General features: G+C 44.4%; 1 protein-coding gene and 1 pseudogene across 1 annotated transcript; both read left to right on the top strand.

Moving 5' to 3' along the window:
- The first annotated feature begins 11,087 nt into the window (after positions 1 to 11,087).
- LOC126238099 (5S ribosomal RNA) lies at positions 11,088 to 11,205 on the top strand (annotated as a pseudogene).
- Positions 11,206 to 26,965: 15,760 nt separating this feature from the next.
- LOC126234385 (15-hydroxyprostaglandin dehydrogenase [NAD(+)]-like) lies at positions 26,966 to 101,029 on the top strand. The gene is made up of 7 exons (XM_049943072.1): positions 26,966 to 26,998; positions 48,838 to 48,937; positions 52,979 to 53,102; positions 59,989 to 60,095; positions 70,856 to 71,029; positions 83,705 to 83,859; positions 98,666 to 101,029. Exons 2-7 carry the CDS (start codon positions 48,845 to 48,847, stop codon positions 98,781 to 98,783), a joined length of 771 nt encoding a protein of 256 aa, XP_049799029.1. The 5' UTR covers positions 26,966 to 26,998; positions 48,838 to 48,844; the 3' UTR covers positions 98,784 to 101,029.
- The last annotated feature ends 8,258 nt before the right edge of the window (positions 101,030 to 109,287 follow it).

Genomic DNA, 109,287 nt, shown 5'->3' with positions numbered 1-109,287 from the left:
ATGTGTATTTAAAGACAGAGATATGCAAACAGTAAGAATACAGCGCTGCTGTCGGCAGCGTCTATATAAGACAACAAGTGTCTGGCGCTGTTGTTAGATCGGTTACTGCTGCTACAATGGCAGGTTTTCAAGATTTAAGTGAATTTGAACGTGGTGTTACAGTCGGCGCACGAGCGATAGGACACATCATCTCCGAGGTACCGATGAAGTTGGGATTTTCCAGTACGACCATTTCACGAGTGTACCATCAATATCAGGAATCTGTAAAACATCAAATCTCCAACATCGCCACGGCCCGAAAAATATCCTGCAAGGATGGGACCAACGACGACTGAAGAGAATCGTTCAGCGTGACGCAAGTGTAACCCTTCCGCAAATTACTGTAGATTTCAATACAGGGCCATCAACAAGTGTCAGCGTGTGAACCTCCAACGAAACATCATCGATATGGGCTTTCGGAGCCGAAGGCCCTCTTGTATAGACTTGATGGCTGCACGACACAAAGCTTTACGCCTCACCTGGGCCCATCAACACCGACATTGGACTGTTGACGACTGGAAACATATTGCCTGGTCGGACTAGTCTCGTTTCAAACTATATCGAGCGGATGGACGTATACGAGTATGGAGACATCATGAATCCATGGACCCCGCATGTCACCAGGGGACTGTTCAAGGCGGTGGAGGCTCTGTAATGGTGTGGGACGTGTGCAGTTGGAGTGATATGGGATCCCTTGATACGACTAGATACGACTCTGACAGGTGACACGTACGTAAGCATCCTGTCTGATCACCTGCATCCATTCACGTCCATTGTGCAGTCCGATGGACTTGTGCAATTCCAACAGGACAATGCGACACCCCACACGTCCAGAATTGCTACAGAGTGGCTTCTTGAACAGTCTTCTGATTTTATACACTTCCGCTAACCATCAAACTGCCCAGATTTGAACGTCATTGAGAATATCCAGGATGTCTTGCAATGTGCTGTTCAGAAGAGATCGTCACCCCCTCCTACTCTTACGGATCTATTGACAGCCCTGCCGGATTCAGGGTATCAATTCCCTTCAGCACCACTTCAGATGTTAGTCGAGTCCATGCCACGTCGTGTTGCGGCACTTCTGCATACTCGCGGGGGTCCTACACTATATTAGTCAGGAGTATCAGTTTCTTTCCCTCTTCAGTGTATATTGTCCTTTTTATACAGTGGTTTTATTTTTGAAATTTTTAATATTTGAGGAAACACGTCTTCCGATAATGATATATTTATAATGTGTGAGAGCGGTTCTGATATGATGCTAGCACATTTTATTATGATTGAAGCAGGTACTTCGTCAATCGCTGAAGCCATTTTATTTTTCATTGTTTTTGTTATCCTTAGAACTTTTGCTTTTTTTGTGGGGCACAGCAATACTGAATGGACACTTTGTTCTCTATTCGTAAGGCAATTTTTTCTGAGGTTGACTGGAGTATTTATCAAATAGTGATTTATGTAATTCGCTAGGGTAAGATTTCTGAGTAACACATCACGATCATCTTTTAAAACAATGTCCTCTTGACTTTTTATATTTTTGTTTATTTCTTTTTTCACTACATTCCGTATTGGTTTTGATGTCTTTGCTGACCCTAAAATTTCTTTGTCGTTGTGAACTGTTTTAGCTTTTTTAATCATGATCCTATATATGTTCTGAGACGCCTTAACATAGTCTGCGAGGTGATGTCTTTTTTTATTTGACTGAGATATTTTAGAGTTTGACGAGATGCTCTGATGGAAGGTGACGTCTACTGGTTGTTGTTCCTTGGCATGACACTGATTTTTGTAACCTTCTTTGGAAAACACATCTCAAATAGGGACATGAAAGTACCAGAAAAAGCATTGTTGTTTTCGAAAATATATTTTCCCAGATTTCCTTTACTAACATCTAAATAAAAGTACTTACTTTTTCTGTGCAGAAATGACTTTTACTTTCCTACTTGTAGTTTAGTATCTTGAGTACAAAAGAATTTATACACGTGACGAGAGTGTTGTGATCTGAAAGACCTAAGTTTACATTTTGTGCGTCAGTGACGCGATTTTCCATGCTCGTGAAGATATTATCTAATAGGGAAGATGAAAACTCTGTTATTCTACTGGGGTTTGTAAAGAGCTGTTTCATGTGAAAGCTGTTTAGGACACTCAGAAGCTGTCTCTTTTCTTCACTTACAGTCAACGTGTTAATGTTAAAATCCAGACATAAAAATAATTTCACTTCTTTACTATATAAAGAGCTACAAAATCGTTTCAAGACAACATGATAATTTCTTCAGTGTGTATATTTTTGATTATCTCAGAGAGTCATGCCCCAGGCTTGACGAAACTAATGGATTTCACAGTTGATTCGTCATTAACACGTGAAGCAATTCCGCGTCCGTGGCGATCAGCTAGGATGTAAAGCTTCCCTAGGCGATTATGAATCTTTTTTCTGTGACACGGGCATATTTAGACGTGGTTTTCGAAAATTCTGAGGAACAGCAACAGCTGAATCGCATATCTGTGAACATTCAGTAACATTTTCTTAAGCACATTGATCACTTATTTCGTTAGAAATCTGTTTTTTTAGTGGAACAGTTGTGTTTAGTTGGTTTCTGCAGTTCTCACATGTCCACTTTGATAAACCGAAAATGGAACCTAATTCCGCGGATAATGTATATATTGCCATTTCTGCCTAATCTCCGTACTTTTTGTACACGCTATAACTTGAATTTTTGGTACTAAAAGTTCTAGTGCAGTTCACTGTGTGAGTCATATGCGATCTTCGCGTTCTGCTGTGTGAATTTACTCTTTTAGTAACACTGCAATAATTTTGCTTGTACAACAGTTCTCCTTGTTTAGTCTATGATCAAGATAGGCCCTAATACATTTTTTGCAGAACCACACTTAACGTTTCGGATCTGCATTAACACATGTATAATAATATATAGTTTTACATATCGGGCACATTATAATTGCATGTTTCTTGCAGTGGCAGGGATCCGAGCCTAATATTTCACTCGATTCGTCGTAGGGCGATGTAGACGTTCCACTCGTGTAATTCTCTTCACGTCTTCTTGCTGATTCTTTGGTTCGTTCTGTTACTTTTTTTGATAATGTAGCACGACAAGCACAAATTATCGCACTACACATCGGTTACATTACAAGTTGAACACTTATCCCGCATTCGGCACCATCTTGTGGGACGCTATGCAACATGATGACAGCACGGACAACTTAGGCCGATTATTGATTCTTCTGCTTTCTGTTATGTACGAAAATAGAGAAGGTCTGATTTGCTTATTACATTCATAGCAAACCCAAAGTGGAACGAAATCACTCAAGAACTTTTTGCTGGACAAGGGTGGTATGATTGGCATGATATAATGGCCAGGATTTTCCACTTGAAACTGAAGTTGCGCATCCACCTGGCCACAAAGAAAAGCGTCTTACGGGCATCTCCAGATACATTTTGGAGAATAACGTGTTGTTGTTGTTATGGTCTTCAGTCCAGAGACTAGCTTGATGTATCCCTCCACGATGCTCTACCCCGACCAAGCGTCTTCATTTCCGAATAACTATTGCAACGTACATACTCCTGAATTTGCTTATTATATCCATCTCTTGGTCTCCCTCTATGAATTTTACCGTCCACACTTCCCTGCAATACTAAACTTGTTATCCCTTGATTTCTCAGAATGTGTCGTGTCAACAAATCCCGTCTTTTAGTTAAATTGTGCAACAAATTTCTTGACAAAATATTACGACTGCTTGCTTCATAGTCTGTCTGCCCGCCCGCGCATCAGGTACCCGACAGTTCTTTGGTAGGTTTTTATAGGTATGTGGCATTAGACGTCTACTCACAGGTCATGTAATTCGCGTACATAACGGGCCTCTGATTTTAGTACGAGGTGATAGCGCCCGTTAGCGACCCAGATGGGTTCCATAGGATTTACGTCAGGTGAATTTGGTCGATGAGACGTCAACGCGAGTTCACCATAATGTTCCTCAAACCACTGTAGCACGGATATGGCTCCGAGACACGCACAATTACACTGCTGAAAGATGACTTTGCCGTCGGGGCAGACATCAGGCATGAAAGGATGCAGGTGGTTCGTAGCTGTCACCGTGTCTTCGATTACTACCACAGCATAATACTCCCATAGCATAATACTACTCCCACCAGCCCGCGCCCGTGGCGCTCTGCACGTTTCCAGCCACCATTCAACTCGATGACGGTGTTTGTGGAGATGGCCAGCTACCTAGTGTAGCACAAATGGGATTCACCCAAAAAGCCAATACGTCCCCACCGATCGAAGGTCGAATCCCATTGGTCCCGTGCCCACTGCAATCGTTTATGATGTTGTCGTTGGGTCCACATGTGAACACCTAGGGCTGGTCTGCCGGGAAGCTCCATGTTCAACAATGTACGATGAACGATGTGCTCCGAAACGCTTCTGCGTGCACCAGCATTGTGCTCTTTCGACAGAGATGCCACAGATCATCATCTACCCTACTTTACAGAGCAGAGGAGCCTCCGAACCCCATGTTCTGTGAAGAGGCGTGGAAGTTCTACTACACTGCTGGCCACCGTAAATGCAACACCTGGAAGGAAGCATCCGAAAATGGTTCAAATGGCTCTGAGCACTATGGGACTTAACTTCTAAGGTCATTAGTCCCCTAGAACTAAGAACTACTTAAACCTAACTAACCTAAGGACATCACACACATCCATGCCCGAGGCAGGATTCGAACCTGCGACCGTAGCAGTCGCGCGGTTCCAGACTGTAGCGCCTTTAACCGCTTGGCCACTCCGGCCGGCGAAGCATCCGAATCAAGTGAAATTTACACCACGGGTTTGCAGCGATGAGACATGCAACTGATTAGAATTTCAGCGCAGACGCACATCACGCGCGCCTGTGGCGCCACCTCATAGCGCCATTTAAGGCTTGGTGATTTCGACGAGTGTACGTTCGGCACGTGTGTTTACCTTGTGGTTGTTTCACACGACGATCAGTTATGCCTCGTAGACAACAGCGAACATCTTTTGATCAAATATCCGAGTTCGACAGAGGAAGGATAGTGGCTTACCGAGATTGTGGATTATCATACAGAAAAATCGCTAGTCGTGTTGGACGAAACCAAACAACTGTAATGCGGATATGTGACCGTTGGATGCAGGAGGGTACGACGGACCGACGTGGTCGATCGCATTCACCTCGGTGCACCACTGCACGTGCTGATAGGCAAATTGTGCGCATGGCAGTGACGGATCGCTCAGTGACATCCCGAACCATAGCACAGCACATTGCGTCTGTAACGCATCATCCAGTGTCTGCGCGTACCATTCGACGCCGTTTACAGCAGAGTGGTCTGTCCGCAAGACGTCCATTGCTTCGTCTACCATTGACGCAGAACCAGAGACGTCTCCGTCGCCAATGGTGTGATGACAGACGGATGTGGACCGCAGAATGGAATGACGTTGTCTTTACTGACGAGGCACGCTTCTGTCTGCAGCACCACGATGGTCGGATTCGAGTGTGGAGACACCGTGGAGAGATGATGCTGGACAGCTGCATTATGCACCGCCACACTGGTCTTGCACCGGGTATTATGGTATGGGGCAGTATTGGATATTACTCTCGCACGCCTCTAGTACGCATTGCCGGTACTATAAATAGCCGGCGCTACATATCCGAGGTGCTGGAGCCAGTTGTCCTTCCTTACCTTCAGGGCTCGGCCACAGCCATATTTGAACAGAATAATGCGCGACCACACGTGGCACGCATTGTCCAAAGGTTCTTCGTCAATAACCAGATTGAATTGCTTCCCTGGCCGGCTCGCTCTCCGGATCTTTCTCCGATAGAAAACATGTGTCCATGGTTGCTCAACGAGTGACCCAGATTACATCCCCAGCTGCCACACCAGATGATCTTTGGTAACGTGTGGAAGCTGCTTGGGCTGCTGTACCCCAGGAACGCATCCAACGTCTCTTTGACTCAATGCCGAGACGTGTGGCAGCGGTGATCTCCAACAATGGCGGCTACTCTGGCTACTGATTCTGGCAGGAACCACATGTCACAGACGTCTATAAACGTAATCATTTGATACTTGGTCAACATGTTATCTACAAAATAAATCATGTTGTGCTACCTCTTGTCTTTCTTGGTGTTGCATTTACGGTGGCCAGCAGTGTATTTAGGACCTAGTCGTAGTTTCACTGTACTTCCACCTCTTTCCGTAGATGCTCACGGCAATAGCACATGAACATTCGACCAGCTTCGCCGTTTCAGAGATACTCGTTCACAAGTTTTCTGCATGATAGTAACCTGCCCTTAGCACGTATCCTCGCAAAGGTGATTCCCTGTCAGTTTGTGCTCCGCTTACATACTTTTGTTATCGTGTCATGTGCCTGCAACACCACCAGGTGGCATCCATTGTCGCGGTGGCAGTGGTCTCAATGTTTTGGCTTATCGGTGTTTATTGTTGGTAAATAACACAAAAATGTCGTGTGACTAGGGCCACTCGTCTGGTAAACTGTCCGCCGGGTGCAAGTCTTTCGATTTGACGCCATTTCGGCGACTTGCTCGTCAATGGGGATGAAATGATGGTGATTAGGACAACACAACATCCAGAGCGGAGGAAATCTCCGACCCAGCCGGGAATCGAACCCGGGCCCTTAGGACTGACATTTTGTCGCGCTGACCGCTCAGCTACCGGGGGCGGACTATTGTTGGTCATTTAGCTATTAAATTACAACATTCGTCATCAAGCAGAAATTAGTCAATAGTACTCTTTTGTTGATGGTAGCTTCATGCTTTTCTATGAGAGTAAACGTTTTTTATATATGGCAGTGAACATTTGTGCATAATTGTCAATAATCCACGTCTTTTCAACAAGTGGGATAGTTTCATATCATAACGAGTTAACGATCAGGGTAACAGCACACCGATAGTCACGAAGAGAAATACGTGGAAAAAATTTCTATCTTGTTCAGTGCCGATAACACATGCGCTGTTTCCACTTTGGAGACCCGTCGATCGGCAGCTATGGTAGAAGTAAGGTCTTTAGAGACATGGACTTTTTAATATTAGAAGGGAAGTAAGGGGTGCGGCCTTTCCAAAGAACAATCCCGGCATACGCCTGGAGTGAACTGGGAAACCACGGAAACCTCAATTCTATATGGCTGGTTCTGGGGTTGATGCCGGGGTCTCTCGAAACCTAGTCTAGTGCTTTAAGCACTACGTACCCTGTTCTGTGCTATGGTGGAAATGACACTCGAAAATTATATAGTTTCGTAAAAGCACAGAATAGAAAAGTTAATGTTCAAATGTAATATTTATTAAAAGTAGTGAATATGAAATTAAATTAAGCGTATTGCAACAATGTTAGATCGCAAAGGTTGCAATGACGATATTACCGAATCAGACACATTTGGCCTCTTTATTTCATCCATTACTTGTAAAAGTTGTATTGGTAGTTTTCTGGTCGATAATTGTCGACAGAAGTCCGCAATTGAGGTCCCTGCCAACCTTATCAATCAGCTGAATAATTGTAAGTGTTAAAACAGGATTTCATCCTCATTACTGTAAATAAGCACTACATTTGAATGTGCAGATATCTATAATACCATTTCACGAAACAATTTAACTTCCACACATTCCACGCTACGTCAGAAAGCACGTGTTTTACACCTTCCCATAAACACTGTTTCAAGCAAACATAGTTATTTATTAGTTTTATGGAAATCGCTTGATTAACGAGCGTCAGCATTTTTTCCTTTCCATTCAAAGTTACTTTTCTCAATATTCGTACTCGTCATTGCATTTATTGGTCAGTAAAATCATTCTCTGTATTTTGTTGCTCCGCTGTCATAAACGTGTGCTTCCTGCCGGCTGTTTTATTGACCACTGTTACATCTGACAGTGTGGGAGACGTCAATAGTAAACTGAACACAGTTCAGCAGCTTTCGTCAGTGGAAGTCAGCGCGACGGCTGACTGTTTTATTTATAGTGAAAGTGTTACAGAAGAGGTAGGTCTGACACAGTAAAGGAAAAAGGTTTACGTACGTTTATTAAGAGGATTAAGACGAGAAAGAATGGTAAACATCTTGTTTTGGCGGACCGTACCGCTCCTGTTTTTCATGAGACGTGGCGGAAATCCTTTTGAAAGGGACAATATTCTAGAATGGGCACAGAGGGAAATGAGCCCCACGTTTATCGTTCGTAAGTTGAGAAAATTTACGTTAACAGGAATTTTTTGTTTTTTGGTGAAGAAGCATTACAGGATTACACGAGAAACGAAGTGAAGAAACCGATATAAAAGAAGTTAGTAGTGCCGTTACAAAGTCATTTTCAAAATCAGTAACGGAATGGTGAAAAAAAAAACAGAATAATTATGGGGGCGCTCAAGTAAAAGTTAAAGTAAGACACTTGGAAGAATCTCTTGTTGAAGATAGACACCATAGGAATTCAGCTAAAATCTTTTTCAAATCTGACAGTAGCGCTAAACGACCAAAAGATAATGAGGTATCTGTCTAGGTGAATTTCATTGGTGAGCATTTGGAAGCAAATGAAAATGAATGGCAGTTCGCACTCTTAAGACATTCTGAAGAATTGTGATGGATACTTCCCGAAGCTCGAGACGATACAAAAACGGCTATTCTAGAAGTTATATGAAGATCTGTAATTCGTTGGAAAAATTAATCAGCATAACAAAACCATGATAAGCTTTCGAAGCACAAGCTTTTTTTTTTTTTTTTTTTTTTTTCGAAATACTGTATAAGACTAGAATCAAAGGCCAGCAAGAGGAACGGGACTGAGTTGTTGAAACGGCTGCTATAATCGTAGAAGGCATTAGATCACGGCTTTATGAAGTGCAGACTTATCTCCCTGAAAAAAAAAAGGTCTTGGATAAAGTTGAAAATAACATAGAGAATCACTAAATTCTTTATGAGAATGTTCATTTGCCCAAAAATGAAAAGAGGCGGTTGAAGTCTAGGCGGCAACTAACTGCCTTCCATATTCTGTTATTTCAGTTGCAAAACTGAGGTCCTTCGTTTCTAATACATGACTAGGTAGCCGGCCGCTGTGGCTGAGCGGTTCTAGGCCCTTCAGTGCGGAACCGCGCTGCTGCTGCGGTCGCAGGTTCGAATCCTGCCTCGGGCATGGATGTGTGTGATGTCCTTAGATTAGTTAGGATTAAGTCGTTCTAAGTCAAGGGGACTGATGACCTCAGATGTTAAGTACCATAGTGCTTAGAGCCATTTGAACCATTTGAAGTAGGTACGGAGAAAATGGTAGACTCATATAAAAATATGGATGAAGAGAATTTGTCTATGTGATGTCAGCTTTTGAATTAACCCTATAATGGTATCAGGGAGTCTGACGTATCCACAGCAATAGAAATCTCTCAATACAGTTCTTTTGTCCAGTTTGTTGTTCAACAATGCGGGCGTTCATATTGACCAAATTAATAGTGAAATAATCAGCTCCCGTGTAAATAAACTTTTTGTCCTTTATTTAATGAATTCTGTTAATTTTATTGTTTCCAAATCGACAATGGTGTACAAAACATCAGAACGAAAGTAAATTTCGGATGATGTGCCACTGCCAAGCAACATAGCTCGCAAAAGTTGTATCATGCACAGGAAGTACAGCTACAGTATAGTGGAGAAGGTCACCGAAAGAAATGCGTAATGAGAGGAATAGAAATGAAACTTTTTTTGAAAGACAATAATTGCATTGAAGTCACTGCGATTCCTGATGGTACGCTGGACATTACAGAAGGCGAAAAATCAAATGGCTCTGAGCACTATGGGACTTAACTTCTGAGGTCATCAGTCCCCTAGAACTTAGAACTACTTAAACCTAACTAACCTAAGGACATCACACACATCCATGCCCGTGGCAGGATTCGAACCTGCGACCGTAGCGGTCGCGTGGTTCCAGACTGAAGCGCCTAGAACCGTTCGTCCACAGCGGCCGGCACAGAAGGGGAGGCATGGTTCTTAATAGGAGGTGTGATGACCACAGACAGCAACGCATGCTCTTCAACGCTCTCCCATGATGGCCACGGTATTGGCAAGGAATTCTTTGACGTTCCACTCTTCGACCAGCGATGTTGCCAAGTGCTGGATGGTAGTTGCTGTATGTGAACGTATTGCAGTACTTCTCCCCTACGTATCCCACACGTGCTCGATGTTTTTGAATCTGTGAAACGGGCAGGCCAGTCGATTCACCGAATGTCCTATCGTTCGCTCTCCACATGCGCTGTTCGATTTGGTCGAGCATTATCATCCATAAAAAAAAAGTCAGGACCGAATTAACCCCTGAAAGGACGCACATGGGGAAGCAGTACACTGTCCGATTTGGCCAGCACGTCCATTAAACATTATGCCTCCGACAACGTAACATCAGGGCCAGCAAAACGATCATGTTCGACGATGTTCCTGGGTGCATTACACGTCCCCACTTTCGCCATTTGATGGTACGTTCAGCACTGTCGAACGTAATCGTTTTGGTGGAACAGGCGTCAGGGTGTGCAGAAGCGTACTGCCCTCCAAGTATTTGAACACGGCAGACTCACCGATCAACATTATTGTGACAACAACCTTCCCCATACGCGTCTTTTCAGCGGTGCATTCGGCCCTGGCGTAATTTTTGTGGACGACAATGCATGACCGCATCGAACAGCGCAGGTGGAGGAGCTCCTGGAACAAGGGGAAAGTCGGCGAATGGACTGGCCTGCGTGTTCCCCCGACTTAAATCCCATCAACCATGTGGGGGATCCGTTCGGAAGGCATATCACAATACGTCCACTTGCACCGACGACCATCGTGTAGTTTTCAGCCGCGCTTGTCGAGGAATGCAACCCCCAAGAGTTACTTACCAACCTCGTGACCAGCATGGCAGCACATTGCGGAGATGATATTGCTGTCTGCGGTGATCGCACACCTTATTAAGCACCATACCTCGCCTTCTATCATTATGCAGGGAACTATCATTAAATTCAGTGACTTCAATGATATTATTGTCTTTGAATAAAAGTGTTATTCCTGGTCGTCTCATTGCTCATATGGCAACGGCCTTGCCGCAATGGATACCCCGGTTCCCGTCAGATCACCGAAGTTAAACGCTGTCGGGCGTGGCAGGCACCCGGATGGGTGACCATCCGGGCCGTCATGCGCTGTTGCCATTATTCGGGGTCCACTCAGCCTCGTCATGCCAATTGAGGAGCTACTCGACCGAATAGTAGCGGCTCCGGTCAAAGAAAACCATCATAAGGACTGGGAGAGCGATGTGCTGACCACACGCCCCTCCTAACCACATCCTCAGCTGAGGATGACACGGCGGTCGGATGGTACCGATGGGCCCCTTGCGGCCTGAAGTCGGAGTGCTTCATTGCTCATTTCTTTCAGTTAAGGTCTAAACTATACTGTAGAAGTTCTTTCTACGTATGTTCAATGTTTCATAGAAATATGTTACCTGGCAGTGATGCATCGTGCGGAAGTCACTTTCGCCCTTACATTTTGCACACCGGCGTCTTACCTTGATGCATGCGGTTAATTCTACGCTGATGAACGGCGATAATTACCTAGCAACTTTGTTTCCGTCACTATCATAGATTATTTGAAAATTTACTTTGATGCTCTACAACTTTTCTCTTCTACAGTCATTTCTCATGTATTGCACATCATGTAAATATACACTCATGCTCATAAATTAAGGATAATGCTGATACATGGTGAAACAACGATCTGGTGTGCAGTTTGCGGGTTTAAATCACCTCGGGGTATGACCATGTGGTGCATTCGACCTGCGGTCGTCGCACGGTGGCGCTGGCAGCAGTCCACATATGCAGAGGTGTTTTGGTGCATGTCAGACTAGGGTGCAGCGAGTAAGTGTGCAGACTTTATCAGACGTGCTAATGGCGACTGTGTGTTGAAAATGGCTCAAAGAACACATATTGATGACGTTATGAGGGGTAGAATACTAGGGCGACTGGAGGCTGGTCGAACAAAGCAGGTCGTAGCACAGGTCCTCCGTGTGCCCCAATGTGTGATCTCAAGATTATGGCACCGACTCCAGCAGACAGGAAACGTGTCCAGGCGCTAGAGTACGGGACGTTCACAGTGTACAACACCACAAGAAGACTGATATCTCACCATCATTGCCCGCAGACGGCCACGGAGTACTGCAGGTAGCCTTGCTCGGGACCTTACCGCAGCCACTGGAACAGTTGTCTCCAGACACACAGTCTACAGACAACTGAACAGGCATGGTTTATTCGCCTGGAGAACTGCAAGGTGCATTCCTCTGACCCCTGGTCACAGGAGAGCCCGTAAATCCTGATGTCAAGAACACAGTACATGGTCATTGGAACAGTGGTTCCAGGTTATGTTCACAGACGAGTCCAGGTATAGTCTGAACAGTGATTCTCGCCGGGTTTTCAACCGGCGTCAACCGGGAACCAGATACCAACCCCTTATTGTCCTTGAAAGGGACCTGTATGGAGGTCGAGGTTTGATGGTGTGGCGTGGGATTATGATTGGTGCACGTACACACCTGCATGTCTTTGACATAGGAACTGTAACAGGTCAGGTGTATCGGAACGTCATTTTGCACCAGTATGTCAGCCTTTTCAGGGGTGCAGTGGGTCTCACCTTCCTTCTGATGGATGATAACGCACGGCCCCACCGAGGAGTACCTTGAAACAGAAGATATCAGGCTATTCTGCAGATCTAATCCCCATTGAGCACGTCTGGGATAGTCTCGGTCGACGTATCGCTGCACATCTTCAGACCCCTACGACACTTTAGGAGCTCCGACAGGCACTGGTGCAAGAATGGGAGGCTATACCCCAGCAGCTGCTCGATCATCTGATCCAGAGTATGCCAACCCATTGTACAGCCTGTGTACGTGTGCATGGTGATCATATCCCATATTGATGTGGGGATACATGCGCAGGAAACAGTGGCGTTTTGTAGCACATGTGTTTCGGGACGGTTTTCTCAACTTATCACCAATACCGTGGACTTACAGATCTGTGTCGTGTGTGTTCCCTATGTGCCTATGCTATTAGCGCCAATGAACCATGGACCGGGATTAGCCGAACGGTCTGAGGCGCTGCAGTCATGGACTGTGAGGCTGGTCCCGGCGGAGGTTCGAGTCCTCCCTCGGGCATGGGTGTGTGTGTTTGTCCTTAGGATACTTTAAGTTAAGTAGTGTGTAAGCTTAGGGACTGATGACCTTAGCAGTTAAGTCCCATAAGATTTCACACAGATTTGATTTGAACCATGGACCTCGCTGTTACTGAGATGGCACCATGCCTCAGCGATACATATAGCTGTACCGTAGGTGCAACAACACCAGAGGGATATCTGTTAAGACCCAGGCAGAAGTATGATTTCTGATCAGGGGCAGCAGTCTTTTCAGTAATTGCAGGGACAACAGTCTGGATAGTTGACTGATCTGGCCTTGTAACATCAGCCAAAACGGCCCTGCTGTGTTGGTATCGCGAAGAGTTGAAAGCACGGGGAAACTACAGCCATAATTTTTCCTGAGGGTAAGCAGCTCTACTGTACAATTAAATGACAATGGCATCCTCTTGGGGGAAATTATTCCGGAGATAAGTCCCCCCATTCGGATCTCTGGATGAGGACTTCTAAGGAGAATGTCTCTGTCAGGAGAAACAAAACTGACGTTATACGGTGTGTGTGTGTGTGTTGGGGTTTATGGGCGCTCAACATCGAGGTCATCAGCGCCCTACGTTATACGGATCGGAGTGTGGAATGTCAGATCCCTTAATAGGGTAGGTAGGTTAGAAAAGTTAAAAAGAGAAAGGGACAGGTTGAAGTTAGGTATAGTGGGAGCTAGTAAAGTTCGGTGGCAGCAGGAAGAGGACTTCAGGTCAGGTGAATACGGGGTTATAAATGCAAAATCAAACAGGATTAATGCAGGAGTAGGTTTAATAACGAACACGAAAAAGGAATGAACGTATTATCGTAGCCAAGATCGACACGAAGACCATACCCACCACAACAGTATAGGTTTACAAGGTTGATTGATTTGTGGGGATGGGTCAAATAGCGGGGTCATCGATCCCATCGGATTAGGGAATGATGGGGAAAGCAGTCGGCCGTGCTTTTTCAGAAGAACCATCCCGGCATTGGCCTGAAACGGTTTAGGAAATCGCGGAAAACCTGTCAGGATGGCAGGACGCGGGTTTGAACCGTCGTTCTCCAGAGAGCGAGTCCAGTGTGCTAACCACTGAACTACTTCGCTCCGTTCAAGTTTTATGGCAACTAGGTTTGCAGATAATGAAGAGATTGAAGGAATGTGTGAGTAGGTAAAAGAAGTTATTCAGATAATTAAGTGAGACGAAAATTTAATTGTGATTGGTGACTGGGATTCGATAGGAGGAAAAGGAAGAGAAGGAAAAATAGCAGGTGAATTTGGACTGGGCGAAAGGAGCGAAAGAGGGAGCCGCCGGTTAGAATTTTGCACAGAGCATAATTTAATCGTCGCTAATACTTGGTTTAAGCATCATGAAAGAAGGTTGTAAAAGTGGAAGAGATCTGGAGACACCGGAAGGTTTCAGATTAATTATATAACGGTTATACAGTGATTTTTGAGCCATATTTTAAATTGGAAGAGATTCCCAGAGGTAAATGTGGATTCTGACCACAATTTATTAGCTTTGAACTGTAGATTGAAACATAAGAAATTGCAAGAGATGGGACCTGGAAAAGTTCAAAGAAGCAGAGGTTTTTACGAGTTTCAGAGCGAGCCTTGGGCAACGATTGACTATTACAGGGGAAAGGATTACAATGGAAGACGAATGGGTAGCTTTGAGACATGAAATAATGAAGGCATCTGAGGATCAAATACGTAAAATGACAAGGCCTAAATCCTTGGATAACACAGGAGATATTGGTATTAACTGATGTAAATATAAAAATGTAGCAATTGAAGTAGGGAAGGAAATACAAACATCTAAAACATGAGATTGGCAGGAAGTGCATAATACCTAAGCTGGAATGGCCAGAGGACAATTGTAAGGATTCAAAACCGAATTTCACTAAGGGGAAAGATAGATATTGACTACAGGAAGATTAAAGAGACCTTTGGGGAAAAGAGAATCAGCCGCATGAATATCAAGAGCTCAGATAGATAACCAGTCCGAAGCAAAGAAGGGAAAACTGAAAGGGGGAAGGAATATATACAAAGGAGATGAACTTGAAGGTAATGTTATAGAAATGGGCGAGGACGTAGATGAAGATGATGTGGGAGATACGATACTGCGAAAAGACGTAAGTCGAAACAAGGCCCCCACAGCACACAACATTCTATTAGGACTACTGATAGCCTTGTGAGTTCAGCCTTTATGAAACTCTTCCATCTGGTGAGCAAGGTATGTGCGACAGGTGAAATACCCTCAGACTTCAAGAACAATGTAGTAATTCTAATTCCAAAGAAAGCAGTTGCTGACGGGTGTGAATATTACTGAAGTATCAGTCTGACACGTCATGGTTGCCAAATACTAACAAGAATTCCTTACAGAAGAATGGAAAAACTGGAAGAAGCCGATCTCAGGGAGGATGACTTTGGATTCTGGAGAAATATGGACACAAGTGAGGCAATACTGATCTTATGACTTATCTTAGAAAGAAGGTTTTTTTTTTTTTTTGGTTTAAAGAAAGCTTTTGACAATGTCGACTGGAATACTTTCTTTGAAATTCCGACGGTAGCAGGGTTAAAATACAGGGAGCGAAAGTCTATTTACAACTTGCACAGAAACCAGGCGGCATCGAACGAGGTAGCGCAGTTGTTAGCACACTGGATGCTCATTCAGGAGGACAATGGTTCAAACTCAGGTCTGGCCATCCCGATTTAGATTTTCAATGATTTCCCTAAACTGCTCGAGGCAACTACCTGGATGGTTCCTTTGTAAGGGCACGGCCCATTTCCTTCCCCATCCTTGATACAATCCGAGTTTGCGCTACGTCTCTAATGACCACAGTTATAAGAGTCCAGGGCCATGAAAAGGAAGCAGTGATTAAGAAGGGAATGAGACTGGGTTGTAGCCCATCCTTGATGTTATTCACTGCACTTTGAGCAAGCAGTAATGGAAACCACAGAAAAATTTGAAGAAGGAATTAAAGTTCAGGGAGAAGAAATAACAATCAGTTTAAACAAGATGAGAATAGAAGCCTTTGAAATGTGTTTCTGCAGAAGAATGCTTAAGATAAAATGGGTAGATCATACAACTAATGAGGAGGTACTGAACAGAACTGAACTGAAGTACTCGCCACAATAATAACAATAGTAGTGGGACAAAGAGAGCGTCGCACCAAGCTGCATTGTTACCAAATTTATTCAAGATGGCGGATCCAAGATAGGGTCAGCGGCCTCAATGAGGACTTCACAGACCTTAATTACCCTCCCAACCTTGTACAGAAACAGATCTCCCATGCCTTATTTCTCCAGCCATCTACCACCTCCCAATGTCACACTGTCTGGCCACAGTGCCACCCAGGACTGGAACAACTGAATCACATTCTCTACCAGGGTTTCATCTACCTCTCGCCATGCCCTGAAATGAGGAATGTTCTACCTACTATCCTCCCCACTCCTCCCACGCAGGTATTCCGCCGCCCAGTGCACCTATACAATGCTCTTGTCCATCCCTACCCTCTTGCCTCATGGCCCATATAGACCTTGATGCAAGACCTGTCCCATTCATCCTCCCACCACCACCTACTCCAGTCTGGTCACAAGCACCGCCTATCCCGTCAAAGGCAGGGCTACCTGTGAAACCAGTCATGTGATCTACAAGCTAAGCTGCAATCACTGTGCTTCGTTCTATGTGGGTATGACAACCAATAACCTGTCTGTCTGCATGAATGGCCACTGACAAACAGTGGTCAAAAAATAGGTGGACCACCAAGATGCTGAGCATCACTGCCCAACGCAACAGTCTTCATTTTAAAGACTGCTTGACGGTTGGGTGGGTGGGTGGGGGGGGGGGGGGGGGGGGAAGGGACCAAACTGCGAAGTCATCGGTTCCTTGTTCCCAGTAAAATAATTACACAATGGAAAGGAGAAAAGAAAGGAGATGTACTGCACAATAACAAGAGAAAGGAAGAACCAGAAGAACGCAGAAGGACAACAAACACTAGTATGGACAAAAACAGGAAAAGAAAACCGTAGAGAGAAGCAAGAAACAGGTAGAAGGGGTAAAAACAAGAGAGCAGATGACCGTGGCTGGCCGACCACGAGAATAAAAAGGAAAAGCCCGCCACTCTGCAACACATTAAAACATCCACCCTAAAAGCATTAGAGCGGAGAACACATAGGGACAAATGACATGCGCTAAAACTTACCTACTGTCGCATATACAACGTAACCGATGAGGCGTTGTCAGTTAAAATTAATGGCAACAAATCTGGTAACTGAAGAGTCCATCGAAGGGCAGCCAAAGAAGGACAGCTCACCAAGATATAGGTCACTATCAGCCAGGCGCCACACCAACACTGAGGTGGGTCATCACGGCGCAGGAGGTAGCCGTGTGTCACCCAAGTGTGGCCATTGTGGAGCTGGCAGAGAACCACAGGGTCCCTTCGAGAGGCCCGCATGGATGACTGCCACAGATTTGTGGTCTCCTTAATGGCACACAGTTTGTTGTGTGTGCTTAGGTTATGTCATATCGTCTCCCAAAGCCACAAAACCTTGTGGTGTAGTACTGAACACAGGTCAGTTGCGGAGAAGCCGATCTCCATAAGTGGTTTCCGTGTAGCCAGTTTGGCCAGCCTGTTGTCAACTTCGTTTGCCGCGGATTCCGACGTGACCTGGGGTCCAGACAAACACCATGGAACGACCAGACCGTTATAGGGCATAAATGGACTCCTGAATGGTCGCTATCAAATGATGAATGATGACAAGGGTAGCACTGGTCGAGAAGGCACTGAAGGAGTCAGTGCACAGAAGATATGCCTCCCCAGGTTTATGAACGGATGTGCTCAAGAGCACGAGATAGCCACCAGCTCAGCAGTGAAACCACAGCAGCCATCGGGCAAGGAATGCTGTTCAGTATGTCCTCCATGGACATACGCGAAGCCGACATGAGCATCAGCCATCGAGCCATCAGTGTAAACCACTTGTCATGAATCGAGATGAAGTGGCAGTGGAGAGCCGCAGAGTTAACTGAGTCCTTAGGGCCATATGAAAGGTCCAGGAGAAGCTGCGTTTAGGTGTACACCATGGAGGTGTACGTCAATGGATCTCAAGTATAGGTGGTAAAGGCAAGGACTTCGGTTCAGAACGAAGGAATCTGACACAAACTGCAATTGAAAGCCCTGACCAGGGCCGCTGATGCGAGAGGTTAACCGCCGTGGGTGGGAAAAGGAGTCAGCGATTCGGTTGCACAGGAGAACTACGAATGTGTGCTCCGTAACTGGCCAGCAGTTGTGTACGCCTAACCTGCAATGGAGGCAATCCGGCTTCCACACGGACGCTGGTCACCGGACTCGTCCTAAAAGCTCCTATCGATAGCCGAACGCCACAGTGGTGCACTGGGTCGAGACACGCAACGCTAAGGGCGCCACCGAACCATAAACCCAACTCCCATAGTCAAGGCGGGATTGAACAAGGGCTCTGTAGATCTTCAGCAGCGTAGAGCGATCTGCACCCCAGTTGGTGTTGCTCAGGCAGCGGAGGGCATTGAGGTTCTGCCAGCACTTCCGCTTAAGTTGATGGAGGTGAGGAACCCAAGTCAATCGGGCATCGAAAACCAGTCCTAAGAATCGATATGTCTCCACTATGGTGAGTGGATCGTCATTAAGGTAAAGTTATGGTTCCGGATGAAAGGTACAATGCTGACAGAAGTGCATAGCACACGATTTTGCAGCCAAAAACTGGAAACTGTGGTCAAATGGCAGACTCGAGGGTCACAAGGTTATCAGTGGTAGAGCGACCCTGGCGGAAGCCGCCCTGACATGGAGCCAGTAGGCCACGTGACCCCAGGACCCAACCCAACTGCCGACACACCATATGTACCAGCAGCTTATAAGGAACGTTGGTGAGGCTGATGGGCCGATAGCTATCCTAATCAAGTGGGTTTTTACTGGATTTGAGCACCAGAATGATGGGAAGACGCAAGTGATCTTGTTGAAGATGATGAGGAGATGCTTCTTGTAGTCAGATGAGATATGTTTAATCACCTGACTTTGGCTCTGATCTGGTCCAGGAGTTGTATCGGGGCAATGTGCAAGGGCAGTGATGAGCTCCCACTCTGTAAATGGGGCGTTATAGGATTCACTGTAGCATGTAGTAAACGAGAGGATTTTCCCTTTCAGCCGCCGTTTGAGAGTGCGTAAGGCTGGGGGGGGGGGGGGGGGGGGTAATTCTCCAAATGGTTCAAATGGCTCTGAGCACTATGGGACTTAACTTATAAGGTCATCAGTCCCCTAGAACTTAGAACTACTTAAAACCTTACTAAGCTAAGGACAACACACACATCCATACCCGAGGCAGGATTCGAACCTGCGACCGTAGCGGTCTCGCGGTTCCAGACTGTAGCGCCTAGAACCGCTCGGACACTCTGGCCGGCGGTAATTCTCCAACACAGAGGCTCGAGCATAGTGCTTGGCAAACTGCTCGGCAGTCGCGTTTGAGTCGGTAGATAACACACCATTTATGTTAACACCGGGAACACCTGTGGGGGTCTGGTACCCAAAAACACGTTTGATCTTTGCCCAGACTTTGGAAGGTGACGTTTGACACCCAATGATGGAGTCATATCTCTCCCAACATTCCTGCTTCCGTCGTTTGGTGAGATGGCGAACGCGAGCACAGAGTCGTTTAAAGGCTATGAGCTGCTCCAGGGAAGGGTGCCGCTTATGCCGCTGTAGAGCTCGCCGACGCTCCTTAATTGCTGCAGCGACTTCTGGCGACCATCAAAGGACTGTCTTTCGCCAGAGGCACCCTAAAGAGCGAGGGATCATGTTTTCTTCCACAGAAACGATTGTTGTAATCACCTGATCAACCATCACATTGATGGTCCTATGTGGGGGAGATTCAATGGTGATAGCAGAGGTGAAAGTTTCCCAGTACTTCTTGTTTAAAGCCCATCTGGGCAGGCGTCCGTGGGCTTGACGCCGGGGCAATGACAGGAAGACGGGGGAGTGGTCACTACCAGGTCATCATGTTCTCTCCAGTGGATAGATGGGAGAAGTCCTGGGCTGCAAATTGATAAATCAATGGCTGAGTAACTACCTCGAGCCACACTGAAATGTGAGGCAGCCCCAGTATTTAAGAGGCAGAGGTCGAACTGAGACAGTAAAGTTTCGTCATCTCTACCTTGGCCAGTAAGCACAGTGCCACCCCACAAGGGGTTATGGGTGTTAAAATCTCCCAAAAGTAGGAAAGGTTTAGGGAGTTGATCAATCAGTGCAGTTAATACATTCAGGGATACTGCATCATCTGGAGGAAGACATACATTGCAGACTTATTTCCTGCATCGTCCTTATTCTGATAGCCACAGCTTCAAGAGGGGTTGGAAGGGGCACAGGTTCACTACAGACTGAGTTTAGGACATAAAACGCAAACTCCACCTGACATTCGATTACAGTCACTAAGGTACCTGTAGTATCCTTTACAGCTGTGGAGTGCAGGGGTCCACATTGCTGGGAACCAGCTTTCCTGGAGGACAATGCACAAAGCAGGTGTAAAGATTGACAGTTGCCATAGCTCAGACAAGCGGTGGAAAAAACCGCCGTAATTCCACTGGAGGATGACGTCATCGTGAGACTAGGAGGGCATGGAAAATTCAATGAGACAGTTTAGGCCTCATGGTCACCAGCTGCCACCGACTTATTGCCTGAGCAGTCTATATCCATTTTGTCTGAGGGTCTGGCGAGATCTAGGTCCTTAGCGGACACCAAAATCTCCACCTCATCCGCAGACACACGGCTTGGAGGTAGCGGTGGTGCCACCACGATTCCCTTGGTCTTGTGGACCTTATTTTTGGATTTCTCTAACTGTTCCTTGGGTTTCCCTGGCTGGAAGGACTTCACTGATTCAGTCTCAGGGACTGAGGATGAGCATGAAGCCCCATGACGAGCTGCTTTTGGGCTCTTCAGCCCCTGGCAGGTGTCATCTTTCCCACTAGCAGAAACCTGGGAAGGGAGTGACCCAAGGGACCCCTTTTTAGCGAGAGCAGCCGAAGAAGTTGTACACATCTATGTCTTAGAAGTGGGGACGGATGTCCCCGATGGTTGGGGGGGGGGGGGAGGGAGTTGCTCCTGAAGTAGGGAGTAGATGGTGCAGGAGCAAAAGGGAGGGAAGTGCCCCCCCCCCACCATTAACGGGGCTGGTGTAGTCTTCTGGCTCTGAGAGGTGACTGGGTTTGGTGGAGCTGATGGGGCTAGAACTGTTGTAGTGGTGGCGTAAGAGGATGTCATGCGTACATGATGTAGGTGTTCAAATTTCCTCTTAGCTTCAGTGTAGGTCAGTCGATCCAAGGTCTTGTACTCCCTGGTTTTCCTTTCTTTCAGGAGAATCCTGCAGTCTGGCGAGCCAGGCGAATGGTGCTCTCCACAGTTGACACAGATGGGAGGCGGGGCACATGGAGTATTGGGATGTGATGGGGGTCTGCAATCTCGACATGTGATGCTGGAAGTACAGCAGGAAGACATATGACTGAACTTCCAACATTTAAAGTACTGCATTAGGGGAGGGATATAGGGTTTTACATGACAGCGGTAGACCATCACCTTGACCTTCTCAGGTAATGTATCACCCTCGAAGGCCAAGTTGAAGGCACCAGTGGCAACCTGATTATCCCTCAGACCCCGGTGGACACACTGAACGAAATGTACACCTCGCCATTCTAAATTGGCTTGCAGCTCATCATCGGACTGCAAAAGAAGTTCCCTGTGAAATATGATACCCTGGACCGTATTTAAACGCCCATGACTGGGCAGAGGATGCTGTCTTCATCAAGACTGACCCAGATTTCATTTTGGACAAGCCTCCCAACTCCCCAAACTTGTCCTCTAAATGCTCAACAAAAAACTGAGGCTTCATCGTCATGAAAGATTCCCCATCAGCTCTCGAACATACAAGGTACTGGGGCGAATAAGAGCTGCTGCCATCCTTAGCCTGACGTTCCATCCATGGTGTGGTCAGGGATTGGAACAATTTGGGGTTGTACTTCCATCTGTTGAATTGAGCCCTTGAACGCTTCGAGACTGCTGGTGTTTGACCACCAGCAAGAGATGATGTACTATGCTTCATCATGTGTCGTCCACCCTGATGCCACCCACTCCGAACAGGAGCCCTCACCACGGGCACCACCCAGCTGCAGCAAAGGCCACCTGGCAGGATGCCCCAGGCAGATGGTGCGTGCAAACTGTGTTTGCATGAATGTGTATGTGTGTGTTGTGTATTTCCAAAGAAGGCTTTCTCCTCGAAAGCTTACATGTTTAGTAATCTTTTTGTTATGCCTGTCTGCATTTCAACATCCCTTGCACCTTAGTATACATGAGGAGTTAAAAAAGTGCAGGCATCAGCAGAGCGATCCCTGTGTGGTCAGGGGGCTACAACCAACAGGGTACATGGCAGCCCCACCACAACGGACTGGCTACCGTGCTGGATATCAGGTGCAACCAAGCAAACAAGTCCATTATGATCGTCAGCGTAGAAAACGATACTGCACATTTGATGGAAAAATACGCACTGAGGACGATTTGGAGAATGAGCAGAAGTGCAGATCCACGTCGATGAAGGATGCGACAGGTCTCAGCGCATGATGGACACGATGCACCATGTAAGGCGCCCTTCCCCAATTGGCTCGCTCTTCGGGAAAATTTTCAAAAATGGAGGTTAAACCCTACAGGGGACCATCACATAACAGCCGAAACATGTGAGACTCCTTTTAGTCGCCTCTTACGACAGGCAGGAGTACCTTGGGCCTATTCTAATCCCTGGACCCAGAGGGGGACTGCTTAACGGGCTGTGCCATCTGGATCCTTCCTACCAACACCAGATTTTCTGAATTGTGCAGGTGGGAATTCTCCCTGCAATATATCCTACGTTCCCGTGATGCTACTGGGCTCAACCGTCGTTAGTGATTGTTCTTCATGCACCACCCTCTTCCCTATTCTCACTTCATAGCGCAGTATTCCACAAATGAACCCACAGTCTTTTTACTTCTCTCCTTTTCCACCCCACCCTCCGCCTTCTGTCTAACCTCCCTACTACACCCAATTTCCCTATCCTCACTCCACGCCATCACTGTATATTCCTAGAAGCATCACTTTACCATCCCCCACCCACGCCCTGCCCTTTCTCTCTCTCCCTGCTCCACCCTCCTCCTTGCCCCCATAACCCAGACTGCTTTCCCCCTCATGCACATCTACTCACACTGTGGCCTCAGCGGCCGGTGACAATGGTTATGTGCGTGCGAACTGTGTTTGCATGAATCTGTATGTGTGTGTTGTGTATTTCCAAAGAAGGCTTTCTCCTCGAAAGCTTACATGTTTAGTAATCTTCTTGTTATTGCTGTCTGCATTTCAACATCTCCACTATACAGTGAGTAGCAATCTATCCTTTTTGTACTGTTGTCATTATTCCATCCTGGATTTTCCATTGTTGGATTAAACCTCGTAATATATATATATATATATATATATATATATATATATATATATATATATATATATATATATTGCCTAAAGAAGCATTTTGCATAGTGTGGCCTTTAGCTGTTCGAAGGTATGGTGCATTTCGGTAGTTCATCTCAGTGAGCAGTGACCAGTGGTGTTGTAGCTTTCTAAAGCTGCAGTTGGGCGTGCCTGAGATGCATTTACTTCTGACTGTTCCTAAGAACCTTCTTATCTGTAGAGGGGTGGCAAATGGAGTAATTGCACCTTGCTGCATTTCCGGCCGTGTCACTTTGTGTAACCAAACATTGAAAACGTGTGTCATACGATACATGAAATTTGTTTGTAGTGTGTTAGCAGGAGACGAAATTTGGATAAATTTGTACAGGCAGAAACTAGGAAGAAATCGACTGTCTGGTCGTTATACGAGTAAGATGAACTCAAATCAACATAAATGATTTGTTCGCGAAACATTTCCAAGAATAGAATATCTGATCAAAATGAACCTGACACCCATATGGAATGTGAAATTGACCACTAGATGTCATGAGAGGCAACCTATGAGTGTAAAAGGAAGTGTGGAATATTGTCTTGTCAGGAGTGAAGCAATAACAACAGAATGGGTAGGTCAGGAGAACTCACTGACTTCGAACATTGATTAGTCATAGGATATCATCTGAGGAACAAATTCATCAGGGGCATATCAGCACTTTTAAAGTTAGCGAAATCGGCTCTTGGTGATGACCGTCGATCATTACGGAGGTAGGCTGTAAAAAGTCACATGAAATCAGCAGAAGGAATCACCTCTGAATAGCCAAGAGCTGCCAGCATCCAGCTAGCACGATAGGGAGTTAAAAAGAATGGGTGCAATGGTCGAGCAGCTCTTCAGAAGCCGCCCTTTTCTGTAGTCAGTGTGAAGCGACACTTGAGGGGGCCACTGGGATGTCAGTGACTGCAAACGAGTAATCTGGAGTGTTGTTTCACTCCATACCCTGTGGCAATCCGGCTGAAGGGTTTGGGTTTGGTGAATTCCTGGAGAACGTTACCTGCCATTATGTATAGGTGCCAACAGTGAATTACAGAGGAGGCGGTGTTACGGTATGTTTTGTTAAGCAGTTATACCTATATCTACATGATTACTCTGCAATTCACAATTAACTATTTGGCAGAAGGATCATGGAAACACTTTCAGACTATTTATCTACCCTTCCAATTTCGTATATCACGTGGAGAGACTGGACCCTTCAATCTTTCTGATTCATATTACATGGTGTGTCTAAAATGTTTGGTAAATGCTATCAGACAACAAACAAAACAAAAGATACAAGCGCAATAGTCGCCACCCGCTACAACATACCTTTGGCAACGTTCGTACAGTTTCTGGAAACTATCAGCAAAGGCCTCCTGCGGAATCGATCACAGAACGGCTGTCACACGATCTTTGACGGCATTCTCGTCCGCACAAGGTCCACCTTTCATGGCCACCTTCAAGCGGGGAAACATGAAGAAGTCCGCAGGAGCCGGATCAAGGGAGTATGGAGGGAATTCAGGAACGGTTCCCATCTTCTGCGCTAGAAATTGGAGCACATAGATCGCGGTGTGTGCAGGGGCATTGTCATGGAGCAGCACCCATTTTCAAGTCCTGTGCAACTCTGGCCGAACCCGCCGGATAGGCTGTAGCAATCGGTACAAAACGGGCTGGTAAAATGCAGCATTAATGGTTTGAGCTGCAGGAACAAATTCCTGTGGATGATGCCGTTGTTGTCGAAGAAGGCAATCAACAGTGTTTTCACCTCGGATTTTTGCAGATGGCTCTTTTTTGGTCGTGGGGAAGACGGTAAACACCATGACATCGACTGCCGTTTTGATTCCGGATCGAACTAGTAGCACCATGTCTCATGTCCCGCGACGATGGTGTTCGGAAGCAATGGATCCTGGTTACACATGGAAATTAAATCACCAGCAGTTTCCATCCGTTTTGCTTTCTGCTCATCTGTGAGCTTGTGCGGCACAAATCGAGAGCAGATCTTCCGCTTACCCAAATCATAGCGGGCGATTGTGTGCACCGTGTCCTTGCTAATGCCCAATTCCTCCGCAATCAATCTGAGAGTCCGATCTTGCGCCAGCATTTGTCGCACTTTCTCGATCTTTTCTGGGGTTCTGCTTGCCGATGGCCGACCTGAACGTGGCTCATCCTCAGTTGTTTCCTTCCCTTCAAGGAGGCGTTTAAACCATTCGTAAGTACATTTGCTGCTCACGGCTTCCCTCCCGTACACTTGCATCAACATTCCATGTGACCCCGTTGGAGTCTTCCCCAATTTGTAGCATAGCTTGATGTTTACACTTTGCTCCAATGCGCTGTTACACTTCCTCTCACAGTGACTACGTTCAACTGTTCGCAGTCTGTTTACACACCCAGTCACTTGCAGTGCATGCAGTGTATCGATTCTCCTCAAGTTCAAAATGGTTCAAATAGCTCTGAGCACTATGGGACTTAACTTCTGAGGTCATCAGTCCCCTAGGCTTTAGAACTACTTTAACCTAACTAACCTAAGGACATTACACACATCCATGCCCGAGGCAGGATTCGAACCTGCGACCGTAGCCGTCGCGCGGTTCCAGACTGTAGCGCCTAGAACCGCTCGACCACTCCGGCCGGCTCTCCTCAAGTCTCTGAAGACCCATGCGCATGGACGCACACATGCGTCAAGTTGCCGTTCAGATCTGACACCATTCACCGAACTTTTTACACACACCACGTATTTTGTCACCACGGTAATTTCTCCCTGTGTAGCGGAAGTCAACAAAATACTTTGACATTCGGAAGAGACTAATGGTAAATGAAATTTTGGGAAAAGACCTCACTGCAGCGAAAACCGCCATTGTTTTAAAGATTGTCACCCCCATGTCACTTCTCATGTGTATGACATTCTCTACATTATTTTGTGATAATACGAACGACTCGATGCAAAAAGAAAACGTTTTTCTGTCATTGCTGTTTTTAAACACATGCTCTTGACCTTTTAGTACGTATCCAGGATCTCGACCGCAATCTTGTGAAACTGGTGTGACGGTTGCATCGTAAAAAATATCCATGACATAACCAGGCATGTGTCAATTGAGCACTAATGGCAATCAGTTAGCTAAGATCTTTCGAGTGGCTGTGATCTGCCGCCCATAGCTGCGTTTGTGTGCCTGCTCTGATAGGAGGTGCGCAGCGATAAGTCACACACACACACACACACAAATATATGTAGGGCGCGCTACCGACACTGACCACATAGCGGCCGCCAGCCAAGTCGCCACCACCTCAATCATACACAGGTAGGAAGCGGCCCCTATATCTCTCGTGGTTTCAGCTGAGGTTTTACTCGCTGCAACCTACAGAATCTACGGGAGTCGCGGAAATAGTGAAAGAAGATTTATGTCTATGGTGTCTGTTCTTTCGGTTCAAAAGGCTCTAAGCACTATGGGACTTAACATCTGAGGTCATCAGTCCCCTAGGCATTAGAACTACTTAAAGCTAACTAAGGACATCACACACATCCATGCCCGAGGCAGGATTTGAAGCTGCGACCGTAGCGGCCGTGCGGTTCCGGACTGAAGCGCCTAGAACCGCTCGGCCATGGCGGCCGGCTGTTCTTTCGGACGTGATCCCACAGTCCTATGTATACATGACGAAAGAGAAATTCTGACATCAGCTGCAGTCAGATATTGACATCAATAAAAGGCGAAAACTGGAAATTTTCACCGGACCGGGACTCGAACTCGGATTTCCCGTTTATCGCAAGGTATCACCTTAACCACTTCGGCTATCCGAGTACACTTTCCATGGAACAGAAATTCTCATATGTTCCACATTACATACGTAGTTTCCCCTGTCCATTACCATCATTGCTTGTAGCCTCACCTGATTCCTGTGAGAGGTCGAACGAAGAGTGTATCCATACTGAAAGTCTCATTATTTGCCATCAAGGTGCGTATATTGTCCGAAATAACAGACACCACACATATAAATATATGCATCTTGACGGCAACTAATGATACCTTCCGTGCGGATGCATTATTCATTTGACCTCTTGTGGCCGGCCTGAGTGACCGAGCGGTTCTTGGCGCTACAGTCTTGAACCGCGCGACCGCTACGGTCGCAGTTCGAATCCTGCCTCGGGCATGGATGTGTGTGATGTCCTTAGGTTAGTTAGGTTTAAGTAGTTCTAAGTTCTAGGGGACTGATGACCATAGTCCCATAGTGCTCAGAGCCATTTGAACCATTTTTGACCTCTTGTGGGAACTCCGAACAGAGAGGGTAATGGTTAGGGGGACTCTACATACGCAGTGTGCGATATGTGGGAATTTGGGTTGGACGGGACGTGAGCTTGGATAGCCGAACTGGTTAAAACGACCGCTCGTGCTAAATGGAAGATCGAGGTTCGAGTCGCTGCCTGGCACAAATTATCAGTTGTCGCCAGATTTCAGCTGACGTCGGAATTTCTCTTTCTCTTTTTTACAGTATTCTTCTTTAAACTTTAGATGCTTTGAGATGCGTACGAATGAACTCCAAACATTTTTTCAACTCTGAAGTCAGTGCACCACAAACATGGTTTTGAAATGATTCAACAATTTCTTGAGGTGATGAAAATCGCTGTCGTTTCAAATGACGGTACAAAAAACAGTTGTTAAGCAATAAATCAGGTGAATAAGGGCAATGAGACATTGATTCAATTTTTATCTTCGGCAACAGCTGTAATCAGTCGTCTGACATACTGTATTACATTGCCACGTAGTGGTGTTTAGAGTTTTTCTTTCATTATTTCATCGACCACTTGTGGTAAACAAATTGTCGTACACCTTAACATTCAGTATTAACTGTACTTAGATCCTCTAAAGCAATGATCGTGACATGTCCACAGCAGCCAAAGAAACAAACTACCATCATCTTGGAAATGCTTCACCTATGAATTACTTTCGTTGATTTCGGTTCACGTGAAGCAACGAAACAGTCCATTATTGCGCAGGTTCTGGCTCGTTCGAACAGATTCAGATTTCATATCCTGTTACCTCGCTCGTATTTTTTGAGCATTTCCGTACATACCAACTGACGCGAACCAGTCTAGAGCTACCGTCAAATGGAGCGGAGTTCATCGAGAGCACATGATTTCCACAGCTAAACATTAATGGAAATCGAACGTGCCTTCAATATCCCTAAGGATCCCTCCATCTCGTGGTTAGTCACACACAGTCTTCTTGAATCACGTTCCACATGGCATAGTTCTTTTCTTTTCTTTTGTGGAACAACAATCGATTTTGGTAGCGATTTATCAAATTAATCTCGGACAGTAGTACGACCACGACGAAATTCCGCAAACCAGGTGTAAACATTTCTAAAGATGACTGATGACCAAAAGTTGAACGAAGAGATTCGGGACTAATCGGTTTATGCTTTACGAAAATGTACAAAAATTATTTAACGAAAGTCTTCATGTTACACAGTCCATTACTTCAATTTTATCACATTTTTTTCTTTAAACGCTCACAATAAACCGAATACGAGATCAGTTTCTGAGATGCGATAGCAAATGACACATTTTACGGTAATAATGTCACCGCTCAGTAGGACTACCAGTGGCAACTTGTAAAAAGGCGAGCTTTGTAATTTAAGGTATTCGACATTTGAAAACTAATCTCCAGATTTCCAATTTTATAGACAAGTTGCTATAATTGCTTTACACGATGTTACGGCAGATGCGCAAACTGAAATGTTGTGTAAAACGACAGTATTAGGTAGGCTGCAAACTCGAATATTTAGGAGGTTACTCGTTTCGCCGAGAAAGTCTACAGTCACCCACATTGTGCAATATTGGTTAATAGAGATATTGCCATGCCTCGCCTGTTGTGCTGATACAGCAATCTGAGTCCTTCTGTGATAAAGTCCAGTTGTTCTCCTGTCTTGCTATATTACCTTGCTCTAAAGTCAAGACTGCAATCACTTATAATTATTAAAACGGTTGGGCCGTTTGTAACCTCCCCCTCACTTATCGTCCTTAATGACAGTGAAAAATTAAACCGCGTGTACCTAATGGAAATTTGGGAAAAGCAATCGTCACCGAAGTTAATCTGTCGGTAAAGAGGGAGGAAAGGGTTACATCTAAATGAAAGGAAAAATGCAAATGAAACTGGTGGAAATTAATTTTGAAAAGGGGTAAAGTTAATAAAGAAAGTAAATGTGGGGCCGTTACGTTAACAATTAACTAGCGGTAATTAGATATTTGAGATTTGGGGGAAATTACAGTCGCCAGTCCTAAGGACAATTACTATAGTAACTGAAAAAGAAAGGTTATTACACATATAATTAGCACTAGAAGCCTGGCAATTGAAGGTTGACACGTGTAGTGTGAAAACTGAAAGTTTGTCAGAAGTAATAAATTTCGCTACACTCTGACTTAATTTAGCAAAAGAATTAATAAAACCGGAAAATTGAAAGTTAATTTAGTGACTGAAGTTAATAGTGAGCTTTCTTTCTGAAGCACATCGAAATTCAGTACAATACGGTTAGTCTTGGACTACCTCAACAATCATTTCAAAAGCTACTTGAATCTACGCAATTTAGAAATAAGAGATTTAACTTTGAACTTGAATTAAATGATTCTGAACAATTAACAATAGTAAAATTTAGTACGTACCAAGCTGAGCTGCAGTCACAGGTAAGCTAAAATACGGTAACAAAACTCGCACTCTTAATTTGTGCTTGTGTAATCTAAATATTGTAGCCAGCTATGAATACTTTAACTGAACTTTGAAATTAAAGCAGTGAAATCGATTGATGCTGGCGTTTGAATTTCAACGACACTCGGGTTCATTCCGGAAAAGGAAGGGACCCTGCTTGGTAATGCAATTGGGACAATGAGCAACAAAGGTTCATGCTACGTTGCTGCAATTTTGCGAATGGAACAATTTTAAAAGCTGAGGTCTGCCATACAGTTCTAAAACTTTACGTGCTTCCAGTCTTCCTTGTTGGTTGATTGAAGGTTTGAAGTCGTCGATCGAGGAGGTGGCGACAGTCACTCATTGTCGGCCGTCGCTGTTGCAGAAGCTGGATGCTGGCGCGCCTTCTTCTCGACACGGTCACCAGGCGAAACGGGCTCTTGATGTGCGCCAGCTAATGCTTCCCGTCCGCGACACCGTGCTAGAAATTACACTCCTGGAAATTGAAATACGAACACCGTGAAATCATTGTCCCAGGAAGGGGAAACTTTATTGACACATTCCTGGGGTCAGATACATCACATGATCACACTGACAGAACCACAGGCACATAGACACAGGCAACAGTGCATGCACAATGTCGGCACTAGTACAGTGTATATCCACCTTTCGCAGCAATGCAGGCTGCTATTTTCCCATGGAGACGATCGTAGAGATGCTGGATGTAGTCCTGTGGAACGGCTTGCCATGCCATTTCCACCTGGCGCCTCAGTTGGACCAGCGTTCGTGCTGGACGCGCAGACCGCGTGAGACGACGCTTCATCCAGTCCCAAACATGCTCAACGGGGGACAGATCCGGAGATCTTGCTGGCCAGGGTAGTTGACTTACACCTTCTAGAGCACGTTGGGTGGCACGGGATACATGCGGACGTGCATTGTCCTGTTGGAACAGCAAGTTCCCTTGCCGGTCTAGGAATGGTAGAACGATGGGTTCGATGACGGTTTGGATGTACCGTGCACTATTCAGTGTCCCCTCGACGATCACCAGTGGTGTACGGCCAGTGTAGGAGATCGCTCCCCACATCATGATGCCGGGTGTTGGCCCTGTGTGCCTCGGTCGTATGCAGTCCTGATTGTGGCGCTCACCTGCACGGCGCCAAACACGCATACGACCATCATTGGCACCAAGGCAGAAGCGACTCTCATCGCTGAAGACGGCACGTCTCCATTCGTAACTCCATTCACGCCTGTCGCCACACCACTGGAGGCGGGCTGCACGATGTTGGGGCGTGAGCGGAAGACGGCCTAACGGTGTGCGGGACCGTAGCCCAGCTTCATGGAGACGGTTGCGAATGGTCCTCGCCGATACCCCAGGAGCAACAGTGTCCCTAATTTGCTGGGAAGTGGCGGTGCGGTCCCCTACGGCACTGCGTAGGATCCTACGGTCTTGGCGTGCATCCGTGCGTCGCTGCGGTCCGGTCCCAGGTCGACGGGCACGTGCACCTTCCGCCGACCACTGGCGACAACATCGATGTACTGTGGAGACCTCACGCCCCACGTGTTGAGCAATTCGGCGGTACGTCCACCCGGCCTCCCGCATGCCCACTATACGCCCTCGCTCAAAGTCCGTCAACTGCACATACGGTTCACGTCCACGCTGTCGCGGCATGCTACCAGTGTTAAAGACTGCGATGGAGCTCCGTATGCCACGACAAACTGGCTGACACTGACGGCGGCGGTGCACAAATGCTGCGCAGCTAGCGCCATTCGATGGCCAACACCGCGGTTCCTGGTGTGTCCGCTGTGCCGTGCGTGTGATCGTTGCTTGTACAGCCCTCTCGCAGTGTCCGGAGCAAGTATGGTGGGTCTGACACACCGGTGTCAATGTGTTCTTTTTTCCATTTCCAGGAGTGTATTATAGCCAGTCGAGCGCAATTACATGCTGCCAAACCCCGAAAGCGCGGCAACTCGCGGGAGCGTCACACAACACCACTGCTCCACTGCACTACTCCCGCCAGACCCTTTCTGCTCAGCCCGCGCTCCACGCGGCAGAGTTCACACTACCAAAGATCCTAAACACTTTCGTTCTCCACACGACCTATCGATGTATTCGTTCGATAGTATAGTTTTCCCTAGGCCAGACCCAGCGTATAAATACAAATAATATTCACAAAACAAACCAATTATAAAGCGACATAAATGCATATATATATATATATATACAAATAGTAAAACAATTACAATATACAAAGACACAGAAATGTTATATCTTCAGGTAACAAAATAAGGAAACAAATTTTCAGTGCAATAGATGGAAATAGGAGGATATGCATTTCCGGCGTTACACGTTCTGAAGGAAGTTCTTGTCCATGTCGGGTGTACTCGAGTGGAAAAGATGTCCTCAATTTCACAGCAGGAGCAATGTACGAAGGGCGTTGAACAAGTAATGAAACCATTTTTTTCTCGGCCAATTTCGGTTTAAAAAGTACGGAATTTGTTGTGGGACATCGTGAAATATTCTGCTTGAGCCCCTACAGTTTCATGACGCCCCGAGAGGAGGCGGTCCTATACGTAGCGTCTGTAACGGACGTGCATTCCAAGCAGAGGTCATTGAGTTTCCTTTAGGGAAAGCCAGAGCGTCGCAGATATTCATAGGCGGTTGCAGAATGTCTACTATGAGTCGTTGGGAGAGGCTCCTGCCATCATCGCAACAAGGTTGCTCAAACCTGCCCTATCTCCCGCATGTCGGCCGGCGCACACAGCTGTGACTCCTGCCGAGCTAGAACGTGTGGACACTCTCATTTGAGGTGATCGGCGGTCACAATTAAACACCTCACTGCACAACTGGACGTCTCACTTGGTAGTACTGACACACTCGTCCATCGATGGGGGTACTCAAAGGTGTGTACCCGCTCGGTTCCTCGCCGCCTAACAGAACAACATAAAGAGCAAAGAAGGAGCATTGTGCAAAATTGCTTGCGCTTTACCAGGCTGATCGTGACAATTTCTCGTCGAACATTGTCGCAGGCGATGACACATTGCTTCACCGCTTTGACCCGCGAAGGAAACGGCGATCCGAGGAGTTGCGCCATACCACCTCTCCTCCGAAGAAAAAGTTCAAAGCGGCACCCTCAGGCGGTAAGGTGATGGCGACGGCTTCTGGAACCCTGCAGGAATTATTCTGTTTGATCTCCTCTGTCGTGGTGCAACGATAAACCCGGAAATGTGCAACCCTCAGAAAACTGAAGAAACGACTTCAGCTTGTTCGTAGCCATATAAATGCAAAAGAACTTTCCCTTCTTCGTGACAATATGAGGCCTCACACAAGTCCGTGGACCCTAGAGGTATTCTTCGTCATCCACCCAACAGCCCGGATATCGCACCTTCCGACTTCCTCCTGTTTGCCCCAATGAAGGATGGACTCCGCGGGAACCAATACATGGATATAGGGAGGTTATTGATCCACCAAGACGTCGGCTCCCGACGACCAGTTGAGTGGTGCAATACGGGCGTACTAGGACTCGCTGTAGGGTGGCATAAGGCCACGCGTTGAACGAAGATTGTGTTAAAAAATAGGGTTTTGTAGGTAAAAGAGTGGGGAACCTTGAATAAAGCCAACCTTCTTCCAGAAAAAAAGTGTTGTATCACTTACCGAACACCCCTCGTACAATATGGCATCTGATATTTCTGCTGTTGCACAGTCAATTACTTTTGGTGACGTCACAATGATGGGTCTGATACAGTGAAAATTAAACTTTTACTGAAAAGGTTTCTCCTCAGAATGTGTCTTCTATCCTTCTAGCCGATACTTGCACATTTTAATTACTTGCAGATCTTTGGATATTCCTGTTGTTATATTACAATAAAGTCCTTAGCTCTGGCATGCCAAAGATATTCCGAAAAGTATACAGAGGAAGCATTTTGGATGCTACCATTCGACTTTTTGCTGTTGAGTAATGTAAGCTGTGTGTGTGAGTACCTAAGGGACCAAACTGCTGAGGTCATCGGTCCGTAGACTTACACACTACTTAAACTAACTTATGCTAAGAATAACACACACACCCATGCCCGAGGGAGAACTCGAACCTCTGGCGGAAGGGGTAGAGTAATCCATGACATGGCGCCTCAAACCACGCGGTCACTCCGCGCGGCGTAATGTATGCAGTCTACTGTGTAATAATGGTTGGCATATAGCTATCTACGGCTACACGCAAACGTGAGCTACTATTGCAAAAGATTAATGTTTGTTCTAAATGTGGATTTCGTCCTAGATGGAGTGGAAAGATTCGTGATATCTGCTTTTATTTCTTTTTTGCGAAGTACACAAATAATAGTAGATTTGCACAAAGAAAAAGATTTTGGAGAAGCTACCTGAGGTGTTAATCATTAAAAATATTTGGTGATGAGAGCTCCTCAGTGTCTGATGGTGAAAACATGCTCAGTGTACTTTTGCAGTGAAACAGGGAATCTGGAAATGTGAGAATTTCCGCTCATTTTCTGTATATCTTTAATTGCACTGGTTCTGGGTAACTGAATCTATTGGTATTTATTTAACTGATTGCAGTTGTTTTCCAATAGCCTAACTTCTTTCTGTAGTAATAAAAATATTATGATTCTTCTACATGAGATGGGATATACAGTGGGTGGACAAAAATATGAAAACACTAAAAACACAACACAATGCAGACTAAGAAGGTGTAGGAGACTGACTGGCATTCAAAACAGCTTCCATTACTCTCGAAATGGACAAATAAAGGTCCTGTCTTCAAAGAAGACCACAGAGGCACAATAATATTGCGATCTGGTGACTTTGGTGGCCGTGGGAGTTGCGACAGCTCATCCAGGTGCTCACAAAACCAGTCCTAGACACTGCATGCTATTTTACCAGGGGCCGTGTTGTCTTGAAACGCAGCATTACTATTTGGGAACAAACAACGTACCGTGGGATGGACCGGATCAGCCCAAATGGTCACAAAAACCTAACCGTGGGGCCCATGGGATACCATGATACGTCTGTCCAAATCATCACCGAATCCCTGCGATATTTCAATCTTGGTACGTAAACTCCCTTCGTTTCTTTTTGGTGCCGAAAATGTTCTCATGTGTAACATTCTGTTCGGTAGTGCCTTTGCCAGCTGTTGTCATCTTATTTTTCGTTACAGTCCTTTTGAATGACCGTTTGTCACGATCACTCAGTAGACGCTTTCTTCCGAGTTGTGACTTAGTGTGTGATGTTTTTCCGCTTTCCCTGTACGCGATATAAATCTTCGATACCGTGCCTCTTGAAACACCAAACACTTCGGCCAACTTGCTTATGGAAACACCCGCCGTACAAGCACCAGCAACGTCCCCACCTTCGAATTCGCTTAGCACCGACATAACACATTCACGACTACGCAGAACACTGTTCTGACCATGATCGACACTTGCAACTTACTGAGGACCTCGTACGGGCGCTGTTTGTTGTCAAACAAAAGCAGCGCACTCTGCAGGCTGGCTAGCACCTGCATGTATATTCAAGCATGCATTTCTCTCGGCTTTTCGAAACTTTTGTCCAGTCCCTGTGTAAGCTACAATTGGGCACTTTTAAGTATTGCAAAATGTTGTGTATTAAGAGTACTTCGTCTCCGCACTTTGCTCTTTCACGTACGTACTCCATGGGTAAATTTCCCACTGCTTGTTTGTGAACCATCTCCCACAACGATCTGACACCATCTCCTCAAATTCTTCTGTGGCAACAAGATCTTTGTAGTTCGAACGACAAAGTGCAGGATAATAAAAATAGTAACTCTTAGCAGCTTGTGGTTGTTATTAACAAGAATTTTTTTAAAGGTATGATACACGATTTTAAAAGTATTTTAAGACGATCAAGTCTCTACCAAGCTCATAGCCGTGGCGACGAACTTCTTCCAGTCAACATGACATCTTGTCGCGAGCCTTTTTTTTATGTGTATTCGTTCGCCATTCTGTCTACGCGAACCTTAAACGCGAGTCGGCATATTCTCGTAACGATTAACCATCCTGGAGAAGCATTCATAAATCGTGTGCAGCGGTAAACACGGCAGCGGACACAACTATGTACTATTTTTTGGGATAGCGTCAGCAACGTGGATGCAACAGACAGTTGTTTGTAGCAGCTTTATACGTGTATTCCACATACAGTGTTCATTTTGGAGATCTTGCACCGACCAACACTTGCTAATCTCAAAATGCTCTGTTTACGATCCTGTGCGTATGGATAATTTTTAGCCCACAGACATGGGACTCCACAGATGTGATTCAACAACACATGTGGTTCAACAACAAATTTAGGAAACTACTGCGAAAGCAAAGAGAGTTTCACTGCGAGTTTAAACGCAGACAAAACCTCTCAGACAAACAGAAGCTAAACGATGTCAAAGCTAGAGTAAGGAGGGCTATGCGTGAAGCGTTCAGTGAATTCAAAAGTAAAATTCTATGTACCGACTTGACAGAAAATCCTAGGAAGTTCTGGTCTTACGTTAAATCAGTAAGTGGCTCGAAACAGCATATCCAGGCACTCCGGGATGATGATGGCATTGAAACAGAGGATGACACGCGTAAAGCTGAAATACTAAACACCTTTTTCCAAAGCTGTTTCACAGAGGAAGACCGCACTGCAGTTCCTTCTCTAAATCCTCGCACAAACGAAAAAATGGCTGACATAGAAATAAGTGTCCAAGGAATAGAAAAGCAACTGGAATCACTCAACAGAGGAAAGTCCACTGGACCTGACGAGATACCAATTCGATTCTACACAAAGTACGCGAAAGAACTTGCCCCCCTTTTAACAGCCGTGTACCGCAAGTCTCTAGAGGAACGGAAGGTTCCATATGATTGGAAAAGAGCACAGGTAGTCCCAGTCTTCAAGAAGGGTCGTTGAGCAGATGCGCAAAACTATAGACCTATATCTCTGACGTCGATCTGTTGTAGAATTTTAGAACATGTTTTTTGCTCACGTATCATGTTGTTTTTGGAAACCCATAATCTACTCTGTAGGAATCAACATGGATTCCGGAAACAGTGATCGTGTGAGACCCAACTCGCTTTATTTGTTCATGAGACCCAGGAAATATTAGACATAGGCTCCCAGGTAGATGTTATTTTCCTTGATTTCCGGAAGGCGTTCGATACAGTTCCGCACTGTCACCTGATAAACAAAGTAAGAGCCTACGGAATATCAGAACAGCTGTGCGGCTGGATTGAAGAGTTTTTAGCAAACAAAACACAGCATGTTGTTATCAGTGGAGAGACGTCTACAGAAGTTAAAGTAACCTCTGGCGTGCCACAGGGGAGTGTTATGGGACCATTGCATTTCACTATATATATATATATATATATATATATATATATATATATATATATATATATATATATATATATATGACCAAATGACCTAGCAGATAGTGTCGGAAGTTCCATGTTGCTTTTCGCAGATGATGCTGTAGTATACAGAGAAGTTGCAGCATTAGAAAATTGTAGCGAAATGGAGGAAGATCTGCAGCGGATAGGCACTTGGTGCAGGGAGTGGCAACTGACCCTTAACATAGACAAATGTAATGTGTTGCGAATACATAGAAAGAAGGATCCTTTATTGTATGATTATATGATAGCGGAACAAACACTGGTAGCAGTTACTTCTGTAAAATATCTGGGAGTATGTGTACGGAACGATTTGAATTGGAATTATCATATAAAATTAATTGTTGGTAAGGCGGGTACCAGGTTGAGATTCATTGGGAGAGTGCTTAGAAAATGTAGTCCATCAACAAAGGAGGTGGCTTACAAAACACTCGTTCGACCTATACTTGAGTATTGCTCATCAGTGTGGGATCCGTACCAGATCGGGTTGACGGAGGAGATAGAGAAGGCCAAAGAAGAGCGGCGCGTTTCGTCACAGGGTTATTTGGTAACCGTGATAGCGTTACGGAGATGTTTAGCAAACTCAGTGGCAGACTCTGCAAGAGAGGCGCTCTGCATTGCGGTGTAGCTTGCTCGCTAGGTTTCGAGAGGATGCGTTTCTGGATGACGTATCGAATATACGAGGGTTGTTTTTTAAGTAAGGGCCGTTCGCGCGTTTAGTCCCGTAGTTCGCGCGGACGACGCAACAAGCCACCGCGCCACTTGCCGGCATCCTTCCCGTTCACACTGATGCAAGTTGCAGCTCTGTAGCTGACGTGTACGCATCGCTGTGCTACTTTATAATGTTTACGATTATTGAATCGCCCGCCGCGTGTGAGATACGGTCAGTGATACCTTTTTTGACCGCGAGAAGCCTATCAGCTGCAGAAATTCATCATCAGTTAACAGAAGTTTATGGCTTGAATGCAATGAGTGAAGGTAAAGTGCGTCAATGGGTTAGAGAGTTTAAAAATGGCCGTCAAAACGTCCACGACGACGAACGCTGAGGCCGGCCCTCTGTGATCACTGATGATTTGGTGGCTGCAGTCGAAACAAAGATTCGTGAGGACAGAAGATTCAAAATTTCCACTCCATCTTTGGAATTTCCACAAGTTTCAAGATCGGTTTTGTACAAAATTGTGTCTGAAAACCTAAACTTTAAGAAACTGTGTTCTCGCTGGGTACCCAGACTCCTCACAGAGGACCACAAAGGGAAGAGATTTGCCACTTCATTGGACTTTTTGATTCGTTGCGAGGAAGAAGTGGATGACATGTTGAGTCGTCACTGGAGATGAAACATGGGTATCCCATATCACTCCCGAAAGCAAGCGACAATCGATGGAATGGCGACACACAACCTCACCCGTCAAGGTCAAAGCCAAACAGACGCTGTCAAAGCGCAAGATTATGGCAACTGTGTTCTGGGACCGGCGCGGTGTTTTGCTAGTGGACTTTATGCCACGAGGAACGACAATCAACTCAGATGCCTACTGTGCAACTCTAAAGAAGCTCCGCAGAGCAATTCAAAACAGAAGGCGCGGCATGCTGACGAAAGGAGTTTTGCTCCTGCACGATAACGCTAGGCCTCACACCTTTCAGAAGACTTGGGATTTGATTGATTCTGGGAAGTTTTGGACCATGCACCATACAGCCCCGACCTTGCTCCTTGCGATTTTCACCTTTTCCGGTACCTGAAACACCATCTTGGCGGGCAGCGCTTCAATGACGACGATGAAGTGAAAGCGGCCGTGAACTCTTGGCTGTCGGAGCAGGCGGCCGAATTCTTTGAAGAGGGAATTACAAACTTAGTTGTACGGTATGACAAGTGCTTAAATAAACAAGGCAACTATGCAGAAAAATAGGTAAAAGTGTGTAGAATCAGAAAATAAAAGTTTTTTTACAAAAGTATTTGTATCTTTTTTTAAAAATAAAAACGGCCCTTACTTAAAAAACAACCCTTGTATTGCTTCCCCCTACTTATACTTCCCGAGGAGATCGCGAATGTACACTCCTGGAAATTGAAATAAGAACACCGTGAATTCATTGTCCCAGGAAGGGGAAACTTTATTGACACATTCCTGGGGTCAGATACATCACATGATCACACTGACAGAACCACAGGCACATAGACACAGGCAACAGAGCATGCACAATGTCGGCACTAGTACAGTGTATATCCACCTTTCGCAGCAATGCAGGCTGCTATTCTCCCATGGAGACGATCGTAGAGATGCTGGATGTAGTCCCGTGGAACGGCTTGCCATGCCATTTCCACCTGGCGCCTCAGTTGGACCAGCGTTCGTGCTGGACGTGCAGACCGCGTGAGACGACGCTTCATCCAGTCCCAAACATGCTCAATGGGGGACAGATCCGGAGATCTTGCTGGCCAGGGTAGTTGACTTACACCTTCTAGAGCACGTTGGGTGGCACGGGATACATGCGGATGTGCATTGTCCTGTTGGAACAGCAAGTTCCCTGGCCGGTCTAGGAATGGTAGAACGATGGGTTCGATGACGGTTTGGATGTACCGTGCACTATTCAGTGTCCCCTCGACGATCACCAGTGGTGTACGGCCAGTGTAGGAGATCGCTCCCCACACCATGATGCCAGGTGTTGGCCCTGTGTGCCTCGGTCGTATGCAGTCCTGATTGTGGCGCTCACCTGCACGGCGCCAAACACGCATATGACCATCATTGGCACCAAGGCAGAAGCGACTCTCATCGCTGAAGACGGCACGTCTCCATTCGTCCCTCCATTCACGCCTGTCGCGACACCACTGGAGGCGGGCTGCACGATGTTGGGGCGTGAGCGGAAGACGGCCTAACGGTGTGCGGGACCGTAGCCCAGCTTCATGGAGACGGTTGCGAATGGTCCTCGCCGATACCCCAGGAGCAACAGTGTCCCTAATTTGCTGGGAAGTGGCGGTGCGGTCCCCTACGGCACTGCGTAGGATCCTACGGTCTTGGCGTGCATCCGTGCGTCGCTGCGGTCCGGTCCCAGGTCGACGGGCACGTGCACCTTCCGCCGACCACTGGCGACAACATCGATGTACTGTGGAGACCTCACGCCCCACGTGTTGAGCAATTCGGCGGTACGTCCACCCGGCCTCCCGCATGCCCACTATACGCCCTCGCTCAAAGTCCGTCAACTGCACATACGGTTCACGTCCACGCTGTCGCGGCATGCTACCAGTGTTAAAGACTGCGATGGAGCTCCGTATGCCACGGCAAACTGGCTGACACTGACGGCGGCGGTGCACAAATGCTGCGCAGCTAGCGCCATTCGACGGCCAACACCGCGGTTCCTGGTGTGTCCGCTGTGCCGTGCGTGTGATCATTGCTTGTACAGCCCTCTCGCAGTGTCCGGAGCAAGTATGGTGGGTCTGACACACCGGTGTCAATGTGTTCTTTTTTCCATTTCCAGGAGTGTAAAATTAGAGAGATTCGAGCGCGCACGGAGGCTTTCAGACAGTCGTTCTTCCCGCGAAGCATACGCGACTGGAATAGGAAAGGGAGGTAATGACAGTGGCACGTAAAGTGCCCTCCGCCACACACCGTTGGGTGGCTTGCGGAGTATAAATGTAGATGTAGATATGGACCATACAGAGTAGAAGGGAGAGCCGTTCCACATGTCCATCTCATATTATATCCTCATGATATGTCTGTTATCATGTGTGGAAGTCCAACTAAGGAATCTCATCACGGATTTTCTCTGATGAACTTCATACTTGATGATATTGACGAACACACTGTAGATATCCGACACGATTTTTTTAAGATTAAAGTTGATCGTGCTGATTTCAAATCCATAAAAGTTTGGTTTTTTAAAAATTCAGTTTTTTTTTGTATGGCCAAAATTGTGTAATGGAGCTGTTCTTTGCATACGATTTTTCATACGTGGCGATATATTCAAGTTTAAGTACCGTATGGGGTTTTTTAGGTATGCTTCAAGCCTCGAAGTGCAGCACAGCGTTCGAGCATGGCGACTATTCATCGATTGATCTAAACTAAGTTTGAAGACCTGCTTTGTTACACAAAGTTTTTTTGGATGGTGGGGGAGGAGAGTCATTACTCTTGATGCGGCCCACCACGAACTTCTCTCCTATGCCACCCTCCTTATTTCAGAGAAGCACCTGCAACCAACGTCCTCAATTATTTGCCGGAGATACTCCAACCTCTGTCTTCCTCTACAGTCTTTACCTTCTATAACTCTCTCAAATGATGTGAAAGTTGCATCTTTATGACTTAACGCACGCTTTCTTAACAGTGTTTTCCACATGATCCTCTCCACATTTCTCGTTTATGTAAACAGTTCTGGTTAGATATTTCACTCACTCACTTGAAAAATACGTATCAAACGTGTCACTTCTTCTGGTACACACTCGTGATAGCGTATCTGCGCCGATAATGAAAGTAATAAGTTCTTTCACAGTAATACACTGATGTTTTATCTGCAAGTGGGATAGCTCGGGTGCAAACACCACCACGTGCACATATATTTTTTGGAGTATCAGACTTCTAACTGGTTTGACAGAGCACTGAAAGACCTGAGTCGAAACAAGGCCCTGGGAGTAGACAACATTCCATTAGAACTACTGACAGCCTTGGGAGAGCCAGTACTGACAAAACTCTACCATCTGGTGAGCAAGATGTATGAGACAGGCGAAATTCCCTCAGACTTCAAAAAGAATATAATAATTCCAATCCCAAAGAAAGCAGGTGTTGACAGATGTGAAAATTACCGAACTATCAGTTTAATAAGTCACAGCTGCAAAACACTAACGAGAATCCTTTACAGACGAATGGAAAACTGGTAGAAGCCGACCTCGGGGAAGATCAGTTTGGATTCCGTAGAAATGTTGGAACACGTGAAGCAATACTGACCCTACGACTTATCTTAGAAGAAAGGTTAAGGAAAGGCAAACCTACGTTTCTAGCATTTGTAGACTTAGAGAAAGCTTTTGACAATGTTGACTGGAACAATCTCTTTCAAATTCTGAAGGTAGTAGGAGTAAAATACAGGGAGCGAAAGGCTATTTACAGTTTGTACAGAAACCAGATGGCAGTTATAAGAGTCGAGGGACATGAAAGGGAAGCAGTGGTTGGGAAGGGAGTGAGACAGGGTTGTAGCCTCTCCCCGATGCTATTCAATCTGTATATTGAGCAAGCAGTAAAGGAAACAAAAGAAAAGTTCGGAGAAGGTATTAAAATCCACGGAGAAGAAATAAAAACTTTGAGGTTCGCCTATGAAATTGTAATTCTGTCAGAGACAGCAAAGGACTTGGAACAGCAGTTGAACGGAGTGGACAGTGTCTTGAAAGGAGGGTATAAGATGAACATCAACAAAATCAAAACGAGGATAATGGAATGTAGTCGAATTAAGTCGGGTGATGCTGAGGGAATTAGATTAGGAAATGAGACACTTAAAGTAGTAAAGGAGTTTTGCTATATGGGGAGCAAAATAACTGATGATGGTCGAAGTAGAGAGGATATAAAATGTAGACTGGCAATGGCAAGGAAAGCGTTTCTGAAGAAGAGAAATTTGTTAACATCGTGTATTGATTTAAGTGTCAGGAAGTCGTTTCTGTGTAGCCATGTATGGAAGTGAAACATGGACGATAAATAGTTTAGACAAGAAGAGAATAGAAGCTTTCGAAATGTGGTGCTACAGAAGAATGCTGAAGATTAGATGGGTAGATCACATAACTAATGAGGAGGTATTGAATAGAGTTGAGGAGTTCGTAGCACAACTTGACTAGAAGAAGGGATCGGTTGGTAGGACATGTTCTGAGCCATCAAGGGATCACCAATTTAGCATTGGAGGGCAGCATGGAGGGTAAAAATCGTAGAGGGAGACCAAGAGATGAATAAACTAAGCAGATTCAGAAGGATGTAGGCTGCAATAGGTACTGGGAGATGAAGAAGCTTGCACAGGATAGAGTAGCATGGAGAGCTGCATCAAACCAGTCTCAGGACTGAAGACCACAACAACAACAACAACAAACAACTGGTTTGATGCACCCCTCCACGAATTCATTTCCTGTGCCAACCTTTTCCGTCAGAGTAACAATTGCAGGTTATTTTCTCAATTATTTTCTGGATGTATTCCAATTTCTGTAGTCCTCTATAGTCTTTATCTTCTACAGCTACCTCTGCTATTTAATTATAATTCAAATGTGGCCAGAGATTAGATAAATAATTGACTTTTGTTACTTGCTTTACTACTCATACACTTGAAGGAAATAACTAAGTAATTATGAAGTTAACTAATATCAAGTTCCTTGAAATAAAATTATTTCGTGACAGGGAAGGTTCTCATTAAAGTTCAATTGAGTTAAAATCGTTCGTTATTATCTGTTCAGAGAAAATACAGATTCCCTTCACTGCCTTGAATGCTCTTCCTGTACGTCGCTGAAAATTCAACACCCCCGGCCGAGAATTGTAAGGCAGTACTTAATGGTGCTAGACGATCTTGTTGCATAGGAGCGCCAGCAGCCTTTCCCAGTCGTCTTTATATTGCTGGTAGTATTTAGGACTTTGTATAGAAGCTTCGAAAACTGATCCAGTGCAGTTCACTTATCAGGTGTTCGACGATACGTAGCCGGACAGCAGATTACTTCAATCATCTGTAAAACCACCTCCGTAGGTATCCGAAGACCGTGATGGAGATTCGTCAGCAACGTCACGAACCAAATGTCCGAAGGTTCTATAGAAGTCTTGCACATATGTTCAATCTTGGAAATGCAGAGTTTATAAAATGAAGAAGAAGCAGAATTCATGCGGCTGCATTCCCGAAACTTAATGGAGCAAAATGAAACTTATTTAAATACCTTTTCAACACTATATAACATCCTTGAGGAAAATTACTGTCTCTTCTCTTCAATACTTTGAACACATTCGTCACAACAGCAAAGTAAAGTAAAATAGCCTTTAATGGCGGACAAAAAGAGAGTTGTAATTCTGTTCAAGATTTGTACATGTCTATTCTCAAACGCTCTCCAAGAAGCAACTGCAGTCCAAAGAGAAAACGCATCCTTCTCGCACATGGGTTAGCGTTAACGCTGCAGAGAGTTCGTTGAATCCATTAGCTGATCTATTTGCTGTACAGACATTAAGTACAACATCGTATGCTAGCACAGTCTCCAGTTATTCTACGATGTCTTAACATCCTGTCCCTTCCTCTCGTCAGTGATTTCTCTATATTTATTTCCCCGCCAATTTTGTGGAGAACCTTCTCATTTCTTACCCTATTAGTCCACCCACCTTTCAACATTCGTCTGTAGCACCACATCTCAAATGATCCGATTCTCCCCCGTACCCGTTTCCCCACAGTCCTTGCTTCACTACTATACAATGCTGTGCTGCAAACGTACATTCTCAGAAACTTATTCCTCAAATTAAGGCCTTTGTTTAATACTTGTAGATTTCTCTTGGCCAGGAATGCCCTTTCCTCCAGTGCTAGTCTGCTTTTTATGTACTCATTGCTCCATTCGTCATGGGTTATTTTGCTGCCTACCTAGCAGATCACCAGTTCTAATATTATGTCTCTCGCTGCTCTCATTTCTGTTGGTTTTCATTACTCTAGTCTTTCTTCGATTTGCTCATTAGACTGTACATTCCACTCAACAGGTCCTGTAATTGTTCTTCACTATCACTGAGGACAGCAATTTCATCAGCGAATCTTATCACTGACATCTTTAAAACTTGAATTTTAATCCCATTCTTGAACCGTTCTTTTGTTTCCGACATTGCTTCTACGACCTATAGGTTGAAAATTAGGTGCGAAATACTATATCCCTGTCTTAACACCCATTTTAATTCGAGCATTTCGTTCTTGGTCTTCCAGTCTTATTCTTCTCTCTTGGTCCTTGTACACGCTGTACATTATCCATCTTTCCCTATAGATTACTCCTATTTTTCTCAGAATTTCGAACATCTTTAGATTGTCGAACGCTTTTTCCAGGTCAACAAATTGTATGAACGTGTCTTGATTTTCCTTAAATCTTGCTTCCATTATCAACCACAACGCCAGAATCGTCTCTCTGGTGCCTTTGCCTTTCCTAAGGCCAAACTGATCGTTATCTAACATGTCCTTAATTCACTTTTCCATTCTTCTGTATATTATTCTTGTCAGCAACTTGGATTTATGAGCTGTTAAGCTTATTGTGCGCTAATTCTCCCACTTGTCAGTTCTTGTTATCTTCGGAACTATGTGGATGATGTTTTTCCGAAAATGTAATGGTACATCGGCAGTCGCATACATTCTGCTCACCAACTTGAACTGTCGCTTGGTTACCACTTACCACAATGATTTTAGGAATTCCGATGGAATGTTATCTATTACTCCTGCCTTATTTCATCTTAAGTCTTCCAAAGCTGATTTCTGAGTCAATTAATGGATCCCCTGTGTCTTCTACACAGACTCCTGTTTCTTCTTGTATCAGACATGTCTTCCTCCTCATACAGGCCTTCGGTGCGCTCTTTCCACCCATCCACTTTCCCTTCCGCATTTCACATTTCACTCTCAATATTAACGCCCTTACTTTTAATTTCACTGACGGGTTTTATTTTCTGTATGCTGAGTCAGTCGTTTCGACAGTAATTTCATTTTAAATTCCTTCACATTTTTCATGCAGCCATTTTGCCTCAGCTTCCCTGCACTTCCTGTTTGTTTCATTCCTAAGTGACTTGAATTTCTGTATTCCTGAATTTCCCTGAACATTTTTGTATTTCCTTTTTTCGTCGATCAACTGAAGAATTTCTTCCGTTGTCCATGTTTCTTCGCAATTACCTTCCTTGTACCTCTGTTTTTCTTTCCAACTTCTGTGATTACCCTTTTTGGAGATGCCTGTCCTTCTTCAACTGAACTGCCTACTGATCTATTCATTCCTCGCATTAGCTTCACTTCAAGGGTATCTCATCATTCTTTGGTATTTCCGTATCGCACTTCTTTGCGCATTTATTGTTGCTGACTAGTTTCTTGAACTTCAGCCTACTCGTCATCATCACTAAATTGTAAGCTGAATTTATATCTGGTCCTGGGTTCGCATTACAGTCCAATATCTGATTTCGGAATCTCTGCCTGATCATGATGTAATGTATCTGAAATCTTCCCTGTCTTCCAGCCTTGTCCAGGTATTCCTCTTTTGACTCTTGAACACAGTATTCGCTATTACTGGCTGAAATTTATTATAGAACTCAGGTAGTCTTCCTCCTCTCTCATACCTAACACCAAGCCCATATTCTCCTGTAAGCCTTTCCTCTATTCTTTTCCCTAAAACAGCGTTCCATCCCCTATGACTGTTAGATTGTCGTCTGCTTTTACGTACTGAATTACCCGTCCAGTAACCTCATATATTTTCTCTATCCCTTCATCCTCTGTTTGCAACGTCGGTATGTATGCCTGAGCTACTGTTGTCGGTGTTGGTTTGCTGAGAGAACAATCCTCTCGCTGAACTGTTCACAGTAACATTCTGCTCTATCTTCCTATTCGTAACGAATCTTACTCTTGTTATACCATTTTATGCTGCTACTGATATTACCCTGTACTTATCTGACCAAAAATCCTTGTCTTCCTTCCATTTCACTTCACTGACCCCCACTACATCTAGATTAAGCCTAAATATTTCCCTTTTCAGACTTTTTAGCTTCCCTATCACGTTCAAAATTCTGACATTGCACGCCTCGACTCGCAGAACGCCTGATGCCGTTGATCACTACTACGTAAGGAGTAAGAAATGGCTGGTTAGAGGGAGAATACAGCCAAGACATAGAAAACATCCGATGGTTGAGATTGACAGAGCCATCTTTCCACCATTTCATACAAAGCCGAGGTACTTGAAGAATTCAGACAAAGTGTCGGATGTTTTCGGTACGTTGCAGCAATTGGCTGGGAATGAATTATGCAAGGGAGACAAAGGCGTGTTCACAGGTCCGCAACTAAGGGATATCTACGCCGAAAGCCACTTGCAAGACTTAGTGAGTGGTGCTGAAAACATGCATTGGTGACAGTCAAGTCAGTCGCATGCAGCTTCTCGGAAATTATAAAGCTGCCGCTACATCTACATCTGTACTCCACAAACCACCCCAAAGTGTGTAGCGGACTGTATTTCTAGTAACACTAACTGTTTCATTTTCACTGATCCAGTCGCGAATGTTGAAGAATTGTCGTTAAACCTCTCCAATTCCTTTGATTTGCTCGTCCTGGTAGTTTGGTGAGACATGTGTGACAGGAGCTAATATCCTGTCCCAGTCTTCTTGAATGTTAGTTATCCCAGAATGAAATTCCGTATGCCATTACTGAATAAAACTAAACCAAGTATGTTAGATGTGTCCCTCTCCAAGGCATGCAGTAACACAAAATACAAAAGTGGCCGAACAGGGTTGTTTAAGAAGATGAGAAATACGGTATGCACATTTCTGCTCTTAGTTAAAATTTGTCAGTGCTGCAGTTCCCTTTGATTGACAGAACACAGGCTACGTTTAATTAAAACTGAGAGAGAGAACGTTTGTAGAAAACTAGTCGACAATATTCAAAACACAATAATCACAATTTTTCTGTTCTTTTTCTCTACTGGTACTGACAACATCTTGTAACATCTACAAAAAGAACTAATCCTTCTTTATGTGTTATATGGAAGATTCCTCACACGTATGAGAAGCAACAGTTGATCCGAAATGAACTCTGTGCAATTCCAGTAAAGATTTCTCCCACACCTCCCCTAACCCAGTCAGAATAATATCCCTCGTCTACAGCTGATGAATTATCAGTGCTTGACGTGAGACCATCCTGAATGCCTTTTAGCAATCTAGAAAGGCGGAACCTATAGTACCTGTTCAGCTGTGTCTACTGCTTGCAAGGTCCCGTCGTTGTTGATGACTAATTCTGTATATAAAAGTAACTGCGTTGTAGTTATGGAACAGGTGTTTCAGTCTCTCTCTCACTCTCTCTCTCTCTCTCTCTCTCTCTCTCTCTATCGCGTGTGTGTCTATGGTGAAGAGCTCTTAAGACGCAGTCACACAGTCACGTGATGTATTCTTCAGTTCCAGGATGGATCCCTCCGGACGTGTATCCCTGGTGACTGGAGCGGCTGGAGGCCTGGGGCGGGCCTTCTGCAGAGCACTGATGGCAGCGGGAGCCAAGGTCAGTGTCGTCAGGGCTGCAATTCTACTCCTCCCCTTCCAACCACAGCGATGCAGCACTCCAACCCTAATTTTTTTCAGTCTCTCTCTCTCTCTCTTTCTCTCTATCGAGTGTGTGTCTATGGTGAAGAGCTTTTAAGACGCAGGCACAGTGTCACGTGATGTTTTCTTCAGTTCCAGGATGGATCGCTCCGGACGCGTCTGCCTGGTGACTGATATCGATATTCTGATTCGTTACTAAACAGCCAAACGTGTGCTAATGAGGCATTGTTACGAATTTCATACATGACAAACGTCAGTGGCGTGGTCGAGGAAGGAAAAGCATAGCACACATCTGGTGCGACTTGATTCTCGATTGCTTGGGAGGACAATTGTGCACAGTAGCCGCTTCTGGGGGAAGGAAGTGAGATTGTGCTGACACTCAGAGCTCGCTCACAAAGATGAACTTGAAATCAGACTGCAGATGCCCTTTTCGCATACAGACGCACTTGGTTAAGCGGATCCTATCCATGGTGAGCCGATACCAAACTGTTCTCGGCAGTAGAACCACATGTCTAAAGTTTACAGGGTAGCCATGGGAATAAAGTTCTTGGGTCTACACAGCTTCGAGGGGGCGGGAACGTCACTTCGATGACTTATGGCAAATACACTGTGCTATCACATTACTGTGAGTACCTATCAAAGGCCCGAATAACCACCTTTTGCAGCGCGAACCGCTGTGGGATGTGTAGGAATAGAGTCAGTGAGGTTCTGGAGGATCTGGAGGGAGCCTCGTCGACTCCAGTGCCACAGCCAGCTGCGCTACGTTCCTCGGTTGAGAATCAATGACGCCAACAGTGCAATCGAGATGATCCCACAGATTCTCGAGTGGGCTTAAATCCGGTGAGTTTGGCGGCCAGGGGATACGATAAACTCACCCTGGAGCTCTTCGAACCACGCACTTACACTGCGAGCTGTATGGCATGTTCCATTGTCCTGCTGAAAGATACCATCCTACCGAGGTTCAAATGGCTCTGAGCACTATGGGACTTAACTTCTGAGGTCATCAGTCCCCTAGAGCGTAGAACTACTTAAACCTAACTAACCGAAGGACATCACACACATTCATGCCCTAGTCAGGATTCGAACCTGCAACCGCAGTGGTCACGCAGTTCCAGATCGTACCGAGGAAAAACAAACTCCATTTAAGGGCGGACATGGTCCCCAAGGATAGATTTTTTACTTGTGTCAACCCGTTGTGCCTTCCAGAACGACAAGTTCACCCAGGGAATGCCACGAAAACGTTCCACAGACCATAACGCTCCCTTCTCCAGCCTGGACCCATCCGACGATTGTTGCACAGTGTTTGCTTTCAGACGTTTCACGCCGATGGATCATAAAACGTGATTCATCTGAAAAGGCGGCGCTGGCGTGCTGGTGGCTATCACGGAAACAACAGGTTTGCGATTATATCGTTTTCTTTTTATTTCGCAGCAGTGTAAACTAACTGCAAAAACCGCTCAAAGTAACAGATTTCCGAAATAACTGATTTTCGATTTTTTATTCCCGTTATTTCCATTAATAAAAGCAGAAATCGAGGATTGAAAATTTTTGACTCGCACAGTTTCAGGGTACACAGAATCGAAATATTAAATTAAATAAGCAAATAAAGGAAAATTTAGCCCGCCCACCATTCACTGCTTTTCTTGAAAGTGATAAGTGATGGAATCCTACAAAAAATCACAAGCATTTTCCTGCTGATTCTAATTTTTTGGAACTCTGCTCAAAAACCATGTTGTAATCGGAAATTATAACACTAGTTGCGCATTACGAACAGTCAGTGGTTCAAATGGCTCTAAGCACTATGGGACTTAACATCTGAGGTCATCAATCATCATCATCAGGTCATCATCATACTTAGAACTACTTAAACCTAACTAACCTAAGAACATCACACAAAGCCATGCCCGAGGCAGGATTCGAACCTGCGACCGTAGCAGCGCGGTTCCGGACTGAATCACCTAGAACCGCTCGGCCACAGCGGCCGGCTAGCAGTCAGTGCTAAAGGTGAAAACTGAGGTTGGAGAAGTCTGTCTTTCGCATTGATTTGTCCGCTTTCAAGGGCTATAAGCAGCTAAAGGCATATTATGTAAGCACAGCTAGCGGATGAGCTACTTTCTATTTTTTATTATATACTATGAGTGAGTTGTTAAGTTTTTAATTTGTTGTTGCTACCATAATTTCTTTCCTCTTTTATTATTTCATAGAAATGGTAGACAAATCTTTAATATTTTAAAGCAAATGAAGCACTGTACATCATTGCTACACCACTTCTCAAAAATATTTGCAGTTTGGGGTTGGTGCTATTCCGCAATACAACAGATGTCTGCGATGACTACACTATAGGCCAGGGGTTGTCAACCTTTTCCGCCTGCCGCCGACTTTTGTATCTCTATTAGCGGTAAAATTTTCTAACTGCCCACCGGTTCCACAGTGATGGAGATTTAGAAAATAGGGAAATAACATTACTTTGTAAAATTTACAAAACAGAGTTACAGAAAGTTAAAGAATGTAACAATAATTACTTACAAAAATATTTTTCAAACTTTTTTGAAAACTTAATGAAAATGTTTTCGAAACCCATTCTGCTTACCGCCCACGTTGAAAGCTGGAACGTCCACTAGTGGTCGGTAGGGACCAGGGTGACTACCACTGGTACAGGCGATGAGGGAGCAGGTCTTCCACACTGCACGTAGGTGCATACCTTAAGCCATGACATACAGCCAACAAGGACAGTATTGTCTCAGCAATGCTCTACCAGTTCTTTTCTTAAGTGTTTGTTGCTCGTTTCTGTTGGCATTGTTATTAAAAAAGCAGTGGTTGACTTGGTTGAAAAGGCTCTGAGTACTATGGGACTTAACTTCTCAGGTCATCAGTCCCCTAGAAGTTAGAACTACTTAAACCTAACTAACCTAAGGACATCACACACATCCATGCCCGAGACAGGATTCGAACCTGCGACCGTAACGGTCGCGCGGTTCCAGACTGTAGCGCCTAGAATCACTCGGCCACTCTGGCCGGCAGCAGTGGTTGCTTTTCCCATTTTCTATAATAATGCAATGTTTCAAACCAATGTAAAATTACACATAAAAATGAATCCTTTTTAGAAAAAGGTTTATTTAAAAGAGAAAATTTTACACTGCTACTATGGATAATTGATATTTCGGTTTTTTAAACAGTTATCAGTAAAAATAAAAGCTAGGTGTTATAACTGAGACCAAACAAATAATACCAGTTATTCAGAACTCAAATACCGGTATCGGTTTTAACCAGTCGTTTTTATCCCACCCCTAGTTCACCCCCCTCATCTCTGTCCCATGGAGCACCACAGTTCCTTCGGCGCCAGTTTTAGATAGCGCCATTTTGCCATGCAACAGTATGCTTCAACTCAGTGGTGTATCGAGAGGGAGGGGTGGCGAGGGGGTCTATTATCGCCCAGGCGCCACTTGGAGGGGTGCCAAGCAGCCTCTAAGACTAACATGATTTCCAGAAAATGTGTTACTATTAGAGTAAATTCAATATATCTTATTGCTATATGTTGACATCAATAAAGTGTAGTGTCATACCCTGGGCACTGAGGATTCGTGTTTTTATTGCGTATCTGACTGGTCTATGTTTTGATATTTTGGAAAAACCTTTCTAACTAGAAGGGCTCAGTCGACGGTGCCACATCCAGTTATGGTTGTTAATTCACTGGGTGAGATTCCTACAGTGACTGCTCTAATCAAAGAGGAACATCAATCCTATATTGAAGTTAGACTCCTTGAAGACATTATCATTGATGACCTGATTCGTAACATTAATGGAACTGACCATCATTAAAGTGTGTTGTGACAGTAAAATATGTGCTTCAACTGGCATTTAATTTCGATGGTGTCGAAAATTGTTTAAGGTACTGTCAGTTCATCTACAGGACAAGAAACGGAAAAGACGTTCGGGGCTGTCAATGTCAGTAATGTTACGACTCACCTATTCACATTGCCCCTGGACGGCTGATTTTCAGGTGGTCGCGTCAGACATTGATGAGAAGAATGGGGAGAAGTTTGCTGCCGAACTGAGGAAGGAATTTGGTGAGGGAAACGCCATCTTTGTCAAGGCTGACGTTACTAGCTCCGACTCGCTGGAAGGTAAGTATATCTCTTCTAGTCTGCTGTAGCCTAGTATAGTGTAGCCTAGCCTAGTGCAGTTTCTTAGTAGCTCACAAGTCTGGACTGGATGAGCCTTCCTCTCATGTCCCACTTGGCATCAGATGACGTTGCCTCAGCATTGAGAACAATCTTGACCCTAGCTGTAGGTTACTAGGACTGAAAGATGGAAAGCTCTACATTGACACTTACGTTTATATTCCGCAAGTCATTCTATGGTGTGTGGCTCATCACTCTCTGAGCATGGTAGGTAACTCAACATCGACTCTACGGAGAAGTTTCTCTAACCCAAAGAAAATCCACATGCCTAGCCACATATACTGTGCCACCCAAGTAGTTGCTTCCTTCATGTAGTCCTCCTTCCTCATTGCCTATTGGAGAGGGATTACAATTCTCCACGCGAGACAGGAGGTCAAAAAATTCCCATCTGAATTGGTCGCAAGATCGTCCAAGAACTTCCACATCAATCAGAGGCCTCTCTTGGATGTATCACATTCAGGATGTCGTGCAGATACCAAATTCTGCTGTCCTTCCTATAAGGATAACCTCCAGTCCTCTGGCACTAAGACGCAAACGTTGGCTTCCATTTCTTAACCTCGCTCCCTGTTGTGGGCGACCATGAGCGCTCACAGGGAACAATGACAGCCCAGAGCCAGTTGCGGTGCCTGGTAGCACCCTTGCTGCTGGTCCACAACTAAGCGTCCTGCTTCTGACGGCAACTCCTGCCTAGTGGCAGCTTCATTTATGAGTTTTCATTCTCTCTGTTGAGTGTAGGCTACACTTGTGACTGCTGGTGACACTTTTGCTATCGTGGGCATCATCCATGGTAACTCTAGTAAAGCTCTTGCTAATCTACACCAGTTGTTAAATAATTTGTCACTAGTTTTCACTGTGACAAGTCTTTCTCTCACACTGATTTTTACTTTGTGAATATTTTCAGTCTTTTATTTGCAGTTTAAGAGTCTTTAACTGTATAGAGCTCCTCGTCCAGACCCTGAAGCTCAAGGGGTGTCGATCAGCTTTCCTGCCATCCTCTGTCATCCACCCTCATGCGGATGTGTTATAGAACGGCATGTGATCAGCATATCGGTCTTCTGACTGTTTTGGCGACTTACCAGGTCTTGGAGCAGCTACTGATTCAAGTAGTTCCTCAGTTGGCATCATTAGGCTGATTCCTCCCTATCAGACCTCTTACCAAGGAAAAATCTTTGACAGTGCAACGAATCGAACGCTTGTCCTCCGCATTTTATCCATTGATGCTGACCACTCAGTTACTTAACCTGATTACTTAACTGTAACATTCAGTTTCAATAAGCAGAGTGCAGATGTGATCTGAAACATTATGACCACTTCCCTTCACGAGATTGAATGTCACCTGGTGGCACTGTGGTCACAAGACACGGTAAGGTTCAAATGGCTCTGAGCACTATGGGACTCAACTGCTGTGGTCATAAGTCCCCTAGAACTTAGAACTACTTAAACCTAACTAACCTAAGGACAGCACACAACACCCAGCCATCACGAGGCAGAGAAAATCCCTGACCCCGCCGGGAATCGAACCCGGGAACCCGGGCGTGGGAAGCGAGAACGCTACCGCACGACCACGAGATGCGGGCGAGACACGGTAAGGCAAGCATACAGGGTGAACATTAATGAAAGCGACAAGCTGAAAGAACAGATTCCTGACTAGAAATGGAGGAAAAATATCCTATGAACATGTGTCCGGAAATGCATCGTTGCCATGGTAGACAGCGCTGACGAATGACTGATCATGTGCCGTGTGTTCCTTGCGTGTTGCAGGCTGTGTGATTGAAAAAGCACACTGTAAGCAGCAGAATGGTCCGGCGTTCATGTTGGTAACAAGCTGAGATGCTGATTCTGTATGGTCAAGCAGATGGAAACGGTCGAGAGACAGCACAGCTGTACCAAAACAAGTACCCTCACAGACACCAACCACATTACATACCATTTTGAGCCCTTTTTGGGCATTTGTGTGATCATGACTCCTTCAGACAGACGAACATGCAGGGAGGTGGTGAACTTTGTAATCACCGGATTCAGAGAACCAGGCTCTACCGGGTATGGAGACAAATCCTACTATAAGCTTCGGATAAAATGGTGTAAGACAAAGTACGATATTTGTAACATGCATGACAACTGCTACTATACCTATCATGTGCAACGAGTGCAAGTTTTATCAGCAGCGCATTTCCCTTTACGGAAAGGATTTTGTTGATGGTTTTTGCATCAGACCATCACAATTATGAGATTTCTGTCAACATTCCTCTGTACCAATGAAGCAACCCTTATTAGAACTAACATCGTCAGTCTGCATAATCGTCATCTGTGGGCTACAGACAATATTCAGGGAATGACTGAGGCATCTCATCAGCAACAGTACAGCATCAGTGTGGGGGCAGGGATTCTTAGCGACCACACACTTCGACCAGTTATTATTCCACAACGTCTCAGTGGAAGAATGTACCTGGACTTCCTGCAAAATACTCTTCCTGGGCTTCTTGAGAATGTGCCTTTGGCAATACGACGCGTTATGTCGTTTCTGCCTGGTGGAGCACCAACCCACTTCTGCATTAATAAAACATTCTCGGGTTTCAAGCCGCGTCAAGTGGTTTACTGCCCACGAGCTTTCGGCAGAGATCTCCTCTGCCATTGTCAAGTGGATGACTGTCGTGTGGTTGTCATTGCCGTGCTTAGATAGCCGCACCGTCGCTCGTGACGTCACTGGTGCTCGGTTCCGCACCATATATGGTAATGTTTTGGCCGCGCGACCGCCGGGCCCGCTTCAACTCCCTCAACACCGGATCCCACGCTGTACTCAGCTGCAATCCACCGTCTCTATTGAAAGTGTTGTCAGAAATTCTAATCTCTATGGCCTCGTTATCACTCTATCCCAGAAGCCATTAGTCCGCTTAATAATAGACTTCTCATCGAATGCAATTCGGTGTCCGTTTCCCAGAGCATGTTCTGCTACAGCTGAGTTTTCGGGATAGCGCAGACGGTAACACCTTTCATGTTTTATGCTGCGCCGTTCAATAGTGCGAACAGTCTGGTCGACATATAACTGCCCACATCCACACGGTATCTTGTAAATTCCTGGCGTTCTGAGGCCAATGTCATCTTTCACAGATTTCATTAGTTGCCGGATCTTTGCCGGAGGCCTGAAGATTGTGTCTATTCTATGCCTCTTCAGGAGCCGACTAATCTTCCCTATTGTCGAACCACAAAACGGTGAGAATACAACCTGCTTGGTGTCTTCTTCAGACGTCTTCTTCCTTTGAGGCTTGGATGACACTGCTTGTGAGATCTGTTTTTTGTTGTAACCGTTTTCCTTAAAAACTTCGCGAAAGTGGCTCGATTCTCTCGGCAAGTTTTCAGCGTCTGAGACGGTTTCAGCTCGATGCACTAAGGTCCTCAGAAGTGACTGTTACTGTGCTGGGTGATGGAAGCTGGTGGCGTGCAGATACCGATGCGTGTGGGTGGGCTTGCGGTAAACGCTATGGCTTAGAGACCCATTGGGTTTATGACGGACAAGCACGTCCAAGAACGGCAGGGAACCCTCTTTCTCTACTTCCATTGTGAAGTTGATGTGGTCGTGGATGCTGTTGAGGTGCTCCAGGAACTCTTCTAACTTTTCTTGTCCATGAGGCCAAATGACGAAGGTATCGTCGACGTAGCGATAAAAACAGCTCGGCTTCGCAGGAGCCGTGTCCAAGGCGATGTCTTCGAAATGCTCCATAAAGAGGTTGGCTACTACTGGAGCTAATGGACTTCCCATCGCCACGCCGTCAGTTTGATTAAAATATTCTCCATCATGTAAGAAATATGATGACGTCATACTGTGCTTAAATAAATCCACGATGGTGTCGTCAAAAAGCTGCGACAGTAAGTCAATAGAGTCTGTGATGGGGACACACGTGAATAAAGAAACCACATCGAAGCTGACCATAATATTCCCTTCAGCAGGTCGCAGACCTTTAATCCGATTGATGAAGTCCGCCGTATTCTTTATATGGTGTCCACGGTGGATTGTAGCTGAGTGCAGCGTGGGATCCGGTGTTGAGGCAGTTGAAGCAGGCCCGGCGGTCGCGCGGCCGAAACATTACCATATATGGTGCGGGACCGAGCACCAGTGACGTCACGAGCAACGGCGCGGCTGTATAAGCACGACAATGACAACCACACGACAGTCATCCACTTGACAATGGCATAGGAGATCTCTGCCGAAAGCTCGTGGGCAGCAAACCACTTGACGCGGCTTAAAACCCGAGAATGTTTTATTAACGGATATCGCCGCGAAAGCATGCATTCGTACATTTCTGCATTATAGTTCACTGACACCTCAACAATGTCTTCCCCAGATGGCGGACAGGATCTGGAGGCCCTCTAGCATGGCTTGCTGGATCACTGGACCTAAACCCCTGGATTTTGTTTCCTGTCGTACAGCCTTTCAACAGCGTGTTCACGACACCTGTGAAGCCATTTGATGCCATTAGGAGAGAGGCTGTAACATACGAGTGTGGCAACCCATGAAGCGACGTGTGAACGAGTGGATAGCGTCCCATAGAGGCCACTTTCAACATTTGTTGTGACATGGATGCGATGCAACCGTGTACTGTGTTCCGGGATACCTGTTGTGCACGCGCACGTTCCATTTCTGGACACATGTTCATAAGAACATTTTTCCTCCACTTCCAGTCAGCGATCCGTCCCTGCAGTTTTTCGGTTTTATTAATGTTCACACTGTATAAGTGGAGCAGAGCCGAATGAGTAATCATTATAGCAATGATACAAGCAGAAAATGGTGAATGGCTCAGTGTCTGCTAATAAGCATCTCGTAAATGGCATAGCTGATCATGTGCTACTGTCGTGAGTGTCCAGGGAAGTGACAAGGATGCTGAAACCACGATTGGACTATGAGGTGTTGGCGTTCATGCCTCATCACAGAACACAGACGTCAGAGGCTTGCCTGCTCTTCAAAGAAAGATAGCCGGCCATTTGTGGCAGATCTGGCGACACAGTGCAATGCAAGGGCAGGTTATAGGAATCGAAGGCATCATGGTGTCTGACGACTGCGTGAACATTATTGTGGACGACCTGAATACCTTCATGCCTGACATCTTCCTCTACAGCGATGGTCTCGTTCAGCAAGATAACTGTCGGTACAAGGTTAGAATCACGCTACACTGATTTGAGGAGCATGATAGTGAACTCATTGAGATGTCATCGCCACACAGTTCCCTGGTCCGAGTCTGGCAGAACATGCCTGGGACATTACTTGTCACCAACTTCACAGCGAGAAACTACCAGCCTGTAATTTACAGGAACTGTGTGACCTCTGCATAGACATCTGATGTTGCATATTTCTGGAATCCTACCAATGCCTTCCATGCTATGAAGAATCGCTGCTATATTGTGTTCCAACCCATTATTAAGCAGGTGATCATAATGTTTTGGCAGAACAATGTACGTACACACACACACACACATACAGTTACTGGTGGGGAGTTGAGCAAGCTCACGAATGCATGATGGAATATGCGTAGAGGAATGGCAAAAGGTTACAAAAGTCTTGAACAACGGCCTGTACAATGTTCGCGAAGTGACATCGCAGATCTTCCTGACCATCCCTTCCTAGGCTTAAAATATCTGGTGTAAACAAGTCTTCACGTTTCAGTGACAGAGACAGTGGATATTCTTATTATTATAGTGGCGACAGTAGCATTCAATTTCTGCCCAAGACCTAATATGTAATGTTAACAATTTTTTTTAATCCAGTCCTAAGAAATTTCGCTTCTACGAGAGTTGCCCGTCAGAAACTGTGTGCATTCCGTTTTTAGTGTTTTACCCATCTACAGAAGCTTCAGTTGTATACAGGGTGATCGAAAAGTCAGTATAAATTTGAAAACTGAATAAATCACGGAATAGTGTAGATAGTGAGGTACAAATTGACACACATACTTGGAATGACATGGGGTTTTATTAGAACAAAAAATATACAAAAGTTCAAAAAAGGTACGACAGATGGCGCTTCATCTGATCAGAATAGCAATAATTAGCATAACAAAGTAAGACGAAGCAAAGATGATGTTCTTTACAGGAAATGCTCAATATATCCACCATCATTCCTCAACAATAGCTGTAGTCGAGGAATAATGTTGTGAACAGCACTGTAAAGCGTTTCCGGAGTTCTGGTGAGGCATTGGCGTCTTTCAGCATCCCTAGAGATGTCGGTCGATCACGATACGCTTGCGACTTCAGGTAACCCCAAAGCCAATAATCGCACGGACTGAGGTCTGGGGACCTGGGAGTCCAAGCATGACGAAAGTGGCAGCTGAGCACACGATCATCACAGAAGACGTGCGCAAGAGGTCTTTCACGCATCTAGCAATATGGGGTGATTCTAATAAAACCCCACGTCATTCCAAGCAGGTTTGTCAATTTTTACCTCTCTATCTACATTATTCCGTAGTTTATTAAGTTTTCAAATTTATACTGACTCTTTGATCACCCGGTATATCGAAATAATCAGCAACCAGCTGTATGAAAGAAATTTATTTTCTTCGCTGGTTTGAGGCACATAATGCCCTTCTTCAGAAGGTTGTACCTATCGCATTATTTGCCAGTGTCAACTGACACTCGCAAATAATGCGATGGATATAATCTTCTGAAGAAGGGCACCAAGTGACTGAAACTCGTTAAGATATTCAATTTCGTTTATGCAACGCATTGCGTTTTGTTGTAGTTTCTATATAGGTAGTCAGATAATGTAGCAGGGAGACGGGCCTAAGTCGCGGCAGAGCTCGCGGACGGGGCAGAACACGCGGCTGCTACTCCTCTTGTGTTGCAGAGGCCTTCAAAGCCGCCAAGTCGACGTTCGGCCGGCTGGACATCTTGGTGAACAACGCGGGCGTCCTGCAGGAGGACCGCTGGCAGAAGGCGGTCGACATCAACGTGGTGAGTCTCGCCTCGCCTTCTCCTTTCTCGCCTTCTCTTCCTTTCTCTCTCCACCGTCTCCGCACTCCGATCTGGCAGCTCACTGTGGCTGCAGGTCAGACCCAGTAAGACGCGGCCTGGATAATCCAGCGTGGCAGGCTGGCGCCGACGTCACGAGAGACCCCTAGCGGCCAGGCGTGACTGTCCAGGGGAACCACTCCAGCCTCACATTCGTACTCTGTGCCATAGGTAAACGTATGTTTCGGAATCAACTGTGATTCTTGGCGCCGATCTATAAGCGAGGTGTTTATGGGAAGAATATCCTTAATTTATTGACGTGATATTTATGAAGTACTGGACAAAGCTTGTCAACCGACATACAGGGCGAGAAATGTAAGACATATCATCTCTGTTATTTCAAGGCTTCGAAACAAGGCTTTCGTCAGATGATAGTAGGCAGAAGGACGCCTAAGTTTGTCGTGTGTTTAATCCTCTTTAATTTGTGTATCAACCGAGATACTGATGCAAGTACAATTATTTTGAATTGCTTGATGTACCAGTTTTAAGTCTTAGAAAGACCTTGAGAAGACAAGTACGATAATTCAGCACTTGTTGGTATTTGCTGCGAAACTATTAAAAAAAGTGTCTGAGAAATGTGCTAAAATTCTATGAAAGCTTTCTTTGCGCTGCAAACACCGCTTATGCAGCAAGAAGACACACCTGCACTACTAAGAGGAAACGTATTTCCTCTTGATCCTACTTTATACCACACATATTCGAGGTTAGCTACGTTTTTGTAAAGGAAATACTGCATATGCAAACTTTTTTTAAAAAAAAATATTTGCTATTTTCTTTTAGGCTGTTATGTATATAAAAGAACAGGCCGAATGATGCACATGAACTGGAATGAATATAGCACATTTTAACATAATTTCAAAATGGTTCAAATGGCTCTGAGCACTATGGGATTTAACATCTGAGGTCATTAGTCCCCTAGAACTTAGAACTACTTAAACCAAACTAACCTAAGGACATCACACACATCCATGCCAGAGGCAGGATTCGAACCTGCGAGCGTAGCGGTCGTGCGGTTCCAGACTGAAGCGCCTAGAACCGCTCGGCCACATCGGCTGGCTAACATAATTTCAAATGTGTTAATAATAACTAAGCATTATGTGTTTGAGAGGGAAAAAAACCTACATAAAATAATAATAATAATAACAATAACTTAAAGTGTATAGCTGCCTTGATCGGAAGGCTCATTGTTTTTATTTATTTTTTGTTAGGAAGGAACTGGTAGGTTCGTCTCCCTGTTTCTGCCCTGTCCAGATTTCTTGCCATTCTGTATCAATGCATGCCTTTATTTCCTTTTTCGATAAGGCTCTTGTGCCCAGTATCTCCTGTGCCTTATCATACTCGCGCTTTCTAAGTCAATATTGTGCACCTCTCTTTCTTACTGCTAGGTCTAGCAGTAGCATGCCTAATATCACGAGCATGATTAACTGCCTGGTAAAGTGCTTGGTTACCATGGAGCGGGCTCCGGTTCGATTCCGTGCCGGATTGGAAATTTTCTCCGCTCGTGGACTAGGTGTTGACTCTTGCTTTCATCGTTACATCCTCATCAACGGAACGTAAGTCGCCCAATGTGGCGTCGTCTGAAATAAGTCTGGTATTTGGCGGCCGAATTTTCCCAGATGGGGGCTCCTGGCCGACGATGCCACACGGTTATTTCATTCTTTTTTGTCAGATGCAGGAGTACACTACCCTGCGCTTGCCGTACAGAATGTGTTGTCCTCACCTTTTTGGCGATATGATCGCAAACGCTCGACCCGTTTCCCACAACAGCGCTATGGTACGTTGTTAATGCACTTAGTGGCAGCTGAAAACTTCTTTCACCAATTGTTGCTATTTTATTCAGGATATTAATGCCTCTCTGGCAGACGTTTCCCGCATGTGCATGAAACTTTCGCTTTTCGTCGATGTTAATTCCAAGGCACTTATCTGCTGCTTTTCATTTCACAGGTTGGTCATTTACTCTGATTGTGGGATTTCTCGTTTTTGATAACGTTCCTTTTAGTAACATATAAACTGTTTTGTGATCTCGTATCATTAGTTTGTTCCCTACACATCAGTTAATTAGTCTTTCAAAAACTTACCCTACTATTTTACTCTAAGTTAACCCTTGCGTTGGCAGATGCTATAGTTAGCAGATCGTCTGCGTGAGTGTTCTTTATACTCTGAAGATGGTTCAGTAATGGCCCTATGCTGACACCCCAGAACTCTATACGAGAAACAGAGTCCTGTGGGCAGCCATTTGGGATTTCCTTTGCAATTTTCTTTCCAGGGCATACTAACTGCAACTGCCTGTGTTTGCAATAACTTCGTAGTTTTTAGAGAGGCACTTAGGACAGTCTACCTCCCTCTTTTGAATAGAACACGCCACCACAAATTATCAAACGGCCTAGCTACACAAGTCATTATGCCTATAACATACTTGTCGTCTGAGGTGTTCACAATACTCATCGCGTGATTTATCGCATCTTCCGTGGATTTTCCTTTCCTGAAACCGTACTGCAGGGGGCTTATACCTACTAACTGTCTGTGGTGCCTTAGGCGGCGACACAGCTTTTCCTGTACTGTGGTTGGAGCATTTACCGAACAAATCGGCCCGTAAGATTCCGGTTCTCTTGAGTCTTTGTCTTCCCCTTTTTTCAGTATAATGATATTCGCTATTTTCCAAATTCTGGGCACCCGACCCTGCAAAAGACATTGGTTTAATAACACTGTTATATAATTTGGTTCACTAGCTGTTGCGGCACTTCTGCCAGTATTTTGGCAGGACCTGGTGCTTTCTTCTTCTTTAACTTCATTATGGCCAGTCTTACTTCCTCCAGGACAAAGAGAATCAAAACACTGTTATTCTCATGCTGCTCTAGTAATTCAGAGCGAAGATGCTAATGGTACTCAGTGTCTTCCATCGTTGTATCGTCTGGCAACAAAGCTCTGAGTCTCCCAGTCTGTTGTCATCGTGCTGACGCATTGTCTCAGTGTTGACAATACAGTGGGTGATATATCCTTGTTTGTTGCGAGTTTGTATGGAAATCACCAATATCTGTTACCATATGGTCCTTTAGGTACACCTCCGATATTACTCCTGTTGTTTGCTGTAGCAGTTCTTTACATTGTTGTTTGAATATTCGACAGGAAGCTTGGCCTTCTTTGTGGATCTGTTTCCCCTAAGGATCTTTGGTAGTGTCTACTCGCCTGCCTTGCTCTGCGTCTTAAGGACTATAGGGCGGACTCAAGGGAATTTTAAACCATTTTGACTTCCTAACAAATGTTGGAATCGGCTTGTCTTGCGCTGTCTGCAACGTTCGCAACAATTCGTCCGCTTAGGCGTCAACATAAAATCCGCTTTCTTGTGGTGATTGTCATCTTTAATTCTGCCTTGAAAAGTTCCCAATTCGCCTTGCGTACACCGTATAATCACTCGGGCTGGATGTTAGTGTCTAAGCCATTATGTGCGTTTGTAATTGTGAAGTAAATGAGACTACGGTCACTTGTAAGTCCACCACAGACCTTCCAGTTGGTAATGTGGACTCTGACTTTCGAGTTTGTGAGGCTGATATCTACATTTGTTGCCACACCTGTGCGATTTTGGAAAGTGGGTGAGTTGAGAGGCCTATTCATGACATGAAAGCCACGTTCTTGTACAGCATCGTGAAGGCAGAGTCCTCTTTCATCCGTGATTCTATTATGTTGATTTCGCGTTTGCATCGAATACGAAAATGTGTCTGTCGTGTCGAACCAGTACTGCTGTTGTTCTTAAATTTTTTATGAGTGGGTGTATCTCCTGACTGTATTAAAAATATTGTTTAGTTCCAAAAATTTTTCCCAAGGCAGTACCGAGCGAGGTGGCGCAGTGGTTAGCACACTGGACTCGCATTCGGGAGGACGACGGTTCAATCCCGTCTCCGGCCATCCTGATTTAGGTTTTCCGTGATTTCCCTAAATCGCTTCAGGCAAATGCCGGGATGGTTCCTTTGAAAGGGCACGGCCGATTTCCTTCCCCATCCTTCCCTCACCCGAGCTTGCGCTCCGTCTCTAACGACCTCGTTGTCGACGGGACGTTAAACACAAAATCTCCCCCCTCCCCCCCCCCCCCCCCAAGGCAGTCATTATTTCTACTGTCACCGCGTGTTCGTCACAAGTTAAAAATCTTTGTCACTGTTATTTCTTTATGTGGTACCACAACTGCGGCCATTGGATGATGATGTTATGATCTGTGCTGCAAGTGGCATGTGGTGTAACGCCTCGTTTCTGGAATATGGCGCTTGTATACCTCGTATGTGTAGATTCAACTCTTCAAAGTTTCCCTAGTTCTTACATCACCATTTATCTGGGCGATTTTAATCATTTGTCTCTGTTTCATTGCCGTTGGGGAGCGATTTGACTGTAAGTGAAATCTACGGGAACCTAGTGAGCACTTAGCTATGGTGCCAGACTTACCTGTTATCATATACATCGACCATGTGTCTTCACTAGTTGCCTGTACAGATGCTCAATATTAGGTGTGTTCTACCTCCTCTTGAAGACGACGCAAGAAGAGCCTGCACTTTCTTTGTATATGTAGGCAAGCAACTGCTAGCAAACACTATTTGTCAAAAGCACCTGGATACTAATATGTATCGCGAAATTGACCACTAGGTGTCACTAGAGGCGTACCCGCCAGTATATAAGGAGCAGGGAGTATCCTGTGTCAGTAGAGAAGCAGTAAGAACAGAATGGCTCACTCAGGAGAGCTCAGTGTCTTCGAACATGATCCAGTCATTCGACGTCACCAGAATAACAAATCCATCAGAGACATTTCAACCCTTCTAAAGTTGCTCAAGTCGACTGTTGTTGATGCGATCTTGATGTGGAGATGCGAAGGAACAACACCAACTAAACCAAGATTAGGCAGACCTCGTGTACTGACGGACAGGGCCCATCGAGCATTGCAGACCGTGTTCGTAAATAATCGCACGAAATTAGAGGAAGGAATCACTTGAGAGTTCGAAAGAGTTGCCAGTGATTCATCGAGCACAATGACTGTCTGGGTACGATGGTCGAACAGCTCCTCATAAGGCACGCATTTCTGTTCTCAGTACTAAGCGACGCTTAAGGTGGAATAAAGAGTGGCTCCATTGAACAATGGATAAATGGAAATGAGTGATGTGAATTGATGAATCTCGCTATATCCTGTGCTAACCCGATGTAAGGTTTTGGTTTGGCGAATGCCTGGAGAACTTTACCCGCCATCATGTTTAGTATCATAAGTGAAGTACGGAGGAGGTGGTTTTACGGTATGATGGCGTCTTGTGTGGTTAGGGTGTGACTTCCTCATTGTACTTAAGAAAACATTAAATGTGGTAGGATATGAACACACTGTGTACAGTAGAGGAACAGTTCAAAGACAATGATTGTATCAGCGTGACTGTATCCTATTATAAAGCAGTATCTGTTACACAATGTTTTGTGAATATTAACGTTCATGAAATGGACTGGCCTGCCAAGATTACCGACTGAACTCAATTGAAAATATTTGGGACGAATTAGAACGTCGACTTCGCTCCAGACCCTAGCATCCAACATCACTGCGCTCTCTGCTTCTGGCTGTTGAGGAAGAATGGGCAGCCATTACTCCACACACAGACACCTCACTGAAAGTTGCGACCAGCAGAGTTTTAGTTGTCATAAAGACAAATCGTGGACACATCCTCATAATACGTGTCAGGATGTATTTGATCTGGCAGCATAACGGAACGGGTTTCGGAAAACTATACCAAATGTCTGAACGTCCTCGACGATAAGTGAAGAGCTGTTGGGGAAATAAGTAAATGCTTTACACAACGCGGAGCGCAGCCTGAAGCGGTACTTGGCAGTGTTTTCTCTGATTCTGAGCAACAACCAATTCCGGACGCCTTCCCTTTCAAGGCTACATTGCGATGTAGTGCAAGATACTCTTGGACGTCAAAACTCTAGTAGTGAGTCGTGTTCAGAATGCACCCCTTTAGAAAGGATCTGGACTCAGGTACACATCAATCCTGAACAGCAGTCTGTACAAAAAATGGTTCAAATGGCTCTGAGCACTATGGGACTCAACTGCTGTGGTCATAAGTCCCCTAGAACTTAGAACTACTTAAACCTAACTAACCTAAGGACAGCACACAACACCTAGCCATCACGAGGCAGAGAAAATCCCTGACCCCGCCGGGAATCGAACCCGGGAACCCGGGCGTGGGAAGCGAGAACGCTACCGCACGACCACGAGATGCGGTCAGGACATCACTTTGAATCTATGTTCGTTTGTAAGTTAAGTATCTTTCGATAATTTCGAGTAATTTTACATAAATATTGTGTAAATGTGTCTGAAATGTATATTTTGTCTGTATATTGTTTAATTTCTCATGGCTGCAAAATATTGACAGGAATTACGTATAGAAGACCGAAAAAGCTGACAGAAGCCAAACTGGTGGAAGATCACTTTCGTTTCCAAAGAAATCTGGAAACACGTAAGGCACTTCTCACGCTTACAAGGAACTCCTTGAGCGCGAGGTCGCAGAAGGCCAATGATGTTTACGGCATTCGACGCCCCACATATTGTTCACTACCCAGCCACAATATTGACTACTAATGGCAACACGGGCGGGACCGGAGGTATCTAATGGTGAGCACAGCATGAGGCTACGGAGCATACATGAACTGCTTAATCGACGAGCAACTCACAGTGCTAGAGGTGTTGACAGAAGCAGAGCAACAGCAATGATAAACAAGGCAAACATTGCATTATGCCTACAGCAACAGTTGCCGAAGTTGACATTTCTTCGGAAAGGAACCCAACGAATTTCGCAGACTGAGAAAGAAATGGCAGATGAAATATCAGCGTTTCTGCAAGGTGAGTCAGTGGAATTGTGGTGTCGTATGTACATGAACAGTACAATGATGACGATACGTGCTTAATAAATGAAGGTGATACTTAAAACAGGTGTCGGGTCATGTAGTTCATCGTCCTTGTTGCACAGGGAGGCACAAATCCCGTCTCCAGTGTAACATAGTGAACGACAATCGTCTAACTAATGGGTGCTAAACATAATTACGTACATGCAAGATCATCCGCAGCATAGTAAGAAAAATTATCAACAGATTTCGAATAAGTGCTTAGCATTGAAATAACTTCCGGGAATTCAGCCAGGTAACACTTTCAGCGATCGCCGATATTTCGGCGGGAGAACACCCCGCCATTTTCGAGGCAAACTGCAGCGGACAGGCGGCGTACATGCAAATTTAAAACCTCGGTTCTCGGACTGAAGCAGGAAAGATAACACACACACTGAACACTAGTGCCACCAGAGATGACTAAAGTCAGAGCTATCGATAGTGAGACTTTGAATTCGCAGGTGAGGTAGCATTGATTCTGTCCCTCTGTTTTTTGACAAGAGAGAGAGCCGGATTCCAAACAGAGTTTAAACAGAAACCTCCATCCCTGTTAACGAGGTTGCTCGCAAATTTAATCTCAACTGCCTCCCTAATAACACTCTCCCAATAGCTGGACGCGCATGCCAATATCTCGGTGTTATTATATAACATGGGGTGACCAGTATCCAAGCAATGTTCGGCAATAGCAGATCTACTTGGCTGCTGCAATCGTGTGTGCCGTTTACGCTCAGTACATCGGTCCTCCACGGTCCTGACAGTTTGACCAATATATGCCATGCCGCAGCTATAAGGAATACGATGCTGTGCACTCCACCGCTCCATATCACTGTCACACTCGAAATGGCAGCTCATTAGTACACAATTGCGTCATTGTACTACGCAAGTCAAATTACGCTATGGACGCTGCCGCACCGTACATATATTTGTAAAAGAAGACAACGCAATGAATTTTAAATAACAAACACCTTCAAAATTTGTGAGTGGCCAATAACCGACCAACACGTCAATGACAATTGCAAATACAGGACAAACTTTTCGGATAGGGAGTTTTGCACACTGACAAGCCGGGTGTTATTTTCAGAACAAATTATTAACACCATACAAAGTAATCTTGACCTGGCAGAAAATTTTTGAGAATAATGACAATTTAACTGACCCCCAAAAGTTCATTATTAAACGCAGAAGCAATAATAAAATACATTGATCAATATCCAAAACAAGAGACTTAGCTGTATCACAGAGAGGAAGCTGTTCTTCTTGCACCTTTCGAATTTACAGACTTGGCCAAGCGACGCTGGAAACTACACCTTAAACGTGGCCGGGACAATGATACATAGAACATCAACAGGTTTAATCACGCGCATGCCCGCCCAACTAGGATCCGGGATGTAACGATTTTAGTGCGGCCTATTTAACCTAAGGACATAACACACATCCATGCCCGAGGCAGGATTCGAACCTGCGACCACCTTTACAAATAACTGTTTAGGTCTGACCCAATACATCAGTTGTTTTGCAGTTCCATTGATTAATAGCCAAAGAAGTTGCCCGTGTACTTGTTGACGGGTTCTCTTCAACCTGACACAGTACGGCCTCTTCCAGTTCGGGTGTGCGGCGTCTCTTGGAACATTACAGTCACGCCTGCTGACGGTGAAGGTACCCTTTCTCAAAGACGTGGCGTAATTGTGACGGAAAGGTTATGCGATGAAGTCAGATGTTGTGAAGAACGAACTTGATAAAGGCGACGGGCAGCTCTTCCATTAACGCGAACTTCGCCATTCAGAAGGACAATGTCGTCGTATTCTGCGAACGTGTACTCAACCATGTTGTCTAACACCCACAGACCGACAAGTGAATGAGGCTCGATCCAGGCCAGAGAGGTAGGATAGACGCCAAATGGCATCAGCCGATCCGACTTAGCCAACTCTCCCCCCACCATGACTATCCTACTGCATACCTACCTAGCAAAAACATCGTTTCAAACGGCCTGTAGCACGGAAGTGGCACGTCTGGGGATATGGGTTCCTATTCAAAATATTATGTACCCAATCCTGTCTACAAGTCCTTAGAGGTTGTAATGGGAATTCCAGAACATCCTGTATTATGTTACTTTTCTTACCTTCGTATTGCGCAACTAGGACAACAACAACTGCTCACCTTACAATGCTAAGCATGAATTTGAACTTCATAGATCTTGAGAAAACACGTGCTGCTGTCGGGAAAACAGCTAATAACTTATGTTAGAACTATCGTGAACCTTTACAAGTTGGCAGAATGTGTCATCAAAATGGGGAAAGAAATTTCTAGGGAGGTATTTAGAGTAATTGATGGTTCAAATGGCTCTGAGCACTATGGGACTTAACATCTGGGGTCATCAGTCCCCTAGAACTTACAACTACTTAAACCTAACTAACCTAAGGACATCACACACATCCATGCCCAAGGCAGGATTCGAACCTGCGACCGTAGCGGTCGCGGGGTTCCAGACTGAAGCGCCTAGAACCGCTCGGCCACATCGGCCGGCAGAGTAATTGAAAGCCTGGAACAAAGATGCTGCCTAACTTCCTCACTGTTTAAGATGTATGTGCAGAAGGCGCTGGATGTGTGATATAGAAAGTGAATCGGCATGGGAACGGAAGTAGGGAACCTGTGTATGACACAATTTTCTATACTGTTAATCAGGTCGTCGCAGCAAACGATGAAGATCTTACACGCTTAGGAAGTTGTTGAAGGTATATAAAAAAGTGGGATTTTGAAAATTAATTTTGAGAAAATGGAATAGCTACGTTGAAGAGACAAGGGAAGTAAAATGCATACTGGGGGACATCAAATTAAAGTGTGTGAACAGTTTAAATAAGTGGGTAGTATCCTACCACGTGGTGAAGACAGGGATCCCCAACGAAGGATCAGGCAAAAGGGGGATTACACAAATCCACTGTCGAACTAATAAAAATTTATGGTTCAAATGGCTCTGAGCACTATGGAACTTAACATCTGTGGTCATCAGTCCCCTAGAACTTAGAACTACTTAAACCTAACTAACCTAAGGACACCACACACATCCATGCCCGAGGCAGGATTCGAACCTGCGTCCGTAGCTGTCACGAGGTTCCAAACTGAAGCGCCTAGAACCGCACGGCCACACCGGCCGGCTAAAAAAAAAATTATGGAAGTGAATGTTAGTAACTCACAGAAAGAAAGAGAAAGAGACTTAGAGCTCAAGAAATAGACCACTTGAGAAGAGTATGTAGAATTTCGCGGATTGATTGCGTATAAGATGAGGAAATAAGAGAAAAGACGCAGACCCATTGTAGTATTACGGACAGAATAGAAGAAAGACAGCTAGGATGGTTAGGAATGTCAAGAAATGAAAGAAGACAGATGGCCAAAGAGAGGACTTTCATCGCAGCCTACTAAGAGCAGAAAAGAGGAAGACTGCGGAAACGGCGGCTAAGGGGTATCCAAGAAGCAATGGAGAAAAGAGGAATAGAAGAGGCTGAGGAAGAAGGTGAGGTCGAAGCGTTTGGCGACAGAGATGCGTTGACAGTTGTAGGGCCCTCGCGACAAGAAGACGTTGCGTTTTCGTATTTTCCCAGTACTATTCATCTTGTCCTCTTATTGTCTTTTCCTTTACTCCGTCCATCTTGTTCCTGATTTCTTCCTTCTTTAGGTCTTAAAAGCGTTCTAATTTGTTTTTTTATTCATAAAATATTTTCTTTCTCGTATTTGCGATTACACTGTTTTACATTTTGCTGTATTATTATGTGGTGAGATACAGCGAGGAATTGTCGCGCTGTCCACAGAAAGGCACGGTGCACGGCGTGCTGCTGGCTTTGAAGCACATGGGGAAGGCAGCAGGCGGAGATCCCGGGCTGGTGGTCAACCTGTCGTCCATCGCGGGCCTGCACCCCACCCCTCACGTGCCCGTCTACTGCGCCACCAAGCACGCTGTGGCCGCGCTATCTCGCTCCTACGGGGTAAGCACCTCACTGTGACTTGTAAAGCTAAACGTCAACTAACTCCCAGCTAGCAACTGTTTGTGGGTTCAAGCCCGTGGCAGCGGTTCTGCGTGACGTGCATTCGACAAGTCCTTTCCAGAAATATGTGACACTTGTGTCTACACACAGGTCACACAATACTCGTAGATTATGGAGTAGTGGTTTGTGAGCATGGAACTGCCATCCGATGGCAACCCGACTGTGTTCATCGCGTTCAGATTAGCTGCAAAACGTGCGCTGAATGGTGTGCTCCAAAACACTTGTGCCTGTACCAGCACTGTACTCTGTCACCAGATATTCCACAGATCTCCACCTATCCTTCTTTACTGAACGGGCAAGTCGACGCCATCAACATTCTGTGATTGGATGTGGACGTCCAACTCCCTGTCGCCCACTCGTTGTTTCACGGTCCTTCAACGAAACGAGCAGGGTACTAGCCCCGTTATGTCCAGGATGCTCATTTCCAGATGCTATTTCATAACAAATTTCCCATCAGTGTATTTCGACATTGGCAGCCAGTATCTTTGACAGAATGATTCCCGATTTGTATCTGCTCCACTTATATCGACTGCAACATTACCAGATGGTATTCAGTCTCCCAGTGGGAATAATGTTTTGACTATAAGACTTTTCCTATGGCTCCATCCACGTATGCACTCAACACATATACTGAGCACAACTCCTCCTCTGCGTCCACCTTTTCATGCCTCTGTCTTTCCACTTCATCCTCCCACCTGTCTATCTATCACCTACTACCCACTCTCTCCATCTCTTCATCTCCTCCTCCTGCTCTCTTTGTCCATTTCCTCCACTCCCTCCATCTGATGATATCTTCCACTCACCTCAACAAATGTGTGTGAAATCTTATGGGACTTAACTGCTAAGGTCATCAGTCCATAAGCTTACATATTACTTAACCTAAATTATCCTAAGGACAAACACACACATCCATGACCGAGGGAGGACTCGAACCTCCTCTGGGACCAGCCGCACAGTCCACTCACCTCCCTCTGACCATATCCTCCTCTTCCTCTATCTTTCCATCTCCACCACTACTCTTCCTTTTCACCTGCCTCTACATCTTCCATCTGCCTCATGCATCTACCCCTCCACCCCACTCTCTGTCCATTTCCTCTTCCCCCTCGCTCTGTCCATTCCCCCCTCCCTTAACCCATCTCAACCTGTCCCCAGCCATTTTTGTCAGCATGTATAGCCTCTGTAACACAGTTCAACAAAGTAAGCTGATGTTAATCCCACAACATGCCTGTCATGAAGGGCAAGCTATTCATCAGAGGCTTGGAAATCACTTATTTACCCTGCATCTACAGGCTACCATGCAAAGCAGATCGACAAAGCAGGCTGATACTTCTCCAAGACAACTTGCCTCTCATGCAGGACAGCCTCCATGCTGTGGTCAAGAAAACCGTTTCCTGCCTCTGCCATGTAGTCTACGCTGTGAAGCAGGTTGTGGTAGAGTGCTATTGTTCCCACACAACATACCTGCTATGCAGGGGAGCCTATATACCAGTGGCTGGAAAAATACATTTTTGCCCATAAATCTTCTCCTATTGGAGCTAGGAATTTATAAACCCTATAATACTAATACTCATAAGACATGGTGTTTCTATTCCAAACTTGGCTGAAACCAATGCAGGGGTTTGGGAGCTAATCCTTTTGTGTAGATATATATTACAATTAATATCAAAGACAAGCACCTGACAGAGTTGGAAAGGATATCCATTTGGCTGGCTGGTTGAATGATGCAATATTCAGGTTTGGGGGTATTCGGATGTGACAGTGGCCTGATGTTGGATTACATGGAAACCTGAAGCAGGCATAATCGTGTATCACTATTAATACCAAAAACTGAAACAGGTGCCCAATAATAGGAGTAAAAACATTTCGATAAATTTAGGTCAGCTAATGAGCCTTTTACAAGATAATTGCAAAATTGTTGTTATGAGTCACCACTGACTATGATATGAAATATTGTCCTAGTTAGCACAAATGAATTGGACTTGCGCAAATTTCACCTGTGGCCTCCCTGAAATAGAAACACAATAGCGCTTCAGAATGTCACATGTTACAGTTTACTGTACACTTGTACCTTTTAGAGGAAGTGTTCCATATACCAGGTTTAGATGCACTTGTCTCTGCAGTGAGTTACAAATTTTCTCATGCTGCTTGCATCATCTCATAAATCATGACAGGACTGTGCAATTCGCAGTTACAGTTCTTCAACCATACACTGAGAGTGATGTACACTTTACACTTTGAATGGCCCCCCGAGCGTTGAGGCCTGGAGATCTAGGCTGCCAAGATACAGCACACGCTGGATCTACGTGTTTTGGACTGCACTGGCGCATTAGATGTCATCTTACATCAGCAGCAAAATGTGTTGGAGTCCCATAACTCACGTACCATATTTCCTAATCGTGGGTCCTGGGTGAAATGTGAGTCCAGCTAGATGTGAACTCTACTTTACATTTCAAATTCGTTTGTTCTAAGTAGGGCCACCATCTAACAACAGAGGGCCAGACTGGAGCAGACGAATGGCACTGCACACAGAGGAGGACCTGAGCACGTAAGGCCCACAGAGCACAGGGCGTAGCAAAACGGCACTCAGAGTTCTCCATCAGCAGATTTTATTTCACAGACTAGTAAATATGTCCACTTTAAAACAAATCGACTTCTTTTCTGTTACTGTTATTTTTATTTCAAAGTTAAGTTATTTTTTTTAGTTCCACAACGCTTAGTCTTTCGTTACCTGCAAGCCTCAACTCTATGTTGAAAAAATGTTCCAGTGAACTTGCTTCTTCAAACGAGCTGTTTGGAAGACAATTCAGAACGTCTTTTACGAACCACTACTAACTTCACTGGGGAAGCTTTAGAAGAGTTTAAAAGTCCTGATGTTTTTGTTAGTGTGGTGATATCCAATGACTAGTCCATGTTCCAAGCCACTGAGCTCTCATGATCGACCGGTTCTGCTGTCACTGCACTTCTAGTGACAACACAACTCCTCCCGCCTCCTACACTGGTGGCTCCACCTCTCATGATATCTAGTGGTCAATTCCACTTTATATAGGGGTGTCCGGATACTTTTGATCAACGACTGAGAGACCTGGGCACTTCATGAATATACGAGACCAAAGAGGGCAGACGAAATCAGATCACTTACTGATGTGAAGGACATCCTGTAGAGAACGGCGACTATGAAATGGAAATGGGCTGCCCCAGTTGCCAAAGAAATGACGACCTATGGATAGTGGCAGTGCTGGAATGGAGTCCAAGAGACAGGGGCACATCACGAGGAAGAACCCCAGACCGATGGGACAAAGACCTGCGGAAGATCGCTGCAGTCAACTGGCTATTTAAGGCTGATGGGTGAGGAATCTATAAAGCATTCAAGTAAAGTATTTTCAAGCTATTTGCACACTGAAACATTACCAAGAGATGGTAATAAAACCAAAATAGTTCTAGTACATAAGAAAGGTTATATTAAAGATATAAAGATTTATCGTCCAGCAGTAGTATGTCCGCTCTGTACAAAGTTTTCACTAGAATTTTGAGTACCAGAAAGAGCGCCACACTTGACCTGGTTCAGGCCACAGAGAAAGCTGGGTTTCGTAGAGGATTTAATATATTTGACCATATCCTTATTCTGTACAAAAGAATTAGCAGAACAAATGAATACCATCTATCTCTTTGACTTGTATTTATAAATTCTGAAAAGGCTTTCGATTCGATCAATCACATGGTTATTTTTTAGCCTTTAACAGAACAAAGAACAGGGCTATATTAAAAACTTATATATCAGGATTGTTTGTGTGGCCATCCTCCGCAGCAAGCATATAAATATTTGTTTTGTAAATAAAACTGCCTTTTCCTGTTGCTAGTTACTTTATTTATCCCAAATGCGTTTCGCCTTCTTCTGTTCTAAGGCATCATCAGTGGGATCTATAACGATACAGTTTTGTTAGTTATAGATTATCAAACAGTTCACTTCGCGATTTTTTTGTAAAAAAATAATTTCTTACGATTAATCGTCAGTAATTATTTTTTTACAAAAAAATCGCGAAGTGAACTGTTTGATAATCTATAACTAACAAAACTGTATCGTTATAGATCCCACTGATGATGCCTTAGAACAGAAGAAGGCGAAACGCATGTGGGATAAATAAAGTAACTAGCAGCAGGAAAAGGCAGTTTTATTTACAAAACAAATAATTATATACGAGGGCCTGTTCAAAATTAATGCCTCCATTTTTTGTTTCAATGTCGTTTCAGGTATCACATGTCATGAATATTACTCGGTTGACTTTCCCGAATCGTTGACTCAATTTGCAACCCTCTGCCGCCAGAGGACTCCGGACTGTAGTGTTTAACATGGTGGGTTGTAACGTAACTATGTCCGTCTGTACACCAGGGCAAAAATGGCGGTCATACTGCACACCAGAGGGGCGAGATCACGTCCGCAGCCCCGTGATGCCCGTCAAGAATTGTTGAATCGCACAGGATGTGACAACAGTGCCAAAGGTTGTCAAGAATGTCTTCTTGTTGCTCATCGCGCTGTGAACTCTCGTTTTCGACCACTAAACGTGTGCGAATTAACGTCCCAAGGAAAGGGGTGGTTCCATTGACTCCATTTACTGTACTCCCTGAGGCCTATTCGTTTGGAATCTGAGCAGCGGTGTGTCTGAAATGTTTTCCTCGCCGACCCATATGAAAAACGCATGTTTTCAACGCTGAAAGTCGCGGTTCTGACCTCCACCGCGGAGACGTCAGAAGAATGGGTGAAATGCGGGTATGAGGGCCTGTGATGACCTTCCCATTGTGTGGCACGTACATGGTGACGTTGGGAAGAATAGTGGTGAAATCTGGTGCCAATGTGACGTCATTAATCCACTTTACACGTGACTGGACTTCTGAGCTGAGGCCTTTCTTTCGCAAGTGACGACACTTTGCTGCTTTTAGTGTCGTCGATCCCAAGGCTGCCGTTGCAGAGTGCCACATCTTTGCTCCATTGTAGAGGAAGGTTCTATGCACCTTTGAGCGAAATTTCGAATTTATGCGTCGAAATGAGAGACAGTTAGGAGGTTTCGAAGAAGTAATTCTTTAATGCTGTTGCGCAGTGTAGTTTTAAGAGAAATATAAATGCACTTAAGTATAACATCCCCAATAAATCTGCCGCGGCTACAGACAACGAAACAGGACATGCTTTTGACAACACAGGTAATAATCTGATAACACTTCACAGACTAAACAAATGCTAAAAACTGGACCTCTGTGAAGAACTTGAAATTTTTATTGACAATACAAAACATGGGTAAACACACCCAATGACAAAGCTGAGACAGTGAGAATGAATTTCTTTACGAGTTTCTCGAATATAATAGACTGTGCACCATAACTTTCGCTACTCTCTAGTATTGAATGGTCTAGATCATAAAACAATTCCTAAACCACCAAACTGAAATATAACGAATAAATGTGCTGAAATTGGGTTTGTAAGTTTTTTATTTTTCGTATTTTTATTTCTGGCAATAATAATATTAGTAAAAAAAACGGTTGTAAATAATCAAGCAATTATATTTTTGTTACCTCTATCTTTGATTCGCAATATAAGCTAGTAATGAATGCTCTCTGACTTACAAGATGTTGTTTCTCTACATCTATTCAATATTTGTACTGTTTACACGTTATTAGTTCGTGTTTGTGTGGTATTTAAAAATGAAAAAGAATATTTATGAAGAACCGCAGGGTTATTTTTGACATGGAATATGCTGTAAATAGCTTTATTATTGTTTAAGATGTGTAATCCTAGTGCCATATTACATTAATAACAGCTGATTTCACCTTATTTGTGGCTAATGAAACTCAAAACAAATGACTACATCCGGAAGACAAAAACTAATGTAATCCACTGATCCTTCTCAAAATGAGGGTGTAAGCCCTCGAAACGCGTCGTGGGGGTATATAAAAAGTAGCTAACAAAGTTAATTGTGTTTACTTATCTTTTATTGTCATGTATAGTTTGTTAAGGACGACGTAAGAAAGAATGACTTCTTAAGCACCTCCGTCTAATAATTAGAATAACCTTATCTTCGCGACCCTTAGCGAGTGTACTAACATAATCCTAAATTTCTAACTTAAAGCTGAACCTTTGTAAGCAGGCTTTCGCGGAACTGTTTGCTTCTATCTTCAACCGTTTGCTATTTCAGGTTGTCAGGCTTCTCAATGATATACTCCCGTGCGTCAAACGAACCTATGAGCATTCGTTATCCCCTTATTTGATATCTTCAATATGCCCTGTTAATCTTTATTTGGTAATGGTATCGGGCACTTGAACAGCACTCTAGCATGAATAGGTTGAGTGTTTTGTAAGCATCGCTAAGGCAGAGCTGCAACGCGACTGTGTGTGGAACTGCATCCCAAACAATTATTCCATATTTTTCGACTTTTACAGCAATTGAGAGCAGACTAAGAGAGACTGCAAAGTAGGATAATATGCAGAAGGGTCAAAAAAATGTATCCACTGTTTAAAAGTCCATAACTGGCAAACTAATTGACGGAGTTGTCTCATCTTTGGTAGTGTAATAGTTTGTCGTTCTGGCAATCGCCACACAAGCGTTGTATTGCGTTGTTTTGTTTTGTCAGATGACAGTCGCCAGATAGTCAGTGTTTTGTTCTTAGTTGCATCTAGTTACTCGAATAACATGGCTGGCGCAAGGATTACATTCGATGAAAGGAAGTCAATTTTGGAGTGGTATTTTAAGTACGAAAACATTAATGAGGTTCAACGGCAATGGCGAAATGAGTATCAAACAGAACCACCGACACGTCGGATTCGAGACAAATTTGAAGCCGAAGGCTGTGTTAAAGATATACACAAAGAGCGATCTGGACGACCTGTAAAAGTAACAAGTCCAGCTAACTCGCGTCGTGTGTTAAAACAATTCACTCGCTCACCACAGAAGTCTGTGAGACAGTGTGCCCGTGAAACTGGAGTGAGTCGCTCAAGTGTTCGGCGAATTCTGAAGACAGCAAAGTGGAAGTGCTACATCCCACGATTGCTACACGCAATGAACGAGGACGACCCAGATCTTAGAATTGAGTACTGCGAGTGGTTTACTAACATGGTGCGCAACGATGAAGAGTTGGCAGAGATGATTGTGTGGTCTGATGAGGCACAGTCCAAACTCAATGGTACAGTAAATCGCCACAATTGCATCTTCTGGGCCGCCGAAAATCCAAACGTCCATGTAGACAAAGCCGTGAATTTGCCAGAAGTAAATGTGTGGTGTGGGTTGTCTTACCGGGGCTTGATTGGGCCATTCTTCTTTGACGGCACAGTTACTGGTGAGGTGTACCTTCAGAAGCTTCAGACATCCATTTTACTTGCCATCCGAGACTTGTATGGAGACGGAAGACTTTACTTTCAACAAGATGGTGCCCCAGCCCACTACCAAAATCGTGTTAGGGCGTATCTCGACGAAAATTTACCAGGAAGATGGATAGGCCGTAGAAGTGCTGTGGAGTATCCACCACGTTCCCCAGACCTAACTCCTCTGGACTTTTACCTGTGGGGAAGACTAACGGACGTCAGATGAACTTCGAGCATCCATCGTACATTCATGTGCAAATATCCAACTGAACACGTTGCAGTCAGTAGTTCGTGCTGCAGTTCGGTGGCATCGTTTGTGTGTGGATGTTAATGGTGACCATTTCGAACACCTACAGTGAGATCCTTAAGTTGGACTTTAGGCTACACTTTCACCAAAAATGAGACAATTCCGTCAATTAGTTTGCAAGGTATGGACTTTTAAACAGTGGATAAATTTTTTTGGACCCCTCTGTATTTTCCACCTAGAACTTTCCAAAATGATAGCGTGTTCGTACAGCATAGTGTATGCTGTTGAGCCTGTTAAATTGTACTGCACAGTAGTAGTGCGTGGAAATCAGAACTCTCCTGTATGTATTTTACGTATTCTGAAAACTGAACCCTCTGCTTTTCTGTTGTGTATTACGAGCTGTCAAAATTGGACCCCAGATGATGATACTCGGCTCAGACCTTTGTCTCTGAAGAGGCACTTGGGAGACGAACTGCCCACTAGCAATTGCAATTTGGCACGACCGCTGAGCACGTGCCAAGCTGACGTTTTGGCAGTTGTCCCTGAGCAGCAGCTACATATGTGCCATCTGCAGAGAGTTCGGGCCATGCCGGCGGGCGCCTAGCCACAAAGAGTGCAGTTTGCAGAATGCTATGTACGAGGGGCGTTGCATAAGTAACGCCAGGTTTAAAAAGATGCGGAATTTGTTGTGGGACATCGTGGAATATTCGCGCTTCAGCCCCTATAGTTTCGTGAAGTTTCGATAGCTGGCGGCTCTACACGTAGCCTTCAAAACTACGTCTGTAACCGGTGGTGGGTTCCGAGCTGTCATTGAGTTTTTTGGTGGGAAAACCAGAGCACCGCAAATATTCGTAGGCGCCTGCAGAATGTCCAAGGAGAGCTGGCAGTGAGCGGAAGCACGGTGAGTCGTTGGGTGGGCCGTCTGCTATGGCATCAGTCGCACAAACCTGTCCGAGCCCCGTGTGCCAGCCGGCCGCACGTAACTGTGACTGCCGCAACATTGGAACGTGCGGTCACTCTCTTTAGAGGTGATCGACGGATCACAATCGAACTCCTCGCTGCACAACTGTACGTCTCTTATCGTAGAGCTGATACACTCTCCCGCCGGATGGGATACTCAAAGGTTTGTGCCTGCCGGTTCCTTGTCGTCTAACAGAAGACCATAAAGAGATACGAAGGGGCATCTGCGAGGAATTGCTTGAGCGTTACGAGGCTCATCGTGACAATTTTTTGTCGAACATCGTCACAGGCGATGAAACACAGCCTCATCACTTCGAATCGAAGCAAAACAGCAATTCACAGAGTGCACCATACCGCCTCTCCACCGAAGAAAAACTTCAAAGCCACACCCTCAGCTGGTAAAGTCATGGCGATCTCTTGTGTGTCTCTGAAGGAGTTATTCTGTTTGATGTACTTCCCTCATGGTGCCACGATAACTCTCAAGTATACTGTACTACCCTCAGCAAACTGTAGAAACGACTTGAGCATGTTCATCGCCACAATATTGCAAACGAACTTCTCCTTTTCCATGGCCATGCAAGGGGTCACACAAGTCTGTGCAACCGAGAGGAGCTTACAAGACGTCAGTGGACTGTTCTTTCTCATCCACTCTACAGCCTGGGTCTCGCACTGTGCAACTTCCATCTATTTGGCCCAATGAAGGATGCACTCTGCAGGAAGCAGTACGTGGATGACGTTGAGGTTATTGATAAAGCAAGATGTTAGCTTTGACGTCGACCAGTAGAGTGATTCTTTGCCAGTATACAGGCCCTGCCAGTAAGGTTGCGTAAGCCCGTGGCATTGAACGGAGATTATGTTGAAAAATAGGGTTTTGTAGCTAAAAGAGTGGTAAATAATATGGTGTATTGGAATCCCGCTTAAAACCATCCTGCTTTCAAAAAAAAGTGTTGAATTACTTATTTAACACCCTTCATACAACACTACAACTTATCTTAGAAAATAGATTAAGGAAAGGCAAACCTACGTTTCCAGCACTTGTAGACTTAGAAAAAACTTTTGACAATGTTGATTGGAATACTCTCTCTCAAACTCTGTAGGTGGCAGGGGTAAAATACAGGGAGCGAAAGGCTATTTACAATTTGTACAGAAACCAGATGGCAGTTATAAGAGTCGAGGGGCATGGAAGGGAAGCCGTGGTTGGGAAGGGAGTGACACAGGGTTGTAGCCTATCCCCGATGTTATTCAACATTTATATAGAGCAAGCAGTAAAGGAAACAAAAGAAAAATTCGGAGTAGGAATTAAAATCCATGGAGAAGAAATAAAAACTTTGTAATTCTGTCAGAGACAGCAAAGGACCTGGAAGAGCAACTGAACGGAATGGACAGTGTTTTGAAAGGAGGATATAAGATGAACATCAACAATAGCAAAACGAGGATAATGGAATGTAGTCGAATTAAATCGGGTGATGCTGAGGAAATTAGATTAGGAAATGAGACGCTTAAAGTAGTAAATGAGTTTTGCTATTTGGGGAGCAAAATAACTGATGATGGTCGAAGTAGAGATGATACAAAATGTAGACTGGCAATGGCATGGAAAGCGTTTCCGAAGAAGAGAAATTTGTTAACATCGAGTATAGATTTAAGTGTCAGGAAGTCGTTTCTGAAAGTATTTGTATGGAGTATAGCCATGTATGGAAGTGAAACATGGACGATAAATAGTTTGGACAAGAAGAGAATAGAAGTTTTCGAAATGTGGTGCTACAGAAGAATGCTGAAGATTATATGGGTAGATCACATAACTAATGAGAAGGTACTGAATATAATAGGGGAGAAGAGAAATTTGTGGCACAACTTGATTAGAAGAAGGGATCGATTGGTAGGACATATTCTGAGGCATCAAGGGAGCACCAATTTAGTATTGGAGGGCAGCGTGGAGGGTAAAAATGGTAGAGGGAGACCAAGAGATGAATACACTAAGCAGATTCAGAAGGATGTAGGTTTCAGTAGGTACTGGGAGATGAAGAAGCTTGCACAGGATAGAGTAGCATGGAGAGCTGCATCAAACCAGTCTCTGGACTGAAGACCACAGCAACAACAACAACATACAACACTGCACGCACTGAGCACAATTCCTGATTTTGACTTTATTCACCAACGTCGCATTCTGAGAAAGTATGATAAACTCACTCTACCCTCACATCTGGGTAGACGAAATCTGTTATGTACGAGCGGAGAAGAAAAACCAGAGTACACAGTTAGCATAAGTAAAGCACAAACGCTTTATTAAGTAAGGAACAACTTATCGTTCATTACTCGCCCCAGCTGTTCATTCACAATACTGCATGGTTGTTTGATACTTGGTGACCGAATTGTTTCAAGTATACAGGGGCCAACGAACTGCCGTACTGCGAAGTAACGGTGGTCGGACAAGTCCGCCTCACTGCTTCAGATGAGTAGGTACATTTCAGCAAGGACAGTCTGTGATGAGATCACTGGGTCAAGTCTCAAGTCAACCAGACCAACAAGACCGAGCTACCTTTTTTCAGAAGCGTTATTCCTACCATATCAGAAGAGATGCCCCTGGTGATTCGTCAGGTTATGTGGCTGTAAAATGACGGACCTCCAACTGATTTGATTCGATTGTGCGGCACTGCATATTGACGAAGTGGTTGTCGGGGGTGGGGGGGGGGGGGGGGGGGGGGAGCACGACCACCACGGTCATCAGATTCTACACCTCTTAGCTGAGCTGCCTTCTGTGGGGACTATGGTGTACGCAACTCCCTCGACATCAGACCAAGAACTTATTGACAGGACTGTTTCACTGTGTATGGCAGTCCTTACATCTCCAGTGTACACTTTACAAACAGTGGGCATCAGCAGCTGCAGAATGAATTTTCACTCTGCAAGGGAGAGACGCAATGGTTGAACTAAAATTATGAGAGTTAGTCGCTAGTCGTGCTTCAGTAGCTCAGTTGGTAGAGCACTTTCTTACGAAAGGTAATGATTTTGTGTTGGAGTTTCGTCCTGGCACACAGAGTTAATCTGCCAGGAAGTTTCTTGATGAGTAGTTGTTCCACTTTGCGACATATCCAGGCGTAGTATTTCGAGACCTCTCGGAGTCTCGTGCTTCCTCTTTAGTTCCTTGTAGCTATTGCTTTCTTTCGTGACACTGTCAGTTAGTTGGTATTTTTTTCTTCCTCTCTCTCTCTCTTTCACTTTATCAACCCTTCGATTTCTTGTTGTAGCAAGGATTCCGACAATATGACGTCTAGCCAATTGCTCTTTCTTTTCCTTTTGGAATCAAGTCCATGGTATAAATTTAGAGCCTATGATGAGATGTAAATGTACTGCACACTGTTTCGCCCTCGTTGAGTTACTTAGCAATACGTGGAATGGACACTAATCACCGTTTTCCAATGATGACATCGCACGATGAAAACTGTTACATTCTGGAGACAATTTCCACCTCGGAAAATGATCAAATTACCATCCTGTGGAACACGCTAAGCGTTTAGGAGGGCATGACAACTGGGATTTCACACACAGTCCAAAGAAGCTTTGATACCAGCATTCAGAAAGGTCAACCCACACAGTGTCCAAACTACGCATTACCGACCAGTTTCCCATCTTACACAACATACCAAGCATTGAGAAAGTTTTTTCTGAATGCATTCTATGTATACATTACGGATATTTTTTTTTTTGCTACTCATCAGACTTCTGACTGTTTTGATGTGGCCTACCATGGCTTCATCTTCTGATCCAATTTTTTCATCTCAGAGTCGCATGCACATCCTATGATTTGTTGTTTTGGATTCCCTATAACTTTTGCCCCCTGCAGTTCCCAATAATACGATGGAGGCTTCTCCCTCGGGCCTTCTCTTCCTTGCCCTTCTCCTAGTCAGTGTTTCCCACATACTCCCTTCCTCTCCTACTTTCCCAGTTCATCATACATCCAGTTTATTGAATCTCTTTGAGAGGTGGCAGGATGATAGCACTCCTCCACTGCCAGACGGCATGCAGTGGTGATACGCGAGATGTAGTGCAGAGTATGGTGTTGCAGGCCGCGATGCACGTCGAGAACACAGGAGTGTCTGTGGTGGCGCTGTGCCCTGGTGCTGCCGACACGCCGCTCACGCACAACTCGGCCTTCAACTACCAGCATCCGTATCTCAAACCGTACATCGACCAGGTGCTCAAGAGCATCCCCATCTGCAAGTAAGTAGCCATCCAGTCCGGCCGCACAGCTGCACTTGCCCATTGCTCTCGCCTACTGTTGAGGAGGGTCGGGGGTCAGCCTGCAAGAATAGTGGATGAAAGAAAATTCGAGCACAACAAATGAGTTTTCGCCACGCTCTCATCCTCAGTGTCATCTCCTTTCCTTCGCCCACCTTCCCAACGTCACCCCTTCCCCTCAAGGTTACCCTCTTCCCACTTCTCCTCTTCCTCCTCCCGTACAGTGTTGTCGTATTCAAAAAATGGTTCAAATGGCTCTGAGCACTATGGGACTCAACTGCTGTGGTCATAAGTCCCCTAGAACTTAGAACTACTTAAACCTAACTAACCTAAGGACAGCACACAACACCCAGCCATCACGAGGCAGAGAAAATCCCTGACCCCGCCGGGAATCGAACCCGGGAACCCGGGCGTGGGAAGCGAGAACGCTACTGCACGACCACGAGATGCGGGCTGTCGTCGTATTCCTGACAGACCTAGCTCACTTGTGAAACTTTATAAATTCAAGATAGCAGAAATAAGTAACTTAAAATGGCTGACTTGGCATTTTGTATCTACTACCTTTTGGGAGATAGCTGACTTGTGCCACTTTAGAATGCTGTTCTTTGAGATTGTGTCGGGATGGCACCTTATTACCTCATATGGATCGAAGTCCTTCACCAAGTAAATGAAGCTACACGTTCCATATAAAGCAGCTTTGCGTCTTCAAAATGAGTTTTTGCAAACTAAAATACGGTTCAAATGGCTCTGAGCACTATGGGACTTAACATCTGAGGTCATCAGTCCCCTAGAACTTAGAACTACTTAAACCTAATTAACCTAAGGACATCACACACATCCATGCCCGAGGCAGGATTCGAATCTGCGACCGTAGCAATCGCGGGGTTCCGGACTGAAGCGCCTAGAACCGCACGGCCACCGGACCGGCTTTCTGTAAACTCACAATGAAAGCAGTAAATGTGGAGCTTTGATAGGTCCAGTACACACTTTACAACATAAACATGTTTCGTGAATTGTATTGAAACCTTTCCCATCTCCAGAACCACAAGTTCTACGTGGAAGATGGTAGCCCATTAAAAACTTGGCTTAGGGATTAAGGCGATTCATTATTTCGCTCACCTCTTCCTCTGTCCTAATAGCTGACTAATTTAACGTCGTAGTGTTCTCGAATTATCTTCATTATCTTGCCAAAAATCGTGTTGTTCACTAATTTATAAAAACATTTCACAAGTGCACACTATACAGATTATCTTTTATCAGTGTTTAAATCTATGTATCACTTCAACCAGGGGGTCTGGTTGAACTGAATAAAATGAATGATTCTTATCAGTTTCATAGCCAAACTGAGACATTTCCATGCCCATTTTTGTCACCCAGCTTTGTCATCAACTTGTAGATGGGAACATGTCGCGGAACTAAATGCTCTGGATGAAGCAGCAAATCACTACGCTTGTCACGTATATCATTACGACAGCCAAGCCTACCTCCAAGACATATCCTACAACAGAATCGTCTGGACATAAAAATAATCCATTCCATCAATTTCAGCATGAATTAGCCACCAAAACCCTCCAATAGGTAGAAATTGTTGCATGGCAAACCCATATAAATTTTTAACGTCCAAGTAAAGGATGGATGGTGATGTTGAACAAGTCACCAACTAATGGGCTGTTTACCTTGGTGTGTCTATGAATGCACTAAAAAATCCTCATGAATTCTGCGCTCGAAGAACAACAATACGTTGACATTAGTTAAAAGGTTGAATTCGGTACATTTGATTTTGTGCGTTGCATGCCACGATAACTCAGACGACATTGTGACAGTAAGTAAGATCCAGACTGTAAGTTGTAACGCATTCGCTCTGGAACTGTTGAACACATCTGAAAGCAGGTGCACATCGGTGTCCAGGTAGAACCTTGCGTATTCAACTATGTCTGAGATAGTAATTGCTGACAAGCACACATTGGGTGCTCACGTTCTGCATCCATAATGGCATCATAGGGAAGTTTACTGGAGAATGTAGATATATCAGGTAACACAATTTAGAAGAGTCTTGATGCGAAACCAGATATTCTTCTGGGAAGATTTCTTTCTTTGTAACGTATGAAATTTTTAACAGATTTTTCATGCTACTCTGCTACTGGAGCACCTCACAATATCATACCAACCTGCCCACACTAGGATATGGACACTGTAACGATACCATTCTTTGGAATAGCAAAGTGGCAATATATTGTAGCAATACACTTTATGGTAGGATATCATAAGTCATCATGGATCTTGGAAATCTTTCATTTGCAAATAGATTGAAATGCTCTGAGAAGCAAGACTGGATCTTGATCCCAAGCCGAATTCTTGATCCAGAGATGCAAGAACTTATCCCTAAGTGTATTAATCACTGTAAATGGTAATTCTATAGCATCACATACCTGGTACACTTAATTGCTGCGACAGGGCAGGTCTAAGACCCGCTGTTGGCCGATGGAGATGGATTGCTATAATAAGCGTATCTAGATAATGAGGTGAGTGTCAGTTCTAAATTTCAAGATGACCTGGGTGTGGGCTCTGGCGTCTGTGATGAGTTTCTGGGTGCCGGTTCTGAAGCCCTAGATGAATTGCTGGATGGCAATTCTGAAGCCAAGTATAAACCAGATACAGAAAATGGCATTCGTCCTGGGTTCTTGTTGCAGAGTCCACAGCAGCGACTCATCATCCAAAATTCCTGAAAAATAAAAATAGATAAGTGCCGTGTATGCATATTTTTTAGGTAGTAGCAACAATAACAGTATTGATACTTATGGAGACATTCTTCATGGGGCAGTGAAGTTTACCCTACAGCCCCATCCATTCCCATGCTCTCACACCCAATAAATGTTCTATTTATGTCACAGGTGCCTCATTCAGCAGCTACCCCCTCCTTCCCTCTAGAAGCAGAAACAGCTGATTTTCATCGTTATCTGTAATGAATGGAAAGAAACCTCAGATCACATGTATTACTTATCAGAATGCAATTCATAGCCCCTGGCTGTCGAATTGCAGTTACATAGGTGGTAAGAGGTATATGTGAGCTGTTGATATTCCCAAGGTCCATGTTGTGGAGCATTTGTGAATATTACACGTCCACAAAGCTTTCTTAGAACCTTTTACATGTAGTACACAATTATTGTACTTGTATGGTCGAAGGTTCTGAGTGCCGTGATCACATCCACATAAGTCATCCCAGAGCATTCCAGTTAATAATTACATGTTAACCATAGGGCTGTTTTCCACATGTTGCATCATTTCAAATTTCTAAACGGTTTCTGTGACGCAAATTTTATGGAGACTCTTGTAACAACATGTCTAACATATGTGAATGCAACATACCCTATAGCTAATATAAATGCGTAGGCTTCTGCGGCCAGAGTCAGTCGACATAAAAGTTTTTTGGGTATACATTATACATTATGGCGCGGTACCGTACCCAGAAAACTTTTATGTCGACATACTCTATATCCTTAAATATGAATTATCCACGTTTACTGCAGAGACCTTGAGTATCAATAACAATGTTTGCACTTTGAGATACCATATTTAAACGCTTTGGAGCTGCTGCTACATGTACACATTTATGTGAGATTTTGTACAGTTTCTGTAAGCAGTGTCTATTTAACACACAGTCATTTAGTATTAACACATATCCTGCTGTATTTGATGTGAAGTTTCCTGAAGCTTCGAGTGCTACAGAAACTTTGATGGGACCCAGTTTTACAGATTCATTCTTTTTCACAATCTATTATAACAATGTATGTTAACTTCTTAAATTCCCATGGATTCAGCACGTATCCAAATTCCTGTTCTTTCAGTCAATAATATAAGAAAAGCAAAACCTTTTAGACATATCAAACAGCAAGTTACGTTATAACTCTATCTTGTTGTAAATTACCATATGAGTGCGACTCTGAATTAAAATAAACTTTGGCATTGGGTAGTTTACAATTGTTGAATTTGCTTGAATCACTTTTCAGATTTGTCTTCCTGACAGTTTTCAGTGCGCCATGAATTCAGGCATTTCTAGATGGTTTCTGTTTTAATAGTCGACACTTTTCTGGTGGTATTCGTTAGTATGGGGTATTCAAACAATTCCCATAAATGTGTATTTAAAGGCAATTGAACTCCCATGCCCAACATGTTTAAAAGGCTTACGCATTTCTCATAAATTACTGAAATGTGAACAATCTTCGATAAAGCATTACCAATCACAAATTTTATATCTTGGGATGTAGACATTTGTTGAATGTAAGCACTGCTATACGTTGCACTTTGCACCAAGATTAATTCTCGTTTCACATTGGCGATAACATCGTTCATGTCTTCAAAATATCCCGCTGGTGGCCTAAGTGGAATACATGGAAAGATGCTTTTTTCATTTTTTGATGTTACTCTTCCGTTTCGAGAAGCACCCTAAATTCTCTAAACTATTCAGGTCCGATTTAAAAGAGAAAATATGTATATTAAGGGTTAATGTGATCCCTACATTTTTCATATGGCTGATTTTAACACCATTCACTTCATATCTTATTTCCTGAAACGTGAATCTGAAGGCATTATGTACAAGATATGATGCTAATGTGGGAGTCCCATCTGTTTTAACGAATGTTCCTTCTAAGCTTAGGAAACTGTTGCTTGGAATTTTTAAAGCACCCTCGGGCTGAATGAGAAACCTTATTCCGTCTTTGTTATTAAATGTTGCTGAAGTAAAGGTCTATGCAAGAATCATTCTTGTTACATAATCCATTCATCATAGTCCACTGGGGCAGTTATATTGAGTGACATCATGACATGTTTTCAAGCTTTGTGAATTAATGAGGCTTTAGTTCTTCTGTGTTAGTACATTTTATTTTCGCTGTGTGCCGGTACACTGGTGGTTTTTGTACATCAGTTTTACACTGTACCCTCTGCTGCTTCGAGTCTAAACATATTACGATTTCTTAACCATAAAAGTCCGCAATATGTCCATCTTAGTGTACAGTATTCAACTCAAGACTGTCTTATGTATGAGCAGTGACTGGAAGGTAGATGACATTGACTGGTATCTCAACGACATTATATCTTGGACCCACGGGTCGGGCAGAATACGTCGAGTGTGTGAATCAATTTATCACTGAGATTTGTCGCAATATTGCATTTGATGCAAATCGTGTTACTCGGCAGTACCTCTACTAGGAGGTTCAATAGAACTTCCTGTCCAAAGTCTATTATCTCTTGTGATGTTCTTATTTCAGTTTTAAGTGTAATGGTACTTCCATGTATCTTGAACCCTTGTAGAATCTACATACATCAAAAAAAGTTTTGCATCACCCAGGTTCCCAGAACTCCTGAAGACAGATGTTGACTGTGGATATTGTATCACAGACACAGTCCCTTTGACTTTCAGAGATGTCACTAAACCCGCCAAAGATGTAAACAACCCTCCATGAGCAGCGGCTATTAGATGGAGGGGTCCGACAGCCGATCAGTTCCAGTTATTCCACCAAGAAGGAGGTACACGGCTCGTGTTGTCTGTAGTTCAGCCACGCCTAGACGGTAAATACCGCGCTTCGATCTCTTCCGCATTGTTACTCTGTGCCAGGAAGGGCTCTCAACAAGGGAAGTGTCCAGGCGTCTCAGAGTGAACCGAAGCGATGTTGTTCGGACGTGGAGGAGATACAGAGAGACAGGAACTGTCGATGACTTCCCTCGCTCAGGCCGCCCAAGGGCTACTACTGCAGTGGATGACCGCTACATACGGATTATGGCTCGGAGGAACCCTGACAGCAACGCCACCATGTTGAATAATGCTTTTCGTGCAGCCACAGGACGTCGTGTTACGACTCAAACTGTGCGCAGTAGGCTGCACGAAGCGCAACTTCACTCCCGACGCCCATGGTGGGTCCGTCTTTGCAACAACGACACCATGCAGCACGCTACATACAGACCCAGCAACATGCCGAATGGACCGCTCAGAATTGACATCACGTTCTCTTCATCGATTAGTGTCGCATAAGCCTTCAACCAGACAATCGTCGGAGACTTGTTTGGAGGCAACCCGGTCAGGCCTAACGCCTTAGACACACTGTCCGGCGAATGCAGCAAGGTGGAGGTTCCCTGATGTTTTGGGGTGGCATTATGTGGGGCCAACGTACGCCGCTGGTGGTCATGGAAGGCGCCGTAACGGCTGTACGATACGTGAATGCCATCCTCCAACCGATAGTGCAACCATTTCGGCAGCGTATTGGCAAGGCATTCGTCTTCATGGACGACAATTCGAGCCCCCATCGTACACATCTTGTGAATGACTTCCTTCAGGATAACGACATCGCTCGACTAGAGCGGCCAGCATGTTCTCTAGACATGAACCCTACCCAACATGCCTGGGATGGATTGAAAAGGGCTGTTTATGACCGACGTGACCCACCAACCACTCTGAGGGATCTACGCCGAATCGCCGTTGAGGAGTGGGACAATCTGGACCAACAGGGCTTTGATGAACTCGTGGATAATACGTTGCGACGAATACAGGTACGCATCAATGCGAGAGGACGTGCTATTGAGTATTAGTGGTACCGGTGTGTACAGAAATCTGGACCACCACCTCTGAAGGTCTCGCTGTATGGCGGTACAACATGGAATATGTGGATTTCATGAGCAGTAAAAAGGGCGGAAATTATGTTTATGTTGATCTCTTAAGTAATTTGTACCTAGAACTGAAGATTACCCTTTTAAATTCAGAGTGTATGACATCTTACCTAAAGCTCAACTGGTAAATGGAGGTGTAGTGATTGTTTTTTATATATGGTTCTTCGTCTTCCTCTTTGCACCTATCAGGAGGAACGTGAGATATAATTGTATATCCATGTTTGTACTGAAGTTCTGACAGCATAAAAATTGTAGAACACACGACTGTTGGTAAAGTAATAACACAGTTATTCAGGTGGGCTTAAGTCTTCAAATGAATCAAAGTAGTAGACATTATTTCAGTTTTTCACATATGGGATGCACTGAGTTCAGGTCTTCGCACAACATCCAAATTTACGTTTCTACATTCCTTCGTTATTCTCATGATTTTACGCAACAGTTTTCATATGAACACTCCAATAAATCTTAGAATGAGGACCTTCTTGACAAATTTAAGCACGTCGTTATTTCTAAGCTATCTATTGGGTAGTATAGCTAGAGGAGTTTATCTGTCACTCAGAAGTAATGAAAAATACCACTCCACGTCGGTATAGTTTCAAATAATTACAGATTCCATCATACCAGTGTGTCTTTTTATCTCCTCAAGCAATTCTTGAACGCTTTTTGAATTTCTCGCCGTCCAGGTGAATGTTGCTACTCCTCCAGCTAATGACCCAACAGTTGGAAACCCTGTCACAGAGGGAATTATGAATGGAAGAATTCCAGATAATCTCATTTGAGGTAGCGGTTAGACCTGTGGCGATTTAACAAGTCTTCTTCTTTTTATCATATTTTTTTTCTGTTTCAGACCATGTTTAGCTACCAACAATGATGATTGAATGCATGATTTTAAACGCTCTTTCTCTCTCTCTAATGGATGATGAGCAACGTTCATAAGCTACTGGAAATTTATCCCAGCATCCAGTTTAAGTTTGTCACGTGTTGCTTTATCAATGGAAAATGCAGCAATACGTTTTCCTTTATCAGTATCTCTCCTTGCACATATTTGCTTACCTTTATCAGCTAAGATTGAATCTGTAGCGTGACATACAGCTTGATATTTATTTGTGGCTCATGCAATGACGCGTTCTCTGCACGCTTCAGTGAAGATATGAATTCCTTTATACCAAATGCTTGCCATTTTTTCAGCAATAGTTATATATATTGGAATCTGTAACTGTACAAGTAACTTGTCGAGAGGACTGTCACTACCATTTTATGATGGGGTTTGCAAGCTTTGTTAGATACCACGTTTTTGACATTGACCCAACTGTTGTGTGATGAAGCTACAGAAGCCATCAGACCAACACCTTGTTCACTAGACGTCTCGTTACATGCCCTTGAGAGAAATTTCTGATTTGATGCTTCCATGTAGTTCTTCATGGCAGAGCCTTCCTGCTGTTTGATTGCCTCTGCTATCCTTTAGAATGTATGTTCTCAGATTTTTCTGCTGCACATTGGATACTGTAATAATCTCTGTTGACCACTCTGGCAGCCATGACTTCTTGGACGCAGTCCTATATTTTGAAATACGTATCAAATTATCTCAAATTAAATTTCTGTTTGCACGGATCCTGCATTTCAATATGACTGTTTACAGTATCTAGAAACTCGGTATAATGAATGTCAATTTATTTCATATTTATTGTTTGGTGTATGGCTAATTTATTTGTCGATGAATGTCCGTCTGTTTGTACGACACACAAAGATTGACACGCATCTGCACATGGATTCTTATCATTCTATTGACATGTTCCACGGTACTTGCTCCATAAGGTGAAATGTTGAAAAGTGGTGTTTGCCACACCACACCGAGTCTGCCTTGAAATATTTATTACAAAACCCACTCAGAACTCACATTCGGGAGGACAAGAGTTCTAATCCGCGTCTGGTCATGCAGATTTAGGTTTTCCATGATTTCCTTAAATCGCTTAAGGCAAATGCTGGGATGATTCCATTGAAAGAAAATGGCCGATTTCCTTCCCCATCTTTCCTCAATACCACATTGCGCTCTGTCTCTAATGTCCTTACTGTCAATGGGATACTAAACTCTAATCCTCCCTTCGTTTTCAGTCCATCGCCTCTACAATTGCCTTTTCCATCTTTGCTTTATACAGACTAGTGCAAACAAATCTGGAATGTGTATCAGTGGTTATTGATACATTTACTTCATATCTCTAAGATCAGCTTTCCATAACTCTTTCAAGCTTTATATCGTAACACACTTGTTCAGGACTGCTCAGCATGCTGGTCGGGGGCTTCTCAAACGACTGTCTTTGTAATTACTCGATAACATGTCTTTCTCTGAGCTCTGAAATGACCGATACGATTTCGTTCATATAAGCAGTATTTCGTTTCTTTTATACAATACACAATGTCTCCCCCGAGTGAGTTGCTACTCTCATACCGGGCGCCTCCCCAGGTGGCGGATAGGGGAACGCTCATCAGATATGATGGGTACTGAGGAAATAAAATACTCAGGGCGGACCAAAAGTAGCAAAACAAGTCCAGGAGCGACAGTTCCCAGAATGGGCGACTTCCAGGACAGCCAAAATCCACCAAGCGACTGCCTTGGATCAAGCGGCTTGGCGGTCAGCGTCTGTTCACAGATTGTGCGGCTGAATCACCTTCCTCTACAAATCACATTTGTAGTTGTAATCTCGGAGACTTGTCTCCACACAGGAAAGATACATCCTTGAAAGTTCAAAACATGGAAAGTTCTTTTAGTCAAAATTCCCCGCCTGCCAAAATAAGACAGGAAAGATTGCCATCGGATCCGGGGGGCAATCAACCAAAGGAACTTACGGATGAATCGGAGCATCTGAATACACCGAAGCAAACACTGAGAACCAACACCTTTACAAACTTCGCCACGATAAACATAAACTCACTAGCTAAGGTTGGAAAACTCAAAACTCTACTGGACACTGCCATAGAGCAAAGGATAACAATACTCGCCATACAGGAGATGAGAAACACAATGCGGGAACCATACGAATCACAGGGATTCAGAATCTACCAAGGAATCCCTGGAAAGAGAGTAATGAAAAATGTACCACAATTCGGAACAGGTTTCATAGTGAAAAACACAATAATAAATTCTGTCAAGGAGTTCAAGGCCTACACGGATAGAATAGCAACTCTGACCATCAGGTCCGCAAACAAGACGTACACGTTAGTCAACGTGCACGCACCCACAAACGAGAAGAACAGAACTGACCCGAAACATGTAGAGGGATTCTGGAATCTGCTAGACCAAGTCCTCACTAATGTTCCATCAAACCACACTAAAATCGTAATGGGAGACTTCAATGCGCAGATAGGAAGAGAGAAAAGGTTCAGGAACATTGTTGGGGACTGGCCGGCACAAAAGAAAACTAGCACGAATGGCAGAAGATTGATAGAAATTTGCAGAGAACACAGAATGGTGATTAAATCGACCAGATTCAAAAGAAGACCACACAAGAAGAAAACGTGGAAACACACTGATTGGAAAAAGGGCGAATACCAACTTGACCATGTCTGTATGGACAAAGACCATCACAGAGAAATCTACAACGTTAAAGTTCTGAGGGGAAAGGACCTGGGCTCTGATCACTACCTGTCCAAAATAAAAATCAAGATAACACCGGCTGGAAAAAAGAAAAAAAGAACCAACCGGTTGAGACGAACCCACGACCAAGCAAAAATACAAAACAACACACAATACGCAATGAAAACAAACACAGTCCAATCAGACACGGAACTGGAAGAACTGACAGAGAAGTTGAAAACAATAGCCGCAGAAATAGCACAACCCGAAAAGAGAAAAAAACACCAGTGGTGGGACAGAGTGTGTGAGGAGGCAGTCGACAAGAGACATGAAGCGTGGAAGAAATTCCAAAATAACAAAACTGACGAAAATTTTGCAACGCTGACCCAACAAAGGAAAATAACTCAAAGAACGTTAAGAAATAGCAAAAGAAAGTATCATCACGGACTGCTGGACCAAATAGAAGATAGCTTTGCCAAAAACAACTCACGGCAATACTATAGAACATTTAGGGAAAAAACCAAAACCTTTACACCACCAACCCTCATGCTCAAAAACAAAGAAGGAGTAACGGCACACAACGATGAAGAAAATGCCAATATTATGGCGGAAAGCTTCCGAAATCTTCTGAACTGCGAAGACCCGATCAATATACTCGACATAAATACTAACACAGAAGTCAGGACACCGGAAGAGAACATACAAGCACCATCAATATCAGAAGTGGAAATAGCAATTAAACAATTAAAAAACAACAAAGCTAGCGGAGAAGACCAACTAACGGCAGAGCTATGGAAGTACGCCGGAGAAAACGCAGTGGCCAGCCTCCACAAGAACATTCAAAAGATCTGGAAAGAGGAGAAATTACCGACAAGATGGACAACAGCGATAATATGTCCCATCCACAAAAAAGGGAGTAAGACAGACCCAGGCAATTATAGAGGGATCTCCCTACTGGACTGTACGTACAAGATTCTCTCCAAAATAATTTATAACAGGGTCAGAGACCAACTAGAAAAAGAACTGGGAGAGTATCAGGCGGGATTTAGACCGGGATGAAGCTGCCCAGAACAAATATTAAACCTAAAGCTAATCATCGACTACTACAAATCAAGAAACAAACAACTAGTGATCTCTTTCATCGATTTCCAAAAAGCCTACGACAGCATACATAGAGAATCTTTGAAGAAGATACTGAGAAATTTAGGCTTACACCCCAAACTGATCAAAATGATTGGGCTTACACTGGAGAACACAACCTCTAAAGTCAAATTCAGAGGAGCAACCTCAGACGCGTTCGAAATTAAAACAGGATTAAGACAGGGGGACGGGCTGTCCCCAATTCTGTTTAACTGTGCACTGGAATATCTGATGAGAGAATGGAGGAAGATTAATCCAGAACTAATAAAAGTAGGAACAAAAATCAAAGTAAACTGTTTAGGTTTTGCGGACGACTTAGCGCTATTAGCAAACAACATAAAAGAGGCAAGAACGCAAATTGAGACACTAGAAGAGATGGCTGGGAAAATTGGACTAAAAATCTCGTTCCAAAAGACCAAAATCATGGTCAGGGATCCTCTCTGCGTTGATCACATATCAATTTTCAACACTAAAGTAGAACTGGTGAAAAAATTCAAGTATCTAGGGGAAACAATAACACACAACAATAGCGAGAAAATAAACTGGAAAGAAAGAACTGACAAACTGAAGAAGTCCCTATTCACAACTCAGAACATATACAATAAGAGATGCCTATCAACAAAAACCAAAATCAGACATTACCAGACGGTGATTCTCCCGGAAATACAATACGCATGCGAGACAATCTCCGGACCGTACAAAATAGGAGAGATAGAAGCAATAGAAAAAATAGAAAGAAGGATAGTAAGAAAGTGTATAAACAAGAAGAACCTAGTGGAAGGCCAATGGAGAATAATCCCAAACGAAACCGTCTACAAAACAATCACTCCACTAACAGAATTCTTCAGAAGGAAAAGGATATCATTCCTGGGACACATACTGAGAACGGAAGACACTAGACTAGCTAAACGACTGATCGACTTTTATTGGAATAAAAAAATTAAGTCAAACTGGGTGAGAGAAGTGCAGAAGGACATGGAAGAACTAGGAATCTCGAAGGAGGATCTTGTAACAAAATCACAGAAATACAGCGAATGGGTAAAAACAAACACAATAACACTCACGCACAAACCAAGGCAGAGACGAAATGTGGTGTATTCAGAGGAGGAAAGAAAACGAAGATCGGAACGGCTCAAAAAAATATGGGCTAAAAAGAAAGAAGAAACAGCCAAACAAATGAAACGGCTAAGGACGACTACAAGATTTGAACTAAAGTGATCCAATAGGGTCGTAAAAGCAATAAATAAATAAACACAATGTCTCCCAAGAAGCCACGGCTGAATCAGTTAAAATTATATCTGTGTGTATGAGCAGTATTTCGTTTCTTTTATACAATACACAATGTCTCCCAAGAAGCCACGGCTGAATCAGTTAAAATTGTATCTGTCAAAGAGGACTAATGGGAAATGCTGTGTACTAATACATATGAAATGGCAACTTAAGCACCTGATAATGGGTTTTAAGGATTCAAAAGAGTCTTGCTTTTGTAGATAAGTGGCTTTAGTTTATATCTTATAAGTGTAAAATCAGTCACAGGTCAAATAAACAGGTGCTACAAAAAGTAATCAAGTCAATTGCTACGAGTCTCGAAGCAATATTTTTACTGTGAAATTACTATGAATTACTATTATTAATACTTCACAGTCAACTGATCACTCTCACTCTTGACTAATCTTCACACTTGCACTTGCTACAACTAAGACTTTTTACACTACTGGCCATTAAAATTCCTACACCAAGAAGAAAGGCAGTTGATAAACGGGTATTCATTGGACAGATATATTATACTAGAACTGACGTGTGATTACATTTTCACGCAATTTGGATGCATAGATCCTGAGAAATCAGTACCCAGAACAACCACCTCTGGCCGTAATAATGGCCCTGATATGCCTGGGCATTGAGTCAAACAGAGCTTGGATGGTGTGTACAGGTACAGCTGCCCATGCAGATTCAACACGATACCACAGAGTAGTGACTGGAGTATTGTGGCGAGTCAGTTGCTCGGCCACCATTGACCAGACGTTTTCAGTTGGTGACAGATCTGGAGAATGTGCTGGCCAGGGCAGCAGTCGAACATTTTCTGTATCCAGAAAGGCCCGTACAGGACCTGCAACATGCGGTCGTGCATTATCCTGCTGGAATGTAGGGATTCGCAGGGATCGAATGAAGGGTAGAGCCACGGGTCGTAGCACAACTGAAATGTAACGTTCGCTGTTGAAAGTGCGGTCAATGCGAACAAGAGGTGACCGAGACGTGTAACCAATGGCACCACATACCATCACGCCGGGTGATACGCCAGTATGGCGATGACGAATACACACTTCCAATGTGCGTTCACTGCGATGTCGCCAAACGCGGATGCGACCATCATGATGCTGTAAACAGAACCTGGATTCATCCGAAAAAATGACGTTTTGCCATTCGTGCACCCAGGTTCGTCGTTGAGTACACCATCGCAGGCGCTGTTGTCTGTGATGCAGCGTCAAGCGTAACCGCAGCCACGGTTTGCGAGCTGATAGTCCATGCTGCTGCAAACGTCGTCGAACTGTTCGTGCAGATACTTCTTGTCTTGCAAACGTCCCCATCTGTTGACTCAGGAATCGAGACGTGCCTGCACGATCCGTTACAGCCTTGCGGATAAAATGCCTGTCATCTCGACTGCTAGTGATACGAGGCCGTTGGGATCCAGCACGACGTTCCGTATTACCCTCCTGAACCCACCGATTCCATATTCTGCTAACAGTCATTGGATCTCGACCAACGCGAGCAGCAATGTCGTGATACGAAAAAATCGCGATAGGCTACAGTCCGACCTTTATCAGAGTCGGAAACGTGATAGTACGCATTTCCCCTCCTTACACGAGGCATCACAACGACGTTTCACCAGGCAACGCCGATCAACTGCTGTTTGTTTATGAGAAAGCGGATGAAAACTTTCCTCATGTCAGCAACCTTGTGGGAATGCTCTGAAAAGCTAATCATTTGCATATCACAGCATCTTCTTGCTGTCGTTTAAATTTCGCGTCTGTGGCACGTCATCTTCGTGGTGTAGCAATTTTAATGGCCAGTAGTGTAGATTACTGTAGCCAAGGTCTCACGTGGTTTGAATTTTGCGTTGTGCAGTGTGATGATCATACGGTTTGCCTAAATAAAATAAAGCCGGCCGCTGTGACCGAACGGTTCTAGGCGCTTCAGTCTGGAACCGCGTGCTATGGTCGCAGGTTCGAATCCTGCCTCGGGCATGGATGTGTGTGGTACCCTTAGGTTAGTTAGGTTTAAGTAGTTCTGAGTCTAGGGGACTGGTGACCTCAGATGTTAAGCCCCATAGTGCTTAGAGCCATTTGAATGTAATTAAAATAGTATGGAAAGCAGGAGCGAAGCAGCTGTGTGTAACTGATGTCGTCGACGTGTTTGCAGGCCCGAGTTCATGGCTGAGGCGCTGCTGAGGGTGATCCGGGAGGCGAAGTCCGGCTCTGTGTGGCTGGCGTACGACGGTCTCATCGAGGAGGTGGTCTACCCTCCAAACCTGCAGTGAGGGCGCCCGCCGCCTGCTCCGTTCTCTCAGGCCTTCCACTGTCTGTGTACATACACACACACACACACACATTGACTTTGCGCGGCTCATACTGAAAGTCATCAGCCATTCAATGATTTTTTGGACAGAATACGTACATGAACATAATCGACAGATTTTTCTGATACCTTTTAATGCCGTCCCAATTTCTCTGCATAAACTTTCCTAATTATTAAGTTCTAAAATCCTTCGTGTCTGAGGTCATTCTGGCTGCCAGAAGACAGTGTCATACTACTTTCTGGATGTCAGGTATTTCGTAGCGTCTGCCTTGCAATCAGTTGTTCATGGGACCGAAAAGCTGGTAGACGGTAGGTGTCGACTCGGAAAGACCTAGCTTTGGAAAACATTCACACTGTGGCACGACTATTGCCCCACTAGTGTGTTTACGTTAATTTGAGCTACTAACCACTTCCTGCACTACACCGTGCCCTGCAGGCAGTCACAGGTGGTCGAAGACGACCTGGTCAGAAACAGTCTGAAAAGCTTCTAAGGATGTTGCGAGGTAGGTTGCGCAGAGAAATAATCGTGAAGAAAAAGAATTGATACGTTGTGCCGTGGTGGTTAAGGTCCGAACACTACAGAGATGTAAAAGTGTCCGGTTGCAGCTAACGATTGTACCAATCCGTCGAGGTCTGATCATATCGGCCACAATGCAACCCACAAGACACTGCCTCGCTTTCCTTTTTTTATGACGAATCCAAACGGTGCCATTTCCTAATCTGGTGTTTTGTTTCAGACTGGTAATGACAGAGCCAGCTTTCTTCGCCAGTCATATGACACGTCAAAAAATTGTCTCCTTAATCCCAATATCTCTGAAAAAACAAGTTCATATGACAGTTCACTGAGCTTTGTCGTCTTTCATCAATAAACATGGGACCATAGGGGTAATATATTTTCATTGGGCTGGGCTACGAACCACTTCCCGCACTCCCGAGCTACTGTCGCAATTTTCCAATTTCATGGTCAGTGACGCAACCGTATCCTCAACTCGTCCCTCGCTCGGTGTACCCTGCAGGCAGTCACACAGTTGGTCGAGGACGACCTGGTCAGAAAAAGACAGAAAAGCTTGTAAGGGTGTTGCAGGGTAGGTTGACCAGAGAAATAATTATGAAAACAAAATAATTCGATACGTTGTGCCGTTTCCGAGTTAATTAGCGTTGAAGTTAGCCAATCAGACCACTGCGCGCGCAGATTCAAGCGGCCCGCCAGGTACAATTACTGTCAGTTGTTTTCATAGCGTAGATGATAGAGCTAGAGTCTGCTCGGCCTTTGGCGCGGGTTAGATTCTCACTACCGTCTCATGTCTAACTGTTGTATCATTGTCTTGTTCGATTTTAGGAAACCAAATGAAGAATGCTTTTGGGGACAGTGTCTCTGGTAGGTCGCTTTAATTTGCACACACAACATCCTGATTGCCTAACTTCAGTGCTAGATATCTTTGATACGGCGCACTTGTATCGATTTGTTTTCTTAACAGTTATTTCTCAGTACAAACTACTCTGTACACACAGACAAACAAACACACACACACACACACACACACACACACACACACACACACAGCCCCACATCGAGGGGTCGTGTTCTGTCCCCCGCATCACAAGTGTTCCCTCACTCGCCTCTCCTAACACTGTTGGTATCTTCGCACATACATCCGCATGCTCGATCAACTTTCGATTATTATTCGGAGACCGCACCCCTACACCAATACTTGTATATGCTCATTGACATCTGAGGCGGATCTCAGCTGCTCATTTTTCCTCTTTAACAAGCAGTTCAGGTACAGCACGGTGGCTAAACGAAACACTGATGTTGGCCTATGTTAATGTGAAAGAAGTTAATGACATACAGTGTGTGAGCGCAGTCTGAAGTCTGAAGATTATCACAACACAGTGGTTTTTATTTCGTTGTAAGAAATGTAGTTGCAGCAAACGGCTGCTTACGACTTTCAGTATGAGCCTCCAACAGAACCGTTATTAGTTCTTAGTTCTGTATCTCAATGCAGAAACCGCAGCACAAATCCCGATTCTAATTTGAAAAAGTAGTGTCACTAACATTTGTTTTGTGTTACTTGTCGACTAAACACGCAAGAGTGTAGCAAATACTGTTTTGGTTTATGACGCTGAGAAAACTAGTATTAATTTTAGTGCCAAAGGTACATGTAGATTTGTTTCAACAAATAAATAAATAATACAGTATATAGTAATAATACATGTCTAAATGTCTTTATGTCTATCCATAAGTTACTCAATCAAATATAAACTACTAAACCAATTAGCTAAACGTTGCGCAGGCATGACCTATATGACTGCCTGAAACACTATCTGTCGCCAGTTGAAGATGTCGTCGATTTATATGATACTACTAAAAGAGATTTCCAAAATTTTCAAGGTTTAGCGGCTAAATGGAATTTCCAACCGTACTTTTACATCATCTTCCTAAGGTAATTTCTTACAATCACATCCACATGCATTTTCTTTTCCGTAAATAGACGCTCGTTCCTCTACCGCAAAAAAAGAGCTTGTTTTTACGTTCAAGCGATCGCTTCCGATATTCTCGGCGTGTAAGCAACTATACGGCACCACAAATAATTCGAATGTTAAATGCTTGAAATAAATACTCCTAAGGGCGAAATTACAAATGAAATCTCACATCTTTGTATTAATCTGCTATCGAATTAATGGCAGAAAAAGAGCGATTTCCGGAAGCATCAGTTTGCCAGCAATTAGCAGACCGAGAACCCACAATCCCGTAACTTGTCTACTGCGAACAGCAGGCAGATTGACTAGCGCCTCGGCAGCCTTTGTGATGGTGAACACACCTGCAGGTCTGTCACTATTAAGTTGTTTTTTTCCCACATAGTAAGTTTTTGGCTTGTAAATCGGTTACTAGCTGCTTTAAAAACTGTTCTCTGTCCTTCCCTTCACACCTCACTTTCGCTGCATACAATTGTTAACGTACGACTTCATACATTGTGGTAAGGAGAGGTGGACTACAGAGTGATGCAGTAAATGTCGTTGTAGAAAAGCTGGACAGGAGCAGAAATGATTAGCGAACAAGCTAACACAGGAAACAGTAGATTTACTTAACTTGTACTTTTCCAAGCATACGAAGACTCATAAATAATGCAGCAAGAAACAGAGTCAAGCTATCCCATTGTCAACAAAGATGAGGCTCTCTGAACTGAGCATGAATTATGGTGTCATAGCCTTCATTAGGTGGCGTCTGCGTAGCATCATCTAGCAAAGAGGCTCCAAGTCTGAGTGGGCTCTGTTTTTTTTTCTTTATTGTCATTTTCACACCTTTATAGGAAAGCTAGGCCGGCAGCGGCCTATCTATGCCACTGTTCAGCCACAGATAACACATACAGTATAATAATAGACATAAAAACAAAACAAATATGCTGGGTAAAAAACGGTAGACAGATATATTAAAATACATGTAGCTGTTCACAGGCGCAGTGTCCGAATAAAAAACGTTCAGCACTTGTACACAAACAGAGAAGACAGAATTGACACACGTGAACGGTGGAGCACAAACGGAGACACACTTGAGCACTAACACGACGTCACACACAGACACTGGCTACGATCTCCGGCACATGAATATTCACTGTCCACGCACAAAGCTGGAGACCTGTCAAAGAGAAAAAGTGGTGGTAGGAGGGAGAGGGGGAGGTTGTAGATGCCAGTGGCAGAGGAGAAGGGAGGGGGAGGGAAGAAGGAAGGGGGGTAGGGGAAGCCTGGGGGGAGAGGATGGAGGGAGGAAGAGAGGAGAGAAGGGAGAGAGGGTGCCCTGGGGAGGGGGAGGGAACACAGGGGGAAGAAGGGGAGGATCAAAGTTGGTAGGAGGGGTAGATGGAGGGGATGAGGGCTTCATCAGGGAGGGGGAATTGGCAGAAGCCACCTTGAGCAACGATATGGAGTGTGGAGAGATGGAGAGTGGGTGTAAAGGTGCGGCAGTGGACAGGGGTGGGAAAGGATGGGAGAGACAAGCGGGTGAGGGGGATCAAGTTTGTGGGAGGTGTACAGGATCCGTATCCATTTGAGGAAAAGGAGGAGGTGTGAGAACGGAATTAGGTCATACAGGATCTGCGTGGGGGAGGGGAGGCGGATGCGATAGGTGAGGCGGAGTGCGTGACGTTCCAGAATTTGAAGGGATTTGTAGAAGGTAGGAGGGGCGGAGAACCAGTCGGGATGGGCGTAGCAGAGGAGGCTGTGTTGTTGCCATCCTACATCGTGGCGGCAGCTGCTGGAGGCATGGCTCAGTGGGCGTGTGCCATTGGGTCAGCCAGATCCCACAAGACTAATGTTGCCATCACATGGAAACTTGCAGTTCCGTTGCCAACGCTGATGCTCGTAGGATGGTACTAATAAGTGATACCACGGTGTATGCTCCTAATTATACCAGCCTTCTTTTCTAATATTACACTACACTATCTTTTGTATGTCCTTGACCCTTTCCTGAATGCATAAATATAGACGGAACATTTTGTGGGTTGTGCTGCCACCTGCTGTTCAGCTGTGGTGGTGGAATTAAGCTAGTTGCCTTCCATGATGTTCGTGGAGTGTTTAATACAGGAATAGTGCTCCCCATTACTAAAACAAGAAACTGAGGTAAAATATTCTTATATTAATTAGTTAGTTGTGTGTGTAATGACTTTATAACAAAGTAAACGTTATGATAAGAAATGTGCCATAAGTGCAAGGGTTATACTTGTGTGAATAGTATTTATGGAACATTGGGGGGATATGTGAGCTCCGTGGGTATTGATAAACCGCTTAGCTGCATTTAGTCCTTTATTTTTAGACCACTACCGGTATCATGGCTTTAAGAGCCACACCTTCACGTGAACATATGCCTAACAATAAAGCAAGAAGGAATAACAAGATATCCACGAAAAGGCAATTTTCTAAAATTATTTTAAGAGTTTTAAAAATTTTAAACGACTTTTAAAACTTTTACTTAAGAATATTAAACTACTTCTACTCGCAAAACTGAAACATTAGAAAACTTGAAAGAAAACTTTACAAATGCGAATTTGACTGAGAAGTTGTATTCTTTCAGGTTGAATATTTACACATCAGCCCTTATTGCTCAATATGAGCAAGTTAACCAAAACATTGGAGCTAAAAACTCGGAACTTCACTGTCCGTCAAAATAAAACGCCGCTAAAAGGCGGCATGTCTTTGAATAAGGCAGCCGGATGCAACGATTCAGATCTAGTACAATGAGGGGGGTACAAACAAATTATGCCTTAGTGATCCACTAAGGTGGAAATATAGGAAAAACTATTAAGACTTAAATTGTGGCTAGCTTGGGAAAAAAAAAGGAAAGAAACAAGAAGAAGTTGCAGCAAATGGATGGATATTCAAAATAACCTGGACAAATGTGTGAAGTAAAAAGTTATTGACGGAAAAGTAAAACTTTGAAAAAAAAATTAACCTCTTGTCTGGCCTGTACGCAGTCGCGGAAGAGGGGACGCGACTGCGTGCTGTCTCTTACTAACGGCATGAAAGTAAACACTAAACAGCGAGCCTATGCACGGCTAGCGCACGCCCTGATCACAACTGAATGACCAGTGGTCTATGGCGCATGAGAACAAAGAATACTGGGATAACAAATACAGTTGTGAATACAGTTTCTGTATTTCATAATCGTTGTAGTCGCCGCAGTGCCTGTTCCTTCGGACATGCACGAATGTTCGCAGGAACAAGAAAGTTCTTACAAACGCAGGTACCGCAATGTAGTATAATACAGAAACAGAATGAGATTTTCACTCTGCAGCGGAGTGTGCGCTTATATGAAACTTCTTGGCTGATTAAAACTGTGTGTCGGACCGAGACTCGAACTCGGGACCTATGCCTTTCGCGGGCAAGTGCTTTACTATCTGAGCTACCTAAGCACGACTCGCCGCCCGTCCTCAAAGCTTTACTTCTGCCAGTACCTCGTCTCCTACCTTCCAAACCACACAGAAGCTATCCTGCGAACCTTGCAGAACTAGCACTCCTGAAAGAAAGGATATTGCGGAGACATGGCTTAGCCACAGCCTAGGGAATGTGTCCAGAATGAGATTTTCACTCTGCAGCGGAGTGTGCGCTGATATGAAACTTCCTGGAAGATTAAAACTGTGTGCCGGACCGAGACTCGAACTCGGGACCTGTCTCGGTCCGGCACACAGTTCTAATCTTCCAGGAAGTTTCAATACAGAAACAGCTTTTAAACCTGTTATGTTTACCTTTGATGCTGATTATTTCGCATGGTGTGCTATCAATAATTTTCCACCCGAGTATTTTACACTCTTCTGAGCCAGTGAGTTGGCGACAGTGTACCTAAATCGGTTTTTCTTCTTGTACTGAATTTATATTTGTCCCATTAAGTACATGGAAGAAAGATAATTCTACAATATGGATCGGTCGAAGGCAGTTGTGAAATCAGTTTAAGATTATACACACCTGGTTGTTTTTTATAACTCTAAAATCCTGTTAACTCATTTAAACATCTTTTTGCTTACCGCTCAGTACCTTCCAACTTTCATAGTTAAAATAAAATATGATTAGTCCTACGGTTTACAAAAACAATTTACTTTCTTGTGTATATGGCTCGGAAGACAAAAGATAGATGGAAAAGGATTGTCTTTCAATTTCCTACAATTTACATAGTTTGCAAGAAAAGAACTTCCCTCGAAGTGGTTCGAACATAGAAATTTAATTTCTGTCGGCCGGAAGCCTTGCCTCTGGAGGGTGTTTAATCATTTTTACAGGTGTTATTTTACGTCAGGAAACCTGCAAATTAATTTCACGTTGTAGACATATTTATCAGGCAACTACATAACGCACAAACTATCTAAAAATTAAGAAGTAATGTATAAAAGGCAATACTAGTGCGTTTCCCGAATTTGCTTGCGCATTTAAACGCTGCGCAACTCTTCACCATTTTTCTTTACATAGACTGGAATGCACAGGCATTATAATTACAAATGACAAATACTTTATGTACGCCACAATAAATACATAGACAGTAAAAAAAGCGCAACACCAAGAAGGAGGAGCACGACATGAATGAATGTTGTTTGACGTGTTTCTACATCTGAAAGATAATGTCTATTCAAATTTAGACCCAGTCGCATAAGAGTGGTGCTACCTTAAGGTTTGCTTTCAGTACACTCTGTAACGGTCGTGAGCGTTAGTTTCCTTTGAGACTGGACGTGGTGAGTTCATGTTAGCCAAGAATGCTTTTAAGGCGACAAAGATGCCATCTACATCTAAATAACTACTCTGCAATTCACATTTAAGTCCTTGGCAGAGGGTTCGTCGAACCACAATCATACTATCTCTCTACCATTCCACTCCCGATCACCGCGCGGGAAAAACGAACACCTAAACCTTTCTGTTCGAGCTCTGATTTCTCTTATTTTATTTTGATGATCATTCCTACCTATGTAGGTTGAGCTCAACAAAATATTTTCGCATTCGGAAGAGAAAGTTGGTGACTGAAATTTCGTAAATAGATCTCGCCGCGACGAAAAACGTCTTTGCTGTAATGACTTCCATCCCAATTCGCGTATCATATCTGCCACACTCTCTCCCCTACTACGCGATAATACAAAACGAGCTGCCCTTTTTTGCACCCTTTCGATGTCCTCCGTCAATCCCACCTGGTAAGGATCCCACACCGCGCAGCAATATTCTAACAGAGGACGAACGAGTGTAGTGTAAGCTGTCTCTTTAGTGGACTTGTTGCATCTTCTAAGTGTCCTGCCAATGAAACGCAACCTTTGGCTCGCCTTCCCCACAATATTATCTATGTGGTCTTTCCAACTGAAGTTGTTCGTAATTTTAACACCCAGGTACTTGGTTGAATTGACAGCCTTGAGAATTGTACTATTTGTCGAGTAATCGAATTCCAACAGATTTCTTTTGGAACTCATGTGGATCACCTCACACTTTTCGTTATTTAGCGTCAACTGCCACCATACAGCAATCTTTTCTAAATCGCTTTGCAACTGATACTGGTCTTCGGATGGCCTTACTAGACAGTAAATTACAGCATCATCTGCGATCAACCTAAGAGAACTGCTCAGATTGTCACCCAGGTCATTTATATAGACCAGGAACAGCAGAGGTCCCAGGACGCTTCCCTGGGGAACACCTGATATCACTTCAGTTTTACTCGATGATTTTCCGTCTATTACTACGAACTGCGACCTTCCTGACAGGAAATCACGAATCCAGTCGCACAACCGAGACGATACACCATAGGCCCGCAGCTTGATTAGAAGTCGCTTGTGAGGAACGGTGTCAAAAGCTTTCCGGAAATCTGGAAATGCGGAATCAACATCAGATCCCCTGTCGATACCGGCCATTACTTCGTGCGAATAAAGAGCTAGCTGCGTTGCACAAGAACGATGTTTTCTGAAACCATGTTGATTACGCATCAATAGATCGTTCCCTTCGAGGTGATTCATAATGTTTGCATACAGTATATGCTCCAAAACCCTACTGCAAACCGACGTCAATGAGTCACTGCGTTTGAGCGAGATCGTGTAATAGGGTTACGAGAAGCTGGATATTCCTTCTGCGACACTGCAGGAAGGCTTAGCAGGAACACAGCCACTGTGCATGATTGCTGGTGGTCACGAGAATGTACGGTATCAAGAAGACTGGTTTCCGGACGGCCACGTGGCACTACCGAGATGCTATTTTTCTTGACTTCCGGAAGGCGTTCGATACAGTTCCGCACTGTCGCCTGATAAACAAAGTAAGAGCCTACGGAATATCAGACCAGCTGTGTGGCTGGATTGAAGAGTTTTTAGCAAACAGAACACAGCATGTTGTTATCGATGGAGAGACGTCTACAGACGTTAAAGTAACCTCTGGCGTGCCACAGGGGAGTGTTATGGGACCATTGCTTTTCACAATATATATAAATGACCTAGTAGATAGTGTCGGAAGTTCCATGCGGCTTTTCGCGGATGATGCTGTAGTATACAGAGAAGTTGCAACGTTAGAAAATTGTAGCGAAATGCAGGAAGATCTGCAGCGGATAGGCACTTGGTGCAGGGAGTGGCAACTGTCCCTTAACATAGACAAATGTAATGTATTGCGAATACATAGAAAGAAGGATCCTTTATTGTATGATTATATGATAGCGGAACAAACACTGGTAGCAGTTACTTCTGTAAAATACCTGGGAGTATGCGTGCGGAACGATTTGAAGTGGAATGATCATATAAAATTAATTGTTGGTAAGGCGGGTACCAGGTTGAGATTCATTGGGAGAGTGCTTAGAAAATGTAGTCCATCAACAAAGGAGGTGGCTTACAAAACACTCGTTCGACCTATACTTGAGTATTGCTCATCAGTGTGGGATCCGTACCAGATCGGGTTGACGGAGGAGATAGAGAAGATCCAAAGAAGAGCGGCGCGTTTCGTCACAGGGTTATTTGGTAACCGTGATAGCGTTACGGAGATGTTTAATACACTCAAGTGGCAGACTCTGCAAGAGAGGCGCTCTGCATCGCGGTGTAGCTTACTCGCCAGGTTTCGAGAGGGTGCGTTTCTGGATGAGGTATCGAATATATTGCTTCCCCCTACTTATACCTCCCGAGGAGATCACGAATGTAAAATTAGAGAGATTAGAGCGCGCACGGAGGCTTTCAGACAGTCGTTCTTCCCGCGAACCATACGCGACTGGAACAGGAAAGGGAGGTAATGACAGTGGCACGTAAAGTGCCCTCCGCCACACACCGTTGGGTGGCTTGCGGAGTATAAATGTAGATGTAGATGTAGATGGAATACCAGCGTGTTCAGAGTATGACTCTGGCGCATCGTACTGCACCTATAGCAACAATCTGAGCAGCAGTTAGCACCACAGTGTCACAAGGAACTGTTACAAATCGGTTACTTCAGGGACAGCTCCGAGACAGACGTTTCTGTAGCGTGCGTTCCAGTGACACCAAACCACCACCACTTGCGTCTTCAGTGGTGTCAAACGAGAGCTCATTGGAGTGCAGGGTGGAGGTCTGTTGTGTTTTCTGATGAACGCTGGTCTGCCAGTGATGGGCGCCTGTTGGTTCGGAGGAGGACAGCTGAAGACCTACACCCTTACCTGTCTGTATGCTAGACACACTGGACCTATATCTCGAATGCGATTTCGCATGACAGCAGGAGCTCTGTTGTGCTTATCCCACATACCCTGAATACAAATCTGTAAGTCAGCCCGCTGATTCGACCTTTTGTGTTTCCATTCAAGAACACCGTACTACGGGGTGTTTTCCAACAGGAAATGCTCGCCCACACAGCATGCTTCATAGATGATCGACATGTCACTTTGGCCTGCTAGGTCACCAGATCTGTCTCCAGCCGATCACGTATAGGGCATCATCGGACTACAACTCCAGCGTCATCCACAACCAAGTGCAACCACAAGGAACTCATTCCCACAAAATGACATCCGGTACCTG

Source organism: Schistocerca nitens, chromosome 2 (genome assembly GCF_023898315.1).
Source record: "Schistocerca nitens isolate TAMUIC-IGC-003100 chromosome 2, iqSchNite1.1, whole genome shotgun sequence".
NCBI classification, from domain to species: domain Eukaryota; kingdom Metazoa; phylum Arthropoda; class Insecta; order Orthoptera; family Acrididae; genus Schistocerca; species Schistocerca nitens.
The sequence above is the reverse complement of the archived record's forward strand: the minus strand, read 5'-3'. Positions and strand labels throughout refer to the sequence as shown.

Coding starts and splice junctions, on each gene's coding strand:
- LOC126234385 (XM_049943072.1), top strand. CDS start 48,845: ATGGATCCCTCCGGACGTGTATCCCTGGTGACTGGAGCGGCTGGAGGC. Junction 53,103..59,988: donor TAGCTCCGACTCGCTGGAAG/GTAAGTATATCT, acceptor CTTGTGTTGCAG/AGGCCTTCAAAGCCGCCAAG. Junction 71,030..83,704: donor CGCTATCTCGCTCCTACGGG/GTAAGCACCTCA, acceptor ATGGTGTTGCAG/GCCGCGATGCACGTCGAGAA.